Here is a 144,179-nt window from a genome sequence, read left to right as displayed (position 1 = left end):
TATGTGATGCACTATATTAATTAATTTGGAAGGTGTTTATTATATTTATAAAATTAAGCCTTTACTGTAAACCTGCAAGGTGAAAGCAAAACAAAATTCATCTTTTATACCTTGAGAGGGTAAAATTAAACTGTCAAGACTATAATAAACCAACTACATTCAAAATTTCTCTAATTTTCTTATCTTCTAACAAAACTAAATATTCTTTTATTATTTGCTTTTATTAAAATACATTTGCTAAACATATATTTATTAGTGGCTATGTAAGTGCTCAGAACAATGCTCACATATAAATGAGCGAGTGAGATAGGTTTCCTGCATAATTGGGGATGTTGTTCGCAATGTTTGGTTATGATTTATTTTCTCCAAAAATAAAAACAATAATATTTTGGGGCACCTGGGTGGCATAGTTGTTTAAGCCTTCAGCTCTTTGTTTGGGCTCAAGTTGTGGTCTCTGGGTGATGAGATCAAGCCCTAAGTGGGCTCTGTACTCAACATGGAGCCGGCTTGTCTTTTTCACTCCTCTCTCTGCCCTTACCCCCACATGCTTGTGTGCCATGCTCTCTCACTCTCTCTGTAAAATAAATACATAAATATTTGAAAAAATAGCATTTCAATATACCTTTTTATGGCAAAGTTACCTGTTACATGAGGTAATTTAAATTTGCTATAAATTGTTTTAAGATTTTATTTATTCATTTATTTTAGAGAGAGTGCCTATGCAGTGCACAAGAGACAGCATAGGGAGAGGAACAGAAGGGAAGGAACAAGGAAAGGGACAGAATCCCAAGCAGACTCCCTATTTGGTGTGAGCCCAATGCAAGGCTGGATCTTATGACCCTGGGATCATACCTGAGCTGAAACTAAGAGTGAGTTCAACTGACTGAGCCTCCCAGGGGCCCCTATATTTAGCTTGCAATAATGTTTAAGAGATAAATGATGACCATGTTCAATACCTTTTCTGTCATTGTTTTGTAAGGGAAGGTGGGGGGATCCCATATGCCTGACACAGAGCAAAGTCCAACACTAAGACCTGCTTTGTAGCCAATGACATTTAATTAGCAAAGCAGCCAAGGGAGAAAAACGATCTCAAGTTCACCTCCCTCACAAGAGTCAAGTATTTGTGGGAATTTAGGGAGAACCGGGGAGAATATGATTGGAAGCTGAGGCAATTGTTGCACTGTGCAGGTACAGTGGTCATCCCACTTTGTCACAGGTGGTACATTCAGAAGATGAGACATTGGCAGGATCAGGGGGTGATCTCAGGCTCCTTGAGGTCTAAAGTCACCTATCGGACTTCTGGGCAGGCCCAGTAAGATGGGTGGTCTGCACAGGTCTGAATTAATGGATGTGACCCATTAATCCTGGGAATCAACATGGCTATGCACCATTTAGAAGTCTGTAGTCAAAGAGTGTATTGTGAGAAGAAACAGATTATAGGTTACTTTTTTTCTATCTTAAACATAGGGCAACAATAATATAGCCTTGTTTTAAGTTTATTTAAAGTAAAACTTTAATTGGAAAGCACCAATTTCAGTTTTGGATAAATATTGGAAACATCTTAAGACTTCTGAAATAATCTGGCTTTTAATAATGTGTAATGATATTTCTAGATGGATTTTATTTTTTACTATTTAATACTTCTACTAATCCTTGTTTAGCTGGATATTCCATTTTTTAAAATTGTCCAGAAAATGCAAATCTATATTTAAGTCAAATTATTGGAATCTCTGAAAAAATTGTTGATTATATCTCTGAGAGTTTTTTTTTTAAGAACATCTTTCATTTCCATAAAACATACAGGTACATCAGGTATAAGGTCCTGCTAACACTAACTTACTCTTAATAAATCCTTATCAAAATTTTGATATGATTTTACGAGAAACCACTTTGAATTTTATGCTTAAGACCTTGGCTTATTTGTGATCATCAGATATCTTTTTGCTGTCCTAGTAAACACTATATGTGATTGGCAAAATTAGCCACACTTGATATATGGGAAAACTGAAGTTCCCAGAAATGGTGATAACTCTTTAAACCAGGTTACTGGTGAGTTTCAGATCTATAATTGAAGCCCACATCTGAATGTCAAGGTACCATTGGTGTCTCCCTTACCATTATCCTATAGTAGATACCTAAAGATGATTAGACGTAAAACTGCATTTGTCCATATAGCCAAAAGATTTCAGGTAATGTTTGTAATTTATAGAGATTAGAATATATTCAGACTAGGTGGTATTACCTAATGCATAGTTAAAATCTTGTTTGCCTTATGTTGAACTAGATATTATTTTTCTGTCTTGGAAATTTTGATGTATGAATAGAGCATTAAATGAGTGATTAAATAGAAGACTTTTGATTAATTTGATTGATATAGACAGGTCATTAACATCCAACTAAGTCTTATCTCCTTCTTGAGCCTCTTAAGATGGATGGATTTCTCAATCACCGGGACATCATTTATCACCAGAGACCAATATTTGTTAATTAAAAATCAGTGGCTGTGGAGTGTCAGACAAACATATTCTTTTCCTCATTAGGTTGCAAGTTAAAGGTGGAGTACTGTCAAAAAAGATTAGAATCTGGGCGATATCTTGATAGTTTATTTGTAACTGGGAAGAGAATGCTATAAACAGAAATTTTCTGGAAAGCCTAGGATTATAATTTCCTTGCTTACTGAGAAGGCAGTGAAGTATAGTTTAAAATAAGAGAGTTGGGCTACACATTAAGTCTTCTTAATTCACATTTTGTACTAAATGTAATCCAGAAATCATGTTATAGCTTTCTGAAACTTACAAATAAATAAATTTGGCTCAGGACTTAAATTTCTTACTCTGTGTGAACCCTATTATCTTTCCAAGATTTCTGTTATAAATAGACTTTGCATTACTGTGGTTATGAACTGTGGATAAATATTGAATTTACCCATATTTCCAAACAAGATGGTTCCAAATTAAAAATGATGCTTCTTATTTTGTATAACAAAATGTCAATCACTATTTCCATTAATAAGTATTTATCATCTGTAGATAGAAATGATTGACTACATTTTCCCTCTAATTCCCTAATTTTAAACGTTTTATGTCATCTTTGATGTATATTTTTTCATGATTACAATTATAAAACTGTTCCATCTTTTTATGAACAGTATTTTTAAAATACATTTTCAATGCTCCATAAAAGAGAGAGAATCTAAGCTTCTATGCTTGAAGAGCTTGTGAGGGCAGGGAATCCGTGTCTCTTTCCATTTAATAACTGTGTTAACCAGTAATCTGCATCCACCTTTGGAACCTAGAGGAACTTTTACATCCATGAAATCCTAAGAGTTCTACATAGCACTTTGACATTTGCCTTCATAAAATCGTAACAACTCATGTTAAAGGTAAAAGAAGATGATGTTTCTTTGTTTTGTTTTTAAACCATTGAATTACAGTCAGTCTACTGTAACAATACCCAAACCACAATGGTTTAATAAAGTAAACACTTATTTTATTAAACAGTCATCTAGGGATCCCACGAATGCTATTGCTTAGATGTCATGAAAGCCTCTATAGGAGGTTGGGGAAATGTCTTTGATTAGTTCCTGACTTTACCTTTTACAGCTCCTGTGCGAGGCCCTTGGTCACCAGCTCTCTACTCTGGACTTCTCTGAAGTGGTTATTGATATGCATGATTTCTGCAGAGCTCTAGTCACACTTGCCTTCCTGCTAGTGGCTAGGAGACTGTAATGCTGTTTGAAACTTCACTGAGCAAAGGATTTTTACCCTAGGCTCACATCATTCCAGTAAGATAACTGTGTCAAAAAACACAGCCAAGATCCTTTCAAGACACAATTACAGGCCTGATTTTACACCTTCGTTTTTTTGACCCCAGTGTGTTGTTGTATTGTCTTTTTGTGTTTATCTCTTTCTCTCTGTCTCTCTCCTTCCCTCTCCTTCACTTTGGTAAAGACTAATAACAGAAAAGAACCTTTTTAACCCTTCAAAGCCACAGATTCTCATTCTGTTCTCTCCCATTCTTGCCTAGAAAGCAGCCATTCTTCATATACCCATTTCTTTTACAGCTTGTCTTGCCGAATGTGAATCCAAAATTTTGTCCAACATGGCATGAATCTTCAGTCATTCCATCTGATCCATCTGTTTTCTGATGCCTGCTGCCCTCTAAAATACACAATGTCATATATTTTGGGTGGTTTTGTAAATAATGTCTCTTAGCGTACTGTTCTAGAAGTCAGAAAGGGTACAAGTTCAGACATCTCATTTCTGTAATAAAACCAAGAGTTTTCTTCACTTGGAAATCTACATATAGAAAGAAAGAAAGAAAGAAAGAGAGAGAGAGAGAGAGAGAGAGAGAAAGAAAGAAAGAAAGAAAGAAAGAAAGAAAGAAAGAAGAAAGAAAGAAAGGCAAAAGGGAGAAAAAGATGTTTTGAATAATCAAGTAAGAATTGGATGAGAATAATGAGAATAAAAATATTTATAATTTTGTAGCCTAACTATATCCAAATACTATGATAATACTTGAAATACACTTTCTTACAGGTTTATGACCCATGTTTCATAATACCTATTTACAGATAGAGAAATTAAACTCAGAGTAACAGAGACATTTGCTTGGCATCACACATTGATAAATTTTCTGTTTTTTTTTTTTTATTCATGATCTTCTATTGATCAATGTTGCTGCCCTTCAACTATCATAACAAGTTGTTATGAATTATATTTGAAATTCTGGTAGGGAAAATTCCAAGATGATTCCCATGACTCTTGTGTTAGTCTTTTTCCCCCTGTATTTTATGATGGTTTGACATTTTGGAAATCTTGCTGACTACAGACAAACTATCCCTCCCAGAGTCAGCTAAGTCCTGGAGATAATAAATAACCTGCTTGACAATATACTTTCAAATGCAAAACAAGCAATTTAAAACTTATATTCACAACTACCTCCATTTCTAACTCTCATACACCATGCCATTATTTCCTCTGTCTTAAATCACCCCAGAGCCAGATCCTAAACAAGTAGAGACTGCTCCTATTGCCCAGAGCCCATTAGAATTATTAATCTATACAATTTTAAACCTACTCACTTGGTTAATCAGCCTTGTTCTTTCCTTCTCACTAAAAACACATTAAGGTCTCTGGGCCATGTCATCGTCTTGCTCCATCTGCCTCCTGACCAACTTTGGTGCTTCCATGTGTGACCCTGTGTGACATGGTATGCCTTACTTCTGGGAACTATAATAAATTGTTCTTTCAATATCATTGACCTCGGTCATTTCCATAAATTACAATCCTATCACATAGTGAGACAATCCCTGCATGTGGAAGGGATGAGGGAACATAATGTCATCTCACTCCTTTGCTTATACTACGTAACATGTTGCAAGGAAGATTATCCTGGGGAGGTAAGGCATCTTCAGATGCCTGCTATAAAGCGATGTTTTCTTCAGCCGATTAAGAGAAAGAAACTCAAAAAGACACACTCTAGGTAACCTTTAGAGAACAAGCATTCATATTGTGAATTGTCTTTGGTGGTCAAGTGGCAAGGAACTGTAGGTGACCTCTAAGAGCTGAGAGCAGTCCCTGGCCAATGCCTAGCAGGAAAAGAGGGATCTCATTCCTACATCTAGGGAGAAATGAATTTTGTCAGAAATCACTGATTTTAGAAAGAAAAGCTTAAGATCCCAGTAGGAACTGCAATTACAGCTGATAATTTGATTTCAGCCTGGCAAGACTCTGAGCAATCTAGCCCTTGTGTCCAGATTTATGACCTAGAGAAACTGAATATTCCTGATTTTCTATATATTACTTTACCTGCTTTTTCTTTCTTTCTTTCTTTCTTTCTTTCTTTCTTTCTTTCTTTCTTTCCTTTCTTTCTTTCTTTCTTTCTTTGTTTCTTTCTTTCCTTTTTTTTTTTTTTTTTGGTGACACTTCCCATTTCTATCTTATTCTCCCAGCTTTAAACATATTTTGTATAATGTTCTATAAAAAGATACATACCCCTTTTCAAGTCTACTTTTAAAACGTTGAGTTCCTGTGTAAATATTTGAAGACTAATACCAAACCTGAGAAAAATTTGAACTTTATTTTGTTAAAATTATGAAGTTACTACAGTTGGAATATTGTCAGTGACCTAAATGTTTCTTAGTTTAAAACATTTGAACATTTCTGTATATATTTTATTGAACATGCATTCCATATATGATTAAAAAATGAAGACTTAAATGAAAATTAAAACACAATTATATAAGATACATATGCACACAAGATAGAAAATTAAAGCTTTACAGTAAGAGTTTAAAAATTATCTATAAAAACAGAAATCATAGCCTAACATAGGATGATAAAGGAATTAAACAAAGCAAAGCTGTTAATACAATTAACAGGGCTAAACTCAAGTATTAAAATGGAATATCGATAGTATTTGAAACAAAAATAGCTTTATGTCTAATGTCAGGAAATAAAGAAGAGCAATTTTTAGCAATAAAGGTAACACCAATTTATAAGTGAGAAACTTACACTGTAAATATTTATCAAACTGCAAAGCTATAGATAAAGGAGACTAACCTCTGTTTTGGCAGAAAGAAAATATTTATCTTCCTTAGTCCACTTGATAATAGATTATCATTTTTCTATTTGTTGATAGGGTGTAAGCAAATAAGAATGAATTAGATCGTAGCCATGTTACCTATACAAGAAGAAAAGAGCAAACTCTGTTCTGAGATCTTAGATTAGACCATAAAATAGTCATAAAAATTGACACTGAGTATAACATAAATATATTGACAGAAACTAAAATACTTCAGGAAATATCCTATGTTTACAAAAAATGTAACCAAACATTAGTTAAAAACCTGGAACAAAAAAATATTTCTGCCACATGGAAATTTAAAGCTTTTCTTAATTATCCAAGTATGGACAGGGAAGAAATCAGAGCAAATTGTGGAGTATACATGAGATGTTGATAATACAATAATAACAATAATAGTGACAATAATAATAATGTCTCATGCATCAGGCCTGTGGAAAGCAGGTAAAGCTCTCCCCAGGGGAAAAGGGGGCTTATTTTATATACTAATAAAAATGAAAGTAAAATAATTAATATAATTCAAAAGATAGTAATGAGAAAAGAACTATAAAAGAAGAAAAAAAAAGAAATGATTTAAGGAGAAATTAATGAAAATGGTAAAAATTTATTTCTTAAATATATACAATACAATTGAAAATGTGGATCAAATGATAACGTTATATAAAATATCAATCTTCTGATTGATCCAGATGGAATAAAAAAAAATTACTCCAGAAGACAAAATGTACAATGTACCTCCCCCAAATAAATTTCCGGCCCAGTAAATTTTCTGGAAAATGTATTCCAAATCTTTATAAAACTGCTTATGATATTGCTATTCAGTGTTCCACAACCTATTAGGAAATATAAAACTTCCAAACTAATTTTATAAAGCAGGGGCAGCATTGATAGTAAACCCCAAATATATTTAACATGGAAAAATAATACTGCAGATCAATATACCTTAAGTATGTGAATATAAAAGTCCTAAATACAATGTTAGCAACTCAAGTAATAGAATATTATTAGCAAGATACAACATGATCAAAAACGATTGTACCATCAGAGATACATGAGTGAATTCTATAAAATACATTAGTACATGTTATGTTACTAATCCATTTAATTTTTCTCCATAAGTGCTGAAAAGATAATTAGAAAAAAAAAGAAAAAGATGTATAGATTATTCATACATCACATGAAACATATTAAAAAGTAAATTATTGTATGAAAATTAAAATATTTGAAACGATATAACCTCAAAATTAATTATAGACAATAAACAAATTAGAACATAACAGAAGGAACGTATGCAAAATATAGCCATGATAAAAAAAAGATAAAAATGTGAGAAACCAACATAAGAAATTAAGATAATAAATTGAAATGTCCCGTGAGTTGCAATTTGAGAATACTGAAATAAGCAAAAAGCCATCATCATGATAGATATAATGCATCTTTCTTTTAGTCCCAGAAATGTTTCCTTTTTATGCCATCCTTCTAACAACTCTGTCTGTCCCCTGCCAACTCTTATTCTGAGACAACTATTACTGTATTTTGTTGTTGGAGATGATTCTATATTTTATAAAATGTTTTATTAATGGGAGTATTATTATACACTCCTATTTTGATTTGGCTTTCTTTTACTTAACATGATTATTTTGAAATTCATCCTTCTATTTTTATATATCAATAGTTGGTTGCTTTTTATTGCTGAGTCAAGTTTCATGGCATGAATATACCACAGTTTGTCATTCACCTATTATTGAATATTTAATTTATTTAAAATGCTTGTGAATATGCATGTACCAGTCTTCATCTGGATATGAATCTTCATTTCTTGTGGATGGATCCCTATGAGTACAATGTTTAGATCTTATGGTAGATGTATAACTTTTTAAACAAGTCACCAAAATATTTTCCACATGGTTATAGCTTTTATAGTTCCACCAAAAATGGGGATAAATTTTACTTGTTCCACATTCATAGCAAAACCTACTATGCACATTCTTTTCAATTTTCATTATATATGATTTCTAGTGGAATATCATTGAGTTTATTTTATATTTTCTTGATAAAGAGTTCTGTTTAAGCACCTTCAACATGCTTCATTGCCATTCATCTGTTTCTTTTACTAAAATACTTATTCAAATCTATTGTCTTTTTAAAAAAATTAAATGACTTGCCTTTGAATATTTCAGTTAGATGTATTTCTAATATATTCTAGATAAATTTCTTATCTGGATATATATATATAATTGATATTATATAACATAATTTATAATATAATTTTATTATATTATAAAACTGATATTATATATTTATATATAAAATCGATAATATATATTATATATTTATATATAAAATTGATTTACCTTCCGAATGTGTATTTTGATAGAGTTCAATTTTTGTTGTTTTATTTATATTCCATGATATATGGTAGTTTATTTAAGAAATATTTGCCTAAGTAAATGTCACTAACCTTTATCTTAAGTTTCTTTTTTTTTTTTTTTTTTAAATTTTTTTTTTATTTTTTTTATTTATGATAGTCACAGAGAGAGAGAGAGAGAGGCAGAGACACAGGCAGAGGGAGAAGCAGGCTCCATGCACCGGGAGCCCGATGTGGGATTTGATCCCGGGTCTCTAGGATCACGCCCTGGGCCAAAGGCAGGCGCCAAACCGCTGCGCCACCCAGGGATCCCTATCTTAAGTTTCTTTTGAATGTAATAGCTTTTGCTCTTAATTCTTAGTCTATGATCTTTTTAGTCTATTACCATTTTGATTAAATACTGTACATGGGCTGATAATGGAAAGGGATTTATTTTTCCCCCTTATATCTAGTTGTCTCAACAAGATTTGCTGACAAGAATGAATTTTCCATATTGAAAATCCTTAGCACCTTTAACTGAAAATCAGTTGACTATGTTTGAGTCCATTTCTGAATTCTTTATTCTCTTCTATTGAAGTCTATGTTTGTCTTTATGACAAAACTATACTCTCATGCTTACTGTAGCTTTACAATAAGTCCTAAAATATGGTTGTGCATGTTCTTCAACTTTGCTCTTCTTTTCCCAAGTTGTATTGGGCACTCCAAGTCCTTCTTCATCTATATAAATTTAATAATCAGATTGGCTATTACTTTAAAAAGAAATAAGAATTTTAACTGGTCTCACTTCAATTTATGGATGATCTTGTGGAAATTTGATGTAGCAAAGGTACTGAATCCTTTGATTCATAAGCCTGATATATCTCCCCACATATATAGGTCTTTTTAATATTGCCAGCAATATATTGTAGTTGTTAATGCAAAGACCTTGCAAAATTTTTTTGGCAAACATATTTTTAATTGTTTTATTTTTTAAATATTTAAAAAGATTCTAATTATTTATTCATGACAGATGCACAGAGAGAGGTAGAGACCTAGGCAGAGGGAGAAGCAACCTCCCGTCAGGGAGCCAAGTGCAGAGCTCAATCCTGGATCCCGGGATCATGCCCTGAGCCTAAGGGAGATGCTCAATTGCTGAGCCACCCAGGCATCCTGAAACATATCCCTTAAAAAAAAAAAAAATGATCTACTTATTTGTTGAAAGAGAGAGCATGAACAGAGAAAGGGGCAGAGGGAGAGGGAGAGAGAGAATCCTCAAGCAGACTCACTGCTGAGTGCAAAGCCCAACACAGCACTCGATTTCATGACCCTGAGCTGAAACCAAGAGTTGAGCATTTACCCAACTGAGCCACCCAGGAGTCCCTGGTCAATTTTGTTTTTAACTGATTCATATTTTTATACCATTATCATTTTGCTTTGCAATTTTAACGTCTCAAATTTCATTTTTAATAGATAGAAATACAATTGATTTTTATGTATTGACCTAATTTCCTATATCCTGTAGCCATGCTGTATTTAATTCCAGAAGCATTTTTTATAGTCTATGTAGGATTTGTTACACAGAAGATCATGTACATCATATAGATATATATTTAATGAAGATGTTTTGAAAAGCCCATTTCTTCCCCCTACCTTTTCTGGATTGGCTAGGACCTCCATTGTGATATTGAATAAAAGTGATGAGAACAGACATTCCTACCTCATTTACATTCTAATGGGAAAGGCACCTAGTCTTTCATGATTCATTTATTATGTATATATATTTCATAGGTGCCTTTTTATGTAAATAAATTTCCTTTATAAGCATGTATATGTATGTATGCATATGTATATGCACACACACACACACACATATATATATATATATATATACACATCTATTTATCTAAATTTACATTTAACTTATAAACTGGATGCAGATTTTTATCAGTTTTCCTGTATTTGCTGAAGTGATTATATTCCCTTTTTAATTTATTAATAAGGAAATTACTGACTGGATATTGAATGCCATATTGAACTCGCATTGCAGGGATAAACCATACTGGTCATGATACATTTATTATACTTTTATGTATTGTAAGACTTGAATATTAAATTTTTGTAAAAAATGTTGAATCTGAGTTTATGATGAATATTAATTTGTAGTTTTCTTTCTTTTAATGTTTTCATTTAATTTTGTATGAAGATAACATAAGTCTCATAGAAAGCGATGCTTCTTCTCTTTCTGGAAGAGATTGGAGGGAAATGATAATTTTTAATATCATTAATTGATTTCTTATAATAAAAATAAATCTGTAATTTAAAACTACTCTGTGATTAAACTTCTTTAATTTATTTACATTAAAGAAATATTCAAAAAAAAGAAATATTCAAGTTTTTTATTTTATGTTGTTGGATTTGTCTTTCAAGGAATATTTCTCATTCATCAAATGTCTCAAATTTATTGGAATTGTTTCCCTTAAAATCCCTTATTATCCTTTTACTGTCTTGTGAATCAGTAGTGATGTCCCTCTTTTCAAACCTGCTGTGCCTAATTTGTGCCCAATCTCTATTTTCTTTATCAGTCAGGTTATAGTTTTATCGGTTTTCTTTATGGCTAAAAAACAGCTATTAATTTCATGAGATTTCTCTCTTTTTATTTCTGTTTTATATTCTATTTATTTAGCACTTTGTGTTTACCCTGCTAACCCTTCCTTGTTCCTGAAGGTAGCTTCTCAGTTTATTGACTGTTAATGGTCTTTCTTTCTAAGTTATGTATGAAAAGGTAATGTATACATTTTTGGCAAAGTACTATGTTTGGCTGCACCCAAATATGTCTTGATTTTCTTAATTTCCATTCAAGTATTTTTTAAATTTCTATTTTGATTTTTTTGACCCATTACAAAAATATAAATGTATTGTTTATGAATAATTATGATTTTAAAGGTAATCTTTATTAATTGATATCATGTTTAATTCTATAAATGGGCAAAGCAGCTACTGAGAGTTATTGAGCAATTGACCAAAAACTTCAGAAAAAAAAATAAGATTTATTAGAAATTGAATACAGATATAAATCCACAAATTTACAAAGACTGTAACGGTTTCATTTTATAACCTGAGAGGCCAAAAGGGCTTTTGAAGTTTGGAAACAAAAGTAACTATAAAGAAATAGACTGTAAAATTCCAAATTTTTTTTAAAGATCTTATTTATTTATTCATGAGAGACACACAGAGACAGAGAGAGAGAAAGGCAGAGACACAGGCAGAGGAAGAAGCAGGCCCCATGCAGGGAGCCCCACGTGGGACTCGATCCCAGGTCTCCAGGATCAGGCCCTGGGCTGAAGGCACCGCTGAGTCACCCAGGCTACCCCAAAATTCCAAATTTTAAACAAATATATATTCTGAATAATATAAAAATATAAAAGAATAACTGAGAGTTTATGTATTATATAATTTAAAACAATAGTCGATAATATCTAAAACAAACTTTTAAAATAAATTAAGAAAATATGGAACAAAACATTTTACCCATAAGTCAAAACCATGAACTAGCACTTTTGAATAGAAGAGATACAAAGGGCCATCAATATTTTTAAAAGATATTCACCAAAAATATATAAAGTAAAAATAATTAAGAATTATATATACATTTTATACTATAATTAGCTTATGTTTTAATGCTAAAATGAAAACATGTTGGACTATAATTACCTTTACTCTGATATAGGCAACCAGATCCTCTTGGTCAGAGTACAGATAGCTATAATTTTATTAAAATCCATTAATTAAAGCACTAATAAATTATATTATGCAAGAAAAAGAATATGTAGTTGGTGAAAAGCTTGAATAAGAAATTCAAACTAGAAATCTGAATGGACAAACATAAAACTGTAATAAAAATTAAAGTAAGGCACTATTTCATAAACTAAAGTCCCCTACCCCCAGAAAAAGACACTATTATGTGTTTTTAAAAATTTGGCAAAATAATCCTCTTACACAGAGTTGGTAGAAATATTTTTCACAAACACTTTGGAAAATATTTCACTATTAAATTTGTAATAGTTATATCTATAAAAAACAATTATATTTCTGGGAATATAATTTTGATCCATGTTTCCCAAACTAACTTCAGTGAAGGAACGTTTTTATTCATGAACATATATTTTTATAAAATACAGTGAAGTGAATTCCTTGATATTGAAATAAAAAATACATAATACATTGCCAAAAGTTTATTTTTAATAAAAAATAGCTCTATAATTTTTTTTACCAAATTTCTGAAACTCTTCTAAATGATTATTCTCTTAATATGTGTTCCAGATGCTGTTAACTGGGAGTTTGCAGACTATACTTTCAGTGGTAATGTGTTAGATCGATTATGTACTAGGTAACATCATAGCAGGTCCTCGAAGAAAATGTACCTATACAAACAGAAATATTGTTCAAGCTACTAAAACATTAAAAATTTGAGATCCAAAAAAAAAAAAAAAAAAATTGAGATCCCAAATGCTCCTATACAAATAAAAAATTAAATGAAATGTTACTATGACAGAATGGTATTCAAAGGAAAAATTAATAACCTGAGTAATGTTTCCAACAGAATACATCAGAAGAAACTGTTGGGTACAAACAGAAAACAGGATATCCAACAAACAAAAAGTGACATAGGAAGAGACATCACAAAAAAATGCTTATGTCGTACTACTATCCATATAAAATGCAAAATATAAAAAATATGTAATTATTACATGGAGACACAACTTTATGCAGCTAAAATAATAAAAGGCAAAGAAGTAATTATCACAAGGTGTATGTTTCAAACTTTACATAAATTTAAAAGAAAATACTGTGTCAAACTATTTCTAGAAGGATATTGAGATGGTGGCTTGGAAATTCCACTTAATCCCTAGAAATAAATGAAGAATTCCACATATATTTACCTGCAAGGTGTTTATTTTTATTTGGTTCATGGAATACAAAATTGCATAATCTTGGCCTACTTAGCAATAGTGGTTAGTTCGAGTTGTGATGTAACAAATATAGAGTGGAACATATGGAAATTAAAAATCAGTACATTCCACTAAAATAAAAATAAAAATCTATATTATTTACTTGAAATAGCATTGTTATATATTATCATGTAAAATAATACAGGTATAAAATATTTGAATTAAATTGTAGTAAGATTCGATTTTTAAAGAAATCCACACACATAAGAGATAGAGAATAAGAAGTTATTAAAGAAATAGCAATTTGAGGACAGTATGTATAGTGGAATCTGGAATTAAAAAAATATTTTCGTTATATTATGTATAGCTTTTGTGGTTAATTTAAATGATAATCTCTAATTTTGGCAGAAAAATATTTTTTAATAAATCTCAATAACATTTAATAAGTTCATTTTCTTTCAATCCACATAAAATATTTGTTATTTTTGCAGGGTCTGAATGGCTCAATTAGGTGTCCGACTCTTGACAATCTCACCTCAGTTCTTGATCTCAGGGTTCTGAGTTCAAGCCCTGCATTTGGCTCCATTCTGAGTGTGGAGACTACTAATATATATATAATATATATAATATATAATATTATATATTTATATATAATAATATATATTATATTATATATAATATATAATATATAATAGTAATTATATTAATATAGTAATTATATATTTTATATATTATATAAAGTATATAACATCTATATATGTACATATATATGTTATTAACTACATCCATTAACCACATAGGGTATCATGTGGTATTCTATAACCAAATATGTGAGTCTCTTTTTCACTGATAATAAAATAACTCACTGAAGATCCTTTTTTTTCCCCTTGGCATATTTGTAAGAGTATTTCTGCAAGATTAATTGCTAGAAATAAATTGCCGTTTAATGGATATAGATGCTATCTCTATTCCTATAAAAATAAAGTGATTCAAAGACATGTTAATAAGTGTATTCAAAGTGTAGCAGAATTTAAATGCATTAGTACTCCATTTTGTATCTCACTTTAAAAGTTATTATAAGGGGATCCCCGGATGGTTCAGTGGTTTGGCCCAGGGCATGATCCTGGAATCTTGGGATCAGGTCCTGGAATCGAGTTCCACATCGGACTCCCTGCGTGGAGCCTGCTTCTCCCTCTGCTTGTGTCTCTGCCTCTCTCTCTCCCTGTGTCTCTCATGAATAAATAAATAAAGTCTTTAAAAATTTCTTTTTAAGTTATTATCAAAAATCACACTAAAGGCTATTTCATATTTTTTTGTGTTAGAGAAGCTGGGACAACCAGAATGGGTGAAAACATACTAGTTTGCATTGTAATCTAAAATTTTATGCTTAAATTTTTTTTTTTTTGCCTTCATTACCTCAAAAGCTAAAGAGAAGAGCAGTTCCATACAAATATCAAAACCCCTGCTTTATCCTATGATTGTACTTTGATTTATGAAAAACTGTATCATCTAGAGTGAGCAGAGAAAAGGAATAGAGTGTGCTGCTTCTTGGAACATAAAAATGGATGCAGGCATATGCTTTGTATTATCATCCTATTTTTACAGCTTAAAAGAGGGTATTTGATACAATAGATAAACATACTGATTTTATATGCCATATATATATTAAAATTATAATATGTGTGCATATATACATATACAATCATCACATAAGAAACTAAATTTCAGCCTTTAAAAGTGCAGCTTCACAAAATCATGACCAAAATGAGTGTACAATAAAATATATTTCTAAAAAAATAGCACAATTTCACTATGATGAATAAGGTGACTATAAAATTCATTTTGAAATTTATCCACCCTGACATTTACAATATTCTCACATTTGTAGCTAAAACCTATTGTGATTGTTCTTAGAATTTAGATAAAAAATGTTTCAGAAAGTTTGAGGAGAATAATTTGAGCCAATTTTTAGTTGTTCAAGCATGAAGAAATGGCATTTCATTGACATTTAAAAAAAAAAGATTCTCCTTATGAATTCAAGTGTTTCAAAAATACCTTATTCTAACACACTAAATTAGGAATAGAATATGAAAGGCTGATTTTGGGTTATATGGTACATTTTTCTAAAAGCATGGGTTTATAATAATAATAGCTGCTCTCAAAGAATATCCAGCAGTGTTCCAGTGAATTGCATTGCCTTGATTTGGGAGACATTTAATCATTGATATCTTATTACATTTTTAACATTTTTAGGCAAAGGTATTTATTGAGAAATTATATAATAATTTTTCAATATTTAGAACCTATTCTGATAAAACGTATGCTGATTACACATATATTTTATATTAAGAGATAAAGGGGTTTTTTTCTTTATACACTGTTCGAGACAAAGAGTTGAGGTTATTAATTCAAATTCAATTTCTTTGAAATGTTATAAGGGTTTTCAAAATTTTTTTGCGTGTGTGTGTGTACAGTTGTTATTTATTTACTGAATTTCTTTTTCTTTTAAGATTTTATTTATTTATTCATGAGAGATGGAGAGAGAGGCAGAGACACAGGCAGAGGGTGAAGTAGGCTCCATGCAGGGAGCCCGATGTGGGACTCGATTCCTGGACTCCAGGATCGCGGCCCTGGGCCAAAGGCAGATGCTCAACCTCTGAGCCACCCAGGCGTCCCAGTTTACTGAATTTCAATATTATGAAAATAGCTTAGTGAAACTAAAGAAATCATGGAGACGTTGTGTTACTTACTATAAAATAAAAAATATTAACTGAGGGTCCAAATAGATACGGGTTTGAAATCAGCTCTACATTTTCTAAATATTGTTATGTTTTTATACTACAAAATGGGAGAAGGTAAATTACATATATATCATTATATATATAATAAAACATAATAAAGTATATATTTATTATACTATATATACTGTATATCACTATATATATGAGTTTATAAATGGATGAATGGATAAAGAATGGACAAAATATATTTATTTGTATATATAAAATATGTTTATATATAATATTTTCTTTATTCATTCATGCATTGACAAACTCTTAAGATATTCCCATTTATTGGGTATTGTGATTAAATGCTACTATAAACATGGGAGTGTAGATTTTTCTTTGTTATAGCTATTTGATTTCCTTTTTTTTGTTTTTCTTTTGTGTTCTCTGTGTTCTTTATGTACTCATGTGTTTTGCATGTCAATCCCTAATTAGATGTATGATTTGTAAATATCTTCTCCCATTTGATACCTTGCTTATTTTTAAAAATATTTTAATTATTTATTTATTTATGAGAGACACAGAGAAAGAGGCAGAGACACAGGCAGAGGGAGAAGCAGGCTTCCTGCACTGAGCCTGATGCGGGGATCATGACCTGAGCCAAAGGGAGATGTTCAACTGCTAAGCCACCCAGGTGCCCCTGGTAGCTTGCTTTTTAATTTTGTTGATTTTATTGTTGTTGTTGTGGAGAAGCTTTTACTTTGATGTAGTCCCACTTCATTATTGTTCTTGTTGCCTTTATTTTTTTGTGTCCAGTTCAAAAAAAAAAAAAAAATCACTGTCAAGACTGATGTCAAGAAGCTTACCTCCGATGTTCTCTTCTAGGAATTTTCTGATATTGGGTCTAATGTTCAAGTCTTTAATTCATTTTTAAAAGATTTATTTATTCATGAGAGACATGGAGAGAGAGAGAGGCAGAGACACAGGCAGAGGGAGAAACAGGCTCCTCACAAGGAGCCCGACGTGGGACTCAATCCTGGACACCTTGAATTGAAGGCAAAGTCTCAACCACTGAGCCACCCAGGCATCCCAAGTCTTTAATTCATTTTGAGTTGATTTGTCCTTCATGTGTCAGATAGGGATCCAGTTTCATTTTTTGGTATGTGTCTGTCTAATTTTCCAAATACAACTTATTGAAAGGACTGTCCTTTCCCCTATTCTATGGTGTAGGTTCCTTTGTCATAAATTTATTGATTATATATGTATGGGTTTATTTCTTGGAGACTAACATGCATGCTTCCTACCAGCGGCACATTTTATCTATAAAAACAATGATAAAAATAAAATAATTTTAAAACTTGAACTATTAATCATAACACAGGTAGAGAGATATGTTAGTATAACAGAAATTAGACTTATAAGAAAGTGTATAACCAGAGCAAACAGATGCTTAAAATAAGTAAATTCACTAATATAAATGGTAATAGATGTATACCAAACAATAGATTTTCTAGATATATTAACAAGAAAATGAGGCAGTGGTCAAAAGAGAAAAAGACATCCCAATCATTCTTGGAGATTTAAATACTATACTTTCAATAATAAAGCTAATACACAATATAGATAAAAATATAAAAATGTGAGCAGTATAACCAAGCAAATAGACTAATAGAACATTTTAAAAATAATATATGAATCGGTATAAAATCCCAAGCTTTTCAAGCACACATGAAACATTTATCAAGTTAGGCTTTATTTTTGACCCTAAGACCAAGACCCCCAAAATGTAAATGATCAATTAAAAAAATGCCAGCAAAATTCCCAAATATTAGGAAATCAGTGTTTTTATTTTTTTTATTTATTTTTTTATTTTTTAAAATACATTTATGATAGTCACAGAGAGAGAGAGAGACAGAGACACAGGCAGAGGGAGAAGCAGGCTCCATGCACTGGGAGCCCGATGTGGGATTCGATCCCGGGTCTCCAGGATCACGCCCTGGGCCAAAGGCAGGCGCCAAACCGCTGCGCCACCCAGGGATCCCGAAATTAGTGTTTTTAAATAATATATGGGTATAACAGGAAGTAAGAAAAGACATTGAAGAATATTTGGGAGTGAATAGTAATGGAAATACAATATTTCAATCTTTTGGGGGATTTTGAAGTAGTGTTTCAGGATAATTTAGAGCATTGCATACTTTTATTAGAAACATACTTTTATCAGTTTAAAGTTATTGTCTAACCCTCCACCTTAAGAAGGTGAAAAATGAAAAAAAAATAAATCTGAGTTATGTGGAAGGAAGGAAATGGCAGAGTTATGAATGGAAAAGAAAGAAAAAGAAATCCATAAGACAACAAGGAAAGTCAACAAACCAAAAGTTGGCTCTTTGAAAGATCAATAAAATTGATGAACAATTATCTAGACTAAATTCGGGAAAAGACAGAGATAGATATAGATAGATAGATGATGATAGATAGATGATAGATAGATGATAGATGATAGATAGATAGATGATAGATAGATAGATGATAGATAAAAATATTTTTAAATGAGTATAAGAACTTTTCACATGTGATATCTATTCCTGCAATGGAATAACTGGCAAGAGATCTTGGCATTCCTTTACAAAGAATTAGAAGATGGTAACAAATATGAAAGAACTATTTTGAGAAATAGGACAATAGGCATGCAAACCTGTGGTTAGTGACATGAGAAAACTAAGTGAGGTGAATGAAGCTTCTGTACACCCTAAATTACTTCTTTACATTTTACATTCACAAATTTCATTTCAGACTGTGTGAAGAGCAGGGGGACATAACACAGGGAAAATCATACTAATTCTAAAATTAATACAGAAATTCAAATGACCCAACATAGTCAAAACAATTTTATAATAGAAAACAGGAATATTTATACTGCCTGAACACAAGATTTACTCCAAAGCTACAGTATTCAAATGAGTGTGGAACTGGTTTTAGTTCAGAGAAATAGAATAGAATAGAATTGAATATGGGGTTCACATAAGTAATCAATCTCTCTCTCTCTCTCTCTCTATATATATATATATATACATATATATATATATACCATCAACTAATGTTCAAAAAAGACAAAAAACATAATTCAGTTGCGAAAAAAAAAAAGATTTCAAGAATAAAAGGAAACTGAACTTTGTTTCCTGCTATACTCAGTGAACAAAAATAAGTTTATGATGGTACATTGACCTAAATGTAAAAACTAAAATGATAAAAGCCTCAGATAAAAATATGAGGAAATATACTTATGGTTTGAATATAGGCAATAAGTATATATATATTTATCCAAATGACAAATTTGCATGTTCAGATGACACTATTAGGAAAATAAGACAGCCACAGTATGGAATGAAATATGGCAAAACATGTATCTAATAATTACTCATATCTAAAATATATAAAGAACTTTTGCAACTCACAAATTTAAGAGGAACAAACAACACAAATATAAATGGAAAGTCCTGAGTAAACTTCTTACAGAGAAGATGAACTAACAGTCAATAATTTCAAGAAAAAATTCTCAATATCATTGGTCATCGAGGAAATACAAGTGAAAAGCATACCTAATATTACTTAAAAAACTAGAGAAGCTAAAACTAAGAAGACTTGATAACATCAAACGTTAGTGAGATACAGAATAAACAGTGGAGGAAGGAAAGCAGGAACTAAAGACGCTCTCCCCCTATTGAATAAAGATGTGCCACTGACCTTGCCTTCAAGGGAGCGCTTCCTGACCAATGAAAGAAATGTGGTCAGCAGATGCCTCTCATGGTTCCTTGCTTCCGCTACACAAGGTCAATAGTGCAAGGTCATGCCCTTCAAGATGCCCCCTGTACTCAGTGGCTGACAAGGTAGTAGAAGGAGGTCTGGCATTAGAATAACTGATGGGCAATACTCATCTCTGATTTTTTGAGGATTTGTGGGTTTACTTCTCATTTCTTCCTCTTCTTCTTCTAAATTCTGCTTTCCCACCTCTTTTCACAAGCAGATCTCCAATAAGGATCCTGCATCCCAAACCATATTTGTACTGGACCAACCAAGCAGCAATTAAGCAACAAGGCTAATGAGTGTAGTTTTAAACATGCAAAAATTTGAGAAATTATATATTCATTAGACTTTTCTAAAGAGTCTATTAGAATTTCATGAAGTATGATGTGAGGTGGTGAATTTTATGAAATGATTAATGGTAATATTGAGTATACTTAATAGTAGATCTAAGATTAAATGGTGCAATAAGAGTGGAAAGAGTATGTAAATTTAAATGTTCTGACAGAGAATGTAGTACCTCATGTCCTTTGGGCTTGGTGGAACTCCAACGCCTGCAGTCACTTGTTTCGTTTATTTTGTGCGCCTTTTATAGATGGTTTTTGTCAAGGTTGGCCCAACATAACCACAAGAGTGCCAGAATGGGGAGATCGTATTATCGCTTAATGTCTACTGCATAGCTTACGGTGTTTGGTTTGGTTTTGGTTTTGGTTCTGTTTCTCTTTTCTGAGAGACTTACTCCACCATATGCTACCCCATAACGATACAAATGACACAACATCATTTTAATGTGCAAATATGCCATGACTGTGCCTTCTTTACCGTTCCAGTTAATGGTTGCTTGAGAATTTTCTTCATGTATCTTCACTAGTCTTGCTAGTGGATTCTTTGCTTTATTATTATTATCAAAGTTTGAATTTTTCAACTTTTATTTTATTTTTAAAGATTTTATTTATTTATTTGAGAGAGAGAGAGACAGAGATAGGGACGGAGATAACACAAGTAGGGAAGAGAGAGAGAAGCAGACTTAGGGTGCTCCATCCCAGGAGGCTCCATCCCCAGACCCTGGGATCATGACCTGAACCAAAGGCTATTGAGCCCCAGGTGCTCTGATTTTTTGGAGTTTTAAATATATATTTTCTGTTACATTAAGTTATGCCTTTTTGTATATTATTTTCCTTATTCTATATTATACTGTTCTCTCTTTCTCATTTATTCATTTTTTATTTCTAAGTAGCCCAATTAATGTTAGAAATGTTTCTCTTTACATATTTTTGCTGCATTATACAGCCGTTTCTTTTCTTTTTTTTTTTACAGCCGTTTATTTTCATGATTATTTAACTGAGATATATTGTAATATATTCATTATCATGTCTTTGACCCAGATCATTTAGACTTATTTTTCTAGTTTTCTTTTTTGTTGTTGCTATTCCTTTCCAATGCATGGTATTTGATTAATTTTGTTAATCAAAGGGCTCCTTTCAGTGCTCAATATTTTAATTTTTTCTCCTATGACTGAAATATATGTTTGAAATGTCTACAGTGATTTGGGATTTAGCCATTTCTCTTTGTAGTTCTGATATTTTTTATTTATATAGGTTGGATATACATATATGTAAGGCTAATACACATATAAATCATCACATTTCCCAATAAATCAAAACTTTTATAATAAAGAATAATTCCCTCATATTAATACTTTTACTTAAATTCTATTTTGCTTATCATTGCTATAACAATATCAACTTTCAAAATATTGCATTTGCGTAGCATGTTCCTATTATTTGAATTTCAATCTTTCTGTAATCTTATATCTTGGTAGTCATTTGTAACCATCATAGAAATGGATTAAAAACAAAACAAAGCAACACCTCTTCTGTCAATCTTGGTATCTTAAGGAAACTTATTGTCTATTTATATGTAAGGTGATCTTTGATACTTTATGTCCATACTTAAAATATGTTTCCTTTTTTATATTTTCCCCCTTTTTATTTTTATTTCCCCCCATTTTTGTTGTTATATTATTACTTTTATTGTTTCTACTATTTATATGGATAGAGTAGAAAAATGCACAATGCCTAATTAATCAAAGTTCTGATGTATATAATATAATGTGTACCCATTTTTTGTGTACCCATTTTAAATATCTTTTAATTTTAACACCTAAATAATTTTGATTTCGATCTATTCATATATTACAAAATATTTTGCTCTTTATTCATTCTTTCAATTCAAAAATTCCACTTCTTTGAAGTATATCTGTTCAGAGTTTCTTTGGAGTTCTTAACTGTGATTCTGCTGATGGCATTCTGTTAGTCTAAATTTTTAGGGGGGGATCCTGGTCCAGTGGATATTTTGCTTGGTTGGGGTCTATAATGACATTTGGTTTCTTTCAGCCCATGATATTGTATATTTTACTTTTCATTGGTTTAATTAGGAAGTCAGGTTGCTGTATGATTAAAGGTAATTTGATTATTTCCTAATCCTGATGAAAGTATTTTTTTCTTTTCTTCCTTGTCATTTTCAATTTCACTATGAGATACTGAGATGTAGCCTTGTTTTCCTACATCTTGGCTTGAATTGATTGAGTTTTTTAATATGCAGATTAGTGTCCCTCAAAAGCCTGGATAACTTTTTTTTTTCCTAGAGAACTTTATTAAAAAAATCTTTAAGTATTGTCCTTTCCCCATTTTTTTTCCTCTTGTATTAGAATATCCATTACATATAGATGGGAACCTTTTCTCACATTATCCTCTATATTCTGATGATTCCATCCAAATACCGTGTCTTCTCAAATTACCTATAATCGCATTCTGAAATATTTTCTTTGGCTTACGTCGCACTTTGTTAACTTTTGCATTGCTTTGTCTGATGTGTTAGGTCCATCATTTATTTTTTAACTTAAATATTATATTTTTAAATAACTTAATTTTCAAATTTGCTAGGGCATTTATCAGTCTCCTAAAGATATATTCATAATGTAATAATGTTTCCAGTAACTGAATTCTTTGTGTTTTTTATATATTTTTCCAGATTTTTAAAAATTGACTATCATTTAGAGATTTTTGAAAGCCAAACATTCATTTTTATTAGAAAATTGCATGCATTTTGAGGATTAGTGGCAACTGAACAAAGAGGATTTGAATTTGTTTCTGTGAGTCTCTTAAAGACATCACTGTTCTGGGACCACCTTATACTAATTCTTGACTTAAGAATTTTTTGGATTTCCCAAGTGGCATGTTTGGGCTGCACATATAAACAATGCCTACATTGCTGCTATTAATTCTTTATGATTTATTTCTCTTTTAATCTGTTCAGTTTTAAGTCAACTTACTTACAATTTCCTGGCGGTGTTGATAGGGTTGATTGATTGATTTTAAAGATTTTATTTATTCATGAGAGACACACACAGAGAGACAGAGACTTAGGCAGAGGAAGAAGCAGACTCCTCACAGGGAGCCCCATACTGGACTTAATCCCAAGACCCCAGGATAAGGACCTGAGCTAAAGGCAGACACTCAACCACTGAGCCACCCAGGTGCCCCAACAGGGCTGATTTATTTCTGATTCATTTTTACAATGAAGTGTAATCTTTAGAATTCTTTATGGAAAAGGATCCTCTATGTGGCTCTCAGCTTAGAAAAGGCTTAATATTTGCTTATTATTCTATCTGCTGCATGACACTAAGCAAAGTCAAACCTATTCAGTTTAGTACATGTCTTTAGGGCAAAACCAGTTCCAGTGTGAGGTTGTTTTCTTTTTCTTTTTCTTTTTCTTTCTTTCTTTTTTTTTTTTTTTCTCTTGGTCCCTGAAGAATTCAGACTTTGGCCTAAAACATTTACTACTTTATGAGAATCTTAATGCTTTTCTTTTTTTCCTAGTCACAGAGTCAACTATATCAGAATTAGAAAGACAGAGAAATTTTGATAAAACACAAAACCGCATATTTACCTACTCTCATTGGCTTTTATGTGCCAGTAAAAATCTCTTTTTGTGCTCTGGCTATTTCTGCCCCTCCGTTTTCTGCTCATTTATTCTTTTCCACACAGGCATACTTAAGGAATTTTGTATACTTTTCTGTTTCAAGCATAATATAAACAGGAACGCCTGGGTGGCTCAGTGGTTGAGTGTCTGCCTTTGGCTCAGGATGTGATTCCAGGATGGAGTCCCACATTGAGCTAACTGCATGGAGCCTGCTTCTCCCCCTGCTTGGATCTCTGTCTCTCTGTGTCTCTCAGGAATAAATAAGTAAATCCGTAAAAAAAAAAAACAAAAAAAAAATGAATATAAACAAAACATATTTTGTGATCTCCTATGTGTAGGCAATATCCCAGATTTAAATTTTCTTTTCCCTTCACTCCTGCACTCCTAGTGTTAACACACGCACATTATTCTAATCATATACTTTTCAAAAAGAATTTATTTATCTATCTATCTATCTATCTATCTATCTATCTATCTATCTAAGACACAGAGAAAGAGGCAGAAACACAGGCAGAGGCAGAAACAGGCTCCTTGTAAGGATCCTGATGCAGGACTCGATCCCAGGACCCCAGTGTCATGACCTGAGCTGAAGGCAGAAACTCAACTGCTAAGCCACCCAGGTGCTCCTATACTCACAGTTCTCATCTATTGCAGATGTGGATTCAAATATCTATATGTCTATGTATGTATGTATGTATGTATGTATGTACCTATCTATCTATCTATCATCTTCTATCTATCTATTATTTATTTATTTATTTATTATTTATTTATTTATATTTATTTTAGAGAAAGACTGAGAGAGAGAGAGAGAGAGGGAGAGCACTCACATCATGGGGGAGGAGTAAAGGGAGAGGGAGACAACCAGACTACCCTCTGAGTGGGAAGCCTGTCCTAGGTTGACCCCAGGACCCTGAGATCATGACCTAAGTCAAAACCAAGAGCCAGGTACTCAACCGATTGAGCCACTCAGGTGCCCTTACATCTTTTTAAATAATATCTATCATTTCTCACTGTTTTGATTTTCAAAAAAAACTTCCAGAATTTTCTATAATACTAATATTTCACAAAATTTTCTAGTGTTGCTAGAATTTAATTTTTTGCAGCCTCTCATCCTGCTAAGCATAAACATTGGATATGCTGTGGAAGACAGAATTTATGTGCTCATAGATCATGCAATTATTGTCTTTGGTTGGTTGACAGTAGCTAATATTTTTCTTCTTCATTTTCTATATTCTAATTTCTCTTTATTTGGCATATAATACATCTATTATAAAAAGCAACATACTTTCATAAACAAAAGAAAAAAATCACCTAGACTTAAAATGCATCAATAAAATACACAATTAAGGCACAACATTCCTATTCAATTTTTTTAGACACCTATGTTTAGTTACATTTTTAGTTAAAAAATATTTTATCTATTAATTCTTAATGCTCTTTTTCTCAAAAATGTTTTATATTCAAAAGTTTCTATGTCACTGTAAACTATCTTGGCAGGGCTTGAACTCTGGGGAATTATTCCTGTCCTAAACTGTGTCATTCAGAATATTTCACCATCCCATAATTCTTTCAATCAGTGTCAGGGGAATAATAAATTTCAAAATTGTTTAAGGCACTTATTTCTAGTTCAAGCACATTTGACAGTTATAAAACTGCAGACAGACTTTAAAAAACATTTTAATTGACTCAAAAATATATATGGAACTTTAAAAATATCTACATACCTTGTCAACCTATACCTCTTTTGCTTGTGAAATAATTGCTTTTTATTCTTTAAATAGAAGAAGTTAGGTTAATCTTCCACCTTCAGTTCTCTTTATAAATAAAACAATGTTACATGTATCCTGGGTGGCTCAACCAGTTAAGCATCTGCTTTGACTTGGGTCATGATCTTAGAGAACATGGGAACAAGTTCCACATTGGGCTTCCTGGCATGGGAACAAGTTCCACATTGGGCTTCCCTCTTAGCAGAGAGTCTGCTTCTCCCTCTCTCTCTGCTCCTCCCCCGCTGCTTGTGTGCTCTCTCTCTCTCTCTCACTCTTGCTTTCTCTCAAATAAATAAATAAAATCTTTTTAAAAAACTAATGTTACATAATAATATATTTATAGAATGAATCCATGATGATTTTTTTAAATCAGAGATTACATATGTAAAAATCCTCAAGCATCTAGAATTTTCTAATGATGAATAGGTTAATAACTTATTCAGCATATCACAATTTTTCCTGGAACCAGGGCCTCCCTTAAAATAATCATGAGATTCAAGAGCCGATGTTAACTCAAAAGAGGATAACAACTAGTTGTTTTTTTTTAAACTTTAAATGTGAATATATATATTTTTTATAATCACTAATTTGACCTTGTCTTCACAATTATAGTGCCATGAGAACCTCCAAAGTCATCACAGTAAAAAATTATGGTTTCTATTTTTAAGATTTTATTTATGTATTCATGAGAGACACAGAGACACAGGCTGAGGGAGAAGCAGGCTCCATGCAGGGAGCCCGACGGGGGACTTGATCCTGGGTCTCCAGGATCATGCCCTAGGCCGAAAGTGATGCTAAACTACTGAGCTACTGGGGCTGCCCAAGATTATGGTTTCAAGTGCTATGTACTTGTTCTGTGAAATCAAAAGAGAAGTTAATGTGGGGTTTTTTGGGGGGTGGGGAATAATCTTCAAAACATGTGAAAGGGAGACAAGGAAGAGAGGAAAGAAATAAAGCCAGCAAATAGAAAAGCATTAACATAAATATGTTAATAAACAAATTCTTGTGCTAGACACCAAAACTCAATCAATTCTGTTGGAAGCCAGGTGGAACAGAACCTCAAAACTGTAGTACCAAAGAGAGGGAGACCTATATATCTACCTCTCCTTAATTGTGAGGTGCCCTTAAGATGTTAGTTTGACCATTTTTCTCTTCCCATCCCCAGTAACTATTTCCTCTGGTGCTAGAGTTAGTCCTTATGTAGAAATGGAGATTAAGCTGCTGGAGGTTACCCTGACAAGTGTCGGAAAATAGTTTTCTTCCCAGCAGCTTTGCGAGAAAACACAGGACAGGCCATTCGAACATGTGGTATAAATACACATCTGTAGCCTTTATTCTTCATTTGGTGATTCACATTGTATTTTAGATTTAGAACACCTAGAAATCTTGTAGAAGATAATATCTCTTGGCTTATTTTTATTCATTCCTTCAGTTTCAGGGAAAATGTTTTGGGAGTGGCTGGCATAGAGAATGTAGCAAAAACATGTTTCAAGTAGTGATGGTGTCACGAGGGAAGGACAAGACCTGAAAAATCATAAAATAGCTGCTGGGAAAGACACCCACAGCCTTGCCATCTTCTCATGCACATGGCTCTGTGCACATGAGTCTTTAAAGGACTGGCTCCCTTTCCTCCAATGAATTAAAAGAACACAAATTGAGAACTGAGTTTAGGAAACCAGAGTAAATTACTCTGTTCTCAGATGTCACTTCAGTTTTAGAAAACAGGTCTTTCAAATTAAGAGATTTCAGGGTAGCTGCAGAGAAGAAACAGGAAATCTAAGATTTGCATTTGTTAGCATTTAGTGAGGATGTTTGGTAGGAATCACTGAATATGCCCCACAGCCTAGTATTTTTGAAGTTAATCAAGTCTAACAAATTTTAAATATTTTATCTTTGGCATGGGTTATCAAACACAATTAGTTACTTTGTTTTAGGTCTCATTTTGAATATAACCTAAGTAAATATCCAGTTAGAAGTATCCTTCTTGTACTAAAAAAATTAGTGAATGTTTAATGACATTGTTATGTGCCTGTAAAATTTTCAAAAGATTTGCATATTACATGTTTCATCAACAACAAAAAAACACCACTTAAATTGAAAATGAATAAATAATGTACTTATTAATGACTTTTGTATGAAATCATACCCATAAAAATAGATTATGATGTTCCAAACATCAATTACTTTATATGTATATGTACTTTATATGTACTTTATATGTACTTTATATGTGAGTATTATAATGAAAGAGTATAATTACACATGCTAAGATCTATTACTACAAACCATAAATTAGTTAACTTTTTATATTCATTTGTTAATTACAGCAGGGTATTTTTTTATTTTACTTTTTTTTTCCTTCACCTATTTCACCCATCCCCCACCTTCCTCCCCTCTGGCAACACAAGATACTTATGAGTTTGTTTTATTCCTTGTTGTTTTGTTTGTTCTTTTGTTCTTTTTTTTTTTTTTTTTAGATTTTACATATAAAGTCAGAGAATTATGTATATACAAACACACAATCAGTTCAAATGTATATATGTGTACATGCACACACAATCCATTCATTTATTGATGAACACTTTGGTTGCTTCCATATCTTGGCTACTGTAAATATTGCTGCAATAACATAGAAGTGGATATGCCTTTTTTTTTTTTTTTTAAGATTTTATTTATCTATTCATAAGAGACACAGAAAGAGACAGAGACACAGGCAGAGGGAGAAGCAGGCTCCCTGCAGGGAGCTGGTGTAGGTGGGATTCGATCCTACTACTCCAGGATCACTCCCTGAGCCAAAGGTAGAAACGCTTAACCTCTGAGCCATCCAGGTGTCCCAGATATGCCCTTTTGAATTAGTGTTTTTGTTTTATTTGAGTAAATAACCATCACAGTGTCATTTGTTAGCTCTATTTTTAATTTTTTGAGGAACCTCCATATGTTTTCCTAGTAGCTACACCAATTTACAATCTAATAATGCACAAGGGTTCCCTTTCCTCCACATCCTTTCAATACTTGTTATAGTTTGTCTTTTTGAGACTACATATCTGACAAGTACAAGGTGATATCTCATTGTGGCTTTGATTTACATTTTTCTGACAAGTAGTGTGATTGAGCATCTTTTCATATGTCTATTGGCCATTTGTATTATCTTCTTGGGAAAAATATTTATTCAGGTCTTTGACCCATTTTTAATTGGATTATGTGTGTCTGTGGTGTGTGTGTTGGTGTTGAACTGTGTAAGTTCTTTATGTACTTTAGATTGTAACCCCTTATCAGATACATCATTTGCAAATCTCTTCATTCCTTTCTATTGTGTTAATGGTTTTCTTGACTGTGCAAATGCTTTTTAGTTTAATGTAGTTCCAATAATTTATTTTTGCTTTTGTTTTCCTTGCCTCGGGAGACATATCTAGAAAAAATATTACTAAAGCCAATTTCCAAGAGATTATTATCTATGTTTTTTTTTAGAAGTTTTATTGTTTCAGGGCTAATATTTATTTAGGTACTATATGTATTTTTTTTCTTTAATTTGGATGATGTTATATAAAATAATAAATGTTAAATACCAAGAAAAAACTTGTTTTATTATCTTTTACCAACTATTTCATTTTAAAGGTACCTGATGATAAATTATTTCGTTCATTTAATTAAACTGGGGTGTTTACATTTATAAAAAAAATCCACAATTTTATAACATCCACTCTATTTCACAGTACAAGTCTGACCAATATCTCATGATTTGATCCTCATTATCACGATAGATGGCCCTACTTGTTTTATAAATTTATTGTGTTTTCTTATCCCTATCTTACTGCCTTCATTTATTTCTCTTATTTTCCCTTACTCTGGACATTAACCTGTCTTTGCATTAATCAATGGTATATATTATGGGGAAACCAAAAAAAAAAAAAAAGAGAGAGAGAGAGAGAGAGAGAGAAGGACAGCGATCTGCTGGATATTTCCCACACAAAGAAATATGTTTTTTTAGTGATTAAAGTATTGATGATTACATGATGAATTTGATTAAATCAGAACCCAAAGCACACTGTGATTCAGGATACATGTGGTGTTTAATCTTTTTAAAGTCAATAATTATTGGATTACATTAATTAATGTCAATATTTTCAGAAAAAAAATTAATCATAATATGCTCACAAATGTACAAGTTTCAGAAACATGAAGGGAAGCATTATGAACTAATTAAAGGTTAGTGATTGAGGAAAATATGTTTATTTTTTATCTGGAAGATTAATTTGTGTATAGCTATTACTGTAGCAGGTTTTGCAAGAAAAGTCTAAATTAAAAAAAAGCAGACATGTATAGAGTTAGTTTAATAATACTTGATATTTAATATTTAGTGATATTTGATATTTTCCACTATCATATATTTATTAGGTAAATCTATATACTCACATGATCTGAAGATATTAAATGAACATATAGAATCTCATAGTCAAGGGTAACTGTTAGAATATAGTCACTTACCTTTTACATACACACGCACACATGCACATATGCATATCCTCATAAAGACTATTTGTTTATATATAAATATACAATTTTTAAATTTAATTAATATTAGAAGAGCCCAAAAGTTTATGATACATGTTGTTCAACATGTAAAATATATGTTATGTCAATATTTATCATATAAAAAAATAAATCATAATTAAGCTGAACTTTAAATAACCTAATAATATACAATTTATTTTGTGATTATTTTATTTTTGTTTATAAATTCTGGCACTGGGTAAATATTAATTTTTATTTGTATAGTAATAAATCCATAATATGTAGGTGCATGTGCTTTCACTATTTATTTTATCTTTGTTATATATTAAACTACTCAATCTAAGTACCAAAGCCTGCCATAAAACTGTTTTTTTGGGTGTATGAAATAAAAATCCCTCTCATATGGCTTGAACATGTTTGCAAACCTAGATAATCATGAGAAGGAGAATATATTGACTTCTCTAGGATAGTTTTATTACATCACACTAGTAAAACCTGTGAGTTTCTCAAATATGGGCCATTCGATGGAGTTAAGATGTGGATCTGTTTGATGGGGAATGTATCAAACAGAAGCATGAAGTGTTGCAAAAATATATATCTTTATTTTCTTTTAGTCAATAATCAGTTGGCCATCCAGATAGCAAGTTTGATAAGAGCTCTGTCTGATGGCAGGAATTGTGGTTACTAAGGTTTGGTAGAGGCAAAATAAGGGAAATGGCCACTGAGGTGGTATACAAGCCACCTGTTTTACATTCACAGTTCGCAGAGTCTTCTGGCTAATTTTCCCAGCTTTGGTTCCCAGGGAAAAAGACATGATGCTATTTTGACAGTAAATCTTAAAAGATTTACTGAAACCAGAGTTAAACAAATTGTGAGGTTGAGTACAGACAGACCTCCAAACTGGACAAGTCTGTCCCAAACTTTGACTCAAAATTCAAGGCAGTAGAATCTGTCTACAAAATGAGAGACAAGAGTCCTCATGAGACCAATCCCAGTTCACATCCACCCAGTTTCAATAATCAGACAGGACACAGAAATAAAATAGGGAGGAAAATAATAGACTGAGCTCATTCTTATGTGATTCTTAAATTCTTATGCACGGTTAGAGCAAAAATTATAACAGTATCTTAGGTGAGTTTCAATAGATGTAGAAAAATAATTACATAATAAATAATAATTAAATAATTATATTTAAAGGGAGGGTAAAGGAGCTTTAATGGTCATTACATTTCTTCACATCATTGAAAGCAATACTATTACATTATAGTTGGTTTTATGCATCTGTATATATATATTATTTGTATATATATTATTATATATTGAATATAGTATATGTATATATACGCACTACACACAATGTATACATAGTAATGTATTATATATTAAATTACTGTCTCTATACATGTTATATATATATATATCTGTGTATATATATGATACACATATATATCCTCAAAAACATTAACAATAAATCAAGTTGGAATACTAAAAATAATTTAAATAATCCATAAGAAGACAAGAAAAAGTGATACAGAGGAAGCAAATAGAAAATAGTAAAATGAAAGACTTAAGATCTAATATATCCATAGGTAGTCCAAATAACACAAATGGTTTAAGCATACCAGTTAAAAGAAAGATTGGAAGCATGGAAAAATATAACATGACTCATCAACATGGCATCTTTTTTTTTCAAGATTTTATTGATTTATACATGAGAGACACAAAGACACAGGCAATGGGAAAAGAAGGCTCCCTATAGGGATCCCAATGTGGGACTCGATCCCAGGACCCCAGGATCACTCCCTAAGCCAAAGGCAGATGCTCAACCACTGAACCATCCGGGTGCCCCTCAACATGGTATCTTAAGGAAACTTAAATACAGTAATATAAGTGGTTTGGAAATAAAAGTGAGAAGAAAGATAGCATGCAAACATTGATTCTTTTTTAATTTATACATGTGACAAACTGTATAGAACTGAAAACACATACGCATATATAAAATTAATGCATTTAAAACTGATAAAACAAAGAAATGAATGAATTGTATCTATATTAATTTCCCAGTTGTAATGTTCTATTACTATGCAAGTGTGGGAAACTGAATATAGGTTATATGGCATCTATGCGTATATTTTTCTTACAATTGCAAGTGACTCTGCAATTATCTTAGAAGTTAATAAATTAAGGCATTTATGTAATAAATTAGAAGATATTCCAAAACCATCCAACAAGATGACAGTTAGGAATATAAGCCTATAATTTTCAAAGTCAATTTATAAGACAGCAGCACCTTATGTAGGCTTACTGTTTTCTAGCATGGACAGATTGTTTTCAGGAATTGTTTTCATAATGAGCACAGGCATATCTGTATCCCTTCAGAAATATTATTAAAGATTTCCAATTGAAAATGAAAAAAACTTACAAAGGAATATATGGGCTATTGAAAATCCAGTTAGCTTGATTCTATGTGAAAGAAAAATGTCTTTTTTTACAGTCTATAATTGTGTTGCATGATGTTTTAGTACATCATAATTTTGGAACAAAAGCAAAGAGAGATGAAGAAATTAAATCCTAAAATGTGAGAAATTTAAAAGAGAAGGAAGGTCAACTTTGAAGGTTATTGATGTAGCATTTATCATCTGTTGTCACATTTTCCATCATTCCATGTACAGCTGTCACTCAAGCTCACAGAACATATAATGACTAGCTATCAATTAAGCATTATGGAGGGGACTTCATTCTAAGTAGACTCAGTTCATCCATTTGAAAGATTCATTTTAGGAAATGTTTGTATTAGAGTGAACATGTCTTAAATAGAGAAGACACAGAAGTATATATTTCGGACATGGATTAAGGTAGTCCACTGGAAGAAAAACATTTATTCGAAAGCTAAAAATAAGGAGTGCAAAGGACATGTTATATTCAATTCCTTCCTTTTCCACTTGCTTGTTTTACCTTATGTAATTCAACTTGATTTTCTTCAGTTTTTAGTTAACATGGAAAGTATCATGTTCATTATTTTAAGTTTCCAGCATAATGAAATAATTTTTCCCCATGAACTGTATCATAACTGAAAAGTAGGAAGAGTGTCTTATATCATATTTATTGCTCAACAAAACATTGCTTCTCAGGTTAAATTCAATTTAAAGAAAGAGAATTTATTGAACATATAGCACATACACTACAGGCAATAAAGAAAATGGAAAGAAGGGAGGATCTTGAGTTATATAGAATTTAATGCTGAGTTCTCTCTCTCTAAGTTACTTTGCCCTGTGGAGGCTAAAATTCCTTCAAAGTAAGATGGGGATGCTAATGGGGTTATACAGGTGTATTATAAATATAAAATTTGATATTAAGATAACTACAAAGATTAGTAAAAGCCAGGAAATAGATAGATGTAATATTAATTAATAAATAGTGTATTACAATTGCACAGTATCTACTGAGGATGAAGCCAGATACACAGCCACTGTGCTTTACTGGGATTATACTCCAATACTGAATATTGATGTAAAAAACAGAAAATCACATGCATTAAAGTGAGTTTTCTATGAGTTGCCTTGTGCCCCTCACATAGAAATTTTTCTCAGGCATTTGATTTTTTAAGTGTTTTATATGAATGAGGTATCATTTTTAAACTTCACTTTTTCAACTGTGTTTCTAAAGTGTGTTTTTTTCTTTTTCAGGTAGAAGGGAATGGTCCCAGATGGAATTTCAGAGAAGTAGTGACAAATGGTGGAAATTGGAAGGATAAATATGCATGAGAATCTAAATGAATATTGACTGAATAAGCCATAAAGATAATGATTTCTTCTGTCTCTATCATCTATCTATCTATCTATCTAATCATCTATCATCTATCTATCTTTGTGTCTATCCACCATCTCTATCCACCTCTCACCCACAATTAAGATATATTATATTTAGAGCACAAAAAACAGAATGAAAATAAGTAAATTTAAAGTTTTAATATTTTTAGATGGTCTCTGATCATTATTATATGAACAGAGATTTGTAGGCCAATTTCTCTTATATACACAAATATAATAATTCTAGAGAAACAACTGAAGTATATTGATTTATAGAATGAATATGTCCCAATCAAGGTGCAAGGTTAGGTTTATTTTACTGCAGGTATGGTAAAAAGAACATTTTATTTAAAAACAGAAACAATATATGTAAAGAATATATAAATAATATATCATGTATGTATATATAACATTTATAACTTGAACAGAATTTAATTAAAAATATGTATATATAACATATACAACTTGAACAGAATTTATTTAAAAATTTTATTAAAATACAGAATTTGGCCAGGCCAAATATTTACAATGAAATAAAATTGAAAATAATATTACTGGACAATACTTCCCTAATAATTGTGGAGTTGAATGAGAAGTCAAAATACAAATTTCAGATAAACTAAGAAAATCTCTGTGAAATTTTATAATTTTATTCTGTACTATCATATTATTTTTATTATTTTTATTGCTTGAAGATTTCTCCCCTGAAATGCATACAATTCTAACTTTTAGTCTCTGTTTTCTCTACTCAGGAAATAAATCTTCATGTACTTATCTCATATTTTTAACTTAGTTATACTTTCTTTCTGTATTCCTATTGGAATTTTCAAGTTCATATTCAACTACTTTTGAGCCCCCATGGTACCAATTCAGTTTTTTGCCTCTTTAATATTTGGAGATTCTTTCCTCATGAACATTTTTGCCTATCTAGTTTCCTCTTCATTTTGGGTGTCTGCATTTCATCTGGTTTTCTTTTATGCATTACATTTCTTCTCATCTTAAGCTACTGTCTTTTATAATTTGATCTTGTTTTGTAGAAGCTATCCTATTTTTCAATGATGCATCAGATCAAGTTATTTTAATAAATTCTGTTAATTGAAGTATTGAGGTTGTTCAAATCACCCAAATCAGTTTTTATCTCTTTATGTTATCAATATGAAGATACTTGCCCAGACTTTTGCTCTGCCTGTCATTTTGTTAATTATCTATTTTTGTGTTCAAATAACATCTGTAGGGTGGTCAAATCTAAATGATAAAGGTGGAGTTTAAAACATAAGCTTGGTTCTGAGTTCAGTTTTAACTGTGTTCTGTTCTGTTTGATGTCTGAACCAATGCAGTGGATGAGAGAAAATGATCTTGAGTTGATCGGCATCCATGGGCTGTGTGTTCAACAATCACACCATGGGTTGTGTTCACTGGGACATTGCACTCCACTCCAGAATGTATCCTTCCAGTGATGTGCTCCTCCCTTAGTTCGTTTTTTTTTTTTTTTTTTTTAATTTCTGCAGATCATCTCCTTAAAAATGACTAAAATGATAGGTTGACAATGGCTATGACGTTCTTAAAATATCATGTAGAGATTTGCAGATTATGGGACTTAATTCATGTGACAAACTATGTAAGTAGAAAATAGATACTTGGGATTATTTAGCTTTTTCTTCGGTATATTTGCTCTTTCCATGACTTTGAAATGATTTTACAAATATGAGCTTCTTTTGGAGTGGTGCAAAATGATAAGTACTAATTTTCATCTAAGATTTGTACAACATATTTGCTCTGGCAGGCCATGGCCAGCAACTCACTTCAAAGTAATTTATAGCATTTCCACAACAAGTTGAATTACTTCTAACTAGATTGCCTTTGCCGCAATAAAAATGTAGAAAAGCAATAGCCTTTTGCTAATTAGGTTCAAAAGTTGACATTCTGTCTCTTGGAAAGAAGAATAATATAATACTTTTCAATATACATATAAGCTTGATATGCTTTTACAAATACACACGCAGACACACACACGTGATAATATCCAAAATACATTCTATTTTTTAAAGATTTATTTATTTATTCAAGAGAGACACACAGAGAGGCAGAGACATAAGCAGAGGGGAGGCAGGCTTCATGCAAGGAGCCTGATGTGGGACTTGCTCCTTGATCCCAGGATCATGCCCTGAGCCGAAGGCAGACGGCTTAACTGCTGAGCCACTCAGGTGTCCCCAAAGTTCATTCTATTCTCTAACTTCATTTGTCTTACACAAAATAAAATGATCATGATATATACTGAAAACAAAATTTTCTGTATAGGCAATTATGTTCTATTTCTGAAAGATTGGAGTGCTTTAGGAGTTCTTTCTATATTAATTTGTAAATTAACTAAACATTGGATAATTAGTAGAAATTATCTGTAATAATGTTATCATCAAAATAGAAGACTGGTGGTATAAATAAAAATTGGGAATTTGGAATCTGTAAACAAGGTTCTAGTTCTGCCATGCTATAACTCTGTGATCTCAGAAAATCTATTTACATATTACCAACTCTAAGTGTCCTTTTTTGGGTTCAATAAAAGCTTGTTTCATGTCTAGGAAGTGCTAGTTACCATAATAATTATTTTGAGTTGCAATAAATCAAAAACACATAGACTTTATTTGCAAATCACGGAAAATCTAGTTAGAGACTGGAGGCATTCAAATAATACTCAAAGGAATATGGAAAGGCAGTAAGAATCACAGTGTTCATCTTATTAGTGGAAATGGGACATGTTTTAAGAAAAGGCAGAAATATTTAATAAAAAATTGGAATGATATCTGCAAATGAGGTCTCATTCACAGTTGCAAGCAAAATAAAAGGTGGTTGTGTCTTTTAAAGATATGATTATTTAAGAGTCATCAAAGAAACTGGTTAATCCAACATGGAAGCTACTAGCCGGAAACAACGCCCCAAATCATGCGGCCAAGTTGTTTCATGTAGAACATGTCTGCCAGTGCTGGGTTGGGTGAGGTCAGGTTTGTCTCTGTTTTTTATTGATCCCTCCATTCTGCTTGCATGATTGCTACAATGGCTGTTATAGGAAAAGTAATCTCTCGAAGACCTCCATCCACAAAGGGAAGACTTTTTCTCCTTCCCTATTCCCAATGTCTATTTAAAGACAAGACAAATACCTTTAATGGGCGATGTTCAGTTTCTGTATTCATGAAATAGACACAAAGGAAACATGAAGAGTGAGTATCTGTTTCTCAGCAAGACTCATATGGGAGAAAACTCTTCCCAAGGATGAAGAAGGGTTGATAACAGATATCCAAAGTAACAAAAAATGTTGATTGTAGTCCACTCTTTGCCAACACAAAGATAAGCAATAGGATTTTATTTATTTATTTGAGAGAAAGTGGGAGAAGGAGCACGAGTTGTGGGCAGAGAGACAGAGGGAGAAGGAGAAGCAGGCTCCCCACTGAACAGGGAGCAGTGTTTGGTCCCTGGTCAGAATATGGCATGTTTTAAGTAGTAGACTAGTAGACAGTCTGATCCTGTCTTCTAGGGTAAGGAGCTCACTGTGCTGGGACTGAGGCTGGGAGGGGGCAGTTCCACCACAGCATACAGGGGGTGAGGCTTGGTGTAAGCAGGTTAAGTAGCAAGTGTAGGCACTCTGCTGGTTCTCACTGAAGGCTCTATGCTTACGCTGAGGGGTAGGGTAGGGAAATGGTACCAGCCAGTTACTTTGTTCCTGGAAGAGTCACTTTGTGAAAGCTGTCTCTCTGGGATGCACTCTGAGATGAACGAATAACCTCCCCACTGTGTGCTTCAGCTACTCTTCAGATTGCTGATTCTATGCTGTATGTCCATGCGTTGTTTGGTTGCCTTTTCATCAAGAGAGGCACAATGCCTGACAGGCTCTATCTAAGCCATATCCACTGACCTTTAAAACTCCAGGCATCCAAGCCTGCTAGTTGAAAGAACTCACTCTTCCTTTCCAAGCCAATTGCTGTGGGCATTCATTTTCCTCATTCATGCTCCCTGTGTGCTAGCCTGCCTCTCGCCTTCTCTGTGACTGTGGCTCAGTCCTCACCATATCCATTTACTTCCCAAACTACATCTCTCTGTTCTTCCTACCTTCTTTGATGTGGCCTCTTCTCTACCTTTAGTTGTAGAGTTTGTTCCTTTAGTTTTTGGGTCAATTTCTGGGTGTATTTAGGGTGATTTGACAGTTATCTAGTTGTATTCATGGGATGAGGTGAGCATAGAGTCCTCCTACTCACTGCCATCTTTCTAGATCTATATTTGGTTATTAGTATTAAGCTTAATCCCAATATGTTCAGAAATCACTCTAAGCCAAGTACTTATCTATATAACTACATTTATCTATATGTACATTGATAGATAAGCATGTCAGTTTTGTTAATCTAGTTATTTAATCTTTCTGTTCAATCATGCTAATCTTCCAATCCCTACTGATTTTTTTTCCCAACAAACTCTATTAGTGACTCAGAGAGCTAAATTAAAATTTTCCTGTAGGATTATTATTTGTTTATTTTCCTTATAGTTTTGTCAATTTTTTTCTTACTGTAATTTAAGATGTTTTATTGACATATATCAAACATGCAGAAAAGTACCCGATAAAACATGTTCAGTGAACCAAATGAACCTGAATGAAAAAAAGGTATGTAACTTTTTCAGATTGGCTCTTTTAAAAGATTTTATTTATTTATTCATGAGAGACACGGAGAGAGAGAGAGAGGCAGAGACACAGGCAGAGGGAGAAGCAGGCTCCATGCAGGGAGCCCCATGTGGGGCTGGATCCCAGGTCTCCAGGATCAGGCCCTGGGCTGGGGGCGGCGCTAAACCTCTGAGCCACTGGGGCTGCCCATCAGATTGGCTTTTTATACTTAGTAATATTCATTTAGATTATCTCCATGTCTTTTATGGCTTAAGATTGTTGTTGTTGTTGTTTGTCATTGAATAGTATTCTAGTATCTGTACCACAGTACATTCACCTATTGAAGGACATCTTGGTAGTTTCCCAGTTTTGTCCATTTTGAGTATGGCTGCTATAAACATTCATGTGTGGGTATATTGTGGACAACTTATTTGAATAAATACCTAGGGTCACAATTCCTGAATGGTGTTGTGGAGCTATGCTTATCTTTATAAGAAGCTGCCAAATTGTCTTCTAAAGTTTCTGTGTCATTTTGCAACCTCACCAGCAGGGAATGAGAGCCCCTGCTGTTCCACATCCTCACGAGCCATTTTAATAGACATGTAGTGGTATTCCATTGTGGCTTTAATTTGCAATTTCTTAATGACATAAGCTGTTGAGCATCTTTTCAGAAGGATATTTGCTATTGGTATACTGATGAGGTGTCTGGTACTATCTTTTGCTCATTTTTAAATTGCATTGCTTATATTCTTATTGTTTAGCTTCAGGAGTTCTCTGTATATTTTGGATACCAGTACTATATCAGGTATGTGTTTTGCAAGTATTTTTTCCCACTCTGTGGCTTGTCTTCTAATTCTCTTAATAGCGTATTTTGTAGAGCAGAAGAGTATACTTCTGACATTCCTGTCTCATGGAAAGATACTGTCATTTTTCCTTCTCTTTGCATTTTGTAAATTCAGTGGCTTTTTGACTAATAGAATATGGGAATGTGAGACTGAGACAATTTTGTATCCAGATGTTAAAAAACAAAGAGCATTCACTTCCTATCTTTTTAGACACTCTTTCTGAGTACCCTGAGTTGCCATAGAAAACTTTTGATTACTCTACGATGTAACTACTGTGGTATAGAGGTCACATGTAGGTGCATAGGTTAACAGTCCAACTGAGTACAGGCTTCCAGACATGCCTACTAATTGTCATGCAATGAAGCCATTTTAAACTCTCCAGAATGACCTTTCCACCAGTTGAATTTTGCATAGTGACCTTAGCTGGCAGCAGGTGGAGAAGAATTACCCAGATGATCCCATGCCAAACACCCTACCAACAAAATTTGAAATTAAATAAAGATGTTTTAACACATCCAATTCTGTAGTGATTTATTATTAAGCAATAGATAATAAGACAAATTTCCAGTTAGGGATTAATTCAGATGGTGTGTGTGTGTGTGTGTGTGTATCAAACATAGTCATTGTTTGGATACGACTGCCAAATATTTATCCTAAGTGTTTTTTACCATTTTATTTTCCAAATATAAAATAGTCAGTTCATCCACACCTTGCAAACACTTAGTATTAATACGAATACCAAGCTTTTAAAAAATATCACCATTATAATGAATAAGAAATAATATAGAGGTTTTAATTTTCCATTCCCTTACATTTCATTAAGTTGGACATTTTCCACTGAGCACTGGGATATATTCCTTTTTGAAGTACTTATAAAAACTTCCCATTTATTTTTTTCAAATATAGGTGAAGTCATTTGCCTTCTAATTATCTAATGGTATATTAGATAATGTAAGGCAACCATCTTACTCATGAAAGAAATAAGGATTTTTTTTTTAAATTTATATTTGAAGTCATCAGAAAGTTGGCATGGCAGAGAAGAATTAAATGCCCCCCCCCCAAAAAAAAACAGGGGATCTCAGAGGAGATCAGAATTTAGAACTAAATTTTCCCCCAATTTATTTCATATGTTCTGTCTGAGATCACAGGCAATCTGAGTAGAGCTTTAAGTGTAATTATAAATTGGGAAGGAGGTGGACAGACAGGATTGGATTACAAGGCTTATTAGGAGGAGGAGGCATCAGTAATTACTTCAAGCTTTACACTGTACCAAATTAGCTGGTTTATAATAATAGTAAGCAATAAATAGGTCAGCTTTTGCATGGGCTTATGAATTAGTTTTAAATATCTCAATCCTTCATTACTTGGAGAAATACAATGTTTATTAGCCTTAGCCTCCTGTGGAAGGCAAATATAAACCCAATCAGGCATAAGTTAACATCAATCTAGGCCTCAAATTGCTTCTAAAATTATTTATAATAAATATGCAGTATGCCACAGAAAATATCCAGATGAAGGAGGAAATACCACACATGATTAAAAACAAATAAAAACAATAGACGCCAGAAATGCACAGGATCCAGAAAATAAATTTATTAAAACTACCTTTAAAATAAAATATTCATTTATTTGAGACAGAGAGCATGACGAGAGGGAGAAACAGACTTTCTGCTGAGTGAGGAATCCAATATGGGACTCCCAAGATCATGATCTGAGCCAAAAGTAGATACTTAACTGACTGAGCCACCCAGGTTCCCCTAAAACTGACTTTTAAATAATTTATATTATATTTAAATAAGTATAAGACAAGATTGAGAATTTCAGCAAATATTTAAGTATTATGAATTAAAAAAAAAGAGTTCTCTGGATCTGAAAAGTACAATGGTGAAAATTGAGGCATGAAGTGTTCCACTTGAGAGCATATTAAAAAAAGAAGTACAAAATGTAAAATAAGTCACAAAAAACTTCCTGACAAATGCAAAAACAAACAAACAAACAATGAAATAAAGGAATATTGGGAACATATTGCAATAGAAATATATACATGCAATTCTCTAATGATGAGTGCTGTTGAGCATCCTTTCATGTATCCAGTGGTCATTTGTTTGTATTATTTGGAAAAAAAAATGTCTGTTCATGTCTTCTGCCATTTTTAATTGGATTATTTGTTTTGCATTGTTTTTTGGTGTTGAGCTATAGAAGTTCTTCATATGTTTTGGATATTAATGCTTTATCTTATCTATCATTTGCAAATATCCTCTCCCTTTTGGTAGTTTGCTTTTTTGTTTTGTTGATGGTTTCCTGAACTCTGCAAAAGTAGTTTTATTTTGATGTAGTTCACATAGTTTGTTTTTATTTTTGCTTCCCTTACATTAAAAGACATATCTAGAAAAATGTTGCTACAGCCAACATGAAAGAAATTGTTCCTTATGTTCTCTTCCAGAAGTGTTATGATTTGAGGTCTCACATTTAGATCTTTAATCTATTTTCCATTTATTTTTGTGTACAGTATTAAAAAGTGGTCCAGTTTCATTCTTTTGAATGCAGCTGCCCAGTTTTCCCAGCATCATTTAATGAAGCAACCATCTTTTTCTCATTTTATATTCTTGCCTCCTTTGTTGTAGGTTATTTGTTCACATATGCATGAGTTTCTTTCTGAACTCTTTTGATCTATGCATCTATGCTGGTGCCAGTATCACATTGTTTTGATTACTACAGCAATGTAGTATAGCTTGAATCCTTGAATCTGAAATTGTGATACCTCCAGCTTTGTTCTTCCTTAAAACTGCTTTGGCTATTAGGGTTCCATACAAATTTAGTATTATTTATTCTGGTTCTGTGAAAAAAAATGCTGTTGGTATTTTGATAGGTATTACATTGAATTTGTAAATTGTTTTGGGTAGTATGGGCTTTCAATATTAATTCTTTAATCCACAAGTAAGGGATATCTTTCCATTTACCTATATTTTTTCCATTTCTTTCATCAATGTTTTATGGTCTTGGAAGTACAAGTATTTCACCTTCTTGGTTAAGTTTATTCCTAAGGTTTTTTATTTTGTTTTGTTTGGTGTATCTGGAATTGTTTTCTTAACTTATTTTTTTGATACTGTATTATTAATGTATAGAAATGCAACCAATTCCTGAGACATATAAATCAAAGCCACAATGTGATATTATCTTCAGGTATATTCAGATATATATTCAGATATTGCCCTTCAGAATGACTAGAATTAAAAAGACAAGAAATAACAAGTGTTGGTGAGGGTGTGGAGAAAGAGGAATTCTTGGGTATTTTGGGCAGGATATAAATTGGCACAGCCACTGTGGAAAGAGGAACATAGGTTCCTCAAAAATTTAAAAATAGAAATACCATATGACCCAGTAATTCCACTACTGAGTATTTACCCAAAGAAAATGAAAATAATACTTCAAAAAGATATATATCTGCATCCCTATGTTTCTTGCAGCATTATTTACAATAGCCAGTTTACAGAAGCAATCTAAGCAACCGCAGATAGATGAATGGATAAAAAATGTGTGAGAAATATATGTATATTTCTATGAAAAAGGATAAGACCTTGCCATTTGTGACAATATGGATGGACCTACAGGGTATTTTTCTAAGTGAAATAAGCCAGGCTAAGAAAGAAAAATACCATACAACTTCATTTATATATGGAATCTAAAAACTAAAACAAAATAAAACAAAAAAAACAACAACAAGCAGAATCAGATTATAAGTACAGAGAATGAACTGATGGTTGCCAGAGGAAAAGGGAGTGGAGGTAAAATGGGTGAAGGAGAGTGGGAGACTTGGCCTTCTAGTCATGGAATGAATGTATCATGGGAATAAAAGTTACTGCATTAGCTATAGTCAATGGTGTTGTAATAGGTGGTGACAGATGGTAGTAATGCTTGTGGTGAACACAGCATAACATAGACACTTCAATTACTGTATTGTACACCTGAAACTAATGTAACATGTGTGGCAACTATAGTCAAAAAAGAAAAAAAAAAAAGAAAAAGAAAGGGTAAAAAAAGAGGAATGATCATGAAAAACATAAGGATATAGTTAGCAATCTAATGTATTAGTATCCCAGGAGAAGAAAATAGAACTGGTCAGTGGAAATGGTAGAGATTTTACCAAAAATGACCAAGGAGATCAAGCCACAACTTCTGGAACTTCTGCAAATAAGGGGTAAATATTTATATATATATATATATATATATATATATATATATATATATATATACCTGAAACATTATAGTAAAACTTCTGAAAAGTAAAAGAAAATATGTAAAGAACATTTCTGGGAAAATGAAGCTAACTTATAAAGAAAAAAGTTAAATTTACAAGAAAAACTTTTCAAATTAAACAGTGAAAGTCATCAAGCTCTTTATTGATACTTTTAAAGTTCTGAAATAAAATAAATGCCTTTATACTTGGTAAAAATATCCATCAAAAGTAAAAACAAAATAATTTTTCACCAACAGACCACAGTAAAGGAAGTACTAAAGATTAAAAAGTTGAAGCTGATGAAAGTTGATAGTTATAGAGATTTTTTTAAAGTAAGAAATATGGGAGAAATTTAATTGAATATCAATTGTATAGCACAATACATCTCATGAAATAATATAATACATTGAATACACTAAATATTTGAGCACTGTATCAAACACACAAAGGATAGCTTATAGTTTGAGTAAGATACATTGATATAAAAATATTGTAAAGTATTACTTTTTACAAATAGACCAAAGTACCATTTTATATTATACATTGGAGAATTGAGAATGCAATTGAGAATGTTGTATTTCTATTAACTTATTAAAATATTCTGATACTGGATTTCCTTTGAAAGAACACCTTAAAGATTTTAGATTTTACATGTATGTTTTGCATATGTTGAAAGTAAATGGTAAAAAAATGTGTGCAATGCAAATATGAACCAAAATACAGCTTTCAATGCATCTATATTAACATAAGAATGTTAGACACAGTTATGTCTCAGTTATTTCCTGTACAATGGAGGCATGTGTGTAGCTTTGGCTGATTACATAACAGAAAAGGAAAAGTTTACATGACATATTGACAGAATGAGGAGACAAGTATACATATTTATATATTACATACAGATATAACGGAATATTATTCAGTCATTTAAAAAGTTACAGAGATTGGATTTATTCTTTCAAAGAAAAAAGGAAAGAAAACTGGCCAAAATATATGGGACAAATATTTTGAAGTATTACATATCAAGCACCATAGGACTGTAGTCCCTGAGAGCAGGGCAAGAACCAAGATGAGTCCCACTTTCTCCCTAGGCATCTATATGGGAGCAATATTGTAACTAACTCTTAGGGAGAGAAATCCCAGAAAGACCAGGATCACTGACATGAGAAAACAGATCAAAATTCAAAGCCTAAGAAGATGGAATTTGGAGGAGAATGATAAAGAAAAATAAGAAGCCAAAGATCATCATAAGGATTCCTCCAACTTTTGCTAAATCCAAAGCCAAACTTATACAGGATGAAATCCTAAGAAGCTCAGCAAAGAACAGCTGCCAGGAATTTATAAACTGAACAATCCCTAGACATTACATTGTAAGATGGCATGGTAGCATTGACAAGATGAAGTGGACAATCCTCACTAACCATCCAGAATGCTCAGCATATTTTTTCAACGTATCCTTTGCTTTATTGAATTATCTTAACATCTGAGAATTAAAGACATTGCACCAAGAAGGCAAAAGGAAACTTAAGGCAAAGCCAATATAAGGCCTTGGGGGGCAAATGTAGAATTAGATTAGGATTCTGAGGGGGGACACTTGACAGGATGAGCACTGGGTGTTATACTATATGTTGGCAAATCAAATTCCAATAAAAATATATGAAAAAAATAGATTAGGATTCTGGGGATTGGGTATATAATATGCTGCCTATGACAAATGTCAGAAAAACACTCTGAGGTAATAGCACATCTGAACAGGGACACCTGAGCAATCTCCTGGTGGTTCTAATCCAAGACCATCCCATGGCGAACCCACAGCACCTCCTCATTAGATCACCAATGGATGGCACCTAGAATAGTGCTAAACAAGGTCTGAGTTAAAGACTGCTCTAAATTGACCTAACAAAATTTAGAGAATAGCCTCAAAACAAATACACACACAAACCCACAACTGATACTCAAGTTAATTAATGCCTTGCTATAAAAAAAATACTGTTCAAAGGAAGGCAATAAAATTTCTTCAATAAGATAATATCCATCAAAGTAAATAATCCAATAAATGTAATCTCCATTATCTGATAAAAAATAACCTAATGCCAAGAAGCAGAGAAATAAAACCCATAAACAGGGTAAAAGTTAGTGACCCATAAAATGACAGAGAAGAAATAATTTGAAAGATGTTAAAAGTATAATAGTTACAGAGATTTAAATAAAAAAATGAAGGTAATAAAAGAAAAATAGAAGATACAAAACAAAAATGTACCATATAGAGATGAATAGTAATATTTGAAATAGTGAAAATTTCACAAGATTAGTAATGAATTATATACTGAGAAAAGATCAGAAAATTTGAAGGCATAGAAATTATACAAACCAAAGCACAAAAAGGGCAGAGAAACCCAGAAGCACATTGACATATTAGACAATAACCAGCAGTGTAACATATATATAATCACTAACTCAAAACAGAATGAGAATAAGAATATAGTTGAAGAGATAATAATAGTAAAAGAAAAGACTAAATTTGATTTAAAGAATTGTAACAGAAATAGCTAAGAAGTTCAACAAAAACCAAGCAGACTAACATCTAGAAAGAACACACCAAGAAAGGCAGAAAAAATGACATTTTTCACAGATAACCCTAGGCTTTTAATCAGAAATAAAGCAGCCAGAAGATAATGGGAATGGAATTTTTAAATACTGGGAAGATACCAGTTGTGAAAACCTATTAATTTGATATATCCAGTGAAAATATCCTTCAAAAATGAAGTCAAGAGAATGAAAAGACAAATCCAGGGCTCTGATAAAATATTTGCAAAACACATAGCTGATAAAGAACTCTTGATATGTTTTCAATTCATATGTGGAATTTAAGAAGCAAAACAATGAGCATAGGAAAAAAGAGAGAACAGCAAACCAAATTGATGGTCATGAGAAGGCAGGAGGGATGGGTGAAATAGGTGATGGGGATTAAGAGTGCACTTATTTTGATGAGCACTGAGTAATGTATAGAATTGTTGGATCACTATGCTGTACACCTGAAACTAATATAATACTGTTTGTTAACTATACTGGAAGAAAAGAAAGAAAAAAGAGAGAAAAAGAAGAAAGAAAGAAAGAAAGAAAGAAAGAAAGAAAGAAAGAAAGAAAGAAAGAAAGAAAGAAAGAAAGAAGAAGAAAGAAAGAAAGAAAGAAAGAAAGAAAGAAAGAAAGAAAGAAAGAAAGAAAGAAAGAAAGAAAGAAAGAAAAAGAAAGAAAGAAAGAAAGAAAGAAAGAGAAAAAGAAAGAAAGAAAGAAGAAAGAAAAAGAAAGAAAAAGAAACTAAAATGATAAGGCACATGAAGACAGAGAAAATATGTGGGGAACTATCAATTCATTTGTGGGAAATTGTATATATTATATTATCCTATATATTTTTATTTATATATTATATAAGTGTTATAAATAATAAATTTATGTATAAATGTGTGTGTGTGTGTGTGTGTGTGTATAAGTAGGCTCCACATGGAGTGCGTGGAGCCCAGTGCAAGGTTTGAACTCAGAATTTTGAGAACGAGACCTGAGCTGAGATAAGGAATTGGAAGTTTGGGATGCCTGGGGGCTCAGTGGTTGAGCATCTGCCTTTGGCTCAGGTCCTGACCCCGGGACCCTGGGATTGAGTCCCACATCGGGCTCCCCTCAGGGCACCTGCTTCTCCCTCTGTCAGTGTCTCTGCCTCTTTCACTTTGTCTCTCATGAATAAATAAATAAAATCTTTAAAAGAAAAAAGGAATTGGGTGTTTAACCAACTGAGCCACCCAGGCACCCCAGAAAGTAATATATTTAAACATATAAGTCCTGACATCTAGCTAGATAGGAAAATAAGATTCATTTACTTATTAACTAATTCACAGATCCAAAATAATTATTGGGTGGCTGTAAAAGTTATTCACTGAATGTAATGTGATGAACCCCTTGCAGTTTTAGAGTTTATTGTTTGGTGGGAAAGACAAGTGAATACAAAAATGAATAAGCCTAAAAAATGAATAAATGTTTAAAGAAGAACTAAAATAACATGATTGAAGTAAAGAGGAGTGAGCATGAATAAAAGGTGGTGAATGATAAGGAGTAGACGGAGACTTTACCATTGATGTAAAGTTTCTCTTGGACCTATAGACTTTGAACACAATTTCTATTTTGGATACCTGATGTTTTATTTTTTAATTTTTTAAAATTTTATTTCTAATGTAGTGAACATACAGTGTTGTGTTATATTAGTTTCAGGTGTACAATGGAACATTTGTTATTTTAGCAAACAATTATTTCATGTATATTTATTATACATATATAATATATTTATTTAATATATATATTATTTATATTTATATTTATATTTATTTCATGTATATATTCATCATTTCTGTTCTAGAAACAGAGGTAAAGAAGACAGAAAGTCCTTTTTCCCAAGCAGTTTACATTTTAGTAAGTACATACAAGTAGTAAATACATTTCAGATACAGCCAAATCTATATATTATCTCAAAAGACAATGTTCTTCACTGTAAAAAACTAAGCCTTATCCAGGTAATAGACCATATTATAATAAAGCATAACATTCTTAAAATATATCTGATTATATTAATGCTAGTAGTTAAAATTCCATTTAAAAATTTAATAAAATGATTGTTTTGCCATAGATAAAGCCAAATAATTCAGCCTATCTTTAAGAAGAATACTCGTATGTAAAGCAAAGGGCACTTTGTCTCTGGGATGTAGATTTTGTTAAGCGTATCCAATGATAGCTGAAATGAAGAGGAATAAGGGCTATAGAAGGTGAGTAGTGGAGACATCAAAATCCTGTATTGTAGAACTTAAACTTTACAGAAGCATTATGGATTCCTTCAACTAACTCGTACATTTTATATTTCTATCAGCTTAGAAAGAGACTTGTTGAGGTGTTTGTTTTTCTTAAAACAGAAAAGTAATCCAGATTATCTGCGATCTGTCAGACAAGAGTGGACACAGAGCACTCTCTGGGCAGAAACTAGTCTAAACATGAAGTCAATGCTTTCAACTCTTCTGTGCTCCAAAGACACGATGGTCTACACTTGGAGTTACAGAAAATAGCCCAAAGTCTACCATTTGGAATTTCAGAAAAAGACCAGTCAACTGAGTCATGCTCTTGAATACACCAAACATTTGCCAATAGAGCTTGAGAGAGATCCATTTGTTTCACAGTATCCATGAAGTTGGATTTTGCCACTACTGCTATTATATCTACTAGAAGAACTTAAAGGATTCTCAGCTGGTAAGCCAGATAGGAAAGATTATTTCCTCAGAAATGGAACTATTAACCCACCTGCAAATTGAAGGCGGGGTAGGGAGGGGAAGCAATAATCAGCCTGAATTTTTAGTCTTCACAAAATAATAACATTAAAAAATATACAGAGAAAAACACAAGTTTAAAATAATTAACCAGAAGAAGACAACTGTAGATTTTTTTAAAATGCTGATAAGATTTTAATTTGCTCGAAGTTGAAAATAACTATATTACTGGTGTTTTAAGGCCCATAATGAGCAATTATATCACACATCATAGATTCAGCAGTGAAATATTATCAGTTAACAGCTGGAACTCATAAAAGCATAGCACAGTGTGAACATGAAGTTTGTTAGAATAAACCATCTGCTGAAAAATAGTATTCTGCAAATTAAAAATAAAGTTAAAACATTATTTGCCTTATTTAATAGATTTGTGAAAAAAAATGATGAGATAATGAAAAGTAGGTGCTACTTTAATTAATTTCCTGTATTACACAATTGGTTACAGTAGTGTACAGTGTGGAGCTGCATATAATTATTGCTAAATTCCTCATACATGTATATTGTGCATTCAGTATAAATTATTTGAAGATAAATTTCATAGTTAAGGAAATAAATGCATATTCAAAGTTTTTACTACATATTGCAAATATAGCTGTATAAAGGTTTCAACAGTTTACATTCTAGGCAGAAATATTAATCCCACATGTCTGTCTTCTCTCTATACCTGCAATGCCTGTTTTGTGACCTTTAATCTTCCTTGTTTTACAGGAGGAATGACCTGGGTTTATTTTTCACTTGTATGATTTCTCGCATAGTTGAATATCTTCCAATGTTTGACCATGTTGTATTGTGCGTATGTGTGTGCTAACTTGCTGTAGATGGTCCTCACTTGGTGAAGAGCACACATTCTCACTTAATGATTACTCATAATATTTAATAACCTACATGTTAACCTATAATTGAAAAAAAAAGGCTGTGGGTTAGAAAATCGCTATAGTAAGAAAAAAGAAAATGTTAAATATATAATCGTGTAAATATTAGAATATTTATAAGAAAAAATATATTCTAAGTGGAATGGACATTTAAAATATTTTAATAACCTGATACCAGATTAAGAAATTTAATTATTTTCTTTTTTCAGGATTTCATTTATTTATTCATGAGAGACACACAGAGAGGCAGAAACATAGGCAGAGGGAGAAGCAGGCTCCATGCAGGGAGCCTGATGGCAGACTCAATCCCAGGACGCTGGGATCACAACCCAAACAGAAAGCAGATGTTCAACCACTGAACCACCTAGGCCTTCCAAGAAATTGAATTCTTGAGAAAGGTTTGACAGTACCTCAAATATGAATATCAATAATGCAAAGTGGATATATGTCAAGAAACTTCTCAAGAAATGTAAGAGAAAAATCACAGAGGCAGTAAATAAGTTAAAATAGAAATATCAAAATAATTTAGCTAATCATTTTGTCTAAATAGATAAATATACATTTAAATTCCCTAATCTTTAGGATACAGTTAAAAGCACATGCAAAACATATTACATTATATGTATATTAGGCCATAGGAAATAACAATAGATATTTGAAAAGTCAGTAAATTTAGAAAATAAGAAAACACTTAGATATTGAAAAAAAAAGTTAATAGTATAAGTACTCAATTTAAAATTGCCAAATATCAAATATTATGGTTCTTAACTTGTAATTTTATCTCTGAAGGGAATTTGTCATTGTTTAGACAATTCTTGGCTTGTCAAGACAAGTGAGGGGCAGCAATTCTAGAAGGTGGAAGTCAGACTGAGCACCCAACATTGCATAGGACAGCTTTCCTACAACAAAAAATTATCTGGCCCTACTTGCCAATACTGCTAGTGTTAAGAAATTCTCATCTGAAAAAAAAAAAAAAAAAAAAAGCTGTTTGAAATGCTCAGGGAAAAAAAAAATCAATGCCCAGAGGGAAAAAAGTGTAAGTTATATATTTTAAAGATTATATTTATTTATTCATGAGAGACACAGAGAGAGAGAGGCAGAGACATAGGCAGAGGGAGAAGCAGGCCCCATGCAGGGAGCCCGATGTGGGACTCGATCCTGAGACTCCAAGATCATGCCCTGAGCCAAAGGCAGATGTTCAACTGCTGAGTCACCCAGCTACCCCAAAAGTGTAAGATATTAATCACTGTGTAGTTTCACGAATCCATGTAACACATGACAAGGAATAAATATACGATGATATTTCCTAGAATTAAGTAAGTAGAGTTAAAAAAAAAAAAATGCTGACCAGAAATATGGAAGAGAAAAAGTATGTCACAAAGATATTTTTTTTTAAATTTGTATTTAGATGATATTATGAAAAAGCTATTATAAGATATTAAGAATCAGGTAATGTATATATTTTTGGTTGTATGCTTAGAGAACATAGAGAAATAATATTTTTTTGCTAATTCCTTCTATAAATCCAATATTGCAGTAATTATAAAATGTAACGGATATTATAAAAAATATATGTGTAGAGTGCAATATGACTTATAAATATTTATACAAAAATGCCAAACAAAAGTAATCTACAACAGTATTTGAAACATCCATACAAAAAAGCAATATTAAGCAAATTTTCACCTTTGAATTCAAATGTAATTCTGAATCAAATGATATAAATAACCTTATTAATTAGAATAGATAAAAAATAGGAGATTCTCAATATATGCTGAAAGTATATTTATTGCATGTTATATTCATGTCTTTAAGGGTAATAAAAGCTATAAAGAGTCTGATATTTTATACATATATACACATTTATGTCTAAGAAATATATGTCTAAGAGAGGGAGAGAGACACATTTTTTTTTTTTTTATTTATGATAGTCACACAGAGAGAGAGAGAGAGAGAGAGGCAGAGACACAGGCAGAGGGAGAAGCAGGCTCCATGCACCGGGAGGCCGACGTGGGATTCGATCATGGGGAGAGACACATTCTTATTTTCATATTTTACTAACCAGAGATAGAGAAATGCATATATAGATATTAGCTTGCATATGCACAGAGAAAACATCACATAGTTTATTATCATATATAAAGGAAATTAAAATAAATAAAAATATTCAATGGTAAATAAAAAATACAGTCATACAATCATTGGTATTAAAGCTGGTATAAATATTTGGGTTTATATCATTATAATTCTAAAATAGGAAAATTCAAACTTAACCTAAATATTTATAGGAAATGCGAACAAAAATTGAGGTAGTTATTTCCCCTTAAAGATAGAAAGAGAGAAAGAGAATATTTTAACTTATTATAGCTTCATCTTTATCTGTTTATCAATATTTCTATCTACTCAGGCATATCAGAATAGACCTAAATCAATAGAAAGGCACAGATGATTAAAAAAAAAAAAAAAAAAAGATCTAGTATCATAAGGACAAATTCTTCCCAAATTCATCTTATCAATTTATTGCAAGCCAGAAGACAATTTCATCAGTATAGCTCAGCAAATTTTAAATAACCCCAAGATTCATTTCAAATAATAAATATGTATATTAGCAATAAAGAGAAATTAAAGGATACATCAAACTCAATAACTATTAAAATAAATTATTAGGCATTAGTAACTGAAGCTATGAAGCATTGATTTAAGGATAAGTATATTGGATCCTGCAATCGAATAATAGCTAAAAATGGACCTCTGTGTACATGTGAGTTTAGGACATAACTTTTTAGATAACATTGCCAAACAAGGGACAAAAGTTAGGTCTTTCTTATGGTCTTACTGGCTTGAGGAATCAGAGGAGAGTCAGGGTGCCTGAGTAGCTCAGTCAGTTAAACATCTGTCTACAGGTCAGGTCATGATCTCAGGGTCCTGGGATTGAGCCACCCTTTACCCCCTGTTAAGTGGAGAGTCTGCTTCTCTCTCTCCCTCCTCCCCTCACCACTGTTCCTGCTCTCTCTCTCTTGCTCATCCTCTCACTTTCATAAATAAATAAATAAATAAATAAATAAATAAATAAATAAATAATAAATAAAATCTTAAAAAAATCAGAGTCAAGACAACTACGACAGCAACAGAATAGAAGCATAGGGGAGGGTACAAAGAAACCTACACATTTTAAATATAATTGCGTCAAACATTTTAAAGAAATTGAAAAGTTGGATATACACAGTTGACTCTTGAACAAGACTGATTTGACTCACATGCAGATGTTTTCCAATAAACACAGTAGTGTACTATAAATGTGTTTTCCTTATGATTTTAAGATGATTTTCTCTTCTCTGCTTTCTTACTTTATTGTAAGAATAGAATATATAATGCACATAACATCCAAAATGCATGTTAACTGTTTATTGGTAAATAGAGTATTAACAGGTAAGGTTTGGGGGGAAGTCAAAAGTTACATGCAGATTTTCTACTTCGCAAGTCAGTACCCCAGCCCTGTGTTATTCAAAGGACAACTATATTATAATCTGTAGAACAAGCACTAAATGAATAAACAAATAGGAATGTGAAAATGTCAATAAGAAATTAAAATTAATTTCTAAAAACAATATTAATATCCATGATTTCCTAAATATATTTTGGAGCTAAAACTTATTGTAAATTCACTAGTGTTTATTTGGTTAAAAAAATGTATAAAAAGACGTTCAATTCCCCTCTTTTACCTTATAATAACCCTTTTCACTATTTCTTCACTCAGCATAATACCCTCCAGTTCCGTCCACATCGAAGGGGAAATGAGTGGGAAAAATTAGAGAGGGAGATAAACCATGAGAGGCTCCTAACTCTGGGAAATGAACAAAGGATTGCAGAAGGGGAGTTGGGTGGGGGGATGAGGTAACTGGGTGACAGGCACTGAGGGGGGCACTTGACAGGATGAGCACTGGGTGTTATACTATATGTTGGCAAATCGAACTTCAATTAAAAAAAAAAAAGATGTTCAATATCGCCCATCATCAGAGAAATGAAAATCAAGACTACAATAAGATATCACCTCACACCTGTCAGAATGATAAAAATCAAAAAGACAAACAACAAAAAGTACTGGTAAGGATGTGGAGAAAAAGAACCTTCCCACTCTGTTGATGGGAATGCAAATTGGTCCAGTCACAGTAGAAAACAGTGTGGATTCCTTAAAAGGTAAAGAAAAAATAGATCTATCTTACCATCCAATAGTTGCACTACTGGGTATTTACAAAAAAAAAAAAAAAAAAAAAAAAAACTGATTTGAAGGGATGCGTGCAGCCCTATGTTTACTGTAGCATTATTTACAATAGCCAAACTATGGAAGCAGCCCAAGTGTCCATTAATAGATGAAGGGATAAAGGAGATGTGGTGTATATACACAATGAAATTTTATTCAACCATAGAAAGAGTGAAATCTTGCCATTTCTAATAACATGGATGGAACTAGACAGTATAATACTAAGCCAAATCAGCCAGTTACTGAAAGACAAATGCCATGATTTCACTCGAGTGGAATTTATGAAATAAAACAAATGAACAAATAAAGAAAGAGAGAGAGAGAGAGAAACCAAGCAACAGACCCTTACGATAGAGAATGAACTGATGGTTACCAAAGAGGAGGTGGATGGGGTGGATGGGTGAAATAGGTGATAGGGGTTCACTTATGATGAGCACTAGGTGTTGTATGGAAGTGTTGAATCACTCAACTGTACATCTGAAACTAATATTACACTGTATGTTAACTAGAATTAAAGTTTAAAAAACTTAATTTATATAAGAAATAATAATAACAACAAGAATCCATTTTCTATCCTTTACTCATTTCTTCCTTATGGTCCAGAAATTTTCACAAGTGCACTTTTTATAAATGCTAACACATATGATAAGCTGCTATTAAAGTGTGTGATTGTATATGCATCAGGCCTCCCCAGGCTTCATAAAATTCCAGATTTCTCATCTTTGCCTGGGGTACTTCATGATTTGGATTTACCTTACAGTTCCATTGATCCAGTAGTGACATTTTTTCCCTTTACACTATGAATTTCTCTGATTGTTGATACGTCTTACGTAGAATCTGGTTTCTGTGTGGCCCAGTCTCTACCTCACAGCTGCAGTGTGGCTTTCCCTGTTATGTTCTGAACCACTGCCTGCAGGTCTGTGGGCACATCCTGACCCATCTGTAGGGAAGTCTGATGGTGGAGAAACTGTTCATTATGGGCAGAGTGAAATCCAAATCTTCATTTCCTAGGATAGCTTCACTGTAGAATAATTTTTAAGTATGCTCCATTTTGTATGATAAGTTTTGTGGCTATCTGAGCTAGAAATCCAGGCAGGAGGAAACTTACCTCATACCAACTTTCTATCCAGTGAGTCACACATGTTTTATCACCTAACACTCTAAACTCTACTGCTCCAAGACAACAAACAGCACTGAGCATTTGTCTTTGTGCCATTAAGCTTAGTGTTTTTTTTTTTCCATTTAATTTCCCATAATATTTCAGTTTTTCTAAGTGTGGAATCATGGGTAATTTTCTTCAATTTCTTCACCTGCCCCATATCAATTTTAAACCCACATGCTTATAGAATGTGAAATATAACTTTCCTAATTTCAGTGATGATACATTTCCCCCCACTTTTAGTATGTGTACGGAGAGTCATCACATATTTAATCAATGAGGGAAAGATATAATATGATTCTATTCTCATAATTTGGTCTTTCCCCAAATAAATAATTTTTGTTAAAATATTTGAGCTTAATGAAACTTTTAAGATGAGATGTGATAGACTATTGTTTGGCCATATTCTTCACTTATTTTATAGTTTTGCCCATAATTCTATCATTGCTCCCTCCTTAACTTTTCCAAAATCTTTGTTTTTCCAAAATCTATATTTTGCCATTTTCCCTGTCATTATTTGTAAATGAGTAAGTGAAATGAAAAACAGAGTGTATATCTGTATTTGGGACAAAAAGGTAGAATAAAATCTATATTATCTAATAAATTCAGTCAATTACATAGATAATTATTGTATATTTTAAGGATAGTGTCAGAAAAATGGTCGCTTCTATCTATATAAACATTACCTATATTCATCTATGTAGAAATCAATGGGAATTAATTTTTCAAACACTGAATCATATAGATGACAGTACAGAAGAACCGGAAGGCCCCAGCCTTCATGGTAAAGGAAATAGGGGAAGTTAATCATTTATGTGGATGGAGACATAAATTTGGAGAGGAGAAAACAAATTAGCAAAATTGATGAGTGAAAGCTGTTGATATACTAACGCAAATTTAATGCATTTAACACATGTTGTCTGGGGTGACATTATGTAGGCATCCATGGTTTCCACATTCGTAAATGTGGTAGAGAGAAAGATTTCTCAGAGGAAACTAAGATTGAAAATAGGCTATATACGGTTGAAGAGAAAGTCCGAGATTACTGAATATTTTAGATGTCAGATACAAGAGAATGACAGGTGTGCTATGATAATCAGCAATGGCTGTTAACACAATATATCAGATCAGTATATGAATTAGCTTTTGAATTACAAGGACAAATGGATCAAGTCTTAAGTCTTTAATAGATTCTTCTTCTTATTATGCTGAGATGTCTTTTTCCATGTTTTTCCACAGGGAGATTACAAATTTGCAAACCTCAGCTGCTCTCATTTTATGCTCCCACTAAGCCAGAAGCTCTATAGTTCATCAATCAATGTCTCTAAGTGCTCACAAGTTATATACAGTTTTGTAGCTTAATGCTGCCTTTCCAACTTCCTAAATTATCACCTTCATTTATTCTTGTTTTTTTCACTCTCACTTACTTATTAATCATAATAAAAATAAGACAGCAACTCCCTATCCCATTATTGTGAACTTTAGTCAACTTTCTCCAAATTTAATAATCTTTGAATTCTTTCTCTCTCCATATATATATATATAATATACATAATAATATATATAATATATATTAAATCTGAGCATAAGCAAATATGTGCTTTGCATATACTGCATTATTAGTGTGAGTGTGCTATACCCCTCCATACACATGCAAGTAGAGACATACCCATATCCACAATATCAAACATCCAACCAAGGAACAAAAAGGTTGCAGTTGTAGGACCAGTGATAAATCATAGTCCCCTCTCTTGAGATAAGATTAGTGTATTAGCTTCTTGCTGTAACAGATTAATACCAATTTAGCGAATTAAAACAAATAAATGTTATTATCTTCAAGTCAAAGTCTGAAGTAGGACCAAAAGCAGAAAGTCAAGGTTATCGGGAGGGCTGCCTTCCTACTGCAGGCTTTAATGGGAAAATGTTTTCCTTCAATATTTCCAGCATGTGGAGATTGCCTGCATTCCTTGGCTCATGGCTTCACTCTTCCGTGTAAAAGTCATCCATGTTGGGCCAAGTATCTCTCATGTGGTCATGTTTTGCAGTTCCCTCTCCTGTCTCCCTTCACTTGTGATCACATTGGATTCACCCTTCCAGGTCCATCTCCCATATCAGAGTCGATTGCTCAGAAATTTTAACTCCATTTACAGTCTAAATTCCCACTACCATGTAAGCTAACATAGCTCCAGGTTCTGAAGATTAGGACCTGGGCATTTTAAAGGTGCCATTACTTTCTCTTCCATAGTTAGACATAAGTCTATTTACCTATAGATTAAAACGATCTTTGTTTTTTCTGTACTCCACCATTTCCTAAAAGATCTTTGGACATAATATAGATTAGTGGTAGAAAAAAGAAGGTGAGAGAGATGAGAGAGGGGAGGAAGGGAAGAGGAAAGAAGAGAGGAAGAGGAAGAGAGAGGAAAAAAAAAGGAGAAGAAGAAGAAGAAGACATAGAAGTACAGAGAAGAAGAAGAAAAACTCCTAACGAAGATCGAATCCGCAGCACTAAGCTACTCCGACAGACGACGAAGTACGATTAAGAAGTCAAAGCGAGAGTCGAGCTTATTCTTTTGAGGAGGAGGAGATGACAAACCAGTGATTGTCTATGAACAGTGAGTTTGTCACTCCTTTTCAATCTATTACTATTTTATGTATGTATGTATGTATGTATGTATGTATTTTGAATGTACTTCCTAGTACTTATTTGAATTTAGTTTGCCTTTGTTTTTTTCTGGTTTCTTCAAGGGAATATTTGAGTTATTGATTTGAGAACTTTCTTTCTAATATAGCATTTAATGCTTTAAATTTCCCTCAAAACATTTTTTGAGCTTTATCCTAAATTTGGATATATTTTGTTTTATTTTCATCTAGTTCAAAACATATATTTTAAATGTTTTCATAAGGCTTACTATTTAACTCAGGTGTTACTTAGTGGTGTTTCATAAAATTTCCATATATGTGGAGATTTTTTTAGATATTCATCTATAATTGTATTATGGTGTGAGAGGATACATCATATGACTATTATTTAAAATTTTTTGAGATATGTTTATGGCCCAGAATATGATCTTAGTGAATGTTCTGCTTGCACTAGAAAATAAATATTATTTGTTATTGATGATTTAATGCATGTTTCAATACTGTTGTTCACATTTATATCTTTACTGAGTTTGTGTCTGTCTCTGTCAATTATTGGGAGAGTACTATTAAAGTTTCTAAATATAATTATGAAATTTTCTATTTTACTTTTTATTTGTCATGTTTTACTTCAAGCATTTTGAAGTTCTGTTGTTAGCTGAAAAAATAGGATTTTGATGTGCTCTTGAAAATTGACCCTTTTATCATTTGTAAAATATCTTCTTATCCCTGATAATGTTCTTCATTCCAGACTCTATTATATCAAATATCGGTAAAATTCTTACAAATTGTTCTTTTGGTTAGTGTTTGCATAATAGATATTTCTTCATTTCTTGCTTTCAATCTACTATGTCTTTATATACTGGCATGAAGATATTTTTATGAGCACATAATACTTGGTAGATATATTAAAATAAAAAAAAATATTTTTTATTTTTTTTAAAGATTTTATTTATTTATTCATAGAGACACAGAGAGAGAGAGGCAGAGACACAGGCAGAGGGAGAAGCAGGCTCCATGCAGAGAGCCTGATGTGGGACTCGATCCCGGGTCTCCAGGATCACGCCCTGGGCTGCAGGCGGCGCTAAACCGCTGTGCCACCGGGGCTGCCCAAAAAAAAAAAAAAAAAAAAAAATTTTTTAAAGAAGAAATTCTTCCTCGTATGTCTTATTTGATATTCTCTGAGTTTCTTGTATCTGGGATTTGATGTCTGTAATACTTTTTAGAAAATTATTGGCTATTTTTTTTTAAATATTCATCCTGTCCTATTATTTTTCTCTTATTTTTCTGGAATTCCAATGGCAAGCACATCAGACCATTTGATATGGTCACATAGCTCTCGAATATTTGGTTTTGATAATGATGATGTCAATGGAGATGATGATGATTGATGTAGGGAAGGTAAAATTCGCATAACATAAAAATCATGGTTTTAACCATTTTAAAGTGCACTAATTAGTGAGTTTTACTATATTCACAACATTTTGGAACCATAAACGCTATCTAATTCCAGATTAATTTCATCACCCTGAATAGAAACCCCATATCCATTAAGCAGTGCCCCCATCCCTCTTTCCCTGAGCTCCTAGTAGCCTCAAATCTTCTTTCCATCTTTATTAATTTGCCTATTCTTGATACATCATATAAATAAAATCAATCAATAGGTACCTTTTTATGCCTGACTTCTTTCACTTAGCATGTTTTTAAGGTTCACTCATATTATACCATATACAAGTATTTCATTTATTCTTCTGGATGAGCAATACTACAGGTCATTGTTGAAAACAAAAGCAGTCAATCTGGCAATTAAAACTCAACAAATGGGTATAGTCAAGAAAACAGAAGAGAGACCTACAAAACTCTCTACCATCCCAGGTTGACCATGGGCAAGTCTAACAGCTATATGTTGGTGAGGAACATCAAACACTGTGGGCTGGGGATAGGAGGGATAAACTTAACTAAAACGATCTATTTAGTTACTAAAAATAAATATGTAAGAACAGTGAAGCCCTAGAGATGGGTCAGGGCGGGCACCAGTACACAGAGTTTCTAAAATGCCTAGTTTTCATCAAAAAACAAACAAACAGGAGATCCCTGGGTGACTCAGCGGTTTAGCACCTGCCTTTGGCTCAGGGCATGATCCTGGAGTCCCGGGATCAAGTCCCACATCAGGCTCCCTGAATGGAGCCTGCTTCTCCCTCTGCCTGTGTCTCTGCCTCTCTCTCTCTGTGTCTCTCAAAAATAAATAAATAAAATCTTTAAAAATAATAATAAAAAAAAACAACCAAACAAACAAAAACAAACAAACAAACAAAAAAACAAAGTGTGCATAGAAATAGGAGAATATAGCCTATACACTGGGAAAAAAGTAGGCAACAACAACTTCTTATAAGACAGACTAGACATTGATTGGATTTATTAGAAAAATAAAATAAAATAAAATGACTATTATAAACATAGAGAACTACTGCCTCCTGCTCGTGCTCTCTCTCTCACTTTCTCTCTCTCTCAAAAAAAAAAAAAATCTTTAAAAGGGTGGGGGATGGGGACACTGGGTGGCTGAGTCACTTAAGTGTCTGTCTTTGGCTCAGGACTTGATCTCAGGGTCCTGGGACTGAGCTCAATCTAAGGCTCTGTTCTCAGTGGGGAGTCTGCCAGAGGATTCTCTCTATCCTGCCTCTGCTCTTCCCCTTCCCCACGAACTCTCTTTCTCTCTCCCTTCCCCTCTCTCTCTCTCTCTCAAATAATAAATAAATAAATCTTAAAAAATAAAGGGAGGGGGGAGAGAAAAGAAAAACTGTCTGGGGGCTACACAAAGAGTGATGCAAAACATTCATCTCTGTGTTGCCTGAATTCAGGCCAAAGAAGGGCAAACATTGTTCAAAAGCTCCAAGGAGACTTACTCAATACCTGGGTCAGAAGTTTGAGGTTGAGATATTCAGCAGAGAATCTCTCACTAGAGAAAATGCATGGCAGAAAATATTCATTGAGAACTTAGCACACCCCAAAGCACTCATATATATGCGGTGCATATATATAGGCTACGTGCTCACAAGTGACTCATAAAGACCCTATGCTTCCAGCCTTGGGCTGGCCTGCAGACTCAATGCAAGCAAAACAAAGTTGAAAGAGTACTGTAACGCAGACCAATCTACAAAGACCGGAGGATGTATTTTGTTTTGTTATTTTTGCTTGTTTTATTTTTGTTTTTGTTGTATATATGTTTGTTTGTTAGCTCTTAGCCTACAAGGAAATCTCTGTCAAAACATTAGCTGAACATGAGTTAAAGGAACAAAAAATTCAGTGGTCACACTATACAAGAAATACAATTTTACAAACGTTGTCTGGAAAATTCCACTAAACAAATAGGCTGCTATGGTTCTTAACAATGAAGCAAAACAAAAATACACCCACACAAATGAAATAAAACAAGACAAACAAAAACTTAACAAATCCTAAGGAAGGGGGAGAATCTGATTTCTAGAATAGCCACATTATAATATTCAATTGTTCAGTTTTTGACAAAAATCATGAGGCATACGAAGAAAAAATATATATAGCCCATTCATAGGAACAAATTAAATTGACAAAAAGTGCCCTTGAAGATGCCCATACATCAAACTTACTAGACTAAGACTTTAAAATCACGGGCTTAAATATGCTCAAAGGGCTAAAGGAAAACATGAGAATAGAAATGAGGGAATCAGAAAACAACAGAGAAAGAAAAATGAGAATACCAACAAGGAGATAGAAATCATAAAAAATGAACAAATAGAAATTTCGGAGCTGAAATCTATGATAGAGGAAAATAAAAATGCATCAGATCTGAGCTGGTGGATTAACACTTCAATGAACTTAAAGGTAAGACCATGGGAGTAACAAAATCTGACTAATGACAGAAACAGGGATGAAGGAAGTTAACAGAGTCTAAGTGACCTCTGGGATATCATCAAGATGTCACCTCCCACATTCTTCTTTCTTTTTAATTATCTCAATTACTAAGAGATGTGCTAAGTGCCCTCACTATATTAGTGCATATGACCATTTCTTCAGCTTTCTTGGGAATTGATTTTAATTCTAAGGAGACAGAAAACCCAAATGTATGGTGCAATGGACTGAATATTTGTGCTTCCCTAAAATCTGTATGTTGAAGTCTTATCACATGTGGACAGTCATAGGAGGTGGGTCTTTGAGAGATGATTAAGTCATGAAGATGAGATCCTTTACAAAAGAGACTCCACAGAGCTTTCTTCCCTTCTTTCTGCTGTGTGAATACATAAGCAGAAGTCAGTTATCTAAAAACTGGAAAATGATTCTCATCTAAACCTGTCTACAAGGGCATCTTGATCTTGAAATTCCAGCCTCCAGAACAGTAAAATAAATTAATGTTGTCTCTAAGCTACTCATTCTGTGGTGCTTTGGTGTAGCCCAAGCTGACCCAGATATCAGACTCACCTACAGGTTTCCATACCCTCCCTAATCTTGATCCTATAACTCTGCAGTGCTTTATTGCTCAGTGTTGCTTTCATAAACATTGTTTTAATTTTTTTTAAGATTTATTTATTCATGAGAGACACACAAAGAGAGGCAGAGACATAGGCAGAGGGAGAAGCAGGCCCCCTGCAGGGAGCCCAAAGCAGGACTCGATCCCAGATCCTGGTATCATGCCCTGAGCCAAAGGCAGACACTCAACTGCTGAGCCACCCAGGTGTCCCATAAATGTTGTTTTTAATTGTTCAATTTTCTTTGGTGAAATGCTTATTTTGAATTTTCTAGTCAACATTGCAATTATGGGAAGTTTTGATTTAAAATTACTACACTGGTACTTGTGAAATAATTTATTCATCCATTTAACAAATACATTAACTGCCAAGCTGTGACTGGGGACCTGAGCATACAACAATACAAATGACTTATTGTCTATCCTCATAGAGTTTATGTAATAAAATACATAAACAAATTAGTAATTAATTAACTGATCAATTAATATTACAAAGACTAGAAGTTGTATACATAATAGAGCATTGTAAAGGGGTAATGAATGTTTAAAACTATTATATTTACACAGAAAATAAAGCTTTTGAGAGTAGACTTTCGAAAAGCAAGGAGTGCCCGATAAGGGGAAAGAGAGCTTCTGTGGATAAAGGAACAATTTAAAAAATGTATGAGTCAAGAGTTTTTGAGCAAGGGCAAAGATGTGAGGATCCCTATGACTCAGCACAGTAAAGACAAGTCAAAGAGACATCCCAGAAACAGACCATAACTTAAAAGAGCATGTAGGGTCTTGTCAACCACGGTGTTATTTTGAATTAACTTTAAATGTGATAAGAACACATTAGATAAGTTTACCAGGGGATAGCATGATCTTGTTTATATTTCAACACTGGTACACTTTGGAGAAAAGAGTAAACGGGTACAGAAGAGCCAGAAAAACAAGTCTGGGGGCTCTAGTGATCCTGAGAAAAAAGGTAGTGACTTGGATTGAATGGTGAGAGGGTAAGTGGTGGCAAGTGGTCAGTACATGGATACGTTTTAAAGGAAGTGCAAAGAAGAGCTATGGATAAATTGCATGAAGGGAGTAAGAGAAATGGGAGAATTCAAGGATGACTCCAAGCTCTAGAAGATGAGCCCATTCAGTGAAAGAATGATGATGACTTTTACTATAAGATGCTTGGAGAATAACTGGTTCAAAAGGAAAATAATAAATTCTAATTTGGAGATTCATGGCAAGTGTTGTCTCCAGAACCAATGATTTTGCAGTCAGGAAGCGAGCATTCCATTGTGTAGCTCATGACTGTACAGGCTCAGATATAATCCATGAGAGCAAATTAAATTACCATGAAAGTAATTAAATTACTCCAGAAGGTAATTCTGGAGATAGAAATTAGTGCAATTCTGGTTTGGACAGAGGTAGGTAACTTCCTTTCTAGCCGGAGATTCATATTTAAAGGTCAGCCAAGAGATTGCACCATCATCTCCAACAATTATGTACATGTTTAATTACTCGCATTCAATTCCTCTGTGCTTATACTAGTCAACACAGTTTATCTACAACTGTGTCTTTGAGTTGCAGTAATTATTCCAAAAATGACTGCAGCTAACAGACTTTAAAGAATGGGAATCTGGATTAGGTTATCTTGTCTAATTAGTTTTGAGGACAGAATCAAGTGCTTATTGAAAGCACAGCTTGCCTTTATATTTTCTATTCAAGCCATAGTAAGAACCTGAATTTCTCTTTATTTTTTTAATGACACACCCAACCATCTCAATAGTCAAGCAAATTTAACTAAATATCAGAGAGAGAAACTGATCTTGAAGACTGCTAAATTACAACAGTAATTGCCAAACTAGCCGTGTTTTTGAGCCAAAAAATTAGGTCTTTGCTTTGGAATGAACAATACTTTAAAATTTTGAAATAGAAATATTTGAGAGAACTCAAATAGCTCCAAAATACACAAATCCTTAAATACCATTGAGTTCCTTGTGTTCAAAAGTAAACATTTTAGATACAGCTAATCTTTCCTGATTGAGGACCATATGTTTGCATTACAAAGATACATATATTATCCTCATGCACCAATCTCTCTTAACCTCAAGTAGCTCCCAGATTTCTAAGTAGTGCCAGATAATAGCACACACAACTGTATATTCAAAAAAGGCCAATTATAGAATCAGCCTGGAAAAAGAAATCTTACTAATACCGACTTTTTTCCAAGTTACATCCACAGATGTGTCAGAGAATAGATTCTACGGTGCTCAACCTAGCAGAGAAACACAATTTTAAATCAAGGACTGAAGTGTTTTCTTCATAACAAAATAGGGAAAAAATAATGTAATATCGCATCCCAAGAGGGATTTCATAAATTAGTGTCAACATCAAAATCTTAAAATATGAAGGATAATGATTCCCAGAAGAGTCTCAATTAACTTCTGTGTTAATTTTGCCCAGAGAAGAGATGGTTCTGGGAGAATGATAGTGAATTAACATAAGTTGGTTTAGTTTGGTGATTCCAATTACTACTCCTGATGTACTCTTTTTGCTGAACAAATTAACAAGGTTCTTGGCATGTGGTATGCAGTTATTGATAAAGTCATTGATTTTTTTCTCTAAACTTGAATTATTCAATATGGTGGATGCTAGACAAATATGTCCCTTTAAATTTAATTACACTTAAATTAAGTTAAATGTTTATGTTCTTGGGCACTGATTGGCTCATTAAACAATATCTTCAGCCAGAGCTTGCATAACCAGAGACCCCCACTTCTGAGGATCATCAGAGCTCCCTTAGTTAACAGTCTCTCTCACAAATGTTGTCTGCTAACAGAATACTTATGAGCCTCTTCCTAAAATCAACACATAAGGAATTATTTTATAATGTGGTTCATGTTGAAAATCTATACTCTTTAACTTTTTGAAATATTAGGTTCCCAGAAGTGAAAATCAAATTCATAAAATATCTTAAGACAATGCTAGTCAAGATGTTCAAAACCGAACATAGCATGTGGTAAAACCACCTTCTAAGTGAACACAAGAATTGATCTTAAAGTTCTGTTTTTCCCTCATCCCTTCAACTAATTAATTTTCAAATCTTTTTTTTTTGTTTGTTTCTTTTTTTTGTTTTTTAATTTTACCTCTAAGTACCTATTTTTCTGACAGCTGGATTCTGGTTTCCAGATTTTCCATGTATCCACAATATTACCCCTGCTTTCCGATCTTCCTCTCTTCAAACATATTATCCACACATCTGCAAATTAACAAATTAACAAATTAACAAATTAACTCTTACTCTTAAGTAAGAGTATACAAAACAAATATGAATATGTCATTCTCCCGATATAAACTCATAGCCAAGGGCTTCAAGATAAAAATCTGTGCTCTCAGCTGCCATATACTTCAAGCTTACCTGCATCTTTTTCAGTCTCCCAGACCCCTCTTTCCATATCATATTCTAGGAATGATGAACACTCCATGGGGCTTTTATTTTGTTTTCAGTGTATTTGTTCAGTACTCAATCTGAAATATTTCACATATTTTATTCCACTGGCTGGCTCTTTTTTTTTTCTTTCTTTTTTTTTTTTTCTTTAGATTTTACTTATTTATTAGAGAGAGAGAGCGTGAGAGAGAGCATGAGCAGGGTCATAGGGTGACAGGCAAGCAGATACTCTACTAAGGGTGGAATCAGATGCAGGCCTCAATCGTAGGCCCCCAAGATCATGACCATGTTTTCTCCTTAAAAAATTTTGGCCAGATATTTATGCCATTAATTAGTCTATAAATCATTCTTTTAATGTGTGAAGTAGGCATTAAATTTCTTCCCCCCCCCCGCAAAAAAATCGTATTGTCTATTCTTTTTTTTTATAATAAATTTATTTTTTATTGGTGTTCAATTTACCAACATACAGAATAACACCCAGTGCTCATCCCGTCAAGTGCCCCCCTCAGTGCCCGTCATCCATTCACCCCCACCCCCTGCCTTCCTCCCCTTCCACCACCCCTAGTTCGTTTCCCAGAGTTAGGAGTCTTTATGTGCTGTCTCCCTTTCTGATATTTCCCACACATTTCTTCTCCCTTCCTTCTATTCCCTTTCACTATTATTTATATTCCCCAAGTGAATGAGAACATATAATGTTTGTCCTTCTCTGATTGACTCATTTCACTCAGCATAATACCCTCCAGGTCCATCCACGTCGAAACAAATGGTGGGTATTTGTCGTTTCTAATGGCTGAGGAATATTCCATTGTATACATAAACCACATCTTCTTTATCCACTCATCTTTCGATGGACCCCGAGGCTCCTTCCACAGTTTGGCTATTGTGGACATTGCTGCTAGAAACATCGGGGTGCAGGTGTCCCAGCGTTTCATTGCATCTGAATCTTTGGGGTAAATCCCCAACAGTGCAATTGCTGGGTCGTAGGGCAGGTCTATTTTGAACTCTGAGGAACCTCTACACAGTTTTCCAGAGTGGCTGCACCAGTTCACATTCCCACCAACAGTGTAAGAGGGTTCCCTTTTCTCTGCATCCTCTCCAACATTTGTGGTTTCCTGCTTTGTTAATGTTCCCCATTCTGACTGGTGTGAGGTGGTATCTCATTGTGGTTTTGATTTGTATTTCCCTGATGGCAAGTGATGCGGAGCATTTTCTCATGTGCATGTTGGCCATGTCTATGTCTTCCTCTGTGAGATTTCTCTTCATGTTTTTTGCCCATTTCATGATTGGATTGTTTGTTTCTTTGGTGTTGAGTTTAATAAGTTCTTTATAGGTCTTGGAAACTAGCCCTTTATCTGATATGTCATTTGCAAATACCTTCTCCCATCCTGTAGGTTGTCTTTGAGTTTTGTTGACTGTATCCTTTGCTGTGCAAAAGCTTCTTATCTTGATGAAGTCCCAATAGTTCATTTTTGCTTTTGTTTCTTTTGCCTTCGTGGATGTATCTTGCAAGAAGTTACTGTGGCTGAGTTCAAAAGGGTGTTGCCTGTGTTCTCCTCTAGGATTTTGATGGAATCTTGTCTCACATTTAGATCTTTCATCCATTTTGAGTGTATCTTTGTGTATGGTGCAAGAGAGTCGTCTAGTTTCATTCTTCTGCATGTGGATGTCCAATTTTCCCAGCACCATTTATTGAAGAGACTGTCTTTCTTCCAATGGATAGTCTTTCCTCCTTTATCGAATATTAGTTGCCCATAAAGTTCAGGGTCCACTTCTGGGTTCTCTATTCTGTTCCATTGATCTATGTGTCTGTTTTTGTGCCAGTACCACACTGTCTTGATGACCACAGCTTTGTAGTACAACCTGAAATCTGGCATTGTGATGCCCCCAGATATGGTTTTCTTTTTTTAAAATTCCCCTGGCTATTCGGGGTCTTTTCTGATTCTACACAAATCTTCAAATAATTTTTCTAACTCTCTGAAGAAAGTCCATGGTATTTTGATAGGGATTGCATTAAACGTGTAAATTGCCCTGGGTAACATTGACATTTTCACAATATTAATTCTGCCAATCCATGAGCATGGAATATTTTTCCATCTCTTTGTGTCTTCCTCAATTTCTTTCAGAAGTGTTCTATAGTTTTTAGGGTATAGATCCTTTACCTCTTTGGTTAGGTTTATTCCTGGGTATCTTATGCTTTTGGGTGCAATTGTAAATGGGATTGACTCCTTAATTTCTCTTTCTTCAGTCTCATTGTTAGTGTATAGAAATGCCACTGACTTCTGGGCATTGATTTTGTATCCTGCCACGCTGCCAAATTGCTGCATGAGTTCTAGCAATCTTGGGGAGGAGGCTTTTGGGTTTTCTATGTAGAGTATCATGTCATCGGCAAAGAGGGAGAGTTGGACTTCTTTTTTGCCAATTTGAATGCCTTTAATGTCTTTTTGTTGTCTGATTGCTGAGGCTAGGACTTCCAGTACTATGTTGAATAGCAGTGGTGAGAGTGGACATCCCTGTCTTGTTCCTGATCTTAGGGGAAAGGCTCCCAGTGCTTCCCCATTGAGAATGATATTTGCTGTGGGCTTTTCATAGATGACTTTTAAGATGTTGAGGAATGTTCCCTCTATCCTTACACTCTGAAGTTTTGATCAGGAATGGATGCTGTATTTTGTCAAATGCTTTCTCTGCACAAAATAAGAGGATCATATGGTTCTTGGTTTTTCTCTTGCTGATATGATGAATCACATTGATTGTTTTATGAGTGTTGAACCAGCCTTGTGTCCCAGGGATAAATCCTACTTGGTCATGGTGAATAACTTTCTTAATGTACTGTTGGATCCTATTGGCTAGTATCTTGTTGAGAATTTTTGCATCCATGTTCATCAGGGATATTGGTCTGTAATTCTTCTTTTTGGTGGGGTCTTTGTCTGGTTTTGGAATTAAGGTGATGCTGGCCTCATAGAACGAATTTGGAAGTACTCCATTTCTTTCTATCTTTCCAAACAGCTTTAGTAGAATAGGTATGGTTTCTTCTTTAAACGTTTGATAGAATTCCCCTGGGAAACCATCTGGCCCTGGACTTTTGTGTCTTGGGAGGTTTTTGGTGACTGCTTCAATTTCCTCCCACGTTATTGGCCTGTTCAGGTTTTCTATTTCTTCCTGTTCCAGTTTTGGTAGTTTGTGGCTTTCCAGGAATGCGTCCATTTCTTCTAGATTGCCCAATTTATTGGAGTATAGCTGTTCATAATATGTTTTTAAAATCGTTTGTAGGGAGATCCCTGGGTGGCTCAGCGGTTTTGCGCCTGCTTTTGGCCCAGGGCGTGATCTTGGAGTCCCGGGATCAAGTCCCGCGCTGGGCTCCTGGCATGGAGCCTGCTTCTCCCTCTCCTTTGCCTGTGTCTCCGCCTCTCTCTCTCTCTCTCTCTGACTATCATAAATAAATAAATAAATTTAAAAAAATAAAAAAATAAAATAAAATAAAATCGTTTGTATTTCCTTGGTGTTGGTAGTGATCTCTCCTTTCTCATTCATGATTTTATTAATTTGAGTCTTCTCTCTCTTCTTTTTAATAAGGCTGGCTAATGGTTTATCTATCTTATTAATTCTTTCAAAGAACCAACTCCTGGTTCTGTTGATCTGTTCCACAGTTCTTCTGGTCTCAATTTCGTTGAGTTCTGTTCGAATCTTTATTAACTCCCTTCTTCTCCTGGGTGTAGGATCTATTTGCTGTTTTTTCTCTAGCTCCTTTATGTGTAAGGTTAGCTTTTGTATTTGAGCTCTTTCCAGTTTTTGAATGGATGCTTGTGTTGTGATGTATTTCCCCCTTAGGACTGCTTTTGCTGCATCCCAAAGATTTTGAACAGTTGTATCTTCATTCTCATTAGTTTCCATGAACCTTTTTAATTCTTCCTTAATTTGCTGGTTGACCCTTTCATCTTTTAGCAGGATGGTCCTTAACCTCCACGTGTTTGAGGTCCTTCCAAACTTCTTGTTGTGATTTAGTTCTAATTTCAAGGCATTATGGTCTGAGAATATGCAGGGGACGATCCCGATCTTTTGGTATTGGTTCAGACCCGATTTGTGACCCAGTATGTGGTCTATTCTGGAGAAAGTTCCATGTGCACTTGAGAAGAATGTGTATTCAGTTGAGTCGTATTGTCTATTCTTTACCACTGGTGTATATTGCAACATCTGGTTAAAAAAAAAAAAATCCATTGCTTTTCCTATCTTAATAATAATCCTATATGACACACACACAAAGACAAAAAAAAAAAAATCCTATGCCATTATAATGACCACTGTTACATAATAAGTTTTCAACTCTTATAGGGCAAATTTATAATTATGATACTTTTAGACTAAACAATATGAGTATTTGTACTGAGATGGATTTCAAATCTTTAATATACTTACTAATTTTAAGTGTTTGATTTACAAATTACTAAGAAAACCTATTTTAAATTTCCATTGCTAAATTTATTTGTACATGTCTTATTATTTTAAACATTACCCATTGTTCAGATACATTTGTAATTTGAAGAGAGTCTGAGAACTTTGACTTATTATCATTCTTATTTAAACTGTGTAGGTATATTGGCTCTAAATACTATTATTATTGTTTTCTACTTGAATATACCATGTCTCACTTAGTAAAAAATTTCTATAGAAGTGGAGTCATAGCTCATATTATTATACTTATATAGCTCCAAGGATTTTTATATACAAAATATAAGTATTTATTTATGATAAAATTAGACAATTTGAAATGTAGAACATGGAAATGAAATATTGATCCACATCCTGTTCTTTAAATTTTATACTATTTTGTTACTTCATTATTTTGTTTAATGTCCCACATACTTAAGTTCCATTCAGATATGACATAGCTGTATGTATATTTGATTATAAGCCTCGTTATTGTTTGCAAAGTAAAGTGAATTGGTCTTGGATAAATCACACACACATACTGGATAGAAACCATGTTAAAGGAAAAGTAAAATGTCTCAACATTTCAGTGAAGACAAGATTAACACTTAACACTAAAGAATCCAAATTAAAAAAAAAAAAAAGTTGGTTTCTCAGGAATTGTTATAATGATCTCTTATAATAATCTATTTTACTAACTTCCGAATTGGTAAGAATAGTGAAAAATGATCTTTTGCTTCTTTACTAAAGAAACTCATAAAAAAATTACTTTTTACAGAACATTTCAATTTTCTTTGTCATCATTTTTCCTCCAACTAGCTGTGTTTCACAATGTTGATATAGTTACGGTGATTAAAATAAGAAAACAAACAAAAAGATATTTCAAGGACTTGCTTCAAATTTATTTAAGACAGCCAGATAAATGAAGCACAATCCTTTGGTCTGATCTTTTCAATCTGTAAACTGCAGCTTCTAACACCATCCCCACATATTTATCTATTTTTTTTCTTTTTTCCTTAACTATAGTTGAAATACAATGGTATATTAGTTTCAGATATACAACATAGTGATTTAACAATTTTATAATTTAGGCACTGATCACTGTGACAAGTGTTCCTACCATGTGTCACCACACAAAGTTATTACGATGTTATTGACTGTGTTTCCTTTGCTATACTTTTTATTCCTGTGATGCTTATTTTACAACTGGAAGTCTGTATCTCTTAATCTCCTTCAGCTATTTTGCCCATCCTCCCACCCTCCCTTCTGGCAATCACCAGTTTGTTCCCTGTATTTCTGAGTCAGATTCTGCTTTGTTTTTTGTTTTGTTTTGTTTTTTAAATTTTAGATTCTGCATATAAGTTATTACTCCTATATTTATTGTAGCTTTATTTACAATATTCAAGATAGGGAAAAAACATAAGTACCCATTATTAGATAACTGGATAAAAAATAGTATATATTATTTTTATATATTATATATTTATATAATAATAAATATATATTATCTATATATATGTATTTGGATAAAGTAGTATATATATGTATATATATATACACACACTACTTCTTACATATATATGTGTACATACACACACACAATGAAATATTATACAGCCATATGATAGGATGAGATCTTGCCATTTGTGACAGCATGGATGGACCTATAAGGTATAATGCTAAGTAAAATAGGTAAGACTAAGAAAAACCAGTATCAAGTATCATATGATTTGACTCATAAGTGGAATCTAAAAACAAAACAAACAAATTAACAAACAAACAAACAAAAAACAGAATCAGATCTATAAATACAGAGAACAAAGTGAAGGCTGCCAGAAGGAAGGGGAATAAGAGATATAGGCTTTAAGTTTCAGAATGCCTAGGTCATGGGGATAAGACATGCAGCATAGGGAATACAGTCGTGATATTATAGTAGTTTTATATGGTAGCTTTACGTATAGTGAGGATAGCATAAAATATAGAAATGTTGAGTTACTATTTATAAACCTGAAACTAATGTAATATTGTGTGTCAACTACACTCAGGTAAGAAATGTAAATTTTAAAAAAATGATATATTGCCATTTGTAACAACACGAAGGAGCTACAGGGTATTATACTAAGTGAATTAAGTCAGACAAAGAAAGAAAAAATCCCATCTAGAATTTATATTTCAAACCCACAGTGTCTTGTAATATCACTGGACACACTCCTGGGCCAGTATGGCCTAGTAGTAATGGTTCATTCTGTCACCATTATGCAATCTTTTCATTTTATTTTATATTTTATTATTATGCCATCTAATAAACAATATGGTATTTAAATTAGTATCTCAAAATTCCCATGAAAGGGGACACATCTACAGTGATGGATAGGTGGCATACCCACTGGAACAGCTATAGACATGTCTGTCTGAAGAGGAATTCATCCTTTGCCAATTTTGAGTTTAATGTTTCCACTCTGCAGTCCTTTGATTGGATGGTGTCAAGCTGTAGACATCTCACAGTCTCTGAATAAACAGAACTTGTAAACAATTACAGTCTTATGATTCAACCTTCCCAGTGTCTTCTTTCCCACAGAACTGGGTCTAGTCTGTGTGCTGGAAAGTAGCGGTCATAAAGCTTCTGCACATCTAACTGTGTTATTGACTGTTGCAGTTCCTTTTTTTCCTAGTCCTGACCAACAATTTCAAGTTTTTGTGGATGTAAATGAGTGTGGGGGTAGTGAAGAGGGAGAGCTAATGCTTAAAACACAGTCTTATGAAAATATTCTTTTCAAAATAATCACAAGCCCTTCTAGAATGCAAACAACCACTTCTCATTTAAACAAACCAAAAAATTCTCTTATGTTCTTTCTGCATGCTTTAAAAGCATTTTCCTATTTCATATTACTCAAATTACACTTTAATGAATCTTTCCTATGTTGCTGGGTTACCTCTACCCGATGGTCCCATAGCAAAAGCATTTACTTACATTGTGCTTATAGATCACCTCCTTTCAGATATTTGAGACATTTAAAGGAAAAGAAATGACAAAATATGTTGTCAAAGGCTAATATTTTTAAAAGAGATAAAATTATGATTCTCATATGAATAAAAATAATGCAATCCTTAGGAATAAGTTTAACCAAGGAGGTGAAAGACCTGTACTCTGAAAACCATAAAACATTGATGAAAGAAATGGAAAACAATATAAGTGCAAACACATTCCATGCTCATGGATTTGAAAAATAAATACTGCTAAGATGTCCATACTATCCAAAGCAATCTACAGATTTAATACAACCCCTATCAAAATACCAACATCATTTTTCACAGAGCTAGAATGTATAATCTTAAAATTTGAATGGAACCACAAAAGACTTCAGCCAAGCAATTTTGAAAAAGAAGAACAAAACTGGAGGTATCATAATCTAAGATTTTAAGATTTTATTACTATAAAGTTGTAGTAACCAAACAGTATAGTAATGGCACCAAAAAAGTAAATTCACAGATCAATGGAACAGATAGAAAACCCAGAAATAAACATAAAAGTATATGGTCAATTAATTTTCAATAAAAGAGCAAGAATATGCAATGATTAAAAGAAAGTCTCTTCAACAAATGATGTTGAGAAAACTAGACAGTCACATGCAAAGTAATGAAATTGTACCACCTCTCTTCACCATAGACAAAAATATATTAAAAATGGATAAGGACTTAAATGTGAGACCTAAAATCATAAAATTGCTAGAAGAGAGCACAGATACTCATTTATTTCTGATATCAGCCATAGTAACACTTTTCTATATATGTCTCATAAGGCAAGAGAACCTAAAGCAAAATAAACTATTGGGACTCAATAAAAATAAAAGCTTCTGAACAGTGAAGGAAGTAATCAATAAAACCAAAAGGCAATGTACAGAATAGGAGAACATATTTACAGAAGACATATCCAATAAAGGTTAGTATCCAAAATATATCAAGAACTTACAAACTCAAAAAAAAAAAAATCCAGTTAAAAATGAGGAGAGGATATGAATAGACATTTCTCCAAAGAAGACATCCAGATGACCAGTTGACCCAAGAAAAGATCCTTGACATCACTAATCATTAGGAAAATGCAAATCACAATCGCAATGAGATATCACCTTACATCTGTAAGTATGGCTAAAATAAAAAAAAAAAAAAAACAAGAAAAAAGACAATTGACAAAGATGTGAACAAAAAGGAATTCTTGTGCACTGTATGATGGGATGCACTATGGAAAACAGTATGAACATTTAAAAAAATGGAATTACCATATGATTCAGCAATTCCACTACGGGGTATTTACCCAAAGAATATGAAAACACTACTTTGAAAGGATATATGCACCCCCTATATCTATTAGAGCATTATTTACAATAGCAAATTGTGGAAGCAGCCCAAGTGTCCATGGATGGCTGAATGCATATAGAAGAGAGGAGATAGATAGATATAGATATAGATATAGATATAGATATAGATATAGATATAGATATAGATGATATAGATATAGATATAGATGATATAGATATATAGATATAGATATAGATGATATAGATATAGATAGATATAGATATAGATATAGATATAGATATAGATATAGATATAGATAGATATAGATAGATATAGATATAGATATAGATGATATAGATATAGATATAGATATAGATATAGATATAGATATGAAAGAGAGAGTGAGAGAGATGATATTTACAGAGGACATATCCAGTAAAAGGTTAGTGTATATATATCTGACTTTCATTCTTTAAAGAATGAAATATATATACAAAATATATAAAAAGAATGAGATCTTGCCATTTGCAGCATCATGAGTAGATCTAGAGTATATTACGCTAAACAAAATAAGTCAATAAGAGAAAGACAAATACCATGTGATTTCACTTATATGTGGAATTTAAGAAATAAAACAAATGAACAAAGGGAAAAAAGAGATAAACCAAGAAACCAGCTCTTAACTATAGAGAACAAACTGATGGTTACTAAAAGGGAGGTGAGTGGAGGGATGGGTGAAATAGGTGATGGGGATTAAAAGTAAATTTATCATGATGAGCACTGAATAATGTATGTAATTGTTGAATCACTATATTGTACATCTGAAACTTTTTAAACATTTTCTTTAGATTTATTTATTTGACAGAGAGAGCCTTTGAATGGGGGGCAAAACAGAAGAGAAGAATCTTAAATCAGACTCCCTGCTGAGCATGGAGAGCAACATGGGGTTCCATCCCACACCCCATGAGATCATGCCCTAGGCTGAAACCTATAGTTGGATGCTCCGCCAACTGAACCACCCAGGTGCCCCCATCTGAAATTTATATAACACTATGTTAACTATACCAGAATAATTTCTTTTAAAGTAAATGAATACATGTAAAAAATATTTTACTTGTTAATGAGGCAACCAGTAAGTTATTATAGTTAGCAGCAAAGAGAATTAAAAAAAAAAAAAATACACACAGTCATTCAAAGGTGCTGAAATGAATTTACACATAGATAACTGTCAAATAGTCCAAGACAATTAAAACAAATACTAGTACACAATCACATAGGATGGAAGGTTTTCTTAGATCAGAAGATTGTACATTTTTTTAAAAGGACCAGATAGTACACATTTTCAGTTCTAACACCTCTATTGAAAGTATTTAACTTTGCCATGGTGGTTACACAAGAGCAGCAATATCAATATATAAACAAATGGATGTAGCTGTGTTTCAATAAAACTTTATTTATAAAAACAGAAAGTTGGCCTGTAGGTGATATTTTGCTGACTCTCCTAGTAAATTACACCTGGCATTCCACAGGACTGATTATGTTTATATCCCCCTAAAATTCATGTGTTGAAATCTAATTCCCAATATAATAGTACTTGGAAATGAAGTTTTTGAGTAATTAGGTCATGGGAGTGGAGCCCTTGGGAATGGGACTGATACCCTTATAAAAGAAACTCAAGAAGACTCTTTCATTCTTTTTTCTGTGCTAGGACAATGAGAAGATGGACATCTATGATCCAGGAAAAAGGTTCTTAAAAGAACCCAACAACGTTGGTACCCCAATCTTGGACTTCCAGCCTCTAGAACTGTAAGAGATAACTTTCTGTTGTTCATAAGCCAACTAGTCTACACTATTTTTGTTATAACAAAACTTGAATGGACTATGACAGAAAACTGGCAACAGGGATGGGTTGTTGCTGTAACAAATACCTAAAAATATACAAGTGTTTTTGAAATTAGGTAATAGTAGAGGCTGGAAGACCTTTGACATACATGCTGGAAAAAGCCTACATTGCTATGAATGAATATTTCAAGGAGATTCTGGTGACAGCTCAGGAAGAAAGGAAGAGAGTTGTCAAGAAGACACCTTTCTTCTTAGAGAGAATCAGAGTGATCAGATTTTAGTAGCATATGGCTGACAAAGTCCATTCAGATGAGGTTTCAGAAATGAACATATTATTAGAATGAGGAGAAAAGATCATCCTTGTTATAAAGTGGCAATGGTCTTGGCTGAATTGTGTTCATGTTCTGGCGTTTTGTGGAAGGTATAACTTGCAAGTGACAAAATGGAATATTTAGCTGAAGAGATTTCTAAGCAAAGTGTTGAAGGTGTACCTGAGCTCCACCTGATTGCTCATAGTAAAATGTGAAGAGGAAGAAATGTTTTAAAGATGGAAATATTGGGGCACCTGGGTAGCTCAGTTGGATGAGCATATGACTCTTGATTTCAGTTCAGGTCATGATATCAGAGTCATGAGATTAAGCCCCATGTGGGGCTCTGCACTCACTGGATAAACTACTAGAGATTCTCTCTTTCTCCCTCTGTCCCTGGCTCCTGACTCTCTCTTTCTAAAATAAATAAGTAACCTGAAAAAAAGACTAAATGTTTACTAAAATGGAAACAGAACATAAAGACTAAGAAAATTAGCCCACATACAGTAAAAAATGAGAACAGTAAGGGTGTAGCCAAGTGACCTTTGATAAAGAAATTACTATGAATCAACCATCTCAACAGAAGCTAGGCACTATTCTTTAAGACAATGGGAGAATGCCCTGAAGTCAATGAATAAAGGGATATTCTCAGGTCCTAGGATTTAATGTTGTTGGAACCAATTATACTTTTATTTTTTCTTATTTCTCAATTTGGCATAGCTATGTCTCTCCTATTCCTATCCCACAAGCTTATTCTGGAAACACATATTTCATTTTGTCTACATGCTCGTAGCTGGAGGGAAATTTGCCTCTGGATAAACCACACCCTGAGTCGAACCTGATGTGGAAATGTTGGGGTTCAGAGCCTATGGCTGAGAAATAATTCTTCAGACATTTTTGATGAAAAAAGTTAGTATTATTAAAGCACCGGGACAGTACTCGTGGGCAGTAGGAGCTTCACTGGAGTTGTGAAGGGTGGCCCATTATGTACTTTCATGTTGGGAGCCGATAGGGAGAGCATTAAGTCTCTAAGGTATTTTGGAAGCAAGGTTTCCAGGACCTTGAGGAAAAGTCATTTATTACTGTCTAATAAATCCTTAAGTCATGATATCCTTCAGATATATATTGGTGAGTCATATGCTGGAGGGATGATTGCTAACCTGTATCTTGACAAGGTAGAGATAAAAGGATTTTCCAAAGGAATTTTTATATGTTAAAGGAGACTTGTAGGATCCTGGAAATTTGCATAATGTTAAGTTAAGATTGCCTTCTGCCTTTTGCAAAGTATTAATATTCAGGCAGTTGAGTCCCTACAGGAATATCATTCCGTCTGTCTCAAGGAATTGCCAATGGGCTGTAAGTAGTAAGGAAATTTAATTTTTTTTCTTTTGCCTTTGTTTCCCATATGATTACCCACATCTGAATTATATGATATTAAATGAGACATTAGACCCAGACTTTGAAGTTGATACTCATACAAGACTTGGGGGGAGGGTGTTGAGATAGAACGGGTATAATTTGCATGTGAGAAGAACATAAATTTTGGGGGGCCAGAATGGAATATTGCAGACTGAATGTGTCTTCCCAAATTCATATATAGAAATCCTAACTCCCAGTGTGAACTATTAGGGGGCAGGGCCTTTGGAAGGTGATTAAGTCATGAGGGAGGAGCCCTCATGAATAGGATTAGTACTCTTATCAAAGAAATTCCTGAGAGCTTCCTTGCCTTCCTTCTGCCAAAGAAGGATACAGGCTAAGGCCTTGTATAATTGATTTATCCATATCTCCTGTAAAAGAAAGGACTTATGCCAATAATTTCATTGCAATAAAGGGTACGGAGACTTGGTAAAAGTTTGAATTCTGGGGCAAGAGTGAAAATCAGTTCTTATTTGAAAATCTGCCATTTTAATTTACAAAGTAGACCCAAAAAATTATTTCCTAAGTGCATTACCACCTGCTAAAGAAGAAAGAATGGCCTACCTTGTATACTCAGAATATTAAAACAACATTAACTAGATTCAAAACAAAAATAAAAACACAACACTAAGATTGTTCTCCTTATCAGTTCATCCAGACTTATATACTAAATTCTTGTTCCCCTGCATCTTGGATTAGCACTCTGATTAAAAAAAATAATAATAAAAAAAAAAAAAAAAAAAAAAGCTATGGAAATCCTATCTCAGTCCACTGATACTATGTGAAAGCTGTCAAAGCATGCCAACTCCCAGTCTACCCTTGAAAGGGGCAGTAGTTTGAAGTAACTTACAATTATTTTCCATGGAGTCCTGAGAGAGTACTTCTTAGTTGAAGACACAAAACTTGGCCTATCCTTTATAGCAGAGTGTAAAGGTGGTGAACGATAGTTGGAAGAAAAGCTGGCATGGGACAAGAGCCACACTGTCCCACTCAAGACGAAACCACGGTTCAAAGGATTTTATACTGGGATGCCTGGGTGGCTCAGGAGTTAAGAATCTCCCTTCTGCTCAGGGCATGATCCTGGGGTCCTGGAATTGAGTCCCACATTGGGCTCCCCGCATGGAGCCTGCTTCTCCCTCTGCTTGTGTCTCTGCCTCTCTCTCTCTCTCTCTATCTCTCATGAATAAATAAATTAAAAAAAAAGTCTTAAAAAAAAACAAACAAAAACAAAAGGAGGGCTCCTCGTGGAAGGAGCCATCTACCCTTTCCTACGTGATAGATGGCAAAAACCTGATTGGATGATGACAGGCTTGTGGAGGGTTAATCAGATAAAAACAGCCTGCCAACAAGCCTCTAAAAAATGCTAGACTTTATGGCAGCCCTCTGGGGTCCCCTACCTCTTCAGGAGCTTTGTATTCTATCACTCAATAAGCTTCATTAATGCTCAATGAACTTTGCTTTACTGCCCATCACTCTTTGACCTACCTCTTCATTCTTTGAAGAAGCGTATCCAAGAATTGTGGGCACTGAAGGAGAGGAAATCCTGTAGTAACACAGGAAGCATCAGAGAAAATTATAAAAAACAAATAAACAAAAAAAAAATTAAAAATGGCTCATTTTGTCAGCCTATTAATGAAGGTAGTTAATTTATTACCATGACTTCTAATAGTAAGATAAAGGGGAGTACAATAGCCTATTGGGAATCAAAACATAACTATTCATGAGTTTGATCTGTGTTTCCCCTTAGGGAAAAAACATATTATAGATGGTGAGGATACTGAGAAATTTCCAGGAACTTCCTGTAAAGCACACAATTTCTAAAATATTGATGTTAGTACAATTTTGCTAATAGAAAATTAGGAGGGGTTCAATATCTCTTTAAATTTAAACTTCTTAAACAAGTCTTACCATAACAACAACAAAAATCCTAATAATTTTTATCATCTCTTTTTATGAGGTGAAAGAACTATTATTTATTATTTGGGGGACTTTATGGGAAATCTCAAACATCATATTACAGAAAATCAATTCAGAAAGTTATCATTGTTAGTATTAATATTATTTTAGAATTAACTAAATGATCATTTAGGATATAAATTGCCAGAGAATATGTGGGGAGTTGACTAGGGTAGGGTCACAGGTATTAGGGAAAAAATACTCTGATGAATACTTCAACAGTGACGATACAAAATTAAACTCAACATGAAATCAGGTAAAGTAGAACACCATGTCTTGTGTTTTTATAACAAAACCTTTCAAAATAAAAACAGAGTTGAGTAATTTGAACTAAAGTTGAAAAAATTGAAAAAAAAAGGATTAGGAAATAAAATAGATTCAGAATCAATCTAGTTAAATATCCATGTAAAAGTTAGTTCTTAAATATATGTATTCCTTTGTTCATTCACCCAGAACTGTATAATGGAAATGAAAGGTAAGCTATATATATGCAGTTTTAAGTTTCTATTAAAAACATAAGTGGAGGGATCCCTGGGTGGCGCAGCGGTTTGGCGCCTGCCTTTGGCCCAGGGCGTGATCCTGGAGACCCGGGATCGAATCCCACATCGGGCTCCCGGTGCATGGAGCCTGCTTCTCCCTTTGCCTGTGTCTCTGTCTCTGTCTCTCTCTCTCTGTGACTATCATAAATAAATAAAAATTTAAAAAAAAAAAAAAAAAAACCATAAGTGGAAAAAAATTTAAAAAATAAAAACATAAGTGGAAGAAAATGGGAAATAATTTTTATGATATCTTTAAAAAAATCAGTCCAGTATATGGAAAGATATTGTGATTTCAATATTAGTCATACAAATATAACAATTAGATGTTTTACAGTTTTTTGAACATCTCAATATTTGATGTGTAAATAGATTACATAAAGAGTTGAAAAACTTGTGTCACATACCCAAATTGTTCCAAAAAAAAAAAATCAAGTATTGCAATCAAGTATTAATCTTTTATTTAAATTATTTTTTAAAAAATCAGTTATTCATTTACCCAAGCTGCATTTCACACGCTCAGTAAGCACACGTGCTGTTGGATTTTTTTCCAGACAGCACTGAGCTGCCCTGACTTCCTTTCCCTGTCTCTCTCCCTTATCTTTCCCTAGGTTTCATCAATCTAAGAAAGCATGTGTGATTGCAGGAAGGGCATTGGAGACAGGCGGGGGCAGAGGGAAGAAAGTTTGTCTAATTCTAATAAAAGAAGCAAAGCCCAGCTTTGCTGGCCTCACTGCTGACAGTGAGGCATTTTCAAATGTGGGTGTAAATGAGCACTGCATGTGTGTGTACCTGTTCATACTCTTACGGCTGCTTAACCATGGCTGGCGGCTGCGTGCACCAGTTGATACCTCAGCCTATGGGAGCCAGCAGATTTGGATTGGAATTCCAGCTCTCTGACCTTGGGGGAATTAACTGTATTTATCTGAGCCTCCAGATTCTCATGTGTTAGCTGAGAATAATAGTATCTATCACCCTAGTTTGTTTTGACAATCAAATGTGATGATAAAGGTGACCTGTAAACTGTAAATTCCTCTATAATTATGTTACTAACCTGATAATCTTCTCCGTCTATTTCGGGGTTCTTCTTCATTAGTATATCAAGTCATTGGGACAAAGGGGCACTTCTGGTCCCCCAAAACCTTCCTACTGATTTCTCACCTCTTTCAGCGGAACCTATGATCCCATGAAAATTCACATACCCCTGGGGTGTCTGGGTGGCTCAGTCGGTTAAGTGTCAGTCTTTGGCTCAGGTCATGATCTCAGGGTCCTGGGATTGAGCCCCACATCAGGCTTCCTCCTCAGTGGAGAGTCTGCTTCTCTCTCTTCCTCTGCCTCTGCTCCTGCTTGTGTTCTCTCTCTCTCTAACTAAATAAATAAAATAATTAAAAAGAAATTCAAAGACTCCTTTTACAGAACAGTATAATTTCAAGATGCTTCAAGGCAAGAAAGACACTAGGAAAATCACAGCATTTGTGGATTTAGCTGTCCTTTCAGTCACCAGCTAATGAAACTTACTAAATATCTCTCAAACGTTTAAGAGGCACTTAGAAAACCAACTTTTGGCTCTTTGCATTTAGGCAGTTTATGGAGTGGAAAGAACACAGCCCATATAAGTCAAAGGGAGAGTCTAGTCCTTATTATCTTTGTTCCTGATTTAGTTTGTGATTTAGTTCAAATCACTGTGAAACTAAATAAAGGAAACCTCCTTTAAAATGAAGTCAGAGAAAAAAAAATTAAAATAAAATAAGATGAAGTCAGAGGGCAAAATGGAGAGCTCTCCTGCCTACTACATCCTGCCATGGTCAATTATAGACACAGGAAGTGGCTTACCTTACATTCCTGACAGGGAGTGGCCTACTTTACTACTCCTGCCAGAGGAAGGAAGATTTTCTCCTCAACCAGCAGCAAGGTTGGGCAAGAAGAAAATACAGCAAATGGGCCAATGAGAAAGCAACACTATCCTGAACCCTTGCTTTATTCAAACGTGCCTTTATTTAAAGCAACACCTCTTGGGCACCTGGCTGACTCAGTCTATGGAGCATCTCCCTTCAGCTCAGGTCATGAACTCAGAGTCCTGGAATCAGGTCTGAATTGGGCTCTTGCTCAAAGGGGACCCTGCTTCTCCTTCACACTCTACCTGACTCTGTCTCTGCCTGTTTCCTCTCTCTCTCTCTCTCTCTCTCTCTGTCAAATAAATAAATAAATAAATAAATAAATAAATAAATAAACAAATAAAATCTTTAACAACAAACAAACAAATCCAAATACTTAAGAAAAAAAAAAGCAATTCCTCAAACTTCTTCCTTTAGAGGAGGAAAAAGTAATGTTCCTCTCCTTTGATCTCTAGAATTTCTTATGGTTGCCAAAGCTTGCATGTCCCAAATTGTAGTCCCTCTGCTATTCCCAAACAAACCCATTTTGCTCATAAAATAACTGTTTGACCCTTAAAGTCAGCATCATTTATCGTCTCTAAACTGCAGTGTTTGTTGTTTATGTTTTTGGTAGTGGTTGTTATCATAAGAACAATAACAGCTGTTCTCTATAACTTTTAGAAATAATGTGAAAATCAGATAAGATGGTGGGAGCATGAGACATAGAAATACGTTGCCTGTTTGTAAAGCCTGATACAGGGGAAAATTTCCTTCCTTCCTTCCTTCCTTCCTTCCTTCCTTCCTTCCTTCCTTCCTTCCTTCCTTCTTTCCTCTTTTCATTCTGTTCTTTTGTTCTTTTTGAATTTTTGTTTGTAGCTGACACAATAATACAATGACCATGGCATCTATTATGTCTCCAAACCAATGTCTTCCAGGACACAGTACAGATAAACAGAAGGTGGATTTTGGTTCTACAAAATAAATCAACACAGAGCTTCCCTCCAAAGGATTGTCACAGCTTGCTCTAAGCTGTGTAGATCCTTATCTATATGCTTTTTTGGAAATTGCAACAAAATAAAAACTGCTGTCAAAAGCATTTCAATGGCAAATGGACTTCTACTGAAATTGTAAGCTTTATTTTTTTTTTCAGAGTAAAATTTATCTATTAAAATGTGTCTTTTGTAAAAGTTCATCAGTGAAGATCATTATAGTTTCCTTAATTGAACTTTTAATTAGACCACAGAGATTATTTTAAATGTTTCTTTTGATTATGTGTTGAGTACTGTGACTTGTTGCCTTATAGAAATAGCAGAATTGACATTTACTTCCTTATCTCCTTGAAGGCATTCAGATAAGGATAATTTCATTAGTTCCTGTCTAAATGATGTTTCACATCTAGGCCCTAGAGCTAAGAAAATGGTTTTCAATAGACTGCACAATTTAGTTTAGTCATGTAGACAAATTAACTTAATCACAATACTTAGAGAAAGTCTCTAAAAATCCATAATTATGAACAACAAAAAATTCTTCAACATTTTCTTCGAAAAAAGATCATCACACTATGAAAAAATATATATAACATATTCAGAAGAAAAGTTTCAATTCCTGTCAATCTATCGTGAGTCTGCCAAAAGGAAATGTCAATTACATGCTGGTTTTTATCTTTAGATATTTGCTTCATTATCCACATAATCAATTATTTATTCTCTAGCTCAAATTAATTAGCCTTTTGTACGAAAAGTATCTTGAAGTTGTAATATTCTTCTAATATTAATGTGATTATATCAAGCAAATCAAGCCTGCACGTGATAATGAGACACGAGAGGTTTTGCAATAACTGATGGACAAATAAAATTCTGTGAAATCCAGCTACCAAATTGCTAGGACACATTAAAGCAAAACACATCATTGAATTTTAATGACTTTTAAAGAGGAAAGTATAAAAACTGTTAAATCTATAATGTTGGGTTTTGATTTAGGTGTGAATTGTTAAGCATCAAATCAGAAGATATTTTGAGTTCAACTACCTATTCAAATCTTTGGGTCAATAAGTTTTGACCATAAAAAAATTGACTACAACACTTGTATTTCAAATTAAGTGCCATTATATATGATATATATTTCAGAAATATGATGCATATCATATATACATGAATACATACTTGCAAAATGTGAGCAATGATCATTTTGAAATCCTTATAAATATATATATATATATTGCATGGGAACTTTTTTACATCAGAAATCATGGATGTATATTAAATGAAGAAACTTAAAATGTATGAAATTAAGGGAGAGCATATATGACTACATAATCTTAGAACAATCATTATTACATTTTTGAGTTTTACTTATTATAAAAATTTAGTAGAAATGAAACCACGAGATAGGCACACAATCTTGTACATTTTTTTTCTGACTAAAACTACATAAGAACACCTTTCCTTCTGGAGTCTCAGAAAACCACAATATAAAGCATGCTTGCTTAAGCTCTATTCTGATGTCTAACAGTGAGTCCACTCAAAATTCAGCCTGCACAGAGACTGGTTCTCTTTGTGTATTTATTTCTGTAACTATTTTCCCCCTTATGGTTGGGAAGGCTTATGCTATAGGGTAGGAATTGGGTTGTCATGAATAAGCATGGTAGGACAACCTGTATTTTATTGCTACATGCAGAAAACCTCCTCCCAGGATTAATTTTTTCCCCTTTTGTGTCATTTTTACTGACATCAAAGTATTTGTGGCAGCCACACCTTTGTGGTCTCCACAGCTTATAACCCTGGAAAATAGAAGTTATTTTTAATTTCCACATTGTGCTTTATGTGTGAGGTAGGGAAGATTTGAGGGAGGCTACTGGCAGTCCAAGACTCTGCAGCTTCCAAAATCAAAATTTTGAAAGCTGCATCCAATAAACTACTTGAGATTGTCAATAAGATAGAATTCTTGAGCCCATTTGCTCATTTTCTGCCAGAGAACTCGGTACTACAATGTCATCCTGAAATTGATATTAAAGCACTTCCACTTCCTCTGTCAGGTGGCCTAAAGGGTTAACAGGAAGCTGGTTTGTCTCACCCTTCTCCCTGTATGTCAGGAGGATGTTGGAAATATTAGACAGTGTTCCGAGATGGGGACTGACCCTCCTACATTGCTTGGCATCAATCTTTTAGTTTTCTGAAATACTTATGAGGGATCCAGTATCTATACTATATATAGTGTCTTCTATTCTCTTGGTTAGCATCAGCTTTACATGTTTCTCAACTAGATGCTTATATATATGCATATATGTATATATGTGTATATATAAATATATTTTTTTCATTTAGAGAATGAAAAATGTATATATATGTATATATGTGTATGTATATGTATAGGTGTCTATATATATATATATTTTCATTTAGAGAGTTGAGAAGGAAAAGGAAGGACAGAAACAAAGGAGAGAGAGAGGGTGAGGAAAGAGAAAGAAGTATAGGGATGTCAAGGAAAGAGAGAAGAAGACAAAGAGAGTCAGAGAAGCAAAGAAACAGAGAGAGAAAGAGAGAGGAATGTGTAGTTGCCAGAGCTATGATGTAGACTAGAACATGTTGGTGTTTCTTGTTGCAGCCAAGACTGACAGCTGGCCTGAGTCTCTTCAGGGATGTAGATGCAAGTTATTTCTGTGGCACATAATCTCTACAACCCTCCACTCTGTCATCTCTGAGGACTCAGTAGTCTCTGTCTTGGCAGAGTCCTTAATGCCAAATTTAAGCATGTGCTCAATTTGTCTCTGAAAGCTCTTTGCTCCAGCACAGATGTATGCCAAAAACAAATCGGTAGATCCTTCACATAAGCAAATTCTTTTATTCAGGCCATAGATATTTATCGAGCCCCTACTACATGCTTGTTACTGCTACAAGTGCTGGGGTTACGGCGTGAGCCAGCATTATTCTTCTCAGAGAGCTTTCATTCCTGTTGACACATATATCTGTACATAGTTCTTGTCAATATTGTTTTTGTGTAATGGAAAGTTTATCAATGTGAGGGACTCTGTAATCACGTTTACTTCAGACACAATGAATAATCTGGAATTAAAAAGCAAAGCAAAATAATAATAATAATAATAATAATGCAAAGCAATATGTTTTTTTTCCAGCAACCATGCTAAACTTTTTACACACTAAATTATTAAAAACTCAAAACTAGTATTTATGACTTCTTCGTTTGTCAATGAGGAAAGTGATTCAGAGACAGGTTAAGACACCTACTCAAGAGTAAAGTGTAACTGACTCTTAAAAATTCAAACCCAGCTGACTAAATCTGTGCTTGTTTTATGCACTGTAGGTAGCTGGCCCCACAGGTCATTTTTCGACTTCTGGATTTCTTGGTCTTGTTGTCTGTACTCTCTCTTGTATTTTCTGTGATCACTTTGAAGACATCTATTTCTTATTCTGTGCTCTTTCTGAGAATTTATCTCATTGCTCTAAAGCAGCCAAACCCAGACTGGATTAGTAAAAAAAGTCATCCTAAACTGGATGAAAGCCCGGACCATCCAGATGAGTTCAGTGGGGTTCCTCCATGTGTCCATGCTTCCATATGCCTCTGCTTCCCTCCTGGTAAAAATGAATCTGTTAAGGGCATAAAATGTTGGATGTGTCCCTGGGAAGACATGCTGGGATCAGGAGACATCTTTATGGAAATACAAACTATTGCTACTTCTGTATGGATTAAATGGACACTGATCTTACTGCCTAGAAATCATGCAACAGATTTCTTCCAGGTCACATGAGCAGTATACATGCTGCTGAAGCAAGCACCTAGGTCACAGGACCAGGTACGCGCAACTCCCACCCAACATATGCAGCGTGCATTGGTCCCATCTCTTTATACAAAGCATGTACATTGTTCAGATATGGCAGGTCTGAAAGTATGTTCTCAGGTCACCATTTAAAGCTTTTTATTTTTAAAATGTTTTGTTAGTATAGTACTTTAAGAAAACAAGAAGCAATGCCAAGTGATTATGGTCTATGATAAAAAAAAAATACAACCTAATTGAGATGGCAAAGAAGCATAAGGCAAGATTCTGGGTATAGTATGGATGCAGAAAAAAATAAACAAGCCATAACAATTCTTGTCTTCAGGGAGACAGCACTTAAATAGATAATTTCTTGATGGCTAGATAACACAGATAATGTGTGACACTATGAAGAGTAAAGATATGTATTATCGTAGTGGGCTAAATGTTTAGAGATGTATTTTATATTTATAAAAAATTATATTGGGGGATGAATAAAAATGGACAAAGTTGAAATGTGTTTATTTCTATAGGAACTAAACAGAAATATGCAAAATAGAAAAAATCTACACTGCATTTATATAAATCTTAAAGATATTGATTGCTTTTAAGTATTACTAAGTTAAAATGCTATTTTTCAATTCTCTGGTATTCTAAACCATAGGACATTGAAACTATTACTGGAGGAACCAGGATACTAGAACTTAGATTTCTGACACTAAATAATGGTACAGTGCTAATAAAAATAGCCAATATGCTCAGCTGGATTCTTTCTTCTAGGAAATTCTCACATTTAATTTCAATATCAGATAAAAATACATAAAATAAAATAGCAAGTGTGCTCAGATCAAATGATTTTCTACCCAGAGCTTTAACTTTCCCCTGACTCAGAACTGCAGCCAGATGGGTTAAACTTTAACTGAAATAGTTATTCTATGTCTTTTCAGCTTCTCCTTTATCATGTTTGCATTGATACTGTGTCTATGTCTTTCTGAAATCCACATGGCTGAGCAACATGTTCTTGAGGGAAGAACAATGCTTTGTTAAGATAGTCAAAACATTCCATTGTAAGAATTATTGAATAAGGTGCACAGTTCTTGTCTTTTTTTTTTTTTTTTTTGCGTGCGAAATATGACTGTTGAGATCTGATTCTTGGCTAACAGTCTTACTTGACTGGAGAAGAATGTGTTGGATTATGAGAGGAAAAAAAAGAAAAAGCAAGGTTGGTGGGGGCTCACATATAACGTACCCGTCTGCTAGTGAGAAGCTGCAATGTGGCTAGAAGAATAGAACACAGCACATTGACAGTGTCTTTTATTAATAGGCTCCATAAAGATAAATTGAATATTTTTTAGTATTATTATTAAGTGTAAAAACTAGACAAGGGGCACCTGTGTGGCTCAGTTAAGCATCCGCTGGGCTAAAATCAAGATCCTAGGGTCCTGGGACTGAGCATGAGCGGCCTTCTCAGCAGGAGTGTACACTCCCTCTTACTATACTCCTCCTCTCCCTTGCTTGCTCTCTCTCTCTCTCAAATAAATAAATACAAACTTAAAAGAAAAAAAAAAAGCTAAACAAGAGTGATGGGTTATTAATTCAACTAGAATGATACCGATGAGTGGGTTGCGCTTGCTTGAAAATAGGTGGCCACTTGGAGGAAGAGGAGAAGTGGAAAAGTGTGTGTAGATAAATTCTGATGATTGGTTAAAAAAAAAAAGAAAAAGAAGAGAAGAGAAGAGAAGAGAAGAGAAGAGAAGAGAAGACGAGAGAGAATAACAGATAGAAGAGGAAGAAAACAAGACAAAAACGGAAAAAGAAAAGAAAGAAAGAAAGAAAAAGGAAACAAAAGAAAGCACAAAACGCAAGCCTTCCCCGCACCGCAAAAAAGCATCCCGCCCCAACCCTCCCCCCCAAGACAGAACACAACCCCCCGCCCCCCACCCCATAAAAAGACACGACCAAAGAAAGCCCCACAATACCCCCGACACCAATCCCCTCCCCCGCACCCCCCCCCTCCCCGCACCTCACCGCCAACGCCACCTCACATCCCCTACACCCTCCCCTCACAAGCCCCTCACTCCCTCCCCGCCAAAGTCCTTATCTAACCATGCTGGGCTTTTTTTTTTTTTCACAATGTGACTCTTACCTTGAAAATCTTTAAATTTTTCTTGTATTAAAATTTAAGTGTATTTTCCATAAATCCACATGGAAAAAAGCAAAATCATAAGCTCCCTCTTCCTCTTCCGTTTTCAGAGTCTTTTTTTTTTTTTTCTTACACAAAGGGAGCAGAAGTAACTGGAAGAGAAGTTCCAGGTTCCACATCATCAGTCCAGTCCCCACAGGGCCCTTCTGTTCCTTTGGACGCACTCCTTAGGCTCCTAAGACCCACCTCTCCACTCGGCTCAAGTGTGGGATAACATGCCAGCTCCTCAGTTCGAGGACATACTCCAAAATGGATGGTCTTTCTCCCGCATGCCAATATTTTTTTTCTATCCACTGATTCATTTTTATCTGCAGATAAACATGATGCAATTAATCTCTTTTAGGGGAAAAACAAATCAGCCTTGTCCACACCTTCTTCACCAGCCGAGCCCCATTTATACAACCAATCACGTAGGAAGGATCATCTAACAAACTCTGGGATTTCTCTCCTTTAGTCTTGAAGCCACATCACTCAAGACTTAAATAGCCAACTGACACCACTTATGATGTCCCCAGTAACTTCTGTGACTTACATCCAATAATCAATTCTTAGCCCCAGATTCCTATCCTCCTTGAAATACCTTCTTCACATAACTTCTACAGTATCACATTATCCTGGTCATTTTCTCTATTTCCCTGCCTGCCTCTCTTAGTCATTTTTGCTGGTTCCTGCTCATCTCCCTAAACTCACAGCTTGTGAAAATCCATGACTCACAACTCACAATTCACTCCTTCACGGAACACATATTCTCAGACATTTAAAATAACCTCTATGCTCTAATGATATGCAAAAGCATATTTCCAGGCCAGATTTCTCTCCTTAAGTCTGGATTTCACATTCACCTGCCCACTGTATTTTCCCAAAAATGTCCACCAGGCATCCACCTTTAACATGTACCAGTCTCAACTCTTACCCTTTTCTCTTTCAATGTTTTCTAACTCTGCAAATAATAACTCTTTTTTTTTTCAGTTCTCAGGAATTATAGTTGATTCCCCGCCTTACTTCACATCTTAAAATGCTAATTGAAGCCATCACTGACTTTCCTTAGTTTATAGGAATAATCTCAAACTGGTCTCTTTTATACTCACTGGCTTTTATTTATTTTACTTGTAACATGGTACAAATACACACACACACACACACACACACACACACTGCAACAGTTTCCATAATCTTGTATCTTTTGTGGTTTCATATTCTACTGGAAGGCTCAACCTAAACTTATCAACCTATCAATTCCTGATATTGTATTTTCAACTTTTGACATTAGAACAGTGTTCTAAAGAGTGACCTTGCATATAATGTCAGTTTCCTTCTGTTAATGAGTTTATGCAATGTCAATCCCTAGGTGTTGGATTATTAGGCTAAAGATTAAATGAAACTATAGTTGTGATCCTCTCCCTCTCTATAGGTATTATACTGAATTTTCTTTCCACAAGTAAAGTATGAGAAAATGTGTTGCCTACAATTTGCCAGCATAAAATATTATCAAATGTTAAATTTTGCTCTTTGGTTTACATAAGTGAAAATTATATCTTTGTAAGTTTAATAGGTATTTCTCCTACTATGTGAAAGGATCGATATTGTTTCATCCTTAAAATCATAAATATTTCCCTCTTTGTTAATTTTTTAAAAATGTCTTTTGCTTGATTTTCTTTTGGCACATTTGTCTTCCTAATGGTTCCTTGGAACTATTGAAATGTTAACAGAACAGTCCATTGTAATACCACTGAACCTATACCCCCTACTTGTCATCTGTATCTTGACATTGCCAAGGATGTCTTAAGCATCAAAAAAAAGTTTATTTTGGGGGGTGTTATTATTGTCATTTTACTAATATTGTCTATTTCCTTGAGATCAGCATTTGCTTTTATGGATTCTGGAGTTTTGTGTCACAGTAAGAAACTTATTTTTGCTGTTTCAGTGTCATAAAAAAGAACTCCCACGTTTTCCTCCTCAATTTGATTGTTTTGTACTTCATATTTAGATTGCTCATCTAGTCAAGAATTTATTTTGGTATAAGCTATGATATATTAATCTAACTTTGCTTTGTTTTCCCAATGGCTATCTAGTTACTGTTGCATTTTTTACTAAATTATGATTTTGCATGTCATAGTTACTCTGCCATAAGTTCCTATATGTAATTGTGAATAATTATGGAGTTTCTAGTGTACATGTTTTGTCATGGTCTCTTTTTGCACAATGAAGTATATACTCTTTTAATAGATTGAGTCTATTAATATGTCCTCACTTATAATAGGGTTAGTATCACTTACTGATTTTTATTTTCTCTCAACTTTCTGATTGCTCTTTTTTGCTTGTAGCTCCATATAAATTTTAGAATTAGATTTTCTAGTTCCAAGTATAATATATCTATGTTTCTACATTGGGATTTTACTGAATTTACACATTAATCTTTAGAATTAGACAACTTTTATACAAAAGCATGTCTTTCAATTTGTATCATCTGTATCCTTCACTGGTACTTTTTAAAATGTTTTCTTGAATTCTAACTTGTATTTGGCTATTACTTTATTATTGATAAAGCTATAGATTTAAATAGATTAATTTCATACCCTGTTTTTCACGAAATTATTTTTGTAACATTTTACTGAATTCATTTTTATTTATTTTGAATTCATTTTTAAATTAAAAGCATTATATCTACTGTAATTTTGGCACCTCAATATCTTCTATTTTTTTCTAGTTTCATTGGCTGCAACTTGCAGGGATCCACATGGATATATCCAAGTCTCATTTTTAGTCTCAGGGCTACTTCCATTGGATATTCATTAAGCAAAGTACTGAGTTTGGTCTGAGAGATATATTTTCTAATTAAGAACAAGTCTATTTGACAATGGCCACACAATAAAATTATTGTATTTAGTTTGTTGTTTTTCTTGTAGCTTTAAATCAGGAATCTTTGTTTAATTTTGTCACAGTCTTTTGGGCATCTTTAGGTATATTTGATTTTAAGTAATAATAGATTTATTAATATTGAAAATCTAATTAGAATACTCATAATTGTATGGTTCTATTCTCTTTTTTAGAATTTTGAAACTATATTTATTATGAAATTGATCTATGTTTTGTCTTTCTTTCCAATCCCTATAAAATTTTAGTATCACAATGATTGCATTTCAAATAAAGATGTACATGTTGTGAAACATTCAGAAATAATTGAGAAAAATGAAAAAAATAAAACCTATTGAAATACTCTGTATTTTTATGATTTGTTAGAATTCTCTTCTAAGACAGTTTAGTCTACTGTTCATTTTATGGATTAGATATTAGCATATTGGTTGGATTGCATCATGCATAAACAGTGTATATATATTCGACTTCTACAACTTCAGATTTTTTCTTTTTTTTAGCAAATTATATTTTCATATAAGATGACTGCTCTACCTGGGTTTTCAAATGTGAATGTGTGACAATAAGCCAGATATAACTATTTAACACTGTGTATTTGTTTTATGATTGCTATTTTTTCATTTGAAATTTTACATTTTATTCTCAGTTTTAGGTATTTGCTTTATATATTGTATTATTTTGAAATTGTAAAAGAGAGGAGGGTAAGATGGTGGAAGAGTAGGGGTCCTCGTTTCATCTCGTCTCCCGAATTTAGCTAGATAACTTTCAAACCATCATGAACACCTATGGATTCAACCTGAGATGTAAAGAAAGAACAGCTGGAGCACCACAGAGAGAAACGTGACTGCTTCTTACAAGGTAGGAGTGCGGAGAAGAGAAACAGAGGGAATACACTAGAAGATAAATGGTGAGGGGAGGGAGTCTTTGTAAGTTGCTGCAGGAAAGTGATAGAGCACTAGGGCATACAATTGGATCCTTTAGAAATCTTCTCTTGAACATCTTCCCTGCCCGAAAAGTGCTCAGTAGTGAAATAGGACAAAATCACAGGAGGAGCAGTGAAGTCTCAATATTCTGCAAGATGCAGAAAAAACAGGGACACTGGGAGACAGTTCAAGTTGTGCCATAAACCACAAACCGAGGTCACATCCTAGGGCCCAGGAAAGGACTGGTAGGCAACAACTCTCCACATTCATTTGGGAGAGGTGCATCAGGTACACACATGACCAGGTGAATGCTATATGCCCAGGGCTTGGCAGCAGACAGAAGCGGACTCTCCTCCAGTCCCTCCTGGAGAGGTGGAGCCAAAGAATGCACAAGACCATGAAAGTTCTCCCACTGCCCAGCATCCTTCAAATTATATGAATCAGTGCCCCCACTCCTGCCCCTAGGAGGATCTAAGCCAGGGTGCACTAAGACACTGCAGTTCCATACAGGCTGGGGATCTGGCAGTCACCATTTTTTTTCTCCTTCCCACCTGGTGTGGGCTCCAAGGAACAAAGACCTCACAGTGCAAACAACTTATGCTGAGCCCAGCCACCTGGCAAGGGGCAGGGCATCTCCAGCCAGACAGACACCTGAGGATCAGCACAGCAGGCCCCTCCCCCAGAACACCAACTGGAAGAATAGGGAAAAAGCCACTTTACTAACTAAGCAACACTGGAAAACTCCAGGAACATAATTTTTGTAGATATATAAATTTTAAACAGGTTTTTGTATTTGTTTGTTTGTTGTTTTGTTTTATAATTTTAGCATTTAGTACCTTCTAACATATGGACTAAAATATACTTAGAACCAAGTGGAGCACTGTGTTGGTCCACTCTGTGAGACTGCATTCTCTCTTCCTTCCCATTCTACTTCCCTCTTTTGTCTTTTTTTTTTTTTTCCTGTTTGTTTTTGTTGTTGTTTCTCTATATAGGTTTTGCTTTTTAATTTAAATTTGGAATTTAGTATGCTCTAACATAGAGACCAAAATACTCTCAGAACCAAGAGGATCATTGTCTTGGTCCACTCTGTGAGATTATATTCTCTGTCTTCCATTATGTCATCCCCCTCTCACTTTTAAATTTTTTACTTTTTTTTTTTTTTAATTTCATGGTCTTTTTTTTTTTTTTTTCCTTTTTCTCTTATTGGCAGTCACTGACTTCTTCAAAATTGTCTAGAGTGTATTTTACTTGGGTTGTGGTTGATATTTTTCACTCTGCTTGCTCATATAGCCATTCTGCACTGGACAAAATGACTAGAAGGAAGAATTCACCACAAAAGAAAGAACCAGAAGTAATACTCTCTGCCACAGATCTAATAGTTATGGATTTAAGTAAGTTGTCAGAAATATAATTTATATAATTCAGGATTACATTTATAAAATTAGTGGTGGCTTTTGAAAAAAGCGTAAAAGACTCTAGAGATTCTCCTACTGCAGAATTGAGATCTATCAGGCTGAAATTAAAAATATTTTTATTGAAATGCAGTCTAAACTGGATGTTCTAACAGCTGGGATAAATGAGGCAGAAGAGAGAGTGATTGACATAGAAGACAAGCTAATGGGAAGGAAGGAGGCTGAGAAATAAAGAGAAAAACAAACAAGAGCTCAGGGGGAGAGACCCTGGGAATTACATTATAGTTTAAAATAATATTCATATTGCTGGGATTCCAGAGGATGTGGAGAAGGAGAAAGAACCAGAAAGTATGTTTGAACAAATCATTGCTAAGAACGTTCCTAATGTGGAGAAGGAAACAGGGATTCATATCCAAGAGATAGAGAGGACCACTAAAAAACAAAACAAAACAAAAACAAAAACAAAAAACAAAAAACAAGAAACGATCAACACCCCCAACATATCATAGTGAAGCTTGCAAATTTCAGAGATAAAGAGAAAATCCTAAAAGTAGCTTAAGACAAGAGATTCCTAACTTATATGGGGAAAAATATCAGATTAATAGCAGGCCTATCCAGAGACTTGGAAGGCCAGGAAGGGCTGGCAGGGGATATTCAGGGCACTGAGAAATGAGAAAAATATGCAGCCAAGAATATTTTATCCAGCAAGACTGTCATTCAGAATAGAAGGAGAGATAAAGAGTCTTCCATGATAGACAGAAACTGAAAGAATATATGACCACCAAACCAGCTTTACAAGAAATAATAAAAGGGGCTCCTATAAGTGAAGAGGCAGCCCAAACAATCTGAAGAAACAGGGACTGTTTAGGAAATACTAAGACACTAGATTCATATCTTTTAATAGTTACTCTGCATGTGAGTGGGCTAAATAATCCAAAAGACACAGGGTATCAGACTAGACAAAAAAAAAAACAAAAAAACAAAACAAAACAAAACAAAACAAAAAAAAAACAAGACTCATCTATATGCTGTCTACAAGAGACTCATTTTAGACCTAAGAACACCATAAGACTGAAAATGAGGAAGTGGAGAACTATTTACCATGCAAATAGTCCTCAAAAGAAAGCTGAGGTAGCAATCTTCATATCAGATAAATTAGATTTTAACCCAAAGACTGTACTAAGAGATGAAGAGGGACACTATATCATACTTAAAGGGTCTATTCAACAAGATTTAACAATTATGAATATTTATGCCCCTAATGTGGGAGCAGCCAAGTATATCAACCAATTAACAAAGTAAAGAGACCCTTGGATAATAATACATTAATAGTAGGAGACTTCAACATCTACTCTCAACAAAGGACAAAGATTTTAAGGAGAAGATCACCAATGAAGCAAGGGCTTTTTTGTGTGTTTGTTTTTGTTTTTATTTTTGTTTTGAAGCAAGAGCTTTGAATGATACACTGGACCAAGTAGATTTCACAGATAAATATAGAACATTTCATCCTAAGGCAACAGAATACACATCCTTCTCACATGCATGTGGAACTTTCTCCAGAATAAACCACATACTGGGTCACAAATCAGGTCTCAACTGATACTAATGGATTGGGATTATTCCCTGCATAGTTTCAGACCACAATGCTTTGAAACTAGCTCAATCACAAAAGAGCCACATTGCAGAGGAATGAAACTGGACCATTGTCTTAGACCATACTCAAAGATAAACTCAAGATGGTTGAAAGATCTTAATGTGAGACAAGAATCTATCAAAATCCTAAAGGAGAACACAGGCCAGAACCTTTTTGAACTTGGCCATGAAAACTTCTTGCAAGACACATCTATGAAGGGAAGGGAAGCAAAAGCAAAAATGAACTATTGGGACTTCATCAAGATAAAAAGCTTCCATGCAGCAATGAAAGAGTTGACAGAACTAAAAGACAACCTACAGAATGGGAGAAGATATTTGCAAATGACATAACAGATACAGGGCTAGTATCCAACATCTATAAAGAACTTACCAACTCAACACCCAAAACACAAATAATCCAGTCATGAAATGGGCAGAAGGCATGAACAGACATTTTTCCAAAGAAGTCCTCACAGGCCAACAAGCACATGAAAAAAGATTCTGCATCACTTGCCATCAGAGAAATACAAATCAAAGCTACAATGGGATACTACTTTACACTGGTGAGAATAGCTAAAATTAACCAGACAGGAAATAACAAATGTTGGGAGAATGTGGAGAAAGGGGAACTTTTACACTGTTGGTGGGAATGCAAGGTGGTGCAGCTACTCTGGAAAACAGTGTGGAGGTTCCTCAAGAAGTTAAAAATAGAGCTACCCTATGATCCAGCAATTGCACTACTGGATATTAACCCCAAAGATAGAAATCTAGTAATGACAGGACATCTGCACCCCAATGATCACAGCAGCAATGTCCACAATGGCCAAACTGTGGAAGGAGCCTCAATGTCCATTGACAGAGGAATGGATAAAGAAGATGTGGTCTGTATATACAATGGAATATGACTCAGCCATCAGAAAGGATGAATACCTGCCATTTATTTTGGCATGGATGGAACTGGAGGGTATTATACTGAGTGTGTATAAGTCAATCAGAGAAAAACAATTATCATATGGTTTCACTTATATGGGGAATAAAAGAAATAGTGAAAGGGACATAAAGGGAAAGGAGGGAAACTGAGTGGGGGAAAAATTAGGAGGACAAACCATAACAGACGCCTGACTCTAGGAAACAAAGAACTGTAGAAAGGGAGGTGGGTGGGGGGATGGGGTAAGTGGGTGGTGGGCATTAAAGAGGGCACATGATGAGATGAGGACTGAGTTTTATACAGTATGTTGGCAAATTGAATTTAATATATATATGTATATATATAATGTATAATATCTATAAAACTTTAAAATAATATGTTACTTATATTTTAAAACATTATCTGGTGTTTATTGAATCTTTCTGATTTATTTTATGCCTTTATTGCTCATTTCTCAACTTTTTTACTTGCATGCTTTAGTCCTTTATTCTGTTGTTTGGTAGATAAGTCTTCCTCCAAGCATGGTTTTAACTACAGACTGCCATACTGGAAATGTGAGGATGTTATTTATCGTTTTTGTAGATTTTTTTTCTAGAAAAAAATTTAAAATATGTTATTTATTTATTCATGAGAGACACAGAGAGAGAGGCAAAGACACAGGCAGAGGGAGAGGCAGGCTCCTCCTGGGGAGCCTCATGTGGGACTCGATCCTGGGACTCAGGGCATAAGCCAAACGCAGATGCTCAACCGCTGAGCCACCCAGGCATCCCTAGAAAAGTTTTATTCATTCTTTTTTGACATGATTATTTTAAAATAGAATCTCATTTCATAAAAGTTATTTTTTCTTTAACTGATTTTGTTTTTAAACTTACACTTTTATACTATTTAAAATTCTTTTTTTGTTGTTGTTTTTTGTCCTGCTGCATGAGAATTTGACATTTATTTATTTATTTTTATTTTTTAATTAAATTCCAGTTAGCATACAGTGTAATAGTAGTGTCAGGTGTACAATATAGTGATTTAACACTTCCATGACACTCGGTGCTCATCACAAGTGTACTCCTTAATCCCCATCATCTGTTCACCCAACCCCCCACCAACCTCCCTTCTGATTACCATCTGTTTGTTCTCTATAGTTAAGAGTCTATTTCTTAGTTTGTTTTTTTTTTTCTATCTCTTTTCCCCCCTATGATTATTTGTTTTGGTTCTTAAAATTCACATACGAATGAAGTCATTTGGTACATGTCTTTCTCTGACTGACCTTTTTATTTTTTCTGATTGAATTATTTCACTTAGCATAGTAGCCCCAACCACATCACTGCAAAAAACAAGATTTCATTCTTTTTTTTCCTGGCTGAGTAATATTCCAGTGTGTGTGTGTGTGTGTGTGTGTGTGTGTGTGTTTGTGTACATATCTGCTTTATCCATTTATCAGTCCATAGACATTTGGGCTGTTTTCATAATTCTGCTATTTTAGATAATGCTACTATAGTATTTTTGTGTTCTTTGGGTAAATACCTAGAGGTGTAATTGCTGGGTCACAGGATAGTTCTATTTTTAATTTTTTGAGGAAGCTCCATACTGTTTTCCAGAGTGGCTGCACCAGTTTGTACTCCCACCGATAGTATAAGAGGGTTCTCCTTTCTCCACATCCTCACCAACACTAATGAGATTTTATCTTTGCACTCCTATGATTTAGTATGCATGCTCCACAAAAATCATGTTGAGATCCTAACCGCGAAGATCAGAATATTAGGAAGTGGGATCTTTCAGGTGTGTTTAAGTCATGAGTGTGGAGCCCTCATGAATAGGATTAGTTCCTTATAAAAGAGTTTCCAGGGAGATCCTTCCACTGTGTCAGGACACAGTAAGAGGAGGTCATCTATGAACCAGGAAGAGGGCCCTCATCTAAACATGCTGGAACCCTGATCTTGGACTTCCTAGCCTCCAAAAATGTGAGAAATAAACACTTGATTTCTATAAACTACTCAGTGTGGTATTTTGTTATAGCAGCCTAATGGACTAAGACAAACCCTATACTTGTATGACTTTTGAAGTATCCCGTGAGCTTTTAGAAAAGAATAGTCGCTGTTTGCATAATGTGTAAATTTTATGTTTAATTATTAAGATAGCAACTAAAAAATGTTTTTCTAGTTTTTGCCTGTGAATATGTTACATTAATATCTTCTATTGAATGTCTCCTTCAATTTGTTTTTTTTTAATATTTATAATTCTACTTTATAAAAGTTGCATTTTGGGCAGCCCGGGTGGCTCAGCGGTTTAGCCTTTGGCCCAGGGCCTGATCCTGGATACCCGGGATCGAGTCCCACTTTGGGCTCCCTGCATGGAGCCTGCTTCTCCCTCTGCCTGTGTCTCTGCCTCTCTCTCTGTGTCTCTCATGAGTAAATAAATAAAATCTTTAAAAAAAATAAAAGTTGCATTTTTGTTGCTTACCTGATTATAATTGTGTTACCATTATGGTCTGAAACCTTTTGTATGTAAAATTGTTGTTTTTTTTTTAATGTATTTAGAGTGTGTCTCCTAAATCATACCTTTCTGTTTTTAAGATGACAGCTTTTGCTTTGCTTTAATTTATATATTCTGGTTTACTGTGTACAATTCTTTCTGAATTGTTTCAGTACTTTGTAATATTTTTCTGAAATTGTTTTATTTAAATATCTCATGTAAAAAATAGCAGTGGACTTTATATGGTTAGTCAAACAAAAATCTCATTGTTTAATAGCACGTTTGCATTTAGTGATATGATAGCAATATTTTATCGTTTGATATTTCTATTTATGTTTTCAGTTGTGCTTTTTAACATGGAGATATGTGTGTGGTTTTGTGCGTGATATTTTGTGTCTAGAAGATTTGTATTTTTAGTCTAGTGATTGTCTTCATTATTTTATCTTCATCTTATACGTTTAGTTATTTATTTTTTAGGTAGCATCTGTTTCTTCTTGTCCCTTCTTTTCTACTCCAAAAGAATTTAGGAATTTTGTATTTGTGATTCTGTATTTGTTTGTATCACATCTTCTTCACGTAACCTCCTCTCTATTATCTCTACTTAATTTTCCCAGGTCATGGATCTTATTGAAATTAAGATGTGTATATTTGGTATTGTGAGGTCAACCCTACAGGAAAGCTGTTCCTTTTAGTTTTTGGAGATCTGCTGCCTCAACACGACTTGTTCTTATCTTTCCTCAGACATTGCGGCTTGCTGCTGCTTAGGAAAGAACAATTTTTGTCTCTACCCTCTTAGGATCTCTGGCTGGGCCTGGGAATTAATTTGACATAAACAGATTAACAGGAGGGAAGCACACAGATTTATTTAATATTAGCTTTATGAGATAAAGGAGCTATTATAGGGAAATTAATACCCTAAAATGTGGCAAAAGTAAAATTATTTTTAAAACTGGGTTGAACAAAGAGAGGCAATCGAGGAAATATAAGTGCATAGTGAGGAGGCTAGAAGAAGAGGAGTTACTTTAGCAAACTCTGTAGAGAATTCTCTGAGCCTCAGCTCCATGTCTTCAGTGGTAAGGATGTTCCTTTCCTCCTGAAACATGGAGAACATTTTTCACATGGGAGTTTGGTGTCTGTTTTGGGGAAGAAAATGAGAAGTCAGAATGTTCTCCTTGTGCCTGCTGTTTTTTTGTTTTGTTCTGTTTTGTTTAAAGTATCTTCAGCTCAAATAATCTTTATGCCAAAATGGCATATTCTGAGGTGGCCGACTCTTTCACTCTTCACGGGTTTGTCCATTTGTGGCTTCATATCATTCTTAGTGGTTTTGGGAAGTCTTCTATACACATTAATTTCAGAATTTAAAGTTTTTTCATTTAGCTGAGAATGGAGCTAACAGATTTTATTTTATTTTTTTCCCCACTGCAATTTTTGCTTCTGTCTGACATCCAGGAGAAAAAAAAGGAAAATACTCTCCTTATGCCACTGCTTCACAGGAGAAGCATCCTGGTTCAATTTTATTGTCTACTTTTTGCCAGTAAAATAGAGGTTTCATATGAACATCAATTTTTGTTTATTTTGTTCACTACTGAATATTCAACCTTCACAGCTGTGCTTGGCATGTAGCAAGTACGCAGTAACCATTTGTTCAATGACTGTATTAATGAACATGAACGATCCTGCCCTGGATTATGACTTATTTATCTACAGATCTCAATGTTAAGGAAATTTACCCAAGACAAGATTCGATTCGACTCAGTTAACATTATAAAAAGCAGACCTGTCCTGTTATTTTTCCTCTCGGGAGTTTCCTTTCAAATTGAATTTCCAATCCATCAAGTAATGTGGTGCAACTGGTTTATTTGTGTTTTTAGAAAAATCTTATAAGGGGACGCCTGGGTGGCTCAGCAGTTGAGTCTGCCTTTAGCTCAGGTCGTGATCCCAGGTCTGGGGATGGAGTCCCACATCGGGCTCCCTGCATGGAGCATGCTTCTCCCTCTGCCTAGGTCTCTGCCTCTCTCTCTGTCTCTCATGAACACATAAATAAAATCTTAAAAAAAAAAAAGAAAATCTTATAAGAATTTGAATGAAGGTTCTATGGATATTCATCTGCAGGTCTTTGGATAATCCTGTTTCATTTATTTGGGGTAATATCAAGGAGTGAAATGGTTAGATCATGCGGTAGGAATATATACTTCTTTCTAACTTTTTATTTTGAGATAATTGCAGGCTTCTATGCATTTCCTGTTTCCTATTGCTGATGCTACATATTATGACATATCACAAACTTCCTGGTTTCAAACAACACAAATTCATCATAATATAGTTATGGAGATTAAAAGTTTAAAATATGCCTTTGAGGTCTTAAATTAAGATGTTACAGTACTGGGTTCTTCCTGGAGGACCTAAAAGAAAATTCGTGCTTTATCTTTTTCTCTTTCTAGAGGATTTATTTATTCTTTAGCTCAGAGACACATCACTCTTGCTCCTGTGGTATTTGTCCCATCTATTCTGACTCTGACACTCAGGTGTGCCTTTCAGAAGGGCTTTTGTGATTACACTGGGCCAACACAGATTCCAGGATAATCTTACCCTTAAAATCCTCAATATAACCACATCTGAAAAATTCACATGGTTACCATTTTATAGATTCTGGAGATTAGAACATGAACATATTACAAGGAATTTTCATTTATCCCATTGCAGTCTGTTCTCTGACATCCAAAGATTTATCTATCTCCTGCTCCATCTCAACATCCCCCATGTGCTCAACCCCTCCATTATCAACTCAAAATCCCAAATTTCATCTAAATTTCATCAGCTCAAAAGTTCCAAGTCCAATCATTTATAAATAATCTAACACAGATGCGGGTGAGGCTCTGGGTATAATTCCCCCGTAATGCACAATTCCTCTCTATTAACCTGTGTAATCTGAAAAATCCATTGAAAATTTTAGTGAGGATCTCTTGTATGTGGTGAGTAGCCTTTCTCCTGCTACTAACAATATTCTCTCTTTGTTTTTGACTTTTGGTGCTTTGATTACCATGTGTCTTGGTTGACTCTGAATTTACTCGACTTGGAGGTCAATGAGCTTCCTGTATTTGTACATCTCTTTCCTCAAATTTGGGAATTTTTTAACCATCTCTTTCTCCTCAAATAATTTTTTCTGTACCTTTCTTCTCTTTCGGATCTCCAATTATGCATGCGTTGAATTATTTGATATTGCCCTACAAGTTCCTTAGGCTCTACTATGGTCTGAATATTTCTGCCCTCCCTCTAAGTCTATATATTGAAATTGTATAGCCCAATGTGATCATGTTACAATGTGGAGCCTTTGGATGATAATGATCATGACCCTGGAGCTCTCATGATTAATATAGTGTACTTATAAGAGATCTCACAGAGCTCCCTAGCCTCCTATGTCATGGAAGCAGACACAGTGAGGAACTCAGCCCTCACCCAACCATACTCACACTCTGATCTTGGACTTCCAGCCTCCAGAAATGTGAAAAAAAAAAAAAAAAAAAAAAAAAAGTCCATCCACCTTCCTTCACTTTTTATCTTACTGCTGCTCACAAGTGTTAATTTCAATTTCCCATCTTCAGGAATCCTGATTCTTTCTTCAGTGTGCTCAGTTCTGCTGCTCTCACACTTGTATTAGGTTTCTATTTCAGTTACTGTATTTTGCACCTCTAAAATTTTTGATCAAGTTTCTTATTATAATTTCTGTCTCTGTTAATATTCTCACTTTATTCGTATATTTTCCTGACTTCCTTTTGTTCTATGTTCTTGTTTCCCTTTACTTCTTTGAGCAAACTTTAGACAATTGTCTTAAGGTCTTTGTCTCATAAGTTTAATGCCTGGGCTTCTTTTGGGATGATTTCTGTTCATTTATCATGATCCTTTACATGAGTCACATTTTTCTTTTCTGGATCCCCTGGCTTGGTGGGGGTCCTGGAAACTGTCCTATCATCTGCTCAAAACAATGATCTACATTCTGGTGGGAAGCCACAAGACAAAGATGAATAAAAATGTCAAGAAACATTCTCATCATTTTTAAAGATGATTTTTTTCCCTAAATGGACCATTTATCAGTATCTCTCACCCTTTAACTATTTTGTAGAGAGTTTATAAAGTTAGACAACATCTGGTTGTTTTTTAATATTTCCGGTAGGGATTGGAACTTGGAGCTCTTTACTCTGCTGTCTTGCTGACTTTGTTACAGTAAAGTAATATTTTTAGAAAGCTCTATACTCACAAGAATGGGCACAACTTGAGAGGAAATAACTATAATACATTTTTGAAGGTTGGAATATAGATCATTAAGTGCTAACTGATTTATCAAGATAAATAACCCAAAATTCCCAAACAGGGAGCAGGGAGATACAAGAATGGAATTGTTTGCACAAGAGAACTTCAGGAAATGATAATACCATAAAGGGGTTAATAAAATAAAAACCAAAGCCATTGAAAATTTATTAGCGTTGTTTTTCCTTGCCTGTTACTACCTATATATCACAGAAAGTTTGCTGGAAAGAAGGAGATGGCTTCATCACTTGGGAAATTGATAATCATTTAAATCAATGGTTACTTACAAAGACATAGGTAAACACAACAGGGGTACACAATCAGAAAGACTTTTTCATTACTAAACATAAATGTCAAGTAAAGTGGTTGCCAGAACCACTTGCAACTGTACAAGGAAGCCACCAGACAGGAACTATGGTCTTCAGTAGAGGAACACAACTATTACCAGGGTATGACTCACAGGGAAGAAGCCAGAGAAATAAATACTACCTCGACCTCTCTCTCTAAGTGGCCTTCCATCTATGGCCATTAAGTCCCATTGGCTGCAGTAAACCAGCAGGCAGAGGGTAAAGTGGCCAGTTGTTACAGTAGATAAAGATCAGCCTTTTAGGTCAGAGGTGAAAGAGAAAACAGTGGAGAATACATTGGAACTAGATGGTATACCATAGGTCTAAAAATGGCTTAAAAAGCAATTACTGCCCAAAATAGCTGTTTTTGTGCTTTATAAAATCTAGCTTCTAAAGTTTTAATTGGGCTATCATTTTATCCATTTTATTTCTGAAATAAAATATTCAATAACTTATTCCAGTTAGAATAACTTAGGGAATTCATGGTTACAAGTGTTAATGTAGGGTGTGATGTTCTGTAGGACTTTCTGTGTATCAAGAATACAGATGGAAATTCACTTTAATGTTCTTACACAGTGTGCATTTGAGGTCCACATTCAAAGAGTTATGACTTAGCTTCCTTTACCTTCTGGATGCATGTATATTCCATCACTAATCATCTCTTGTAAAAACAGCAAAAACCTTCCTTTTTCAGAAAATAAAAAAAAAACTTGATAAAATAGATATTTTTAATCTAAAATTTGTCATAGTTTTTTTTTTCTTCCATAGAATTACACTTTTGATACAAAAAAAATTTATCTGAACAAAACAGAAAGAGGAAACCAGTTGTGTGCTATTGGGAGATAAATCTCTGAGTTTTTCAGAACACTGGCTGTCCTTTTTTCTGCACTGTCTTTTCAAGAATATTTATCTAGTGGAGAACTTTGAAAAGCAGAAAGAGTACCTCCCTCAGAGCAAAGGGTATGTATACTTACTGTCTGATATAATAAATTTTATATCTTTCTCCAAAGGGAAAGGTAGTCATGGTTATCTTTCATTATAAACAATTTTTTGTGCCATGAAATATAGTTCACTACACGTAAAGATGTAGCCTGGCCTTGTTCATGTTATTCTCTGACAATGGGGCTGGGGAAACCAGTGGAAAAAAAAAATGCTGGCATTCTATTGCTTGTTGCCATAAGATCCCGTGTCTCTGACATAGAAGTCTTGTTTCTTCTGCCAGTACCAGCGAAACTGGAGCAGTTGATTTGTTAGTTTGAAAGGAATGTAAAAATAACAGAGCCTTCATGATTCTTTTTTTTTAAGATTTTATTTATTTATTAATGAGACACAGAGAGAGAGAGAGGCAGAGACATAGGCAGAGGGGGAAGCAGGCTCCATGCAGGGAGTCTGATGTGGGACCTGATCCCGGGACTCCAGGATGATGCCCTGGGTCAAAGGCAGGCGCTCAATTGCTGAGCCCCCCAGGGATCCCAGCCTTCATGATTCTTGACACTTTTGTCAACTGAGAGGGGAAACTTAGAGAAACATACTTCTAGAAGAGTGGGGATGAGCATCCAGTGGACTTATTAATGGGGTTTGAAGGAAGTCCATGGAAATTAATAGCAAAATGTTAATCAAAATGTACACCTAACCGGGAAATAAATGACCCTCTACCTCATTGCCTCTTACTAAGAGATAATTGAGAAGTGGTTGGAGCTGAACACAGGGAAATATGTTTGAAGGCAACCTTGTTTCCTAGTTGGTGTTCAGTCTTCCCCTGGGAGGTGGACTTTATTCCCAGCTGACAGCCAGACTCAAATTCATCTCACTGTAACAATTGGTGATAACAATTGCCCTGAGTGAGCAGAAGCCTCAGACTTCTTCCAGGTGGCAAGTTCAGAGATGTATACCACAGAGTGTGTGAGTGTGTGTGTGTGTGTGTTTGTGAGAGAGAGAGAGAGAGAGAGAGAGAGAGAGAGGAAATTTGTGAACACTAGGAGAAGAAATCAAGCAAATTGCCAGAACCTTGGCTTTTGGTTGATTCATTTGGGAGATGAAGGGCCAGTGCACATAATGCTCATTCAGGAAGACTAGCAACACATGAGCCATCTTCAGGCTTCCTTCAGTTGATCTTACAGACCTCAGATCCTTTCAGATAAAATGGTAACAAGTTTTGTTTGGGTTTATGCTATTGTAGAGGGTTCTGCTGCTAAAGGGAAGTTTGGCTCTCTCAGCAAAATTTTCCTCATACAGATATACCGCTATGGGGAACCATAGCAAAAGAGTTGACTAGCCCACTTGTTCATTTCTTACTTTGGTGCTTGTGCTTTGGATATCTATTCAGGATTAAAAAAAAAAAAAAAAAAAAAAAAGCATTGCCTTAGTCCATCCATATCAAGGAGATTTTTGTTTCCTGATTCTTTCAGGAATTTTATGGTTTTCAGGTCTTATATTAAAGTCCTTGATCTATTTTTAGCCAATTTTTGTGAGTGATGTGAGATCGGGATCTAGTTTCATTCTTTTAGATGTGAATATTCAATTTTTCCAGTACATTTATTGTGGAGATCATTGTTTCCCCATTAAGTATTCTTGAATATCTTGTCAAATATTAGCTGAAGGAATATGCAAGGGTTTATTTCTGGGATCTATATTCTGTTCCATCAATTTACATGTCTTTTTGTTTAAGATTTTATTTATTTATTCATGAGAGAAACAGGGAGAGAAAGAGAGAGACAGAGAGAGACAGAGAGAGAATGAGAGGCAGAGACACAGGCAGAGAGAGAATCAGGCTCCATGCAGGAAGCCTGACATGGGACTCGATCCCAGGTCTCCAGGATCACGCCCTGGGCTGAAGGCGGCACTAAACTGAGCCACCCGGGCAACCCTACATGTCTTTTTTTAATGTCAGTACCATACAGCTTGTTTTACCATACAAGTAGTATAGGCATTTAAAAATATTAATTATTTCAATCCATGAAAATGAAATATCTTTCAATTTATTCGTGTTTTCTTCAATTTTTTTCATCAATGTTTTATAGTTTTCATTGTAGAGCTCTTTCACATCCTTGGTGAAATTTATTCCTAAGTGTTTTATTGTTTTTAATGCTATTGCAAATCATATATATATATATATATATATATATATATATATATATATATTAAGTCAATAGCTAAAAGAGAAATAATTCCATTTAAAAATGGACAAAGAATGTGAGTAGTTTTCCAAAGAAGATATATGAATGGGCAACAGGTACATGAAAAGGCACTCACCATCACTAATCATTAAGAAAATGCAAATTGAAACTACAGTGAGATGAAGTATTCTCATGCCTATTAGAATGGCCATTACAAAAAGACAACAATAAAATACTGGCAAAGATAGGGGAAAAAGAAAAGTCTTGTGCACCATTGGTGGGAATATAAGTTGGTGCAACCACTGTGGAAAATAGTATGAAGCCTACTTAAAATTTAAAAATAGAACTACCATATGAACCAACAACTTCACTTCTGGATATTTATCTGAAGGAAACTAAACTATAGTCTTGAAGAGTTGTCTGCACCTTACATCCATTACAGCATAATTTATATGGAAGACATGGAAACAACCTAAGTGTCCATTGATAGATGAATGGATAAAGAAAGTGTATGGGATATATATTATATATATATTATTAATATTATTCATCCATTAATTTTTTAAATGACATTTTCAAAGACAAGAATGGAACTTATTGCTTATGCTGAGTGAAATAAGTCAGACAGAAAAATATAAATAGTGTATAATCTCTCTTACATGTTGAATCTAAGAAAAACAGGCAAAGAAAAATTAATGGTTGCCAGAGGCAGGGGTTAGAAGATGGAAAATTGGATGAAGATGGTCAAAAGGTAGAAGATAAATAAGTACTGGGGATATAATATACAATATAATGATTATAGTTTGGACACCTGGGTGGGTGGCTCAGCAGTTGGGCATCTGCCTTCAGCCCAGGGTGTGATCCTGGAAACCCGGGATCGAGTCCCACATTGGACTCCCTGCATGGAGCCTGTTTGTCTCTCTGCCTGTGTCTCTGTCTCTCTTTCTCTGTATCTTCCATGAATAAATAAAATCTTGAAAAAAATAATTACAGTTAACACTGCTTTATGGTATATTTAAAAGTTGCTAAGAGAGTAGATTCTAAAAGCAATCATCACAATATTAAAACAAAACATACCACCCCACACTTTTTGGAAGTTATCTATATAAACTGATGGATATTAACTAAACTTACCTTGGTAACCATTTCACAATATATGAAAGTCAAGTCTTTATACTGTATGCCTAAGCTTAAACAGAAATGTCAATTATATCTCAATATCCGCCCCCCCCAAAAAAAAAAAACAAAACAAAAATCAGAGCAAAAAACAAAATAAAAGAAATGACTGATTCTCAGGCTTTAACTGCCCTGGGGTTGGGCATATCCTTTAAGGTTCTTGGCAAAAACAAGGTGATGCACTACATTGGAGTGAACATTAAACTGTCAGAGTAGTAGATGTGGGGTTGGAAAAAGGTTGGATTTTTTTAGGCATGAAGTAAATTTGGAATGAGGGGGAAAAATGAATGAATGAGTGAATGAATGAATGAATGAATGAATGAATGAATGAATGAAGAGACCTGTTTTTAGGTCTTCATTTCTGGCTTCCCTTGTCAATTTTCCTACAGAAGGAAATCCGGTTCCCATGTTTAATCCAATTGCAGTGATATTTCTGCCAGATTCCTTTTGAGAATTGCTTAGTTCCTGTTTTTCAGGGGTTTTCTTTGTTATAAATCTTCAGATGGGGTACCTGTAAAATGTTATGTGAGACTTCAAAGGTATATGTGATTTAAAGTTTGAAATTATGTCTTTTATTTATAAAGTTTTTAAAAATCTTAAAAAAAAATGCTTGTTAGAAATGGCCAGGGCATCAAATCACAATGGATTTTATTCAAATTCGAGAATTATATCATATCTACATTATTTTTATTATATGCCAACTTTGTTAAAATATGAGGACTTCTAAAAAAAAATATGAGGACTTCTACCATTAAAACACATGGAACAGAAGCATGGAAAATATAAAGGCAGCAGTGGTGTGCATGATATTGCAAGATTTTAATTCAGGTTTAGTTCTGAGCTCCCTGAGTGTTAAGATGAGAAGGGAGATTTAGAAAATGGTTCTCAAATTCTTCGCTCCATCTTTCCTTCAGTTTAAAGTCCATTTTGGTGTTTATTTGCAGGCATCTTCCCCTCTAAGCCACCCTGATATAGCAGAGACAGTAAAAATCAAAGAAACCACCTGAAATGTGATTTCCTCCTGATGGGTTTGGATCCTAGCTCTGACCTCACTGGCTGTCTACATGTTTACATGACTTCATTGTTTTACTAGAAATAATAAAAACCGAATAAGTTTAAGTAAGCATGATTCTTTTTTTTTTTAATTTTTTTAATTGGAGTGCAATTTGCCAACATATAGCATAACACCCAGTGCTCATACCGCCAAGTGCCCCCCTCAGTGCCTGTCACCCAGTCACCCCCACCCCCCGCCCACCTCCCTTTCCACTACCCCTTGTTCATTTCCCAGAGTTAGGAGTCTCTCATGTTTTGTCACCCTCACTGATATTTTCACTCATTTTCTCTCCTTTCCTTTTATCCCCTTTCACTAATTTTTATATTCCCCAAATGAGTGAGACCATATAATGTTTGTCCTTCTCCGATTGACTTACTTCACCCAGCATAATACCCTCCAGTTCCATCCACGTTGAAGCAAATGGTGGGTATTTGTCATTTCTAATGGCTGAGGAATATTCCATTGTATACATAGACCACAGCTTCTTTATCCATCATCTGTTGAAGGACACCGAGGCTCCTTGCACAGTCTGGCTATTGTGGATATTGCTGCTAGAAACATCGGGGTGCAGGTGTCCTGGTGTTTCACTGCATCTGTATCTTTGGGGTAAATCCCCAGCAGTGCAATTGCTGGGTCGTAGGGCAGGTCTATTTTTAACTCTTTGAGGAACCTCCACACAGTTTTCCAGAGTGGCTGCACCAGGTCACATTCCCACCAACAGTGTAGAGGGTTCCCTTTTCTCCGCATCCTCTCCAGCATTTGTGGTTTCCTGCCTTGTTAATTTTCCCCATTCTCACTGGTGTGAGGTGGGATCTCATTGTGGTTTTGATTTGTATTTCCCTGATGGCAAGTGATGCAGAGCATTTTCTCATGTGCGTGTTGGCCATGTCTATGTCTTCCTCTGTGAGATTTCTCTTCATGTATTTTGCCCATTTCATGATTGGATTGTTTGTTTCTTTGGTGTTGAGTTTAATAAGTTCTTTATAGGTCTTGAAAACTAGCCCTTTATCTGATACGTCATTTGCAAATACCTTCTCCCATCCTGTAGGTTGTCTTTGAGTTTTGTGGACTGTATCCTTTGCTGTGCAAAAGCTTCTTATCTTGATGAAGTCCCAATAGTTCATTTTTGCTTTTGTTTCTTTTGCCTTCGTGGATGTATCTTGCAAGAAGTTACTGTGGCTGAGTTCAAAAAGGGTGTTGCCTGTGTTCTCCTCTAGGATTTTGATGGAATCTTGTCTCACATTTAGATCTTTCATCCATTTTGAGTTTACCTTTGTGTATGGTGAAAGAGAGTGGTCCAGTTTCATTCTTCTGCATGTGGATGTCCAATGTTGGCCATGTCTATGTCTTCCTCTGTGAGATTTCTCTTCATGTCTTTTGCCCATTTCATGATTGGATTGTTTGTTTCTAGTAAGCATGATTCTAATACTAGGATGTTTATTAATATCTATTGCTTGTTCATTATTTATAAGATGGTGTGTCAAACATTTATCACAACTTATCAGTAGAGTATTTCCTCAATTTTTCATTTTATTAGCATAGGCAATTTTTCTCAGGTAAGAGAATAATTTGGGGGCAGTGTGGATTTTCAGCTCTGGGCCTGGCAGCCCTTAGTACCAGATGACACTGCCTCCTACAGAACATTTGGCACAAGGTTTGAGAAGTGAGAGCATCTCCTTCCTATCCTTCAAGATACTTTAAGATTTAAATTCAAAATATGTCAAATCGGAAGAAAGTCACATTATGTCACTTTTTTTCCACAGAATTAATGGAACAGAAAAATGAGATAGTATGCCCAAGTCAGTAACAGTGTTTGATTAAAAAAAAAAATCTCTTAAGGAAAGTCTCATTTTCGTTGTCTAATGGCCATATAGATGGATCCAATAACACTGTTCTTTCAGAGAGTATTTATATCTCTGATAAACTAATCTTCTCCCATATGATGAAAACCACTGGATAATTCTGATGTTTTTTTTTCTAATTACCTAATAATCCTAATAAGGTTAACTTATACATGGACAAAAGACATGGACTTCACATCAAACATCTTGAACAGAGAAATAGCATCTAAAAGCATGGTTCTCTCTTTGTGTGTATGTTTGTGTGTGTGTGAATTTAATGAATTGAAAAATGCTCACATCCTAGACACGCTCCACTGACCATGTTATAGGTTCTATGATAGTGTCTTTTATTATTCATTTGAATATCTGTTATCTTCTCTGTGAGCACAGACTTTTAAGCACTGTCACTAAAACTGACATGTTAATATTAATATATGACTCAGGCATCAAAATGTCTGATAACAGAAATGTGCACAAAGGTCTCCAGGAGGTCAAATAAAGAAGATTAAGGGATTTTATTTTGCTAATTTCAGAAGAGAGGAATACAGAAACAAATTCTACAAACACTAACGAGTCAAGGAGTTTCTAACACATGGTGAAGGAGGAGTTAAACAGTTGGACCTGATGCTTTACTTCAAGACATAAAGCTCAGTATTTAGTTAGGCAGGTGGAGGTAGTTTTGATGAGTCCCTCCAGATAATTTAGAGACTGTCCCTACCCTACCAATGACCAGATTCACTTTCTGACATTCCTAGAGGATAGCCAAGACTTCCTAGCACAGCTTGGCAGCTGAGAATAGTACAATGAGGGTTCATTTTCACATCAATTTCAATTTTTTCAGCATCAGTGTTTCTTGCAATCCTACTTCTGTTTCCTACCACAGTTATAGGACTATCCAGAGTGGATTTCCTCCAAGGGGGGAAGTTACTGAGTAATATGAAATACACCTCACATCTCCTTAATTCCTTATATATTAACATATGCTGATCCTTTAGTAAATGCATTGGAAGTGTTAGTAGTAAAGGAACTACAAAAACAAAGGAAATGGGATAGATTTTTTAAGGTATGTTGTTTTGTATAAGGGAATTGCATTCGAGCAAAAAAAACGCTGCTATTTTATATCTCCTTTGGATTTTAAAATGTTTATGTTATTGACTTACTCATCTGCTGCCCTATGTCTTCCTATGTGACACTGAAACAACTTCACTGGCCAACAGTAATCATCTCCCATTAGTTGTGTATGCTTAGATGCAGCTAAAATATCTGGCTCTTATCCCAAATGGTCTCAATTTGGGGAAATTCTACTAGAAACTTTACTGAGAAAACAAGAAAAGACTTTGATACATCAACATTTGATGCTCAAAATAAGTTTATCTTAAGTAACTAATCAGATAAGTGTACAAACGTGTTAGGAATGTCTAAATAAGGAATAATAAGTGGGATTAATTAAGATTAAATGCTACAGGGGTGCCTGGATGGTGCAGTTAGTTGAGTATCAGACTCTTAGCTTTGGCTCAGGTCGTGATCTTAGGGTAGTGAGATGGAGCCCCACATTGGGCTCTGCACTCAGTATGAAGTCTGCTTAAGACTCTCTCTCTCTCTCTCTCTCTCCCTCTACAGAGCATAAAATATGATTATGTGTAACAATGCTCACAGGAAATATGCCAACAACATACTGAAAGGTAAGAAGGGTAGTTCAAAAATTATTATGTATTGAGTCTTTATAATTGCTAGAATTATGTATTTATATACATACATAGTGATAGAAATTGGAAAGATATTCACCAAAATGTTAAGCTTAGTAATAGAATTATGGGTGTTAAAAAACCTGGTTCTCTTGACCATGCATATGGGACTAAAATATGCCTCCCTGCTCAAATTGGAGAATTGGAAAAAGCTGAAAATCCTCCCAACATTAGATATTTAGAGGAAATTTTAGTATCATGGAGAAGAGTCAAACTTATTTTTTCGTTTTAATTTATCAGAATTATTAAAGTCTAGAACTTTGAAAATTCATTTTATGTAAAATTTTTAAAAACAAAGAAAATACATACATCTAACTTCCAAAAGGATCATTTATTTTTTAATCCAGAGCTTAATATAATGGTATTTTGGCTTTCCCTAGCATTTTAATATACTTATCTCAGTAGCTTAATAAAATGTCTTGGAAACCCTTTACCTGTGGTACATTCACACTTCAATATTATCTTCACATTTCACATGTACAAATTAGAACAGGTGCAAGAATTGTAGATTAGAGTGTCAAATGGGCTAGTGATAATATCCTATATGCTGCATTGTCTCTACTAATATCTTAATTACTTATGCAAAATAAAGCTCTGAAATATGCTCAGTTAGCATAAGTGCTTCTTCGGCGTTAGTGTGTATGAGAATCAACAGGGGAGCACATTATAATACTGCTTTCTGGGTTCCATTCTGAGATACTGAATTAATAAATTGAGAAGATCCTGTAATCTGCCATTGGGGCAGCATCTTTAGGTAATTATAAGGCAGAAATTCAGAAACTAAAGTTTGAGAAATATTGTTCTCTAGATTGATATATGGCTCCTTTCTTGAATGTATCCACATTTTTTTAATCACATGTAAAGTAACATTTTCTTTCTTCATGAATTGTTTCTGCTTATTGTTTAGGTACATATTAAGTGAGGCATTGTGTGGGACAAGCGAATTACTCTGCATACATACACTTATACTTTAAGTCTGTATAGGTAAAATAGATTATAAAATTGATGTCATGAAAATTAAGAAAGAGATTGGTTAGTTCCATTTGATTAGGAAATAATGGCCCAATGGAAGAAGGAGCACTTAATGATATCTCTGTTCAGGGAAGCTGGGTTAAGTTTTGTTTAAGAGATAAAGCAAAGAAAAATGTAGAGATTAGACTTTCAGGATGGGTATGGGAATTGCAGGTAGTCTATTGGGTCTGTATTTGGAGAACAAGCTTAACTGTGATTTTTGACAAGAATCGAAAGAACTTGTCAATATTCAAGAACGTCAACTTTAGAGTTTAGAAGATGTAGACATTGATATTTCTTAACAGGTGGGTGAGAGATTCAATGTTGTGCTTTAGAAAGAAATTTCCCTTAGCCATGTGCACGCTGGGCTGGGAAACGGCAAGACAGGACAGACAGCACAAGCAGGATGACGGTGGTGATGAGTCTGGGAACGTACAAGGAAAATAGAGACTGGGGTTCACTTCTGGAGTAGAGTTGGGGCATGCTGTGACTGACTAAATGTGAAAAACATAAAGATTTGGAGGTAGAAATATATTCTCAAGTTTCCATCTTATGTTTCAGAAAATGTGCATATGTCCTTAATGTGGGAGCTTTAGGGGAGTTGGAGTCATGATGGTAAAACGCTGGGACATGCCTTAGGTCTTCATCACCCTACTGCCTCTCCACATGTGTAATTGAGGAACATTTCATCATTCAAGACTCAAACTAAACGATCCCCCCCCCCACTACAGAACCTTTTTTATCTTTGTGTTCCTGAGCCGAGAAGCTGTTTGTCAGTGTAGTCAACACTGCAGAAATACACCATGTAATAAACCATACTGAAGAAGATACCATGTAGTGGGTGATGAAGATTTGTATGCCCTCAAAATCACCATACAAAATACTTGTCTCTGCAGAAACTAGAGAAGTAAGAAATAAGAGGCCGGGATATTTTGTAGTTTCTCTACCCTAAATAGAAAAACGCAAATTATATATTGTATACAGTTATAAAAGCATACTGTTAAATTCCCATTTTCTGAAAAGTAGAAAGATGGTTGTGAAGTCTTTTTTTTTTCATTTTAAACTTTTTTTTATATATATATTGCTGTAACTTTAATGTCAATATTCAATAAAGCACCTTCTGGTGCTTTTGATATGAAAATGTGATTGCTATTGAACATTAAACAAGGGATGCTGGTAATTTTATGACAATTATGTTTTAGCTTTCCATACCAAAACAATGGTAATCAAATCTCATGCTTGAGAACTTTAGCTGATTGTCATAGGGAGAAGCATCCTGCCACCAGTGGCGTAATTATAGAGGAACATTAATGGGATATTTCACCTTCCTTTGAAGGGTAGGGCTAAGTCATTGTAACGGATATAATGCAGCTATGGGCTGATGGGCTGATGTAGCTTATCAAATCGTGTGCTCAGATGTATTTGCATTATATTCCATTTAAATGCCATGTATTATAATTCAGTTACATTTCCATGTTTAAGGAAATGAGCTTGATACTCCCATCTGCTACAGGGTATATGGGTCTTCTGAGAATAGGAAGGAAAGAGCTACTCTTGTATGCCATTTCACATTTTCTTGTAGTGAGACTTGTTCTCAGCTGTATAGGATCCGAAGCAAAATTTCTGCTTTTATTACGTTTTTCTCATCTTTCATACCAAGAGAATTCTTAAACCTATCTCACTGGAGAGAAGGACCTTTTTCTATTGTCCAGAAAAATGGGTCAAATGCTGCAGAGACACCGAGTGTGTGTGAAAGCTGCGTGGGAATCAACATCATACGATCCAGAGGTTACCGTGGAATTTATTTTCATAACGCAGCAAAAAAATAAAAGATGGAAGAAAAAGTTTGCCAATGTTTGGTCTGCCTTTCAAATGTTCCTGTGAGTTTTGTGTGCATACGTATGGTAATAGGGCTCTAAAATAATATAAAAAAATAATGATATATCCGTATACATACAGAAGCATATCTTCTGTAAATTAGGTTTGTTTTTTTTTTTTTAATGAACTTCAGTGATCCCAAGTTTAAGCAGATCAATAGATTAGTATTAACAGTCTTTATAAATGGCAGCTCTTGGAGACTATATTCAGTCTGTACCCTCATAGTTCTTGTCGAAGCAGTGGGGAGTAATTATCAGAATACATCTGAGCTCTAAATGTAGCAAGGAATTTAGAAACTTTACGCGAATAATGATGATTGTAGTTAACATTTAAGAATTTGCAATGCATCGCACACTTTAAATACATATTCTCAATCCATCAAATCCTATAACTGTTACTTCTACCCATTCTACATATGTGGAGGCTGAGGCTCACTGAGGAATAAGCAATTTGATGAAATTCATTGAGTTTGTATGTGGCCAGAACTCAACTTTAAGTTTGTCTTACTCACTGCTATGATGCAAAATGACTAAAAGGTAGCTCTCAAAAAAAGTTTTTTTTGGGGTAGGCCTTTGCCAATATCTGTGGTATAAATACACTTACCACGACCATGCAGAATAAAGACGGACTAAATAACATCTGCTCTCATAAACCTTGAGTGCATCCTTACACACCACTGAACTCTGACTCCAAAATTCATTATATTTACCATTAAGTTATACTGTAGGTCACAAATAAAATGACAGAAAAGACAGAAACAGTAAAAGAAAAAAAAAAAAAACTCTTCAGTTGTATTCTGACGAAATTTCTCTTCTTACTAGCCATGTAGAGGAGTTCTTGTTCAGATCTTACGTCCAACCCAAAGGTTCATCATCCTAGAGCAGACTTTCCAATAAAATTGATTGTGCCCAATTTAGTATGAGACTCAATGGTTAGGAATTAGTATAGCAGACAAACATACCCATTTATTAGAGATCAACATATATGGGAGATAGAAGAGTAGGTGACAAAAAGAAAGGAATAAAAGCCTGAAAAACTCTTTCCAGAAAAGCTACCAATGATTGGGTTAGAAGGTTTAAAAGGGATGAAGAGGTTATATTCAACTGATGTCTCCCACTTACTAAGAACCCTTTATTTTTTATTATTATTATTTTTTTACTAAGAACCCTTTATATTGATTAGACCATTGCATTATCAAAATAGTATTTAAGATACATATTATCATGGTGCTGAATTTATAGATAAGCAAAATGAGGATTATGGTGTACACTAGGAAAGTAGTAGAGGCCAACTCCACCTCAGGTTTGCTTTAATCTTCTGTATCTTTCACTGTTCCCCTCTGTCCAAATACAAATTAAATCCATGCAGTTTGTATTCATACTCTACCTAATACCATATCGACTTCTTTAGGGATGCTGTTGATGTTTTTCACATCTTGATGCAACTTGGTCCAAAGGTTACATAATTTCCATTTTTTTTTTCAAAGGAAGCCTGTGTTATGGGATTCTCCTATTCTCCAATTAATTGGATGAGTAAAAATGTACACGGAGAATACACAATTATATTTATTAAATGATTGGTTCTTCTCCACTCTGGTCTTCATGCCCTCATAGTCTTAAAAGAGATTAACCTTTTCTGTTACAGACTTCTATTTTCATAACAACATGCCCTTGCTTGTCAAGCAACATCTCAGTCTTCCAGGCTGAGTGCATACAACCTGACTTTATCATTTTTTTAAATTAAATGATTTATTAGAGAGAGAGAGAGAGAGTAGGGAGGAGGGGAGAGGAGAGAGAGAGAGAGAGATAATGTCAAACAGACTCCATGCTGAGCACAGACCCTAACAAGGGGCTTGATCCTAGGACCCCAAGATCATGACCTGAGCTGAAACCAAGAGTTGGACGCTGAACTGACTGAGCCACCCAACTGCTCTGCTGGCTTCACCGCTTCTAATTTTCTTTTTCCTTTTCTCCATCCCCACCTGTAACCTCAGAGCCTGTAAATATGTAGAGAACATGTACTAAATAATGGTTGTCACTTGGTGGATAGGAGACTTTGGTGATTAAATATTGAAAAGAGGGATGGAAAAACTATTAAAAATGCAGTGTATTTTAATGGAATCATAGAATATGCTTTGGCAGGAAAATGGAGAATGTCTATTTAAACTTTTCATTGAATATTGAAGAAATGGAGAACAGAGAAGGTTCATTCTTGCTTGGAAATTAATTTTAGGAATATATTGCAAAGAATTTAAAAAATTTAAGCAGTAACTTTTGAAAGGATTCATACATACAAGTAATTATGAAAAATACATTTTTCTGAGGTTACATATATTTTCGGACAAAATAAGATCACTATCTAATATCTAAAATGTATTAAGACTTTATTCTGTGCCAGACACAGCATGAAAGCTTTCCATGAAGTGTTATTTTAGAGTAAGTCGGTTGGCAATAAATTCTCTTAGTTTTCCTTTATCTGAGAATGTCTTGATTTCTTTTTCACTCCTGAAACACATGAAGTATCATTTTAATCCTTACAATAGCCCAGCCTGGTGAATAGTGTTATTATCCTTTCCTTAAAAATGCAGAAACTGAAGCTTAGAGAGATTGGCTAAGTCCTCAGGGTTCCCAGATCATAACTGACAGAGCAGGTGTATAAATCCTCCTCTGACCCCCAATTCCAGGATGGTGAGCACTACATTAAATATGTTAATTTTATTTATTTTAACCACATTTTCTCAAATCCAGCTTCATTAAACTCATTCTAGATGATTCTCAATTGGCCCAGGAAGGTCTATATATGTCTATTGGAGGTATCGATCTTGATCCTGAGGCCTGACTCCAGATCTCTCAGATAATATTTCTTATCAAAACAAATGCCACCGTCAAAAATTTTAAGCATGTCATCAGTGCCCACCATGCGAATTCAACACAGACACATCAGTGCGGACTGATGGGGTATTAGCCCACCCAGGTGCATCACGGACTCCACGGTGCACCCACCAGGCAGGTATGTCAGCGGCCTCCACGGTGCGCCCACCATGCAGGTATGTCAGCGGCCTCCACGATGGACCCACCAGGCAGGTGCATCACGGCCTCCACGGTGCACCCACTAGGCAGGTGCATCACGGCCTCCACGGTGGGCCCACCAGGCAGGTGCATCACGGCCTCCATGGTGCGCCCACCAGGCAGGTGCATCAGGGGTCACAGTGGTGGGCCTACCAGGCAGGTACATCACGGCCTCCATGGTGTGCCCTCCAGGCAGGTGCATGAGCGGCCTCTGCGGTGCGCCCACCAGGCAGGTGCGTTAGCAGCCGCCACAGTGCATCCACCACTGACTGGAAAAATAAATCCTGAAAGTAAAGCTTAAGTGCACTCAGATTGTAGGAACATACCAATTGCTCCCATGGTCAATTGTTGACTGACCAGCAACTTGAGGCACTGGGCAGCTAAACATGAATTAGGGTGAAAGGGGTAATTTTCATTTTTGTACGTTTTTCCAGTCAGGTGGCATAAGGAAATGTAAATTAATAGATGTTATGAGCACCCTAGGATATCTCTTCCAAGCTCAATTTTAGCAACTCCCTGTGGTATTTCTTGATCAACCTAGAACACCAATGTATTATTCTTAGTACTTCATTACTTATGCATATAGTAAAAATACAAACAGGATATTGTGAAATAGAATCACACAAAATTAGCCTTAACATTAAAATGTTTGCATTTTACCTTGCCAGCATCTTTTAAAAATACATCCAATCAAACACATTATCAAAAATGGTGAGCCACTGGGGGGTCTTTAAGGGTGGATGTTTCATAATGTTTCCTTAATAAAGCACATATTTTTTAACAGTAATTGTTCTTCCTTCTGGCAGATTAAAAGATGCCTTAGACCAAAGGCTATAAACAATTGCTAGCAATATCAAATTATAAAATTAATTAGAAAGGATTTTTGCATCTGCTTGTTTTTTTTTTTTTTTCTATTCCTCTTACACAAAGCGACATATATAGGATCCAACTAAACTCTATTACATAACAAAACACAAGTTTTGAAGAGGAAGAAACATCTGTCCTGTTATTGTGTAAGTGTGTTAAATAGATTTAATTAAGTAGACTATCTCTCATCTTCGATTTATTATATAATTCTAAGTAACAACAGTTTGAACTATTAGAACTTTCTATCTGCCACTTCTGCCCATAATGACAACTTTCATGTTTTGTTTTGTTTTTTCCAACTTTGGTATATTGCAGACCTGAAAAATAAAACTTTGGTCATTGACGTTTTTATGACGAATTTCATAGAGCTTATTATTGGAGTCATTAACTTATTGCTTTACTTATTAGTTCAGATTTTAATATCTTCTACAGTTAAAACTAAGTTCTAGGCACTAACAACTGGATGATAGTATGAAGTTAGCCATGTCCTCACCAAACTTGAAAACCAGAAGAGGTGAAAGAGGAGGAAATCTGATTTTTCTTGTTGTGTGCTAGCAATTGAGTTACATGTGCTCAGTGTTCTTTGGCATCTAACATAGTCCTGATAACGGGTCAGAAAAGGATTACAAATGTCATGATACTTCGGACACATCTTTTCGTTTTGTTTTGTTTTTTGAGGACATTACACTAGTTTCAGGTATATAACTTAGTGATTTCATAAGTTTATGCCCTATGTTCACCACAAGCATAGCTACCATCTGTCCCCTTACATCACTCTCCCCATCCTTTCCCCATCACCCGTTTTGCCCCAAATCCCATATCCCTCTCCTCCGGCAACCATCAATGTGATCTCTGTATTTATAGTTCTGATTCTGCTTTTTGTTTATTCTTTTTTTTTTCCAGATTCCATTTTGTAAGTGGAATCATGTTATTTGTCTTTCTCAGTCTGACTTATTTCACTTGGCATGATACCATCTAAGTCCATCCATCTTGACTCAAATGGCAAGATCTCATCCTTTTGGTGGCTGCATAATGCCCCACTGTGTATATATCACATTTTCCGTATGCATTCATCTATTCATGGACACATAGGTTGCTTCCCCATCTTGGCTATTGTGAATAATCCTGCAATAAACATAGAAATGGATATATCTTTTCCAGTTAGTTTTAATTTCCTCTGGGTAAATACCCAAAAAAGGAATTATTGGAATATATGATATTACCATTTTCAGTTTTGTTTTGTTTTGTTTTGAGGAAACTGCATACTGTTTCCCACAGTGGCTGCATCGTTTTGCATTCCCTCCAACATTGCATAAGGGATCCTTTTTTTTTACTCCACAACCTCAACAACACTTGCTGTTACCTGTGTTTTTTATTTTAGTCTTGTGACAGGTGTAAGGTGATATCTCATTGTGGTTTTGATTTGCATTTTCCTAATGATTAATGATGTTGAGCATCTTTCTATGTGTCTGTTGGTCATCTGGATGTATCCTTTGGAAAAATGTCTACCCAGGTCCTCTGCTCATTTTTTAATCAGATTGGTTTTTGGGTATTGAGTTGTATGAGTTCTTTACATATTTTGGATATTCACCCTATATCTGATACATCATTTCCAAATATATTCTTCTATTCAGTAGGTTGTCTATTTGTTTTTGTTGTTGTTTTGTTTTGTTTTGTTGATGGTTTTCTTTCCAAACACGTTTCATTTTGATGTAGTCCTAATAGATAATTTTGCTTTTCTTTCCCTTGCCATAGGAGAGGTATTTAGAGGGTTGACATCAGAGAAATTCTACTTGTGTTCTCTTCTAGGATTTTTATGCTTTTGAGTATTATATTTAGGTCTTTAACTGATTTTTGTTTATTTTTGTGTACGATGTTAGAAAGTAGTCTGGTTTCATTCTTTTACATGTTGTTGGTCAGTTTTCCCAGTGCCATTTATTGAAAAAAAAGAAAACATTTTTTTCCCATTGTATATTTTGGCCTTCTTTGTGGTAGGCAGACCATACAAATTGTAGTTTTATTTCAGGGGTCTCTATCCCTATTCCATTGATCTAGAAACCTATGTGCCATTGCATATTGTTTTGATCACCACAGCATTATAGTATATCTTGAAATATGGAATTTGTGATATTTCCACCTTTTTTCTTTTTTCTTGGTATTGTTTTGGTTATTTTTGTCTTCTGTGGTTCCATACAAATTTTAGTATTATTTGTTTTAGTTTTGAAAGAATGCTGTTGGTGTTTTAATAGGGATTGCACTGAATCTGAAGATTGCTTTGGATGATATAGATATTTTGACAATATGTTTTAAAATATTTTATTTATTTATTCATGAGAGACACGGAGTGTGGGGCAGAGACACAGGTAGAGGGAGAAACAGGCTCCATGCAGGAGGCCCGATGTGGGACTCAATCCTGGGACTCTGGGGGTTACTCCCTGAGCCAAAGGCAGATGCTCAACCGCTGAGCCACCCAGGTGCCCAAAATTTTGACAATACTAATTCTTCCAATCCATGAATGTGGAATGCCTTTCCATTTCTTTGTGTCACCTTCAGTTTCCTTTATCAGTGTTTTACAGATCTCAAAGTTCAGATCTTTTACCTCCTTGGTTAATTTTATTCCTAGGCACAATATTCCTTTTGGTGCAATTGTAAATGATATTGCTTTTTAATAATTTCCTTTTCTGTAAATTGGTTGTTAGTGTATAGAAACACTACCAATGTCTGGGTATTAATTTTGTATCCTTCCACTTTACCAAAATTATTAATTCTGTTTATTGTTTCCAGTATTTTTTGGTGGAATCTTTAAGATTTTCTATATAGAGTATCATGTCACCTGTGAATAGTGATGGTTTAAATTCTTTATGAAAACAGATGTCTCTTATTCTTTTTCTTGTCTAATTCTGTGGCTAGGACTTCTAGTACTAAAAGTCATGAGAGTGGACATTCTTTTCTTATTTCTCACCTTAGAGGGAAAACTGTTTTTCACCACAGAGGATGATGTTAGCTGTGATATTTTTTTCATCGATGGCCTTTATTATGCTGAGGTATTTTCTCTCTAGCCCCACTTTGTTGAGTTTTTACCATGAATATATATGGAATCTTGTCAAATGCTTTTTACGTATCTATTGAGATGGTTATGTGATTTTTATCCTTCATTTTGTTCATGTGGTGTTTGATGTTGATTGATTTACAAGTATTTAACTATCCTTGCATCCCACAAGTCAATGCTATCCGATCCCAGCGAATTATCATCTAAATGTATTGTTGTATGTGGTTTTCTACTATGTTGTTGAAGGTTTTTGCATCTTTGTTCCTCAGGGATATTGGCCTGTCGTTTTCTTTGTGGCATCTTTGTCTGGTGTTGCTGTCCCAGTAATGCTCGCTTCATAGAATCTATTTGGAAGTTTTCTCTCCTCTTCTATTTTTTGAAATAGTTTGAAGAGAATAGCGTTAACTCTTCTTTGCATGTCTGCTATAATTCACTTGTGACCATCTGGTCCTGAACTTTTATGTTTTAGTAGTTCTTTTGATAACGGATTCAATTTCATTACTTGCAATTGGTCTATTCAGATTTTTATTTTTTTTGGTTCATTTTTGGAAGATTGTTTTTTTTAATTTATTCATTTCTTCATAATTTCTAATTTTATTTTATTTCTTCTTGGTTCATTTTTGGAAGATTGTATGTTTCTTAGAATTTATTCATTTCTTCTATTCTTGTCCAGTTGGATGGCATGTAATTTTTCATGGCATTTTCTTATAATCCTTTCCATTTCTGTGGTATCAGTTATTAGTTCTTTCTCATCTCTGATTTTATTTATTTGTATTTTTTTTCTTGATGAGTCTGAGGATTTGCCAATTTTGTTTATCTTTTCAAAAAATAGTTTTTAGTTTCATTCCTTTAATTTAATTTCCTTTTAGTTTCATTTTATTGGGTTTTGTTTCATCTCTTTAGTTTCATTTCTTCTTTTATTCACTAGGCCTTGTTTTACTTTTTCTAGTTCCTTTAAGTGTAAAATTGGATTATTTATTTGTTTTTTTTCTTCTTTCTTGAGGTAGTCCTGTATTGCTATATACTTCCCTCTTAGAACAGCTTTTGTTGTGTCTCAGAGATTTTGAACGATTATATTTTGATTTTTCTCTCCATGTATTTTTAAAATTTTTTTGTTTCTTTTTGATTGCTCATAGATTGTTTAGTATATTGTTTAGTCTCCACATGTTTGTGTTTTTTCCAGTTTTTTTCTTATTATTTATTTCTACTTTCATCCTTTGTGGTGGGAAAAGATGGTCTATTTTCTTAAATTTATTGAGTCTTGTTTTATGGTCTAATATGTAACCTATTCTGAAGAATGTTCCATGTGCATTTGAAAAGAATATATATTTTGTGGTAATTGGAGGAAATGTTCTGTTCATATCTATTATGCCTTATCTGGTACAATGTGTCAAAGACATATTTCCGTATTGATTTTCTGTCTGGATGATCTACCCTCTAGTATAAATGAAGCATTAAATTCCCCAAATAATATTTTATTACTATCAATTTTTCTCTTTATGTCCAGTAATATTTGCTTTATGTATTTAGGTACTACAACATTGGGTGTGTAGACATTGGCAATTGTTATATGCTATGGTTGGGTTAATACTTTTATTAGTATGTGATGTTTTTCTTTGTCTCTTGTTACAATTTGTTTTAAAGTCTATTCTGTTGGTACAAGTATTGCTACATCTTGAAGCTACAATTCACAAATGCCTGGAAGGCTCAGTGGTTGACCGTCTGCCTTCTGCTCAGGGCATGACCCCGGGGTCCTGGGATGGAGTCCGCATCGGGATTCCCCCAGTGAGCCTGCTTCTCCCTCTGCCTGTGTCTCAGCCTCTCTCTCTGTGTCTCTCATGAGTAAGTAAATAAGATCTTTAAAGAACTTTTGAATAAAAGAAACTACAATTCATGAGTTGGCTCTACCCATTTGTTTATGTTCAGTCTGTGGCTACAGTAGCAGATTTGAGTAGTCAGTCATGAGTGACCATATGGCCCACAGTGTGAAAAATATTTACTAAGTGTTCCTTTAAACACAGAGCACAATAAATACTTTAGACTTTGCAGACCTAGTGGTTGCTTGTCATAGATATTCAAGTCACCATTGTAGAGAGAAAGAAACTATAGTCCATATCTAAAATAAAGGATATAGCTGTGTTCTAATAAAACTTTACTTGTAGGCAGCAAGAAGGGAGAAACTAGTCTGTGAAACAGTAGTTTGTCAAATTTTTGTCTGAAGAAAGGGACTCTGGCTATACTTTTAGAAAACTCTTTTACCTATATTACTTAAAAAAATGTATATCAAATAATAAAATTTAAATAGAGAAGTAAGATAATGAATATGTAAATTATTTTATATATCTCAATTAATACTTTGTCACTGTGGTCAAAATTTACTCACTTCAATGTTTTATTTAATTTCTGGAAGTATATCTTTTTTAAAGATTTTATTTATTTATTCATGATGGACAGAGAGAGAGGGAGAGAGGGAGAGAGAGAGAGAGGCAGAGACACAGGCAGAGGGAGAAGCAGGCTCCATGCAGGAAGCCTGATACGGGACTCGATCCCAGGACTCCAGGATCACGCCCTGGGCCAAAGGCAGGCGCCAAACAGCTGAGCCACCCAGGAATCCCCTAATTTCTGTAAGTTTAAACACTCAGAAATGTCAACAAAAGGATTATGTACAATGAGCACATGTTTATCCTTCAATGAGATGTGCTACTTTTTTTCTCTCTTGCTCTCTAATATTATAACACTGTTTCTGTGTGCCTTAGGATGTGTGTCCTAAGAATAAGTGTGTTCTTCTTAATAACCAGATCAAAGTGGAGGTCATAGAAAAAAACTGTATTTCCATGAATCCTTCATCCAACTTCTCCCTACTGGTGACATTTTGCATAATGTAGAAAAACACCAAACCCAAGAACTTGACAATATGGGTAGAATACTGGTACCAAGATATTGAAAATACAGGTCCAATACTGTTAATGCAATTACAGCCCATATTCACTTTTAGCAGATCTTATATACAAACATGTCTGCAGAGTTGTGTAAATTTATGTAAACAACACAGAAATCAAATCACAGAATTGTCCCATTACCACACTGGGATTCCCTCATGTCACCCCTTTACAATTGCTTCCATGCCTGGGTATGTACCTTGGTAAGAAATAGTATGTTCTTTATCTCTGGAGTTTTGTCATTTTTTAAAAATGTCACATGAGTGGAATCATACTATATGGAACCATTTAAGATTGGCTTTTTTTTTTTTCATTAACAATAATGCCCATCCCAGTTATTAGTTGAATTATTTGCTCTCTTCTATAATTAAGTGTTGTTCCATTCTGTGAATACTTCTTTGAATCCTTTATCCCTTTGCTTGTTGAAGACCTTTGTATTGCATCTGTTTGGGGAGATTCTAGCAAAAGATGCTGTGAACATTTGTGTACTGGTTTTTGCATGAATATAAATTTTTCTTTCTGCAGTATAATGCCAAAGAGTGTGATTACTGGTTATACCATAACTGCATGTTTAGTTTTTTTATTCTTTTTTTTTTTTGGAAACCTCCCAAACTATTTTCCCAAACTAAAGTCACTTTTAATTCCTACCAACAATGTATAAGAGATTCAGTTTCTCCACATGCTTGCCTGCATTTATCTTTATTTTTATTATACTTTTATGCTTTGTTTTTATTTTTTTACTTATCAATATTTATTTAAAAGCCATTTGAATGTAATGGTAACTCGTAGTTTTAATGTAGTTTATTCTAATAGCAACACAATCTTTTGCCATCTGTAAACCTTCTTTTTTTTATTTTTTTTTATTTTTTTTTTTTATTTTTATTTTTTTTGTTTTTTTTTTTTTTTTTTTGTAAACCTTCTTAAGTGAAGTGTCCATTCATATACATTCATATATGTTGTTCATTTTCTGATTGGGGAATTTTAATTGTTTTAACTATTGACTATTCAGAATTCTTTTTTTTTATATTTTTTATTTATTATTTATAATAGTCACACACAGAGAGAGAGAAAGAGAGAGAGAGAGAGAGGCAGAGACACAGGCAGAGGGAGAAGCAGGCTCCATGCACCGGGAGCCCGACATGGGATTCGATCCCGGGTCTCCAGGATCGCGCCCTGGGCCAAAGGCAGGCGCCAAACCTCTGCACCACCCAGGGATCCCCTATTGAGAATTCTTTATGAAGTCTAAGATGTTCATGTTTTTTTGTCAAATAAGTGCTTTGAATACATTTTCCTCCAGTCTTTTTATCCAACTAACAGTATCCTTTTCTCAGGCAATTAATAATAATAATCATCATCATAAATAATAATAATAATGATAATAATAATAATAAATTAATTTTTATAAGTGTACTAATTTTGAGAAAACCTAATCAATTTTACTTTCAATGATTGTGCTCTTGATGTGATGTCCAAGAGTTTTTCACTTTCCATCAGGCGCTAAAATGCTTTTTCTATGTTATTTCTAAAAATTTCATACCATTGTAAATTTAAATTCATGATCCATGTTAGGTTACTATTTCTATAAAATATGATTTTATCTTATTTTATTTAATCTTATTTTATTTGTGCCTATAATTGTTCAATTGCTCTAGCATTCTTTATTGAAAGGATCATCCTTTCTCTATTGAATGGCAGTTGTATCTATAACAAAAATCAGTTGACCAAATTGTGTAGGTCTATTTCAGGGAGTCTTTTTCACTCATCAATGTGTCTATCCATTTATTAATAGCATACAGTGTTGACCATTGTAGCTATAGTAAGTCTTAATACCAAGTGGAATGATTCCTCCTAATTTATTCTTTTCCAAAACTGTTTAATTATTTAATCCCTTTGCTTGTTCATATTATATAGAAAAAGTGTGTCTATCTAGGGAGAAAAAAAAACTTGCAAGGATTTTGAAAACATTATGTTGGTCTATAGATAAATTTGGGAAGAATTAGCTGTGGCTAATTTATTCATCTTTCAATCCATGACCCTATAATTCATTTATAAAAGTCTTATATAATTTCTTTCATCTGTGTTTCATAGCATACAAGTCTTGTACATGGTTAGTTAGGATTATACGTAAGTATTTCATTTTTGGAGCTATTGTAAATTGCATTGCATTTTTATATTTGCTTTTTTCCACATTCATTGTTAATATAGATAAATAAGAATGACTTTGTGTTGTTTTAGATATTGATATGCAAATTTGTCAAATTCACTTATTAGTTCTAATTTTTCTTTCATTTTCTGGAAGAATTTTTGAGATCTTATACAATGTCATCTGTAAACATGGATAGTTTTATTTATTCCTTTCTAAGTTGTAATTGAGCATTTCAAGGAGCAACTATTTTTTGTTGGTTTTTATATTATCTCTCATATTTTCAATTTAAATAATTTCTACTCTTATTACTTCATTTCTTCTCTTTGCTTTAGGATTGTTTTGCTCTTCTTTTTCTAGTTCCTTAAGGTATAACTTACATAATTGATATGATTCCTTCCCTTATCTAGTGTAAACATTTAATGTACAAATTCCCCTTTTCATTAACAAATTTTGTTGTTTTATTTTAATTTTTTTCATTTATGTGCATGTTTCCTATTTTTAAATTATGTTGATTTATTGTTGAGTTTAAGATTCTTGTATATTTTCTTCTTTTTAATTTTTTAAAGATTCTTATATATTTTCAATACTAATCTAGATGCAGAGATTAAACAACCCTATATATTACTCTAACCACCTCCCATAATTGCAAATATTTAATTCTTATAATAAATCCATAAGTCTAAATCACTCACAATGGCTCTTAACTGATGAAACTGCTATTGATATACCATATATTCTTTAGACACCATTGAAGTTTTGCTAGTTTTCCAGACAATATTCCTTATAAGAAAACACCTACTCCAGAATCACATTTTAAAAAATTACCTTGAAAACTTATTCTCCTCTAGATTGAAATAGCTCCATGATGTTTTCATAATTTTTTATAACTCTATTAGTGCTATATTGATGTACAACAAATTGCCACTAATGTGGAAGTTTAAATCTTCACTCATTCATTATCTCACAGTTTTGGTTGGTACAATATCCTGTATGCAGAGGCTAGGTTCTCTGCTCAAGGTCTCATGAGCTGAATCCACAATGCTGTGTGGACCATGCTTTCCCATGGAGACTTCTCCCAAGCCTTTTCTTATAAGAATTTAGTTTCTTGCACTTATAGGATGGAAGTCCTTATTTTCATGCTTCCTGTTGACAAAAGGTTCTTCCTTTTGAATCTCCTAGAATTCACCTCAGGTCCTAGTCACATGACCCTCTATTTATATGGCAGCTGATTTCTTTAAAGTTGGCAGAACAGATTTTTTAAAGTCTTTCACCTAATTAAGTCTGGCCCACCCAGGATTCTCTCTCTTTTGATTAACCTAAAGACAACTGATGAGCGACCCTTACTATATCTGTAAAATCCCATTACCAGTGCCACATTCCCTTTGCTAGAAACAAATCACAAGTTCTGTCTGCATTCAAGAGGAGGGGATTGTACTGAAGTGTGGGTCACGGGGAGTCTCCTTAGGGTATGTCTATCATAATAACGTTGAGACTTCATAAGATTACAAGCCCGCTAGCCTTCTACTTATGTGTCTCTTGCATTTCTCTGAGCAATAAGGAGAAGCCACGTCGATCCATCACAATTTTCTCAGAAATCTCCCAAGTTAAATATCCAGTTTCAACACTCTTAAGTTCTGCTTTCCACTCAGTCAAGCTCTTTCCCACTTTGTAAAAGGATCAGTCTTTCTCCATTGTACAATTACATGTTCTGAATTTCTGTCTCAGACCTCACTAAAAACCACCTTTAATGTTCATATGTTTACTGAGATTACTTATTTAATCCAAAATAATGGAAGCTTTCTAGTTCTCCTTTTTGCTTTGTGAGCTCTCACCAGCATTACCTTAATGATCATATTTTCACCAGCCATCCTTTCAAGGCAGTCTAGACTTCTAGCCACACCTCAAAACTTCTCCAGCTTCCATCCATTACCTACTTCCAAAGTGTCTTCCACATTTTAAGTACCTATTAAAGTCATATCAGGAGGAACTAGAGGCTAAGGCCTCACCATATGAATTTGTGGGGACACAGCCTAAACCAGTCATATTTAAAACAGTTAAAATTAAAAAAAAAATTGAAAATTGAGAAGAACATTGGCCTCCATCCTGATGTTTGTAAGTAAATGGAGGGGGTTTTGTTTTTTAAGATTTTATTTATTTATTTGAGATAGAGCAAGAGTGAGAGAGATCACAGAGGGAGAGGGTGAAGGAGAAGCAGACTCCTCCCTGAGCAGGGAGCCTGACGCAGGACTCGATCCCAGGACCCTGAGATCATGACCAGAGCTGAAGGCAGATGCTTAACTGACTAAGCCACCCAGAGGCCCCAATGGCAGTGATTTTAAACCTTCACCAGTCCATCTTGATAACAGGTGTGTTAATATTCTTATAAGCAACATATAATTTTAGACGATTTGAAATAAATAATACAGACATGAATATACTAAATACAGAGCATGTTTATAGAAGGTTGATCACCAGAAAATTAATTTTACGAAAAGATTTCAAGGACTATGTAAATCATTGAAGAGAATTATGATATCTGCTTTCAAATATCTGAATAACACTCATAGAGAGAAAGGTCTGAATTTATTTTGTCTTGTTTCAGAAGACCTATTCAGACAAGGTTTTATAAGATAAGTACAGGATGTATAATTTACCAAGTTTTAATACATGCCCGTCTCAATGAGTACTTTGGAGACCTCATTCCAGTTATTCCCCACAGGATACCTGTAAAGTGCTTAATTATTACTAATAAATTAATTTCTAATCCCAGCTTTACTGCAAATTGCTTCTCTCCATTTTCCTACTTGTATTTATTCTCTTCCTTCTAGTACACATTTATATTTGTTCATACCCAGGAGCAATCAAAGTGATAAAAATTAAAACAAGTTACACTTTAGCTTGCCAACTTAGTAAACATTTAAAACTTGTCTGGGTGCATTTTTTTCCTACATCATGTGTGTGTGCAGAAGCACAATGATAGCAGGGGACAAGGGAAATAACATAAAATTGAAATGGGACCTATACATGGTGCAAATTTTCTGCCAATTATTTTGACATTATTAAATAAAAATATATCTTAGACACTAATGTATTCTTTATGCTACTACTTATAATAAAAATGTTGAAAGCATAAAAATATCTAAAAATATAGGCATGGCCAACTAAATTTTCATGCCCATATAAAACACTGTATTATAAAACCAATGGAAATAATAATTACATGAGAGGGTTTTTTTTAAAGATTTTATGTATTTATTCCTTCGAGGCACACAGAGAGAGGCAGAGACACAGGCAGAGGGAGAAGCAGGCTCCCCGCAGGGAGCCCGATGCAGGACTCGATCCCAGGACCCCGAGGTCATGCCCTGAGCCAAAGGCTCAACAACTGAACCACCCAGGTGCCCCAACATGAGAGTTTCTAACAAAATGAAAAAGGATTATACTAAAAATTAAATTAGAATAGCAGCTTACAAAATTAAATATATCATCTCAGCTCTGTAAAATATGGAGCTTAAAATTCTTGGGACAAAATATGATGAGAATAACTACATAGGTCTTATTTCTTCTATTGTATTCTTCATGTTCAAAACTATTTTAAAGGATTATTTTAAATAATTAGATATAAAGTAAAATGAATTCCTATAAAGGAAGAGGGATGAATACCTTTGACAAATCCTGCTGGAGACCTGGACAAATAAATGCATCCAGCCCGTTTTGAATAGGAAAATCGACATCTGGAGATATATACATATGAGACTGAGATATGATATGAAATAAAATGACTAAATAATGCAAGTGTACTTTACAAAGCAGCATACTCTAGAGTCTCTATAATTGTATTAGAGGTTACAAGTGCTGATGCCATGAGGGTAGACCATCCCTTGGTCACCACCTGCCATGTAGGAGGAGGTGGTATAAATTCCACTACAGATTTAAAGCTCAGCTTCATTGGATAAAAGCAGACTCTAGCCAGGCCACAGTCATCAGAAGAAGAGGAAGCAAAGATTCTCCATCCTCCCACAGCCCCAGAGAAGCAAGAGAGTTGTTTGAAGAAGCTTTGGTTCTATTGGAGCAATATTGAGGATTGCCCCTTGCTAAGCACACATACAGGTGGTAAGAAAATGTCCTTCCTAGTGTAAGAGTAGTCAGACTCCTTTAATGAGATGCAGTGCAAGTTTGGGCGACACGTATTCATTAGAGCATCACTCCAGCACCTGTAAATCATAAAGTTCATTGAGTGTGACATTCCTTCGCCCCGTGTGAGAAGAAGCCACAGATGTGTGAGAGGTTGAATTTGAGCACAATATTCTTAATGGATGAACAAGGCACTGATATCAGCTAGCTTTTACTCTAGGAGTCACAGAATGAATTCCCAGGTTATTTCATAGTTGATAAGGGAGGATGTTTTGGAGATATTAGAAAGTACAAAAACAAGCAAATAGATTCTATGTATAATTTTGTGACTGTATTTATAGCAAAATAATTGTCTTGAACAATACATATAGTACATACATACATACATATAGTATGTGAGTACATACATATAGTAGGTGAGTTGGTGGGAAGGGGGTTGTCATAAGACTGGAGAAGTACTGAAGATGGACTGAAGCTGTACTTAGCTTGTGATGCACACAGTCATGAGCAAGAAATTAGGAAGGGAATCCAGACACTACTGCAGGGCTTGCTGGATATCTTCAGCATCTCTTTACAAATTGGGGATCTATTTTGTTGCATCCACTCTCAGAGTTCTCCTGCCATGTGGAGAAAGGTTCATCATGTTCTTAAGATAGTTCCTTAATGTAAAGAAGAGAAGGGTAGAGAAGAGGAGACCTTAACAGGGACGAGATATGTGGTGAAGATAAGAATGTGAGAGAAGAGAATGGCAGTGAAAATGGTACTGGCTGCCCACTTCAGCTCTGCAGGTGACAAAACTCATCAAAGACCTCTGGTAACATGCTGAGGAGCAAGTAGGGGAAACTCATTCGGGAAGCTAGGAGGTGCTTTTTACACAGTTCTGCTTGTGGTCAATGATTGAAAGAGGGATTTGGACGTTGAAGTCAGGACTGGATTGTATGCTGTCAAGATGCAGGACAGTTTTGGGATCGAGCATCTTAATAATTCTTATGTAAGAGACAGGAGGGTTAAAGTAGGGATTGGAGAAGGGTAGAAGTCTGGAGAAAGGTAGAAGATTGGAGAAAAGATACAAGAGGGTAGTTAGTCACTTTTGCTGTTCGTGGAGCACTTCTGTCCATGCTTGATTTTGAGCAATGTTTAGATTGGCATCAGGAATGCTCACTTTTTTTTTTTTTTTCTCAGAAGCCAAATTCAGTGAAAGATATGCCAGAAGAAGTTGCTCATTTCTTTTAAGATAGAGTCAAGGAAAGCGGACATCCTGTTTCACCCTAAAACCAGGTGCCATTTTAGGGGAGACATGAGAGGAGTAATAAAAGAGAGTAAGAATGTTTTTATTTTTTTCTTTTGATTTTCTCTGGAGAGACTTAGAGATACTCTATATTATTGACACAGGTTCATCTAAATAAGCACAATAACCTGGAAGTGGGGGTTCAGGAAGGAGGCATGATTATCCACAGTTGAAATCCATAGATAGCCTATCCTGATTTAGGCTAGGTAAAGTTCAGATGTGATCCCTTAAAGAAAACCACTCTCTCCAGTATATAGAATGCAGTAGGTACTTCTACATATCTACAATACAAACACACACACACAACAGTTGACTCTTAGTATCTGTGATGACAGACTGGGTACCTGGAACGCGGGATACAAAAATATGGATGGAGACATTGTACTTTTAATTGTGTGTTGTATTTTTTTCATAGATTTCATGTATTACTTTTATAATTAAGAACTAGTGACATTTGAACATTTTAATCAATATATAATCTTAAAAGTACATTTTTGTATTTAGATAAATAATATTTTCTATGAGTAACTAATATAAAATGATTAGTCAACAAATATTACTGATTATTTTATTTATTTGTTTTATAATGGTTCGATTGCATTAGAAAGTGTAATAATATGGTATAATTACATTATATATATATATATATATTTTTTTTTTTTTTGGTTATTCGCAAGGTAACACTCAACAGTTTTTAGACTATTCATTCACAATTGAGTGCCAGACGATGATGGCATTAATTTCCCAAATGCTACTATAACAAGCTACCTCAAATCTAGTGGCTTAAAACAATAGAAACTTATTTTCTTACAGTTCTGGATGCTAGATGTCTGACCTCAGTTCCACTGGGTGGGGATCAAGGTCTGGGCTGGGCTTGCTCTGGAGGCTCTAGAGGGGACTCCATCCCTTGCTTGCTCCAGTGTCTGGTGGCTGATGACATTTGTTGGCTTGAGGCTGCCTCACTGCAATTTCGGCCTCAGTGGGCACATTGTCTTCTCTTTTCTATGTGACGAATCTCCCTCTGCTTCTCCTTTAAGAACAACTGTGGTTTGATTTAAAGCCCACCCAGATGATCCAAGATTACCTCCCTCAAGAAACGTAATTGCATCTGCAAAGACTACTGCCTCAAAAGGTAATATTCAGAGATTGGATTAATTAGAATTTAAAATATCTGGGTGGTCGTTATTCAGCCAAATAGACTGGCCAACTGACTAAAGAAAAGGATGCCAGCCTTGACAGTAAGAGCCAAATACTCTAATAAGAATCCAACACACAGCTATCCATGACCACCTATGGTTAGGACTGCAGCAAGTTCTCCAAACAAAAATTATCCTTTTGATGGGGAAGACTACAGAAAATTCATATTTCATTGTAATTTAAAAAGCAGTAATTTTGCTGTTCTTAAATATTACCTAGATGGTTACTCTTGTTTGCAGTATTTGGAGGATAAGGAAATTTCCTCAATATAACTAAAATTATGCCTAGTGTCATCAATTATTAGCCAAACATTTTATAGCATTTTTACATACTTAATTAAATTTAAGAACCTATTAAATTTAATAGAAATCTTGTCTAAGCTATATAATATAAAAAGAAAATTGAAGATGTCATGGGAATTTATTTTCTTAATTTATCTTGACACCAAAATAATTCAAGAATTCTGCAACAATCTATAATTTCCAGCCAAAATTACTTAATATATGCCATTACTAATAACTGGTTTGACTAATGATATTTTCAGAGAGAGAGGTTTAGGATCAGAAAAGAATATCATTATTTTTATAATTTCCAAAAAAAAGAATAAATGTAAAACAAATAGTATACTTATAATTTTGACCTTTTGCTCAGGAACTAGTCCTTACATCTTTACTTATAAATTTATAAATTATTAGTGGATATTTAATCAATGCATTGGGACCCCAAGGACTGAATTAAAAGTAATTAGAAATTATGTATACTGGGGATCCCTGGGTGGCTCAGCAGTTTAGCGCCTGCCTTCGGCCCAGGGCGTAATCCTGGAGTCCTGGGATCGAGGCCCACATCAGGCTCCCGGCATGGAGCCTGCTTCTCCCTCTGCCTATGTCTCTGCCTCTCTCTGTATGTCTCTCATGAATAAATAAATAAATAAATCTTAAAAAAAAAAAAAGAAAGAAAAGAAATTATATATACTATGATATCTTGAGATCCCCAGGGGTAAATACATTATTGATTAATGATCATTACCAAGTATTACCAAGATGATATCACTTTTGAAAGCAAATAATGGATGTTGGAGCTCAAACTAAATTGTAATCATTTCTTTGGAAACCATGGGACATTAGTAGTGAGCCATCACCATATGAAGGTGCAGTGAGCAAACTAAATGTGCAGTTGCTAAGAAGCCTCCCTATTCTGTATCTATAATCTATATACACAAGCTCCTCCAAGGGTCAGGCTTGTCCTAGAAAAATTATTGGATTTTTCATCCCAGGTGACTCTAAATAAAAAAGTAATTAACCTCATAAATAAGAGTCACATACAGAAGAGAAATTTATTCACATATAAAGCAACGGGAAAGGCAAAGAAATCTTGCCAATCAATATAAATAATTACTGTCTTAAAATATGTACTAGGACTCAGTTGATTTGCATGGTAATATAAACAGAAATAACCTGAGCCATCTTTCTCACTAGAAAGCAAATAACATCGGTTTCATTTCTCCTTTCAATATTTGATCGTTTTCTATTAGGGATGTAACATAGTTTTTTACCTTCTTTTTCTCGGTCCGTTCTCAGTGGTCTGACATGTAAACCCTCGTTGAAGTCCTGCAGATGCCACATCTAAACAGCTATCACACCAAGAGTTTTGCATTGAAACCAAACCCTCAAGAGTGAGATTTTTACTTTACTGCTTCTGTGGCCAAGATTTTGCTTGTCATTAGCTTTGTGAGAAATGGAGAAAGGTGTTATCCCTGGGCGACAAACAGTGAGTGTGGTAAGGGGCTGGGAAGCCTCAGAGGCAGCAGCTGGCCTGGGGCTGTGTGATCGTGGGACAGAAGGCAGAGCACAGTGAGTGAGAGGCTGGCATTAGGCACACACTCCACAGGTTTTTGTTGTGTGAATGAAACCAGCCACTTACGTGCAGTGAGGCAGGAATTCTATTTATGAATGGTTTTAGCTGATTTAGGGGTCTGAATCTGTCCAAAATTTCAGTGAGTGCTTCACCTTTGGAGGAAGAGCACTATATAAATGAGCTGGATTTTCATGCCCTGTATGGATGAAGTGGTTTTTTGTTTATGTGTTTGTTTGTTTGTGTTTACTTCTTTTCCAAGGGGTTCGGTTGAGTTGCAAATAACAGTTGTTGAACATTGAATATAATAGCCATAATTCCCTTTTGATCCACAGATATTGATAATAATAGCACACACCTACAGTAGTAGTAGCCTGACTTTAAAAATAAGATTATATATATATATATATATATATATATAATTAATTTAACTTTTAAGTGGAATCAAATGTGCTCCATTGTAAGTGGGACATAAAGGGTGGGGTGAGTAGTTGACCTAATTTTTGGAATAAATGGATGAATCTGTCATGAAATTGTGATTTCTTGATGGCTGGCTAGGAGGTAGAAATATTAATTATGAATGGTAATAGTATTTTGGGGGGGGAAGTAATCACATTTAAGAAATATTAAGCATTACAAAAATATGTTCCAAAATATATCTTGACAATTCAATTTTTCAGAAACCTATTTGAAAACTGTTTGAACTAATTTGATAGCCTTCTTGTGCAACCTGAAAATGCCTTGGAAATTTACCAGGTCATTTGAGTTGAGCAGGAAAAGATAAAAAAATAAATAAACCAAAATCTCTCTCACTTGCTCCATTGATTCACAAGGAATAGTAAACAAATCAGACAAACAAAAAGAACAGCATTTGTATCCTCTACCTGTGTCTAAGTTATTTCATACACACTATTTGTGGCTCTGAGTCTCAATATTCAGAGCAAGCCCATGAGACTGACAAAAATCAAGCCCTTGTTGGTTAATTCCAGTAAACTCTAATCTTAGCCACTCTACGGAAGCCCAAGTGAGCTACAATTATGAATATTAATGTTAGTGTTTTTGCTTCTTTTATGAGCACAAGCACTAGCCTATATTAACAGTCTCAATGACCACAGTACATATTGTATTTGCAACGTGAATTTTATCCTGAAATAATTGAACTGATTGTCACAATACCCATAGAAGCTAATTAAAGATGCAAATGCCATCTAGACTTGATAATCTGAGTCAGGTTGAATTATTGGTCTGCGGAGCACTGTTGCCAGGAGTGGAAGATAGTTCAAAAGGGACATAGAAAGCCAAACTTAGAACATGCTCAAAGCATTATAAATTCCATGCATTTGGGGGAGGTATACTTAAACTTGTTGATGGAAGGAAAAACCAATGAATTTCTTACAATAGGTAATAAGACAATGGAACTTTCAATCTCATAATGCTTAGAATAAAAGAACCCAGGGATGTTCTCTTTAGTTGTCTTAGTTTTATATGAAAGCGTGGGTGAATATTCCCTACACGTTGCTGACAGCATTCTCATGGGAAAGTAAATCAAACTAAGTAGACTGCAACAGGTGTCAGGGTTTTAAGGTTTTAGAAACTTATTTGATACTCTTTGCAACCTTATTTGCTTAAAATTCCGGTAACAATACAATGACATTTCTAGAGAAAAACAACTCATTATGAGAGAAATTTTCAGGAATATTACTCCTGTTAACTACCTGAATGAGATAGGTAAAAACATACTTGTCATATTTTAGATGGAGGTAAAATATTTGTACCTAATAATAATCGTAATTATATTAATAAATGTCTTTAAAGTCCATAAAGTGGAGTAATTTTTCATTCATTGCTTCTGATTCCTAAAATAGTCCTGTGAAATACTTATTATGACTAAGAAATTATTGCTAATTTTCCTTTCATAATGTCAATGACACATTGGTTATATTTCTTAATAAAAAAGTGCTTTACCCTTTACAGATAAGTACTGGCATATTTACAAATAAGATGAAATCTTTATATAAGTGAATAAATGGATGTTCAGAGAGACAAAGTATCTAAAATGGGAAGACTGAATCACTTAAATGATTTTACATGGTTGTATCAAAATTCCTACATCATAGTATTTGCACTGCTTTGGACAATTGCCCTACAAGAAAGTTATTTACAATATTATTTGTTTTCTAATGGATTTTGTTTGTTCAAGTAACTTCATCATTAGCGTGGGTTACACAAAATGACTGTATATTCAAATTTATGCCCTACAAAAAACAAACAAAACCTGGCAAATTCTGGATTCAGAAAGTAAAGAGAAAGTATATGCAGAATTTGGGAAAAGTGTAGGGGTTTTATTGATCTGAAGATTTCCTAATAGTGGCTACCACACACTACGTACCAGGCACTATTCTAAAATTTTACACGTTAACATTTCAAAATTTTAGAAGGACCATACATGTAATAGGTCAGAAAACAGAAACTCAAGTTGAACAACCTTCCCTGAGTCACAGAGGTGGAAAATGGCAGAACCAAGAGTCCAAGTTACATTCTGAAGGGCTAACAACTCCTCTATGATGCATAATTGCATGCAGACTAGTCTGCATAAGACCAGGATCTTCCTTGCGTCCCATACATTTTGTCCCACTCACCCTTCATGTGAGCCACATGTGAGCTTATGTCAGGGAAGTTCCTGAGACCATACAGGTTTGGACCCTCTACACCATCCTAGAACCACTTTCCTCTTTGAAAAGTGGAACAAATATTAGATTTTAGCCATTACTTTTAAATAGGATAACACAATGGTGTGATGGAGCTGGTTCACGCCACCTTATAAGAGACAACTGATAAACTTTCAAGAATTTCAAAAGCCAGTTTTTAAACAGAGTCATTACATGAATATAAAATTAGATAAATCATACTGAAATCAAAGAATAATGAGGGTTTATTACTTTCTAATTGTTGTGCAACATTTTATGACATACGTGCCCTTGGGAATAAATTTATGTCTATTGTTTCTGTGTGGTGGAAATAGCATAGAATGGTATATGCCATGAGGAATCTTCTCCCACCTGTATGTTTAGTGAAGCCATGTTTGTCACTGAAATCAGTCCTAATGGGAGTATATTAACATAGGATTTTTCAGAGGCCAAAACCAGGGGTTAATTTATCATTTCATTGTTGACTTAAAAACATGAAAGAGAAAATATCAATAATTCATATTAAACTTAAAATTGTGTTGTGTCTGCAGCCATTTACATTGTGAATACAGCTCAAAAAAGTGAGGAAATATATCAATATTTGGAACCTGTGATCTTATTCAACAAAAAACTTGCTAATGTCATTGAGAAGTGAGTAAAGTTCCCACATACCCCCTCTTGTTTCACTTTCATCACTCTAGTTAACATAAAATATTCATGTTAAGACTGAATTCATCCATTAATGACATAAGTGCTGAATCAAGTAATAGTCAAGAATATCTTTGTAATTTGATTTTATTAATCAATGGTTAAATTGCACCATAGATTGGTTACACGTACAAGAATTCAGGCAAAATCAATGAAAGCAATCCATTGGCTGTAGGAATTTATAATAAATGTATTATAAATTTTTATAATTATTTGTAAATTGCTATACATTCTTAATATCAGTAATATTTATAATGTTTTGATAAAGTTTATAATAAAATTTATAGTGAAGTTATTTATCAGAAGACATGTTTCTTTTTTTTTTCCCTAGAGAGCCATTAAAACATTTGCTAGCACAGTATTGAGTATCTACCTCATATTGCCTGAAAAGAGAGAATTCTCATTCAATTAGATTCAGTGTGTATGGAGCTTGTCCATTTGTACCACAAATAAGGCAAAAATAAGTTGTAATTGAATTTCACTAAGTCTGCCCTGCTAAGAATAATAAGAAGATCAGGAAAAAAAAAAAAAAAAACCTTTATTCACTGTAACAGATATCCAGAACTCTTTACACTGTCATTGATTTAGATGGCCAAAAACTCTTTCCAACTTCATTAACCGAGCAACATCAGCTCCAGACTTCAGCCCCATACTAGCTGATGTATATTACTAGCTCAGGTATAGCTGGATATTGCTTAGCCATTGCATCTAATAGATAACAAATTTTAAAAAGAAAAAAAAAGAAGAACCTTGTCTCAAGTTGTCACAAAAATGAAGGAATCATTATTAGGCGAAGAAAGGAGAGAACACAGGTATGTCAGACATTTTCAACTACAGCCCAATTACATCAACTTTAAGAATCATGCCAAGAATCCTGCTCTGACTTGGGCCTTTGTCTGGAGAAAATCAACCTCTTGCTTATCTCTTTCCATGTACATATTGGTACTTCCATAAGTCAGAATCTTTCAAGGGTTAGTTTAACAACTCTTTGCCGTTCCTCTCTGTCTAAACCAACTTTAAGGGGTGTTGAGACAAATTTTCTTGGCAGTCAGCTTAAACCACCATGCATCACATTCTTGGGCTTAATTACCAGTGAAATATAAGACAGTTCACTCATGAGGCTTACTCCCAACCCTGCTTGGCTTGTCTATCCCTTACCCAACTTGTTGCTCTACTCACCCTTAGGGTATTACCCGATTTTCTATTAACAGAACTAGGAGTCACCTACATGGAGTCCTTTTCCCTTTATATCATCAGCCACAGAAATAGAACTGCTTTGGAAACAATGTCATTCTAGACATATGTATTAGTCAGAGTTCTCCAAAGAAAGAAAGGAGAACCAATAGGATATATGCAGGCATATATAGGTATATAACCAACAATATATATGAAAGCTTATTATAGGGATTTATCACAGAGGCCAGAAAAGGCCCACCATCTGCTGTTTAAAAACTGGAAAACAAGGAAAAGCTGGTGGTGTGGTTAAGCCCAAGTATGAAGGTCTGAGAACCAGGGGAGTCAATGTCTGAGGGCAGGAGAAGGTGGATGAACCAACCCAAGAAGAAGAGAAATTTGCCCTTTCACATTTTTGTTCTATTTAGACCCTGAATTGATTGGATGATGCCTCATTCATTGCACTGGTGAGAGGGATCTTCTTTACTGGGTCTACAGATTCAGATGGTAATCTCTCTGGAGACACCCTCACAGACACACCCAGAAATCACATTTTAACAGCTACAAACTACTAAGGAGTGAACATCCTTAGTCCAGTCAAGTTGACACATAAAACCATCAAAATATCCCTTCTTCAATCTGGGATTGATTGTCCCCTCCACCCCCCACACCATCATCATTGCCCTGGAATTGTCTCTGCCTGGCTTCTCTGTGCCTTCTGTGTTTGAGTTACAGCCTATGGGTTTGTTTTTTGTTTGTTTGTTTGTTTGTTTGTTTTGTTTTGTTTTTAGCCTATGTTCTTCCCTGCCCTGGTTCATTCTACTTCATTCTTGTCTACTCCTTTCCTTTCACTCGGCAATGTAACCCCAGCACTTTACTGAAACTGACTTCTTGAGACAGCCAAACTTTGGAATTAATTATTCCAATGGACACATTGAATCCTTATTTTGTTAGAATAATAAGAATATCAGGAAGAAAAAAAAAAAAAAAACCTTTATTCTCTGTAACAGATATCCAGAACTGTCTTCCCACAGAACTGTCACTCTTGTCTGCTTTTGAGCTCTTGAAATAAATTCTTTCCTGGGGGCCTCCATCAGAGTGTTCTTACATTATATCGTTCTGGGGACCTCTCAAGTCTGTAGTTCCTCGCTTCCTTTGCTTTATTCATTCCTGGGGTCATGGTTTCTGAACATTCTGACATGGGCACAGGATGCCTGAAAATAGCATCCCGCTAGTTTAGAAAAAGTTTCAGATTTCTTAACATGCCTTTTCGTTACTGCTACCACTTTATCTCACTATTCCATCCTTGAATTCTAGGTTTTAGTCACAACGACATTACATATATATTTTATTTCCTAAACTATTCAGGACATCATACATGCCTAGAAAATGTTTTTGTTTTTTTTTTTTCAGTCTTATTTAGCATTCTTTCAAGATCCAAATTAGAAGTCTTCTTGTACTTTCTTACACTGAGTTAGCATCCCTGGCTATGGACTTCCATCATGGACTTCACACTCCACATAAGAGACTTATTACATTACCTTATCATGTAAATTGGTTCTTCTGTTCTATTTCCCTCGAAACTGCAAATGGAATTATAGAAGGTCTGAATCCCTCTGGTCAACTTCACTAGCTGCAGTACTTAGCACAGTGCCTGGAACATAATATGGTTGATAAATACCTGCTGAATAAAAAATGCATTGATACTTTTAAAATGGAGCTGGGATGTGCACCCTGGGGTAAGGTGGAGCTGGAGTCTTGGAGCTGAAATGAGTCAGGAGAATTTTATAACAAAGGAAATACATATCCTTCCATAGCTAAATATTTACGTTATTTTTAATCATCCCTGGTCTATTTTTCATCACATCTGACTTATCCGTTATATAAACCCAGTGCTTCTGGATATTATTTTCATATGGATTGAAAAGAGCAAAGTTTGTCGAACTGATGTTACAGTGCTATCCCCAAATTTTCTCTTTTTGCATGAAAAAGAATGATCCAAATTTTAATGTTTTACTTTTAGAAGACCCACCTAGTAATTGAGGAAGAACTCAGACATGTGTTTTCTTAGCAAACACACAAACTCCCCCACAACAGATTTACTTCCTACTCACCAATAAATTTTTAAGGCAGTTGTAAGCTATGGTCCAGTTGCTTTAGTCAGTAACCTAAAATGAAAGATAAGATGTTTACCTAAGCCAGATGTAAAATACAATATGTGGATAGAAATGACCTGTAATATTTCACAGATGGCTGTGTACATTACATCTAAAATGCTTCCCAGAAGCCAAGATGCACATTCCCTCTGGCTTAGCTG

Source organism: Canis lupus, chromosome 18 (genome assembly GCF_011100685.1).
Source record: "Canis lupus familiaris isolate Mischka breed German Shepherd chromosome 18, alternate assembly UU_Cfam_GSD_1.0, whole genome shotgun sequence".
NCBI lineage: Eukaryota > Metazoa > Chordata > Mammalia > Carnivora > Canidae > Canis > Canis lupus.
Note: the sequence above shows the minus strand (reverse complement) of the source record.